This window comes from Magallana gigas, chromosome 1, assembly GCF_963853765.1.
Source record: "Magallana gigas chromosome 1, xbMagGiga1.1, whole genome shotgun sequence".
Classification (NCBI taxonomy): domain Eukaryota; kingdom Metazoa; phylum Mollusca; class Bivalvia; order Ostreida; family Ostreidae; genus Magallana; species Magallana gigas.
In genome coordinates, this window is record NC_088853.1 from 53,879,420 (window position 1) to 53,998,645 (window position 119,226).

At 36.1% G+C, this 119,226-nt stretch overlaps 3 protein-coding genes and 4 long non-coding RNA genes across 9 annotated transcripts; 4 read left to right on the plus strand and 3 right to left on the minus strand.

The window, feature by feature from the left end:
• Nucleotides 1-9,196: 9,196 nt before the first annotated feature.
• On the minus strand, nucleotides 9,197-11,895 carry LOC117685607 (uncharacterized). Of its 2 annotated transcripts, XR_010712157.1 has the most exons (4): nucleotides 11,027-11,895; nucleotides 10,893-10,937; nucleotides 9,510-9,973; nucleotides 9,197-9,320 (listed from the first exon to the last, which is right to left on the minus strand). It is a non-coding gene; the product is annotated as an uncharacterized lncRNA (long non-coding RNA). The 2 variants fall into 2 exon arrangements; XR_004599107.2 differs by lacking the exons at nucleotides 9,197-9,320; nucleotides 9,510-9,973 and adding an exon at nucleotides 10,472-10,711 and having other exon boundaries at nucleotides 11,027-11,884.
• Nucleotides 11,896-38,127: 26,232 nt separating this feature from the next.
• LOC117685644 (fibropellin-1) lies at nucleotides 38,128-68,133 on the plus strand. 2 transcript variants are annotated; one of them, XM_066070969.1, is made up of 8 exons: nucleotides 38,128-38,451; nucleotides 41,710-41,764; nucleotides 52,475-52,588; nucleotides 53,715-53,828; nucleotides 57,716-57,829; nucleotides 58,956-59,069; nucleotides 66,577-66,690; nucleotides 67,812-68,133. In XM_066070969.1, exons 1-8 carry the CDS (start codon nucleotides 38,140-38,142, stop codon nucleotides 68,051-68,053), a joined length of 1,179 nt encoding a protein of 392 aa, XP_065927041.1. In that variant the 5' UTR covers nucleotides 38,128-38,139; the 3' UTR covers nucleotides 68,054-68,133. The 2 variants fall into 2 exon arrangements, 1 of the variants encoding a protein (XP_065927041.1); XR_010709205.1 differs by lacking the exons at nucleotides 38,128-38,451; nucleotides 41,710-41,764; nucleotides 52,475-52,588 and adding an exon at nucleotides 53,230-53,485 and having other exon boundaries at nucleotides 67,812-67,926.
• LOC136271286 (uncharacterized) lies at nucleotides 59,952-63,060 on the plus strand. The gene is made up of 3 exons (XR_010709206.1): nucleotides 59,952-60,324; nucleotides 62,009-62,165; nucleotides 62,636-63,060. It is a non-coding gene; the product is annotated as an uncharacterized lncRNA (long non-coding RNA).
• Nucleotides 68,134-82,591: 14,458 nt separating the features above from the next.
• Nucleotides 82,592-83,777, plus strand: LOC117683060 (uncharacterized). The gene is made up of 2 exons (XR_010709209.1): nucleotides 82,592-83,256; nucleotides 83,689-83,777. It is a non-coding gene; the product is annotated as an uncharacterized lncRNA (long non-coding RNA).
• Nucleotides 83,778-85,056: 1,279 nt separating this feature from the next.
• On the minus strand, nucleotides 85,057-87,451 carry LOC109617223 (uncharacterized). The gene is made up of 3 exons (XM_066070990.1): nucleotides 87,072-87,451; nucleotides 86,613-86,773; nucleotides 85,057-86,354 (listed from the first exon to the last, which is right to left on the minus strand). The coding sequence occupies exons 1-3, from the start codon at nucleotides 87,344-87,346 to the stop codon at nucleotides 85,186-85,188; spliced, it is 1,605 nt and encodes a 534-aa protein (XP_065927062.1). The 5' UTR covers nucleotides 87,347-87,451; the 3' UTR covers nucleotides 85,057-85,185.
• Nucleotides 87,452-101,020: 13,569 nt separating this feature from the next.
• Nucleotides 101,021-102,206, plus strand: LOC136271290 (uncharacterized). Its single transcript, XR_010709211.1, has 2 exons — nucleotides 101,021-101,685; nucleotides 102,118-102,206. It is a non-coding gene; the product is annotated as an uncharacterized lncRNA (long non-coding RNA).
• A 1,279-nt stretch (nucleotides 102,207-103,485) lies between these two features.
• On the minus strand, nucleotides 103,486-105,880 carry LOC136271291 (uncharacterized). The gene is made up of 3 exons (XM_066071001.1): nucleotides 105,501-105,880; nucleotides 105,042-105,202; nucleotides 103,486-104,783 (listed from the first exon to the last, which is right to left on the minus strand). Exons 1-3 carry the CDS (start codon nucleotides 105,773-105,775, stop codon nucleotides 103,615-103,617), a joined length of 1,605 nt encoding a protein of 534 aa, XP_065927073.1. The 5' UTR covers nucleotides 105,776-105,880; the 3' UTR covers nucleotides 103,486-103,614.
• Between the last annotated feature and the right edge of the window lie 13,346 nt (nucleotides 105,881-119,226).

Sequence of the window (119,226 nt, forward strand, 5' to 3'; positions counted from 1 at the left end):
CGAAAATTGAACAGCTATACATTCCTTAGAAGAGAAATCTTTTTTCTGACAAAAATGTTTTTTTTCAAATCTTATTTATCATAAAAGTTTAAGTTACATGCAGACTAGCAGGTTTTTGCAGCAAAATAAAATTCTAAAAAATACAGCTCTTTTTGCTTTAAATAAAATAAGTCAGTGCTGTTTCTGGAATATACAACATGTAGATTAAAATAAATTATTGACTGATTGAAAAATATTATGGTAATATACAAATAAGCCACTTTTTTACATCTGTCTTTCAAGACCTTATAAAAGTCTGAACATTTTAAAGAATTGAAAAATAAAATTGTAACTAGATGCAGGTGAATGAATTAAGCAAAAATATATTTGCAGTATACATTAGTCTATAAAAGCATTCAAACAGATTTTTTTTAAAAAGAAAAAGAATTTCCAGGTGATATATATATATATATGTATATATTTTTTTTTTGGTGTGGAATAAGAGTTGGTGTATGGTGTTATTACTATTTAAAGTATATACATTTGAATGAATTTAAAAAACATTATATTGTATTATTGACCCCACTTTTTTTGGTTAAAAAAACTATTAGAAACAACTAGTAAAAAATGATTTAACATTAAATTAATTGATTGCTAAATTTTAATTGTAAATGAAATCATTTTTTTTATTTTAATTAATAACCAAATTTTTTGGTTGTAGATTCTAAAGAAATGGCGTCCAATATTTTTAAAGACCTTCCTTCTTACAAGAAATCATTTCGGAGATCGATGTTGAGTTGAAGGCTGCTTGTTATGACATAACAATCGGACAGATGAAGAACGCTCTGAGTATTATTGAAAAAGTGAGAAGAAAACGCATGGTGTTGCAGAAAAAATCTGATATTTACCACAAAGAAATAACAAAGGAAAAAGTGAAAATTACAAGACATGGTGGCCAGCCTAAGAAAAGAAAAATATCAACTTCAGGAAGAGCTTTCTACTGTGAGCAACGAACTGCAAGATTTGCAAGAGTTTGAGTCAATGGTATCAGTACTTGATACAAGCCAGCCAGCATCTAACGACGAGGATGAAGTTATGGTCAGCCAACCAAGTGAAAGTGTATAGAACATTGTAGGAGACGCCTGTTAATTTCTCGAGTAATTGAATCTTGGCCCCCTCGCAAATCCAACAAATTGTGGCTAGTCTTCCGGGGAAAGGATTTTCTACTGCTAATATCAACAGTATGTGGGCAAGAAAATTCAAACTGGTGATGTTCCGAGCCAAAGCTAACCCCCTCAATATTTTTCTCTGTTTTTCCTCGTTCATATCTGCATTCCATTTTGATACTTATTGATAACCCTCAAAGGTAAGACTCAATAGTTCGCTGATCATCATTTTTTTTGGCTTGATAGAATTATAAAAAAATATTTTAAAAAGCAGTTTACTATATACCAATATTTCTCGCCCCATCGATCCCTTCTGGGGCACGTGAGAAACTAAAAAAAACAGTTTTCAACAGAAACCAAGGTCAAACTTAGCGCGTGACATTGTTTTTTTCCCCTCGCGTGAAAATTAAACTGGAAAAAACCAGCTAAGGGGGGGGGGGGTTGTGTTTCTACACCTGGAAATCACCGCCCGAGGTCTATAAAACAGGGCCTTGTGCACATTGCAAATCATGACTTCTAAAAACTTCCTCGATAGCCAAGATCCTATGTCTAGTGGAATTGGCTATTACGATCCATCACTAGTGACAGAGACCCAGGACCCAGTCAACTTAGAGATGGCTGCTTACAATTCAGTGATCAGTAAGGACGACTTTGGGATCATTACCACGACCCAGGAAGGGATTCTCAACAGTCTCCATTTGATGAGTGACGAAATAGGAAAACATACTAGCTTGATCTTAAACAAACTGGACGAAATGAACAAAATTACGCAGCCAAAAACAACGCAGGGGAAAAAACCCGGCTCATGCTACACCTGTGGAGAACCAGGACACTATTCGCCTGATTGCCCTACAAAGGAAAACAACCGGGGCTCGACATCCCAGCAGAGTTCTAACTACAGTAAACCTTCAAACAACAATTGTTTTATCTGCAAAAAGGAAGGCCACATATCCGTAGCTTTAAATATGCACACAAATGCAAAAACCTGTCGTTCTTGTAGCCCAAGCGCCCGTAGCTGTCTTTCCAATCAGATGTATTCAAAAACAGTTTGACTAGTTTTATTGTCTTCGCAGGGTAAAATATTTTATTTATATAAATTTCATTTAGCGGAAATTTTAACACGATCGAACGGACGTCAATTAAAAAAAAAATTGAGCGCCCATGACGAAAATTCTGTACTCTTTGTTCTTAATTTACTAGGTTAGGATATCTTTACTCTTTGTTCATATTTTACTTAAAGAGTATCAATGATAAAAATATTTATCATTTGAGTAAATATATCTTTGAATAAATATTTTATTTTTTTTGAAATACGCTACAAGTACCTTTAGTGGCTCGACATCGGGACCGGTGTATGATGAAAATTACCCCCTCCTCAACAAGAAGAAGACAGAGATTAATGTAGAGGACTCCATACTTACTACACTTCGGTAAATTATATATAAAAGGATATACTCATGCTTTCACTTTCGTATATTCCCGTTTTGGGAATAAATGTACCCAACGTCAAATCGTTTGAGAGTACTGGGGAATGACTTACAATACGTTTGCTGGTTTAGTAATACAATAAATTTCGAAAAGGGCTTTGTGGAATTTTGTTAGTTTTGTTTCTCTGTCTGAGAGAATTTGGAATACTGATATGGAACCGCCTTATATCGATCTGTACAATATTGTTGACACATATTCGCGCGTAAATCTTGTTGGACAGCGGGTATTTGTCCACATGTAGACAGGTTATAGGGCGTCCCACTCTATAAATCACTGATACTGGCTTGTTGACTCACAAAAAGGGCAAATACAAAAGCTGAAAAATGTGACTGCTTGGGGTTTGTTGGTGTTTCTTTTCTTTAATCGTCTTAATTGAATTTGTTTCATCTTCCATATCCCTGAATCCTACTAGTAAGATATTGTCACGTGATCTCACAATGTCAATGCTTTGTTGAATTGACATTTCATCAAGAATTACGCCTTTTCAGCCCTCCTGTGGTATTTGTAGTGTGTCTGCCTCTACATACATCCAGTTAAAAACTGAAATCCTGGGTTTTGGTCGATTTAACTCTTGGACAAAATAAGCAGCTGTTGAAAAGGTAGAATGACCATACCTGAATTTGCCTTGAGGTGTTCTTGTGTACAGGTTAAGACAAGATAATGCATCCTTCCTATTGACGATTCGTTAGCTATTACGTGTAATATTTGTTTGGTCAGTGAGAAATTTCTGTTTTGTTTCTGTAATTTACATGTAGTTAATACTCTTTATTGTTTGTATCTGCATCAACATATTGAAATGCACTTATTTGACCAATTTAATATAAACATAAATATAAGACTGTATGCATAGAATTTTGTTAGTTTAAATTCAGTGTTTAGGTTCAGTTCTGTTTGCTGCAGGTGTACATGTAGTAATATAGTTGGCACACTTTTCTTTGGTTTCGTTTCTTTAGAGGAATTAAAGGGTAAGAAAAGTGAAACTACACAATCATTTTCTAGATTACAAATGAAGTGGGTCCACTGAATCAAGATTATTAGTTTGCAAGAATTATTGGCACGACTATTTACCTAACAACGCAAGACGATGTGTGCAGGGAACAAGATAGTGTGCACAACACTGAATTTGTTACCGAATCCATGTTCAAAACATTCATGGTTGATCAAAATTCGGCTATGATGGCCACGAAGAAATCCTTTGACGCAATAAATAACTTTATTTATGTGCAAGCAGAGTCGGCAGATGACAGTGATTCTAAATTGGTTGGAAAACAAAAAACAACACGAAAGGCCGACAACGTTTCTAATAACGCGTCAAAAAGGTCAAGATAAGACATGGGCGGACATGACGTAGAAGTAAACAAAATTGGCGGCTCGCATAAACATGAAGATTCCTTCGCTGTTTCCAACAACATTGTTAAGAAAAAAAACTTCCGATGCCGTGACAATTAAATTGGAAACTTAGTAAATAAGCTGTTTGTCAACAAAATAGAGGATTCGGAGTAAAATGACTTGTTTTATTACCTGATGTCATGACGTAAGGCATACCTAAAGTTTAAAAGTTACCATCTCCTAAACAGTGCCGGTAACAAGAGCAAGCAATATCAAAAATTTTCATAAAAAAGATCAATCGAGGGAAGTTTAATGTGTCATTATTTACAGTACCGATCAGACCCAACTTAAGAGAAAGTAAACCCCAACTAAACCCTGGGTTTACTTTCTGGGTTTACTACAGTGGACCCAGAATAAACCCAAAGTAAACTCAGGGTGGACACAGAGAGTAAACCTAGTTAGAATTATACCCCTTAAAACAGATGCTAACTGTGTATTCGGAATACACAAGGGGCAAACATTACAGGCAGTAGGATGGTAAAATAAAAGACGGGTCTGCTTCACAATTCAGTGCATACTGTTGACCTCAAAAGCAATATCCAAGTAAACCCGGAGTAGACCAACATTTTCAAAAAGTAAACTCACAGTAAGCCAAAAAAGTAAACCTGGGGTTTACTCTGGTGTTCGGTTGGGTCTGATCGGTACTGTACATTTACAATTGATTGAAATGTAACATGCGTTAAAATGAGCAATAGTGAGCAAGTGTTTTCGGTAAAAGGGAGATTCCCCATGCACGTGTGTAACCCTGATTTAAAAATAGATTTGCCATATTTCAACTGTGGAAAGAAAGTGTGTGAGTGGGGGGGGGGGGGGTCATCGCAACAAATTGTTACATATCTTTTTTGTAAGGTACAATGTAAGTAAAAATTGATGATGGATTATCATTATTAAAAACCAATCATCAGTATTGATCAGAACAGATATAGATTCACATAGCTGGAATATTTACTGGATGAACTAAATCGCCAAAGCGGGATGTGCCCCGTTTTTTTTTTTATTAATTCGGCGATTTTAACCATCTTGTAAAGGGTACATAAATCGCATGTCGTACAACCGATTGAAAGAAAATAATGATGACAAAATTAAAATTGCAGATACTTTTGTTTCCCTCTATGAGAATGACTGACTTGATATTATTTCATCTCAGGCCTTGTCATCGCTTCATGAGAAGAAATATAACAAACCAATGCTTATACCACTTGTTGAGGATGTAAAAAAAACTGAACATTTATTTGGACACAGAAGCAAAAAGGGTGTGCTTGGAAGTCAAAGGCAATCCCCATCTCTATGCAGAGTTAGCCCAAATTTGCCTTGCTCAAGTAATACTGTTTAACAGAAGAAGAAGTGGGGAAGCAGAGCGTATGACATTGTCAGCATTCTCAGAAGCTATTAAAATTGGCAGTGGGAAACCGGATAATGTTGTGTTAAGTACACTCAATGCATTTGAAAAGACTCTATGCCATTCACACCTCAAAGTGAAAAAAAGGGTAAACGAGGGAGGAAAGTGCCAATTAAACCGAAATGGCCTGGTCACAATGAAGTACATTACAGAGGCTATTTATTATTATTTTGACATACAGACGAATATGAGAGAGAGTGTTAAAACTTTTATTGCACTTCATAATAAAAACGATAATAAATGATGTTAACAAATGAACAAAAAACACAAAAAAATAATTCCACACGTTTAGGGTAACAGATAGCGACAAGGTCGAAAATAATAGAGTCATAGTTGAATCTCTAACAAAGGAAAGGTTGACTTAGAATGTGATACGTATTGTGTAATTTAAAGAAAAGTCAAATCATTTGTAATTCAAATAAAAAAATAAATACGACGGAGTAATGATATTCACCAAAAAACATCAGTAGCTCTGCAAACCACCTGCCCATTTAGTATATTTCGTAGCGTGCTTGATTCTGATAAAATCTTGCACATAAACTACAAAAGACATTATCAGTATTGCGTGTCAGGCAGGTGATATTCAGATCAAATAACCCAGAGCCGTGTATACGTAACCAAATAAAGTATATGATCTTTGTGTAATTTGTTGATTGTTAACGACCCCCCCCCCCAAAAAAAAAAAAAAGAACCGTACTAAATTAGAAAATGTTATAAATTGTAGTGTTTTGAGGTGTTTTTTTTTTTGTTGTCTTTGTTTTTTTCAATGTCAAAACAAACGATAATCTACTTTAAACATTATTTATTTGTAAAATAAACACCTGAGGAATTAAAAGTTTTCCCGTTTCTTTGCATTATTATTTCCTCAACTTGATCGGTGCAGAGTCTCTTGAAGTTTTCTAGGTCATTACATTCACCATGAATCATAAATTGTTTCACCGTAAAATCTAAAACAAGTCGATTGGTTTGACACTCTATCTGGACGACCTGTGCATTTACTGGACATGTACGTACGTAAGGAGAGGTCGCTATCCCCATTATGTTATTACATACACACGGGGAAGTGTGTTGAGACAGACTCATCCTAAGAAATTGTGAAAATCATCATTAATTGCATTTACACGTGGTAAGGTAGAGCGTAAATAGTCTGCCACCAAATTTAATACCGGTGTCATTCGATTTTGATATTTGACTTTCCACATTGTCTATATTATAAACTCAGTATATGACATTAACTCGCGTGCCCCTATCACTCAATTAGATAACAATACCCCATTGGTTTCTGTATCTTGATGACCTAAATATTGTAAGGGAAAAAGAAAGCGTATTAACCCCTACATCAATGACACTCTGACTTTTGCTTAAAAAACACAACCCGACAGTTTGACTAGCAGTTGAGAGAGAGAGAGAGAGAGAGAGAGAGAGAGAGAGAGGTTCCATACACCATTAGACAATCTACTATTGTTTCGTTAAATAAATACCACTTCAATATTTTATAAGTTACCCATAATGCTATTACAAACTTCTTTTATGATTTAGAGAAAAAAACGCGTGAGGGGGGGGGGACCTTTTGGTGTCGTCAACCAAAATGAAAAAAATAAAAAAAACGACTATATTCATTTTTTTGTGTAGGGTGGATCCTCCGAATCCCTCTCTATGTTGTTTACCGTATCCCCCCTCCCCCAGCATTCATGTTCGTTTCGTTCATTATACTTTTTAACCAATCAATTTTACAGCATAAGTCAGTCTTTTAAAAAAAAAACCCGGATATAAAAAATGAAAGATTTGGAAAACTTCACCTTATTTCCTGATCGGAATAGTTATCCCAAGGCAAGGTCAGTAATTTTTTATTCGTTTTACTTATGACTATAATATTATTCATGTTTACTGTAGATTAAAGATAATTTTAATTGAAATATTTTAATTCCTGCATTTGCAGCAAGAAAATTGAACTTGTAGAACTTTAACAACAAGCTCTACAATTGGTGGACATGTGTCCATGCCCGTAAGTAATGTTTTTTACATAATTAGAGAAAATATTTTTTGCTAATAAACAATCGTTGTTGTTCCTGCATTTGCAATAAAAAAATTGAGCTGGTAGAGCTCTACACCTGGTGGACGAGTGTCCTTGCCCGTAAGTAATTTTTTTTTAGATAACAATAAAAATTATTTTTCGCTAACAAACTATCGATTTTTTTTTTTACAAGTGTTCCCGTACTTCTAAAGAAAAAGCTTGTTCATTTATTTTAATTTCTGTTGACCTTTTTTAAGACACGGTAGACGAGGGGGGATTGGAGGAGGATCATCCACCCCAGCATTGTAGGTTTCAATATTTTTTCATATCGTTTTTTCACAGTTTCTTAAATTTTGCAGTTCGAACATGACTAGGTTTTAGTTTAATTTAATTGAAATCATCCTTTTTTGTTTCATTTAGAAAGACACCAATTAACGGCAGTAATAGTGGGTCGGTAATTCTAAAGTTCATACATTCTTTATATCAGTTATATGAAAAACATTGATAATTAAAATAAACTTTCTTCAAAATCACTATATAAAGATTTTTTTTTTTTAAAAAGACACAATACATGTACCACACCTAGGGCCCCAAAAAGGAATTGGTAAGTGTAATATTAATTAATATAATAATTTCAGAAGGGGAAAGGAGTAATCTGATCTCATAGTAAATATATCTAATATTTTCACTATTTATAAGTTATCTCTCTTTTCTCAGTAAACCAAAAAGACTTAACCGGGGAGAGGACGGTTCCCTTCAGTGGGAACTGTCGCCCATTGGGTTAGATTTTATTTTTATTTATTTTTTATCGCTCACAAGTCTTTTTAATTTAAATATTCAATAAAACAAAAAACAAATTCCAATTATTTCATAAAACTTATAAATATTAATATACTGTTTTACAGTGCAGACTCCGCCATCATCAATTCCTCGTAGGTTTTAATCTTCTTTGTTTCGTATAGACTATCAATTTTCATATTCTATAAGAATTCAACTAAGGGAAAAAATTGGGGTTGTTTTTCACTAAGATTTCATTTTTATTTTTTTCTCAGTTCGGAAGTTCTAGCAATTCCCTTTTAAGTTTTTTTTTTTATACACTACCTAAATTATCGAAAAAAAAATCCATATTATTTGTAATACTCGCTCTTGTTTCTAATATAAAACTTTTCCTTTGTTTTTTTATTTCATTGCAACGATAGAGACCTCTCAGAGTCCGTCGAGATCCCTGTGTAAGTTCATTCACTTAAATTTTATATATTGTCTCTCATTTCATAATTGTTTTGTAGTATTCGTAACGACTTTTTACAACAATTTATATTTCAGATCACAGGACTGCGTGGACGAAGAAAAGAAATAACTGTTGTACAATTTAATGTTAATAAATTGTCAATGTGATCTTTTAAAAATGTGTTTTTCCCTTTATCATATATCAATGATTCTATTACGAGAAGATTGGTAAACTTTACTAGGAGGGTTAAACCTCTATATAATTACGACTTGCGGACGGATCACTGCACAACATTCATGCACGGATCTAGAAAAGGAGGAGGAGGGGACGAGTCAGAGATACCCTTCAAAATTCCATTTTTTTAAATTAAATTATAAAATTTCAAAAAATACACCTCGAATCCCCTGGTAAATTCAAATAACTGTCAGACCCCCCCCCCCCCCCCTCTTTCGATTTTTTTTCTTGGATCCGCGCATGACATTCCTTCCTGTTCATTTTAAAAAAGAAGAAAATACTGAAATGATGTAAAACAAATTTAATTATTTAAAAAAAACAATCTTCTTCTTCTTGAAGACATTGCGGGTGTATTTTCTAAGAATTCTTCTTCTTGGTGACATTGCGGATGCACCGTTTAACACCATCTACTCTGTCCTAGGCCTGAAATTAAAGAGAAAAAGGATATATATATATATAATTGGTTTTGAAAAAAAAATGAAAATTAAAAATACAGTTCGTCATATTTTGAAAGAGAAATGTTAAGAGCTTGTTCATATTTTCATGTTAAAAAAAAAATACATTGGTATTGGAGAGAGAGAGAGAGAGAGAAAACTTTAAACATTGAATTACCTCTTTGCTGAGCGGAGATTATATCTCCCCCCCGCCGGCGCCCGCGATGGTGGCTGTGCCAGAGACCTGGCTGGAGGCGCCCGCGGGGGTGGCTCTGGTAGAGACCTAGCTTGGGGTGGCGGGGGTGGTGCAGTCGATCTTTGGGGCGGTGGGGGTGATCCCTTGACGGGGTTCCATTTCAAATTATGTATAAAACAAAAGACATAAGTATGTATCTATGCTACAAAAATTTTTACTGGGAAACTTTACATGCAAACTGAATTTAATATGACTCAGAATGAATGATTTAATATTTTCAAAAATATTAATATAAAAAAAATAAGTACATACACGTTCTTTTGGAATAGTTTCCAATCCTCTGCTCCTCATCCTCACTCGGGTGCAGTGTCTCATAAGCCTCTTTGCTATCCACCCGAGCAGGAGGAGGAGGGCCAGAACCAATGATGCTATACTGATCTCTAGAGCTGTAATAAAAAAAAACCCAATGAAAATTGATTTATTTTCTTGTTGAAATCAATACAGTAATGTATTTTAATATAATAAGAATATCAATACACTTTTTTAAAATCATTAATTGACTTATTTTTTACATACACAAAACTTTCAGTGTCATGTATTAATACAACATGTGAAAAAGGAAAAATTCTTGAACATATATAATTAAAACATGATGGAATAAATTGAAAGAATAAAACCATGCAAAACCGATTATTAATCAGATAAATATAAGTTTTAAAAAAGATAAACATAATTACTTTGATTACTGAATGATTGGTGTTCCTGAAGGTCTGGCTGTTAGTCTGAGTAGTGGGAGAGGGGGTGGTGAGGGGTAGTAGGTTCCTTACCTAAGAAGTGAAAGGAGGGGGGATGTCTAACACAAGTAGTAATACAGGTGGGGGCGAAGGCAGTATGTGTACTAGCCTGAGTAGTGAGGGGGCGGGGGGGGGGCGGGGGGGGGGGGGCGGGGGAGTGTGTATACTAGACTATGTAGTCTTAAGGGTGTAATAGTGTGTGTGCTGACCTAAGTAGAAATGACAATGGAACAATGTTCACGAAACTGGGAATAGATTGATGTTTGTGGTTATGCTAGGGGGTGAATACTCAAGTGCATAACAGGGTAGTAACCAGGGGTTGGGTTAACACGCGTGTCCGTTCACTGTCAATCGTTATGCTCGTCGAGGTTGAACGATGAGGGATTGTATCTGAAGTAAACGAACAACTAGAAACAATATACATGAGCAAAAATACCAAAGTACTATCCTTCGGCGTTTGTAATGAAAATAACAAGAAAAAAAACAAGAAAACAAACAAAGCGAATAAATAACAAGAACACGAATAAATAACAATGTCAATACAAAACCAACTCAACAAACAATGACTTACATTCATCGGACTCTTGGTCCCATATTCTGGGAGTGATAAACTGCACTGAAAATAAAACAGAATCATAAATATTTCATCAAAAAATATATAACCGTATTATCATTTCGAACACATGTAATGCAACCGCTATTTACCTGGCGGGCACACAGCACGTCCGTTAATCAACCTACAGTTCGTGTTCATGTTGAGCGGCGATCGATCTGGTCAGAAAATGAAATTGTCGAAGTTACATTCCTTGTAGTCAGCAGTATTTTACGATATTGCGATTGGTCGAAATTGCTTCAAACTGACAGGGGGCGGTGTTTTCTCACGCAGAAGAGTTCCTCAGGATTAACCACCTGTTAAAGAATGAAAGAAAAGATAGACAGAAAAAACATTCCTTGTAGCTAGCAGCATTTTCTACAATATTACAATTGGTCGAGATTGCTTTAAACTGACAGAAGGTGGAATTGTCTCACGCAACCGTGTCCCTTAGGTTAAAACATGATAGAGAATGAAAGAAAAAGATAGATAGAAAATATTCAGGTTCAGGCATCTTTACTCAGACATTTACGTTCGGGTATCTTTACTCAAGCGACAACGAGATTTAAATCTACCCAATCTCCGTATCATTACTCAAACAACACCGATATTCAAATCTAGCCGATCTCCATTCATAGTTTCCTCTCTGTATATTTAAAAGGACACCTTTCACTCCATATCGATTTTCTTTTACTACGCTCGGGTAATCAATCTCCTCCATTTTCATTCATAGGATCGTGTCCTTACTCTAACCCTGTTTTAAAAGTACACGTTCAGTTTTACTACACTCAGGTCTCCTTTCCCTTTCCTCCTTGTTAAGGTCAATGACAAATACTTGCTTTTGTCATCTCCATACAATACCCCGTTGTGTTTTGATGGTCTACATATATCGGGTCGGGTGACCACCCCCCACCCCCTACAATACCCATTGTGTTGTGGGGTTAAAAATCTTCATTGTCTTGGGGGGTTATAAATCTCCATTGTCTTTGGGGGTTAAAAATCTTAGGGGGAGAGGTGGGGCAGGTGGTCCCCACCTGCCTCCAATCGATACTCCCCCATTGTTCTCCTATTGTTCTTTTTTAAAACAATAGCCCATTGTTTTGGGGGGTTAACAGACGCCTATACTACTCATATCAATCCTTACAGAAAGCAGACCCAAACCAAACCCTGGTCTGCTTTCTCTATCCGCACAGGTTCTGCCTCTGGTCTGCTTTGGAGGACCCGGAGCTGACCTCAGGCTGACCCAGGGCGTACAAACAAAGCAGACCCCGGTGTGAGAAGCAGAACCTCATATTGCAATTGAAAAATGACCAATTGTCTATATTATTTGAAGCAGACCACGACCAAAGCAAAACCGAGATCAGCTTTTCGGTTCTGCGTTGGTGATACACGTAAGTCTTGTCTGTTTGGTGCTGTAAAAGTCCGTGTAAATCAATCAAAAATGAATTAAAATTAGTGCATGGGGTTGCATTGAGTGGAGTTTTCTGAATTTTAAGTAAACAAATATTATTTGTGTAAAATATTCATTCGATAATGCATCATTCTTAGAAAAAAAATAAAAATTGGTGCAGAGGATTGCAATGAAATATTATCAAAGGATTTTAAAGTTAATATTGTTGCGTAAATTATTTATTTCATGATGTATTATTCCAAGTATGAAATAAATGTACAGTAAACCAATCTAAATAAATTATAAATTCTCCTGGGGACTGCATTTAGAGAATTCTTTGAATGATACTTGAACAAATATCATTATGTGTAAAATATTCATTTTTATTGCACCATTTCCAGTATAAAATAAATATACAGTAAATCAATCTAATCAGATACTTCAGGGGAGTGCAATTAGAGAATTCGCTGGACTTAAAGTAAAATACTGTGTTCTCTGTATAAAAATCGTAAATCAATCGCCAAAAAAAACGCATATCGTGCCAACGACTGTAAATAAAGAAATATCGAAAGTTTAAAACCAATTGATATGCTCCCTTTTTGTAAAATATTACCACCAATAATTAAATGAATTCTTTAGGTTAATATTTTGGATTTCTTTTCTTTTTTTTAATTTGATGGTTCCTTATATAATGAATAAAGGTAGAAAAATTATTAATAGCTTCGCGGTTTATAATGCGGAAACTGCCCAACCCAGTTTACTGATTCATACTAGTATAAAAGAATTTTGCAAATGTACCTGTAGTTATACGTAATTGAAATTTTTCAATTATGGAAGGTATATCGTTATTAGAACCATTTCATGGTGTTGAATTGTACTTTTCTTTTAGTTTTTTTTAGCTCTAAACTTTATCATTATTTGTTAATGCAATTATTTACGAAAACGGTATATAATAATAGTAAAGGTTAACATCATTGAAACTTTACTTATTTGATTCTGGTTGTAATGCGATTTCCAACTAGCTAACAAAGTTATTTTATATCGTATAAATATAACCTGAAACAAAATGATGCCTTCTTCGTAATCACAGTTTTCTACTAAATTATTCAATGAATTTGTGATCCCCTTAAAGAAATTGTTATTGGGGGTAAAAAAGGGAAAAAAGGTCAATAATTACCTTTAGTATGTTTATTGTGTTGTATTTTCAAATTCGTACAAATAATTTAAGTTCAATTTAGAGAACAATGTTGTATATCTCATGAAATAATTCACCTATACTAGTATATTTTGTGTTTCACTAGGTTTTACATATTACTAGTACATGCATGCAATAATTTGAGATTTGAAGTTTTAGGGTTTGTTTTTTTTTTGCTTTAAATATCTATAATATAACATTTTCTCCAGAGAAAACGAAGTCAATGTAATTAATACAAGAGGCCCATGGGGCCACATCGCTCACCTGAGCAACAATGGGCGTTCAAAAGATAGTGTGCCGTATGGTCCCTCGGTAGAAAAACAAAAAATAAATAATGTAAAGTATTCGAATTTTACACTTATTTTTGCATACACGTAATCTTTGACATTGTACCTTCATGAAATATTATTTTTTACCAGAAAAAGAAAATCCTACGCAAGATATAGAACTAAACATTTGGTAGGAGTACACTGTTAAGTTGTTAACTTCCAATGCCCTATATTTTCGTTCTGCCCCCCCCCCCCCCCCCACTTTGTAAAGCGATCAAAATATATAAGCAAATATGAACATTTTCTTCCTCAACTACTTACTAGTTATTGCATTTTAAAAAAAATAATGTATTAGTTATTGTTTTTTATTTTAAAAATCCCACATGTATAGATGTGAAAAAGAAAATTGTACCTATATATGCTCAATTCCTCAAATTAAAAACATTCAAAAATTTTATTTGTCTTCTCCATTATAATTAAATGACTGTTATTTACTTCGCGTACAAGCCAGGATAATTTTCCGCTGTGATATTTTCTTAGTATTAGTGATAATTACTTAATCCCTGCAACAGAAATGTGTGAGAACTATAGAAACTGTTTTAAAGATGTCGTTTTTATTTACCCGTGTCTGAAAAACTATCAACATTGATGTAGATTTCACATTATTTATTGTATAAAGAGGCGGCCCCACTTGGTATTTCCTATTCAGCATTTAAAATGGGAAAAAAGAATGGCCTAAGATTTTCAATTCTTTTATTCACTCAAGACCAGTTCACTGGTATTTGAGGTTCAAAATCATTTAAACAAATGTACACAAACACAATCAAGGATCACGTGTACAGTAGGAGAAATAATGACGAAAAAAGGTTAAGTTTACAATATAATAAGTTGTTAAAGTTGGTTTCTCGAAAAACAGACTTTGAAACTTTTCTTAATAAATATTGACAATTTTTTTACTTTTTTAATCTTTAGTTTTTAAGATCTGTGTACAAACATAGAATTGTGAGCAAATCTCTGTATCTTGCTTATAACTCGAAGCTTAACACTCAAATATGGTTAGTAAATAGAAATTGCAAACAATTAAACACAAGAAACATGCACTATAACAAATAAAGAACACAACTTATTTTTTCGAAATGAATCATATATATACATGTATATACCTACATATTTCCGACAGCGATATCAAACTCTATTTAAACTGCATAAACTCGAGAAAATGCCGAGCATCTCAACAGAACCTATTGCATTAAGATAATGCCGATTTACCGATATAATGAATTGTATTTTAGTACTTTTTTGATACATCAGATTTTGCTTCATTTGCGCAGGTAAACAGTTAATTGTTTGATTTACCGAAGTCTCTGTTTGATTTGATACGTAAAAATCACGAAATACAGACGATAGTTTCCAGGTTATAAAGCATAAATAATGAAAACGACACGAAAATCAGAACAAGCTAACACCAACGTCATGTGTGAAAACTGTCAACGCATTGAAATATTTAGCCTCAATTTACTTTACAAAATCGGCACCAATATATTTTGCATGTTTCAAAAATTTTCCTTCATTTGCGAACTGTTGCACAACAAGCAAATTCATCATAGTCAGATCGACCCTTTTTCGTATAATGTCATGCCTGCTTTAAACAAAGAACCTCGTTTTTGAAGTATGTACTACGAGTCTTGGTAAAATGGGTATGCAAACCCGGGCCGTGGAAAAATAAAAGCCGGGGCAGATCGGCAATCGTCAATTCCAAATACGCATTATTTTGCAGCAATATTTACAGCAAATACAAATATACTGGTCCATCAAATATCCTGATATTTTAATGAGATTGGCAGATTGATAACTGCCAATCTTTTGTTTTGCCCAGGCCAAGTCTTGTCTACCCATTTAACCGGATGCCGAGCCCGAAGCTATTAAACTTTTCCTTTACTATTATTTTCGTAATAACTCAGATTTGAAACAGAATTAGACCTTAATTTTTGCAATTTATATTTTCCTTCCCATAAGGATAATCTATGCTAAACTACGTTGAATTGGAATCGGTAGTTCTTGAGAAGATTTTTAAAAATGCACCCCCTTTTTCTACAGTTTCAAGGTTTTCTCCGCTTTGAATACAGATCGGACTTTTATTTCTGCAATTTATATTCGCCCTCCAATAAGGATGCTTTGTGCCAAATTTGGTTGAAATTGGATAAGCGGTTTTAGAGAAGAAGTTCAAAATGTAAAAAGTTTACAGACGGACGACGGACAAAAGATCACTTGAGCTTTCAGCTCAGGTGAGCTAATAAAAAAATGACATAAGGTAATAACTATAGTGGATGCTTGATTAAATAAATACATATACAAAGATGTATTGATTGCCTGACGTCATTACGTCAGGCATATCTAAGGTTTTAAAGTTAAATTCTCCGAAACAGTGCAGACAATTGGATCAAGCAATATCATATTTAAGGTGTCAGCATTTTCATTCACAATTGATGAAAACGTTATATTGGATGTAATAAAACAACATCAAGCAAGAGTTTTCAAGGAAAAGGGATGCTCGCCATGCAGTGCACGTGTGTAATCTTGATTTAAAAATAGATCAGCATTCCACCATATTAGAACGGTGAAAAAGGGGGAGGGGGTCATCGCAACAAGTTGTGACATATTGCCTATTACGATTCAATGTAAGTAATAATTGGTGTTGGATTATCATTATTACAAGTGTGTCATAAGTCTGGATTAAAACAAATATATATTTATACAGCAGGAATGTTTACTGTAGGAACTAAATCACCAAAAGCGGGTTGTGACCCGATTTTCGTTCAGTTGGGCGATTTCATTAATCTTGAAAAGGGGTCATAACTCGCGGGTCTTACTAAATGTACATTACTACATTTAACAACTACTAATCAAGTGTGTTTAATTATTCGACAGATCTCTTCCAAAACATCCGATCCAAAGTATAATATACATGTATGTAGCTGTTCCAAAACAAATGTCAAAAATTCATCTGACCCCCTCCCCATGGATCTCTGCCAATGGATGAGTTCATCAAGATCTCAGCCGTTGCGTGAATGGTAAAGCAGGACTTCGCGCCATAATGTCTCATTCATAGTTTTTGCGCGCCAACTAGTGGACCAGTACGTTGGGATCATGCGAATACCACAGAGCACATCGTGCTCTGTAAATACTAGTATCACAGGCACGTAGCATCGGGGGTTGGGTTGGGAGTGGGGGACTGCTTTCCCCCTCCCCTCTTTTTTTGCAGCAGGCACTTTTCTTAACTTTTATATAATAAATTGAAATATCATGGATTTGCCCCCCCCCCCCCCCTTTCACTTTTATAGAAGCATGTATTAAATAAAACTGCAAATAAGGAATTGAAGTTACAGTTAGGTTTCTTTTTCATGAATTTGAGAATTCACCCTTTTTTTAATTGCTTGTCAAGATGATTTTGATGAAGCTGCCTTACACGCATTCAAAAAACAAAACGTGTTTGTGTACTCTTTCATATTTTATATGGTTGGAAATTTCTAAAAACGCCTTTCAGTTGATTTTGCATCTTATTATAACAAATACAATTTTTAAAAAAAATGACTATTTAATCTCCAGCTTTCAAGCTGGACTTATATGATATGTGTACATTCCTTAAAAAAAATAATTAATAAAACAATTGAATTTCAAGCGATACTAGTGTATATGTACATAATTGTACATGTTCTTGATCGAAAAAAGACTGACATTTCGTCTTTAATTTGCATGTTCCGTTTATAAATTTATGATCAGCAGCGAACATTAAAATTCATTACTGATAATGTAGCCTTATTTATACATGCATGCTTCCATTGAATAATTTTGTTTAATCAGGCAAGCTTTTTGGAAAGCTATTACTTGTATAATTCTATACAAATGTACGACTAAGTGATAAGGTTAACATTTTAACGTTATTGATTTTTCCTATAATTATTATATCCGCTTGCGTTCAACAGTATACGTTATACATTTGATTCGTAATGTTATCACAGAAAAAGGCACTTGGAAATTGTCAATATTTAAACATATCAATGTGAATAGGACAAACATTTACTGACTGATTGGTCCTGAAGGATAAAGGAAGGTACTCCGGGATATAATCAAAGTTTAAGTCAGAATATAGTTGAAACGTGGTTATGTATTAAGGACCTGTAGATGAAAAGAATCTAAAATGAATTTCTGGGCAGCGGTCTTTTATTTACATGGTTTTATGATAGTACATTCTTATGAACAATTTTTCATTAAACGAGGCCATGTGCTGTCCACACCCTAGAAATCAAGTCTACTGTAGAATGTGCATTGCATTGTGCCATGAATGTACTTTGTAACGCTACTGACCTTTGCTTTCTTGACGGTTTGCACACTTGTCGATTCCGCAGTGGACACACAAACCTTTCCAATACCACTACACAATGTGAACATTTTGAAATCATAGCTGTAAGTATTATTCTCTTATTTAGACCTTAATCTTGGAACAAATATAGATGCTATTGATATGGAGCTCAATTCACCTCATTATTTGAACTTGGCCTAATATTGTGTATCAATTTATGTAGACCGTACCTTAAAGACTTCAATTTAAAGACTTAACTTTGACAACACGGATAAATTATACCGAGTTAGGATGAATGCCGATGAACTGGAATTCTTTACCTCTAGAAAAAAGACAATCAAGTACTAATAGTTTGTTTAGAGCGAATTTACTTGTACTTGCCCGCATGGCGAACGTTGTTAAAATGTACTCCATACTGGACTTAATCAAATTGTGCACTGTAAAGAGACATTAAATTATGGTGTTTAAAATAGGGTATTTCTATATTCAGTTCCAGATCCGCTCCTGAGTTTCCATGGGATGACGTAAATATATCGATGAAGGTCAACTGCATTTTCTTGTGTCTTTCTGGCTTTCTGACCTACATTAGCTGCCATTGCATACTTTCTGAATTACAAAATGTATTAATGAAAATTATATAGAGAAATAATTTAAGTCATTCATGGATCTCATCAAGACACAAAAACACATCCACTATGGCTACCGGGGGTTCCCTATACTGGTCTATCAGACGCCGTGTTAGACGAAATCTAGAGGAACATTTTTCAGAAATAGAAAGTTTAAGTAGACACGATATTGAAGAAACATTAAGTAATTCATCTCAACAACAAACCTCAAATACACAGTTGTCTCACGTTGATGACAATGTAAATAGGGTGGATCAAGACCCTGAAAATTCAGATTTGGGAGAGCTGTCAGAAAACGAAGACAGAAATTCAAATGATCATGATGATTTTGAAAATAACATGAGTACTATTGCTAGTGATTCCTCTGATAAAGATTATGAGTCTGAATCAGAAAATAATCAGCATGACCAGGAATCTTTTAAAGAAGACTTACGGAATTGGGCTGTTACCCATCTAGTTCCAAATTCCACCATTTCTGATCTGCTTAGCATTTTGAGAAAACAACATCCTTATTTACCTAAGGACCCACGAATTTTATTAAAAACAAAAGTCAATGATGCAGTTGTAAACAAGTGTGGTGGACAATATTATCACTTTGGAATGTCCTCAGCTTTGAGTCAGCAGCTCGAAACTCATTCATCGAGTAAATCTTTGCGTGATCAATTTTATGTAAAAATTCAAATAAATATTGATGGCTTACCTTCGTTTAAAAGTGCCAGTGACCAATTCTGGTCAATATTAGGAATGATTGCAAATTTAGAACTGAAAAAACCCTTTGTTATTGGTCTGTATCATGGGATAGCAAAACCAGATAATGTGGACCAATACTTTGAGGACTTCGTTAATGAGTATTTAGACATACAAAGAAACGGAAATCAGTACTCTGGGTAAATGTTTTAGGTAGTGATTGATTCAGTGATTTGCGATACTCCTGCTAGGGCCTATGTTAAATGTGTTAAATCGTTTTCAGGCTATCATGGGTCCGACAAGTGTACACAAAATGGTACATGGATAGGTAAAATGACATACCCTGAGACTAATGCACCTCTCCGTACAGATGCTTCATTTGCAAATAGAGATGATGAAGATCACTACAAGGGTGTTTCTCCGTTAACACAGATCACAGGATGAATGACCATCTTTAAGTCCTCCTTAAAGATAGCTTAAAGGTGTTTAAAGGTAGCTTAAAGACGATCTTTAAGCCACCTTTAAGTTATATGTGTTGCTTAAAGGTGGCTTAAAGAAAGCGTAAAGATGGCTTAAAGGCAGCTTAAAGACTATCTTTAAGCCACCTTTAAGGACAACTTATAGGTCCTTAATGTCCAAACTTCTTTAAGCCACCTTTAAGCCACCTTTAAGCTACCTTTAAGCCACCTTTAAGCCATTAAAAAAAATTAATTCAATAGTGTGCTTAATTTCCAACAAAATGTACTAACTTTATGAAAGAAAAGGTATTAAAACGGTTTTTGTTCTAGAAAGAAAAATGAAAAAAAAAACACAAAAAAACCCGGCCACGGCGAGAATTGAACCTGGGACCCTGAGTTTCCTAGCATCACCACACTTCCTCTGCGCCACGGCAACTTACATATACACATGCGTTTTTATATCCTATATATCAGTGGATATTGAATCACTGTATTGAATGTGTTTACTTGAAAAGATTTTGACAAACCATTCAGTTTGTAACAATCAATTATATCTAATTTATAAATTACATGCATGCATGTATTTAGAATGAAATACGGAACTTGGTCTTCAGTGAACAAAAATATATTATATCTAAATGGAAACCGTTAGGTTCACTATAGAAGGCTTTCTTAGTTAATAAATTGAAACCGAGTAGATATACGTTCATCTAATTTATAGCTATAAAAATGTAAGAAAGAAAATGAAATCATTTCTTTTATTAAATGCATTGATACTATTAGGGTATTTGTTCAATTTCCCGCAATTTCCCGGTTTTCATTATCGCGGCGCCGTTCCAATATGTTTAAATATTTACATGTAACTGTATTTTTTAAACTATCAATTCTATAACAAACAAAATTACCAATTACCGGTGACGTATTTACTGCATGTGGCAATTGCAAATGACTTGTACATACAATTGTATGATGTGCCAGGGTATATTTGACATATTTACCCTTATACATATATTTAAATAATCAACCCCTATTTATGATCACCGGTACATTAATTAATTAGCCTCAAGATTTTACTCTTACATACATGTATCGTTAATTTGTAGACGTTACATTTTTGAAACCCAGAGCTAGGAAATAATACTTTGAAAATGAATTACAAATGTAAATTAACTTTTATTCACTAGACTTATCGTATACTCGTACATACTAAGATTCAACGCCTTTAGAAACCCTGACGTGCACCTGGGCACACGACACACCTGTTGTGTATATCTTGTATATTCTGTGTTAGTTCCAGGGGTTTTCTTAAGTTGGACAAACAATAGACTTTAATGAGATATACACAAACATGCACCTGGGCACACGACACAACTGTTGTGTATATCTTGTATATTCTGTGTTAGTTCCAGGGGTTTTCTTAAGTTGGACAAACAATAGACTCTAATTAGATATACACAAACGAACAAAACTATGTCTAGACAAACAAAGCAGTAATATCCTGCCCGATATAACAAAGGCAGTTGAGAGTCTTTTCATCTTTAACATGTATCTAGCAGATCTAGAGTTAGAAATAATGAAAATTGAAAAAAAAAATACAAACCTTAAACCGATTATCAAAATAAATCATGCATTTTTGGTTCATTATCTTTATTTTGTTTAATAACCGGATGAACTGAGAGAGAGAGAGAGAGAGAGAGAGAGAGAGAGAGAGAGAGAGAGATTTTTTTCACCGATTAATTTATAATAGGAAACAAACATACTTTAATTAGTTTTATGCACATATTAAGATACAGAGACTGCACTCATCCCTACAATAATTTTGAAACCCCCCAAAAATTATAAAGAATTTTATAACGGCAATCTGTGTCCATCGGAGCGGTGCTGATGATAGCGATCTGTGTTTAATGGAGCGACGATTAAAACCGCCTGGAACACCCCCCCCCCCCTTCCTTGGAAATTATATTATCACTCGGATGACCCCCTCCCATCCCTATAAAAGAACTTTTGCATTTAATATATATTTTTATTGTTCAGCTTGATCAATATTGACTTAAAGGCCACTTAAAGACAGTGTAAAGGCAGTGTAAAGAGAGCGTAAATGCCACTTTAAGATGCTTAAAGGTGGCTTAAAGGTAGCTTAAAGAAGTTTGGACATTAAGGACCTATAAGCACTTGCTTAAAGGTGACTTAAAGGCGGCTTAAAGGTTGTATAGCCTTTAAGCTCCTTTAAGTCACCTTTAAGCCACCTTTAAGGACTTGCTTAAAGATGGTTTTTCGCCCTGTGGATTCAAATAGGAATGGTATCTCAAATACCTTTAGAGTATATGCATTTAGTGTGCTTAGGAGTAATGAAACGTTTGCTTCTTTTGTTGATGAAAGGTCCTATTGTGTTGTAGACTTGGGACAAGGGTTATTGATCAAATTTCTTCTGCTCTACATAAGTTAAACAAGAGGCCCATGGGCCACATCACTCACCTGAACAGCAGTCCCTTGTAACATTACATTTTGTAGCATATGCTTTTTCTATTTTAAACATTGAACCCCTTTCTGGGGACCCAGTTATGGTCCGAGGTTTATGGTTGGCTTGAACAACATAAATAGTAACACAGGAATGAAAATGTGTAGCACTGCGGTGGGACCGCACTTACACAACCTAAAAAACTGAACGTAGCAGAGTTTCACTTCAAGAGGAATAACTCTCAGACTGTACAGAACATCAAGAAAGATAACTCTTGGTTCCACTACATTAGAGTTTACACAATTTGAGGATCCTTGCATAGTAATCTCACAAACTGTAGCATTATGTTTCTTGAGAAAAACTTTTTTAACACATTTTCAATATATCTTTCTATGTTAAACTTTGAACCCCTCTTGGGGCCACAGTATTAGTCCAGTGCTAAAGTTTTAATTATTTGGAATCTACATTATTTAAGGATGCTTGCATAGTTATATCACAAGCTGAAGCATTATAGTTCCCTAGAAAAAGATTTTTCAACATTTTCCCTCTATATTTCTATGCTAAACTTTGAACACCTCTTGGGACCCCAGTATTAGATTGAGGTCACGGCTTTTATAATTTCGAATCTACACTATTTGAGGGTGCTTACGTAGTTATTTGACAAATTAATGCATTGTAGTTCTCGAAAAGAAGATTTTTAAACATTTTCCATATATACCGGTACTTATACATTTAACTTTAAACCCATCTTGGGTCCCTAGTATTAGTCCAGGGTCACTATTTTAAAACTGTCGAACCTTCATTATCCAAGGTTGTATGCATGATAGTAATCTCACAAATTGAAGCATTGTAGTTCTCGAGAAGAAGATTTTTTAACATGTTACCTTTACATTTCCATAATAAACTTTGACCCCATCTTGGGGCCCCAGTATTGGTCGGGGGGTCACGATTTTACCAATTAGGAATCTACATAAGCGAAGGATGCATGCATAGAAATTCCACAAACTAAAACATTGTAGTTCTTGAGAAGAAATTTTTTAAACTTTTCCTTTATGTTTTTTAAAATGTTTAAATTTTGAACCCCTCTTGGTGCTCATCAATTGTCCGGGAGTTACAATTTTTTAAATCTACATCATTTAAGGATGTACATGTATGCATAGTAATATCCCAAACAGTTGCACTATAGTTCTTGAGAAGAAGATTTTAAAACATTTTCCTATATATGTTAAAATCTAAACCCCTACTGGGGCCCCAGTTTTGGTCCGAAGGTCACGATTTTTACAATATTCACTATATATACAAGCTTTTGTGTATGTATTGGCATTTTTGGTGAAGTGGTTCTTGAGAAGAAAATTTTTAACATTTTCCTAAGGTATTCTATGTTAAACTTTGAACCCCGCCTAGGGCTACAGTTTTGGTCTGGGGGTCACGATTTCTACAATTTAGAATCTTCATTATACATACAAGCTTTTGCGTAAATATTGGCATTTCTGGTGCAGTGGTTCTTGAGAAGAAGATTTTTTAAACATTTTCCTATGTATTTCTATGTTAAACTTTGAACCTTGCCTGGGGCCCCAGTTTTGGTCCGAAGGTCACGATTTCTACAATTTAGAATCTTCACTCTGTATACAAGCTTTTATGTAAATATTGGCATTTCTGGTGCAGTGGTTCATGAGAAGAAGATTTTTTAAAACATTTTCCTATGTATTTCTATGTTAAACTTTGAATCCCGCCTGGGGCCCCACTTTTGGTCCGAGGGTCACGATTTCTACAATTTAGAATCTTCATTATACATACAAGCTTTTGCGTAAATATTGGCATTTCTGGTGCAGTGGTTCTTGAGAAGAAGAATTTTTAAACATTCTTAAGGTATTTCTATGTTAAACTTTGAACCCCGCCTGGGGCCCCAGTTTTGGTCCGAGGGTCACGATTTTTACAATTTAGAATCTTCATTATACATACAAGCTTTTGCCTAAATATTGGCATTTCTGGTGCAGTGGTTCTTGCGAAGAAGAGTTTTTAAACATTTTCCTATGTATTTCTATGTTAAACTTTGAACCCCGCCTGGGGCCCCAGTTTTGGTCCGAGGGTTAAGATTTTTACAATCTAGAATCTTCACTATATATACAAGCTTTTATGTAAATATTGGCATTTCTGGTGCAGTGGTTTCTTGAGAAGAAGATTTTTTAAAACATTTTCCTATATATTTCTATGTTAAACTTTGAACCCCGCCTGGGGCCCCAGTTTTGGTCCGAGGGTCACGATTTTTACAATTTAGAATCTTTACTATATATACGAGCTTTTGTGTAAAAATTGGCATTTCTGGTGCAGTGGTTCTCGAGAAGATTTTTAAACATTTTCCTATGTATTTCTATATTAAACTTTGAACCCCGCCTGGGGCCCCAGTTTTGGTCCGAGGGTCATGATTTCTACAATTTAGAATCTTCATTATACATACAAGCTTTTGCGTAAATTTTGGCATTTCTGGTGCAGTGGTTCTTGAGAAGAAGAATTTTTAAACATTTTCCTATGTATTTCTATGTTAAACTTTGAACCCCGCCTGGGGCCCCAGTTTTGGTCCGAGGGTCATGATTTTTACAATTTAGAATCTTCATTATACATACAAGCTTTTGCCTAAATATTGGCATTTCTGGTGCAGTGGTTCTTACGAAGAAGAGTTTTTAAACATTTTCCTATGTATTTCTATGTTAAACTTTGAACCCCGCCTGGGGCCCCAGTTTTGGTCCGAGGGTCACGATTTTTACAATTTAGAATCTTCACTATATATACAAGCTTTTATGTAAATATTGGCATTTCTGGTGCAGTGGTTCTTGAGAAGAAGATTTTTTAAAACATTTTCCTATGTATTTCTATGTTAAACTTTGAACCCCGCCTGGGGCCCCAGTTTTGGTCCGAGGGTCACGATTTTTACAATTTAGAATCTTTACTATATATACAAGCTTTTGTGTAAATATTGGCATTTCTGGTGCAGTGGTTCTTGAGAAGAAGAGTTTTTAAACATTTTCCTATGTATTTCTATGTTAAACTTTGAACCCCGCCTGGGGCCCCAGTTTTGGTCCGAGGGTCACGATTTTTACAATTTAGAATCTTTACTATATATACGAGCTTTTGTGTAAAAATTGGCATTTCTGGTGCAGTGGTTCTCGAGAAGATTTTTAAACATTTTCCTATGTATTTCTATGTTAAACTTTGAACCCCGCCTGGGGCCCCAGTTTTGGTTCGAGGGTCACGATTTTTACAATTTAGTATCTTCACTATAAATACAAGCTTTTGTGTAAATATTGGCATTTCTGGTGTAGTGGTTCTTGAGGAGAAGATTTTTAAAGACATGCACCCTATACTTACTGTTTCGCAATTATCTCCCTTTTGAAAAAGGCTGTGCCCTGTATTTAAACAATTTATAACCCCCTTTCCATAAGGATGCTTTGTACCAAATTTGGTTAAATTTGGCCCAGTGGTTTTTGAGAAGAAGTTGAAAATGTGAAAAGTTTACAGACGGACGGACAGACAGACGGACGGACGACGGACAACAGGTGATCAGAAAAGCTCACTTGAACCTTCGGTTCAGGTGAGCTAAAAACAGCATTCCATCTGAATTTGCAAGAAAACTTATATCTTTGAAAGAAATTGAAAGGTAGAAGGCTACTGAATTCAGACAATTTTTTATACACAGGAATAATTGTTTTACGTGGTGTTATTCATCAGAATATGTATAAAAACTTCAGTTCCTGGATGAGGGGGGTGTAGAAGCTGTCCCAGTGTGATGGCTAACAAATGATGAAAAGGAATGTTTCTTGCCACAGTTTAGAACCAAAAAGTCGACAAATGACTCGAGTAAAGAGTCGTCAGAAACTGAAATGCCAGTTGTGCAGAAGAGACAGTCTCCTAGGAAATCCTAAAAATATTAAATTGTTGATTTGAACTGCATACGGTAGCGATTTACTTACCTGCCGGTTCTCTCAATGTTGTACTGTAAAGCTGCATGTAAACATGTTTGTATAAACCCTGCTGCTTTCAAGTAGTGCAATAAGTCTTGACTGATTTGTGCACTTGGTAGAAACAGATAATTTTCATAAATAACAAAATATTCATCTAAAAATAAAATGTAAATTACCGATCATATCAAACCTTACAGAAAGCAGACCCAAACCAAACCCTGGTCTGCTTTCTCTATCCGCTCAGGTTCTGCCTCTTGTCTGCTTTGGAGGACCCGGAGCTGACCTCAGGCTGACCCAGGGCGTACATACAAAGCAGACCCCGGTGTGAGAAGCAGACCCTCATATTGCGATTGAAAAATGACCAAATGTCTATATTATTTGAAGCAGACTACGACCAAAGCAAAACCGAGATCAGCTTTTCGGTTCTGCGTTGGTGATACACGCAAGTCTTGTCTATTCGGTGCTGTAAAAGTCCGTGTAAATCAATCAAAAATGAATAAATATTAGTGCATGGGGTTGCATTGAGTGAAGTTTTCTGAATTTTGCGTAAACAAATATTATTTGTGTAAAATATTCATTTCATAATGCATCATTCCCGGAAAAAAAAAAAAAAAAATTGGTGCAGAGGATTGCAATGAAATATTATCACTGGATTTTTAAGTTAATATTGTTGCATAAATTATTTATTTCATGACGTATTATTCCAAGTATGAAATAAACACAGTAAACCAATCTAAATAAATTATAAAGTCTTCTGGGGACTGCATTAAGAGAATTCTCTGAATGATACTTGAACAAATATCATTGTGTAAAATATTCATTTTTATTGCACCATTTCCAGTATAAAATAAATATACAGTAAATCAATCTAATCAGATATTCAGGGGAGTGCAATTAGAGAATTCGCTGGACTTAAAGTAAAATACTGTGTTCTCTGTATAAAAATCGTAAATCAATCGCCAAAAAAAACGCATATCGTGCCAACGACTGTAAATAAAGAAATATCGAAAGTTTAAAACCAATTGATATGCTCCCTTTTTGTAAAATATTACCACCTATATTTAAAAGAATTCTTTAGGTTAATATTTTGGATTTCTTTTCTTTTTTTTAATTTGATGGTTCCTTATATAATGAATAAAGGTAGAAAAATTATTAATAGCTTCGCGGTTTATAATGCGGAAACTGCCCAACCCAGTTTACTGATTCATACTAGTATAAAAGAATTTTGCAAATGTACCTGTAGTTATACGTAATTGAAATTTTTCAATTATGGAAGGTATATCGTTATTAGAACCATTTCATGGTGTTGAATTGTCCTTTTTTTTTTTTTAGTTTTTTTTAGCTCTAAACTTTATCATTATTTGTTAATGCAATTATTTACGAAAACAGTTATGAAAATGTTTACATATAATAGTAGTAAAGGTTAACATCATTGAAACTTTACTTACTTGATTCTGGTTGTAATGCGATTTCCAACTAGCTAACAAAGTTATTTTATATCTTATAAATATAACCTGAAACAAAATGATGCCTTCTTCGTAATCACAGTTTTCTACTAAGTTATTCAATGAATTTGTGATCCCCTTTAAGGAATTGTTATCGGGAGTAAAAATGAAAAAAAGGTCAATAATTACCTTTAGTCTGTTTATTGTTTTGTATTTTCAAATTCGTACAAATAATTTAAGTTCAATTTAGAGAACAATGTTGTATATCTCATGAAATAATTCACCTATACTAGTATATTTTGTGTTTCACTAGGTTTTACATATTACTAGTACATGCATGCAATAATTTGTGATTTGAAGTTTTAAGGTTTTTTTTTTTTTTTGCTTTAAATATCTATAATATAAAATCTTCTCCAGAGAAAAGGAAGTCAATGTAATTAATACAAGAGGCCCATGGGGCCACATCGCTCACCTGAGCAACAATGGGCGTTCAAAAGATAGTGTGCCGTATGGTCCCTCGGTAGAATAACAAAAAATAAATATCATAAAGTATTCGAATTTTACACTTATTTTTGCATACACGTAATCTTTGACATTGTACCTTCATGAAATATTATTTTTTACCAGAAAAAGAAAATCCTACGCAAGATATAGAACTAAACATTTGGTAGGAGTACAGTGTTAAGTTGTTAACTTCCAATGCCCTATATTTTCGTTCTGCCCCCCCCCCCCCCCCACTTTGTAAAGCGATCAAAATATATAAGCAAATATGAACATTTTCTTCCTCAACTACTTACTAGTTATTGCATTTTAAAAAAAATAATGTATTAGTTATTGTTTTTTATTTTAAAAATCCCACATGTATAGATGTGAAAAAGAAAATTGTACCTATATGTGCTCAATTCCTCAAATCAAAAACATTCAAAAATTTTATTTGTCTTCTCCATTATAATTAAATGACTGTTACATGTATTTACTTCGCGTACAAGCTAGGATAATTTTCCGCTGTGATATTTTCTTAGGAATAGTGATAATTACCTAATCCCTGCAACAGAAATGTGTGAGAACTATAGAAACTGTTTTAAAGATGTCGTTTTTATTTACCCGTGTCTGAAAAACTATCAAAATTGATGTAGATTTCACATTATTTATTGTATAAAGAGGGGGCCCCAGAGAGTAGGTATATACAGAGTATCATTCTTTATTTTGTCTGTACAAGTATTTAACATACTCTAATTCATATAGAATTTCTAATGTTCAACCAAATTTCAACATCAATCGTAGAATTATAAGCAAGATACAGAGCTCACAGTTCGCCTTGATTTGAGTCATATTCTGTTCACATGAGTTTATTACATTCAGCTTAAGATTTTTAACATGGTATTTCCTATTCAGCATTTAAAAAAATGGGAAAAAAGAATGGCCTAAGATTTTCAATTCTTTTATTCACTCAAGACCAGTTCAATGGTATTTGAGGTTCAAAATCAGTTTATACAAATGTACACAAACAAAGTCAAGGATCACATGTACAGTAGGAGAAATAATGACGAAAAAAGGTTAAGTTTACAATATAATAAGTTGTTAAAGTTGGTTTCTCGAAGAACAGACTTTAAAACTTTTCTTAAAAAATATTGACAATTTTTTTACTTTTTTAATCTTTAGTTTTTAAGATCTGTGTACAAACATAGAATTGTGAGCAAATCTCTGTATCTTGCTTATAATTCGAAGCTTAACACTCAAATATGGTTAGTAAATAGAAATTGCAAACAATTAAACACAAGAAACATGCACTATAACAAATAAAGAACACAACTTATTTTTTCGAAATGAATCATATATATATACATGTATATACCTACATATTTCCGACAGCGATATCAAACTCTATTTAAACTTCATAAACTCGAGAAAATGCCGAGCATCTCAACAGAACCTATTGCATTAAGATAATGCCGAATTACCGATATAATGAATTGTATTTTAGTACTTTTTTGATACATCAGATTTTGCTTAATTTGAGCAAGTAAACAGTTAATTGTTTGATTTACCGAAGTCTCTGTTTGATTTGATACGTAAAAATCACGAAATACAGACGATAGTTCCCAGGTTATAAAGCATAAATAATGAAAACGACACGAAAATCAGAACAAGCTAATACCAACGTCATGTGTGAAAACTGTCAACGCATTGAAATATTTAGCCTCAATTTACTTCACAAAATCGGCACTAATATATTTTGCATGTTTCAAAAAATTTCCTTCATTCGCGAACTGTTGCACAACAAGCAAATTCATCATAGTCAGATCGACCCTTTTTCGTATAATGTCATGCCTGCTTTAAACAAAGAACCTCGTTTTAGAAGTATGGACTTCGAGTCTTGGTAAAATGGGTATGCAAACCCGGGCCGTGACAAAATTCTCAACAGAACCTATTGCATTAAGATAATGCCGAATTACCGATATAATGAATTGTATTTTAGTACTTTTTTGATACATCAGATTTTGCTTAATTTGCGCAGGTAAACAGTTGATTGTTTGATTTACCGAAGTCTCTGTTTGATTTGATACGTAAAAATCACGAAATACAGACGATAGTTCCCAGGTTATAAAGCATAAATAATGAAAACGACACGAAAATCAGAACAAGCTAATACCAACGTCATGTGTGAAAACTGTCAACGCATTGAAATATTTAGCCTCAATTTACTTCACAAAATCGGCACTAATATATTTTGCATGTTTCAAAAAATTTCCTTCATTCGCGAACTGTTGCACAACAAGCAAATTCATCATAGTCAGATCGACCCTTTTTCGTATAATGTCATGCCTGCTTTAAACAAAGAACCTCGTTTTAGAAGTATGGACTACGAGTCTTGGTAAAATGGGTATGCAAACCCGAGCCGTGACAAAATTCTCAACAGAACCTATTGCATTAAGATAATGCCGAATTACCGATATAATGAATTGTATTTTAGTGCTTTTTTGATACATCAGATTTTGCTTAATTTGCGCAGGTAAACAGTTGATTGTTTGATTTACCGAAGTCTCTGTTTGATTTGATACGTAAAAATCACGAAATACAGACGATAGTTCCCAGGTTATAAAGCATAAATAATGAAAACGACACGAAAATCAGAACAAGCTAACACCAACGTCATGTGTGAAAACTGTCAACGCATTGAAATATTTAGCCTCAATTTACTTCACAAAATCGGCACCGATATATTTTGCATGTTTCAAAAAATTTCCTTCATTCGCGAACTGTTGCACAACAAGCAGATTCATCATAGTCAGATCGACCCTTTTTCGTATAATGTCATGCCTGCTTTAAACAAAGAACCTCGTTTTAGAAGTATGGACTACGAGTCTTGGTAAAATGGGTATGCAAACCCGGGCCGTGACAAAATAAAAGCCGGGGCAGATCGGCAATCGTCAATTCCAAATACGCATTATTTTGCAGCAGTATTTACAGCAAATACAAATATACTGGTCCATCAAATATCTTGATATTTTAATTGGATTGGCAGATTAATAACTGCCAATCTTTTGTTTTGCCCAGGCCAAGTCTTGTCTACCCATTTTACCGGATGCCGAGCCCGAAGCTATTAAACTTTTCCTTTATTATTATTTTCGTAATAACTCAGATTTGAAACAGAATTAGACCTTAATGTTTACAATTTATATTTTCCTTCCCATAAGGATAATCTATGCTAAACTACGTTGAATTGGAATCGGTAGTTCTTGAGAAGATTTTTAAAAGTGCACCCCCTTTTTCTACAGTTTCAAGGTTTTCTCCGCTTTGAATACAGATCGGACTTTTATTTCTGCAATTTATATTCGCCCTCCCATAAGGATGCTTTGTGCCAAATTTGGTTGAAATTGGATAAGCGGATTTAGAGAAGAAGTTCAAAATGTAAAAAGTTTACAGACGGACGACGGACAAAAGATCACTTGAGCTTTCAGCTCAGGTGAGCTAATAAAAAAATGACATAAGGTAATAACTATAGTGGATGCTTGATTAAATAAATACATATACAAAGATGTATTGATTGCCTGACGTCATTACGTCAGGCATATCTAAGGTTTTAAAGTTAAATTCTCCGAAACATTGCAGACAATGGGATCAAGCAATATCATATTTAAGGTGTCAGCATTTACATTCACAATTGATGAAAACGTTATATTGGATGTAATATAACAACATCAAGCAAGAGTTTTCAAGGAAAAGGGATGCTCACCATGCAGTGCACGTGTGTAATCCTGATTTAAAAATAGATCAGCATTCCACCATATTAGAACGGTGAAAAATGGGGAGGGGGTCATCGCAACAAGTTGTGACATATTGCCTATTACGATTCAATGTAAGTAATAATTGGTGTTGGATTATCATTATTACAAGTGTGTCATAAGTCTGGATTAAAACAAATATATATTTATACAGCAGGAATGTTTACTGTAGGAACTAAATCACCAAAAGCGGGTTGTGACCCGATTTTCGTTCAGTTGGGCAATTTCATTAATCTTGAAAAGGGGTTATAACTCGCGGGTCTTACTAAATGTACATTACTACATTTAACAACTACTAGTCAAGTGTGTTTAATTATTCGACAGATCTCTTCCAAAACATCCGATCCAAAGTATAATATACATGTATGTAGCTGTTCCAAAACAAATGTCAAAAATTCATCTGACCCCCTCCCCATGGATCTCTGCCAATGGATAAGTTCATCAAGATCTCAGCCGTTGCGTGAATGGTAAAGCAGGACTTCGCGCCATAATGTCTCATTCATAGTTTTTGCGCGCCGATTAGTGGACCAGTACGTTGGGATCATGCGAATACCACAGAGCACATCGTGCTCTGTAAATATCACAGGCACGTAGCATCGGGGTTGGGTTGGGAGTGGGGGACTGCTTTCCCCCTCCCCTCTTTTTTTGCAGCAGGCACTTTTCTTAACTTTTATATAATAAATTGAAATATCATGGATTTGCCCCCCCCCTCCCCTTCACTTGTATAGAAGCATGTATTAAATAAAACTGCAAATAAGGAATTGAAGTTACAGTTAGGTTTCTTTTCCATGAATTTGAGAATTCACCCTTTTTTAATTGCTTGTCAAGATGATTTTGATGAACCTGCCTTACACACATTCAAAAAACAAAACGTGTTTGTGTACTCTTTCATATTTTATATGGTTGGAAATTTCTAAAAACGCCTTTCAGTTGATTTTGCATCCTAATATAACAAATACAATTAAAAAAAAAATGACTATTTAATCTCCAGCTTTCAAGCTGCACTTATATGATATGTGTACATTCCTTAAAAAAAAAATTAATAAAACAATTGAATTTCAAGCGATACTAGTGTATATGAACATAATTGTACATGTTCTTGATCGAAAAAAGACTGACATTTCGTCTTTAATTTGCACGTTCCGTTTATAAATTTATGATCAGCAGCGAAAATTAAAATTCATTACTGATAAGGTAGCCTAATTGATACATGCATGCTTCCATTGAATAATTTTGTTTAATCAGGCAAGCTTTTTGGAAAGCTATTACTTGTATAATTCTATACAAATGTACGAATAAGTGATAAGGTTGACATTTTTACGTTATTGATTTTTCCTATAATTATTATATCCGCTTGCGTCCAGTATACGTTATAAATTTGATTCGTAATGTTATCACAGAAAAAGGCACTTGGAAATTGTCAATACTTAAACATATCAATGTGAATAGGGCAACCATTTACTGACTGATTGGTCCTGAAGGATAACGGAATGTACTCCGGGATATAATCAGAGTTTAAGTCAGAATATTGTTGAAACGTGGTTATATATTAAGGACCTGTAGATGGAAAGAATCTAAAATGAATTTCTGGGCAGCGGTCTTTTTTTTTACATGGTTTTATGATAGTACATTCTGATGAACAATTCTTCATTAAACGAGGCCATGTTTTGAAAACTAAGGATCTAAGTGTTTTTGCTGTCCACACCCTAGAAATCAAGTCTATTGTAGAATGTACATTGCATTGTGCCATGAATGTACTTTGTAACGCTTTTGACCTTTGCTTTCTTGACGGTTTGTACACTTGCCGCAGTGGACACACAAACCTTTCCAATACCACTACACAATGTGAACATTTTGAAATCAGAGCTGTAAGTATTATTCTCTTATTACGACCTTAATCTTTGAACAAATATACAGCCTACTCTTGATATATTTAAATTCAGGGGACCATGCAAATTATTTCAATATATCCGTATTTCAATATAAGCGAAATTGACTGACGTGAAGCCGCCATTTTTGCAAGTTCAATCCCGATGTAAGCATAGAAAACCAAACCCGAACAGATTATTTGGTCATCATGTATCTATTACAATAAACGGATTATATGGAATATTAGTCCTTGAAAGTTTGATTAAAATTATATCCGTAAGTTTTGTAAGTTTCATTTTGTTTACTATCTTAAACATCATCATAATCTCCGATCGCATTCTTTTACGTTTTAGAGAAAAATCACCAGACTCAAATGATTCAAATCAGTACTGCTAAACGCTGCTTGTATATCATCGTAAGTGTACTCGCGATAATCTCAACACCCTTAGCTATTTCTAATTTAGGCTTTGTCCTTTTATCAATAGCCATAACTAGTTCGTATTTAGTGTCCGAAGATAAGGTTTTTCTTTTCCGTGGGGTTTCCATATTGCGTCTAGCCTCAATACATCCGTATACGTAAAAACAAAAAAATTAACAGTGAATGAATTTTACTTTTTGAAAGAAGTATAAAAACACACATGATGAGAACTTATCAATTCACACCTTTGTATATCAACCGGTCAGTCTGGCATAATTACTGTTACCAACCGTGACGACAGCCGTCAGGGAGTACTTCAATATAACCGTTATAAAAACACCTAATTATCACCTATGGGGACCGATCAGTGGCTTAAATATAAGCAATATTTCAAAATATTCGATTTCATTATATCCGTTAAATCAATGCAAAGAAAATGAGAGGCAAAAACTGGGGATTTATTTCTATTTCAAAATAAGCGGAATTTCAAAATAAGCGATTTCAATATAAGTGGAGTAAGCTGTAGATGCTATTGAGATGGAGTTCACTTCACCTCATTATTTGAACTTGGCCTAATATTGTGTATCAAATTATATGAACTTTGACAGCACGAATAAATTATACCGAGTTAGGAAGAATGCCGATGAACTGGAATTCTTTACCTCTAGAAAAAAGACAATCAAGTACTGTTAGTTTGTTTAGAGCGAATTTACTTGTACATGTCCTAATGGCGAACGTTGTTAGAATGTACTCCATACTGGACTTAATGAAATTGTGCTCTGTAAAAAGACATTAAATTATGTTGTTTAAAATAGGGTATTACTATATTCAGTTTCAGATCCGCTCCTGAGTTTCCATAGGATGACGTAAATAAAATCGATGAAGGTCAACTGCATTTTCTAAGGCCTTTCTGGTTTTTTATGATCACCCCAATTCATAAATCAAGAAGGAATATTCATGATAGTCTTATAGTGATATAAAAAATAGGAGTATGTTCGCATTTCGAGTTTTGAATTAAAATTAAAATTTAGCCAAAATAAACCACAGAAGAGACAATGAAGACTAGGAAATGTTTGTATTTCATATATATGATAACCAGAGCTGCCAATATGAAATGATGAAGTAGTACATGAAAGGCGGTGGGGAATTTAAGTAAATGGGCGAGCGATCAGAATAATTTGAAGCAAATTTCTGGTTCTTATTAAACTCATAAATATTCCTACTGTACAATCAATTTAATCAGATATAATTTTTCATCAATTATTGCACATATTTATATGACTTAAATCTTTTTATCCATTATGACATTTATGTTAATCAAGTAAATTTTTGCTGATTTGAAAATATTTCAAGTGTAGTGAGCCACCTTAATATAAACCCACTTTTTGCATAATGCCTTCATTTCAACCTTAGTAACCGGTTGACAAAATTGTAGTAAAAGATTTCTCTGAATGTTTAGTAAAACAGTTTGTTTTCTGAATAGAATATTTATTTCATAAACCACCATTCCCTGTATATCAATTAATTTAAATAACCGATGAGGCATGGAAATGATTGGAAGTCAATATGTCCCTGAATGGTAAATGAAGCTATCACGTTTCTTTATTGACTATTAACCATTACGTGTACATAAATCAAAATACATCTCACATTTTGCAAACATGTATTTGTTTGTCTTTATAAAGCAATGATTTTATTATGCAACATTCCATGTATATCAAAATTATTAGAGTTTTGCTTTAAAGGGGCATGGTTAGGAAATTTTTTCTTTTTGTTTTTGTATAAAATACTTTAGAAATGTATTTCTAAAGATCAACCAAAGTTTGAGAGTCAGCCGTAAAGTCAAAAGCAAGATACAGAGCTCATAATAATGTGTTAAGTAAAAAAGGCTTGTGTCATGTTTGGTCCTCTAATTGCAAAACAAAACAAAAAAATGAGCCGAGCTTTGTTAACATAACAAAGAACTGTGAGCTGTGTAACTCGCTTATAACTCGACGACGGACAGTCAAAATCTTTAAACACCTTACTGAATCTTTGTAAACAGTAAAAACAAAAAACAAAAACAAAATAATAAATTTTAATCAAAAACGTGAAAATGACCCTTTCAAGTTTTGTGCAGAATTTTCTGAAATTGTTTGACTATCAAATATTCATTTTTAATTCAATATACAATTCCTTGAAGACCAATCGAAATAAATTCGGGAAAATGCAATGGAAAAAAAATTCAGAATTTTATTTTCAACAACACGTTTTTTAAGATAAAATATTCATTTCGTGATATAAAATATACTGTTAATCAATAAAATAACTCAATTAAGATGCAGATAACTGCAATGAAAGAATTATCTGGATGTTAAAAAATATATACTATACGATTTGAGTCTTAAATCTTACACTTGCCGTAGCATCCTGATAATCAAAATCACTCTTTTATTTGAAGATAGTTATAAGTCATTTAATGAGTTTAATCAACCAAACAAGTTTAAATATGGACCGTTATTCGATGCAGTTTTTTTTCACTTACAACTTTGAAAGCTTCTTTAAACGAAAGATTATAAAGGTAAAGGTCTGCACAAGTTTTAAAGGACAAACACATGATTAATGTATAAACTTTAATAAAATGGTTTACATGCACATTTTAAATGGATGACCAAAATTTAAAAGTTCGTAGTCAAGTTAGAAGAGGTATACAGAGGTAAGTATTCATTGTTATATAAACAAAGCTCGAGTCTTATATTTGTTAACAATTGCAAATAATGAAAGATGTTGAATTACCATTTCTTTGACAAAATGACTCATGGCAAACAAGGTAAACTGATTCAATTTGTTCATAAATAATATTATTAACAAAAGAAAGCACCATTTGATTGAAACTTATACCAATAAAACAAATATGTGAACAATAGCAAGACTAGAGTTTTGTTTACATAACACAGAATTCCAAACTCTATATCTTGCTTAAAACTCAATAATTGACTTTGAAATTTTGACAAAGCATTAAAAATACCCATTTAAACCATTCTAAACATTAAAATGGGAAAACAAAAATTGCAAATTTTGAGCTCAAATCGTGTCTAAGACCTTTTAATATTATATTTTACTTTATTAGATTTATTCAATTGTTAAAAAAATATTCTTATAGTCGAAAAGAATTTAAAGTATACGTGTATCAATTAATCATCATTACAAAATAACGATGTGTTGAAAAAATTCGAGGCTGTATGTGTTTATGAACCAGAAGAAATCAATATACATGTATCAGTGATGCTTTTTTCATAATCAGAGTTTTCAACAAAATACATGTAATTCAAAGAATCTGTGACCCCGCTTAAAGAAAAAAAAGTCTAGAACACTGGAAAAGCCTATCTGTAACCTTTCTTCTTCGATAACTTCACTACAGTTCATTTACATATAACATGCAATGTGTTTATTATTCGTCTATTTTTAATTGACTTGTACATAAACAATTTTAATGTAGATCTAGGATACTGATTTATGTTATCTTCGGAAATAATTTATCAATAAATTTATCTTATAACATGCATCAAAGACTTATGATTGTAACTGCTATGGTTTTTCTTGCTTTTAAAATCTAGAGAATAAAATTGATTTTTTAAACCACAAATCAATATTACGTCGATGTACCATCCCTTCCATATCATGAGTTATTTATCAACATATTATTATGAAAATGACAAATGTATACGGATTGGTTGATCTGGAATAATGACTGATCAAACTTTTGTATAAATTCTATGTTCATGTCAAATATCGTTCAAAACTATGATGAAATAAGAAGCTGCACAATGAACTTCGTTGCAGCGCGATCATATTTACTTTGTTTTATCTTGATGTATAGTTATGGACAACTGTTACCTTTAACTTCGGACTTTATCAAGCAAGGCTATGTGTCCGAGAGCATGGATGAAGGTGTTTTTGCTGTACACACCCTGGAAATAAAGTCTCTTATAGAGTGTGCATTGCGTTGTGGCATGAATTTACTTTGTAACGCTGTGGACTTTTGCTTTCTTGATGGTTTATACACCTGCCGATTCCGTTATGGACATGCTTACCTTTCAAACACCATTACACAGTGTGAGGCTTATAAAAACACAGCTGTAAGTACAATTATATTAAGGGTTTTAGAATATAGATAGATAATTTTTGAGATTAAGTACACCTTACTCACATTATTTGAATTTGGCGTAGTTTGTATCTATATGTTAATAATCTTCTGAAAACTTATTGTCTAAGCCATTAATTAAATTAAATAAAAACATTCAACATAAAAATCTTCAGAAATAATTTGAACGTTTTTTTTTTAATATATAATTAAGAAATAAAATAATTTCAGTCATAAGAGGAATTAAATCTGAGGAAAGAAATTCTGACTTAATAAAAATCGTCATTTTATTGCAGACCTCTCTCTCAAAAACTTTTAAAAAAGCAAACGTTGGATAGAAAAAAATGAAATTAGAATTTTCAGCGACAATGCACATCTAAATATGTTTTATTTTTTTATCTTTATATCTATTTGGTAGTGAAAGAAAAAATGTGCTGAAATTTTTTTTAGTATTTTATTTTTCCGTGTTAAACATTTTTGAAAGGGAATAGACAATGGGGAGTGGAAAATTAAAGAATCAGAATTTTCGGTTGGGCCTTGTGTCCATAATAATGAAAATAAGAATGTAACCTGATTTGAAATGTTACTTTTTAAAAATTTTAAAGTACTAAAGGGTATATCGAATTATCATAAATTCTGTTTGATCCTATTGGCGATAAATGTTTTTATTATTTTTTTTAAAATAAAGCAATCAAATGTTATTAGTTTGTTAAACTCAAATTTATATTTAAACTAAAATTTAGTATACAGCAAAACTCGTTTATAACGAATTTCAAGGGACCATAGAAAAAACTTCGTTATAGCCGTCATTCGCTATACGTTTATAACGAATTCGTAATATAGCATTGAATCATGATTTTTTGAAGTATACACTCTCATAACTGCAGCGGTGTGTGCATACAAATTGAGTAACGCGCGTTAGCGCGTTATGAAAATTTGTATGCACACACCGCTGCAGTTATGAGAGTGTATACTTCAAAAAATCATGATTTAAAGCTTATATTTTCATTTTTTTAACTTCTTGCCCTGTCTGCAAATGTGATTCATACCTTAAAATTCCTATCTTATCCTAAGGGTAAGTTAATACTAATGGAAGAGCCACAGTAACAGCCACAAGCGTGAACTTTGATTTTCGCTTGTGACGTTGCAGTTTACAGCGTTCAGCGTTTGTGACGTCATAATAAAATTCGTCAATTTGACCTTTGACTACTTGTTGCATTTAGAGGCATTTGAAGATCACAGAATTTCATGGAAAAACACAGTAGAATGTAAATATAAAATATTATAGCGAATTCGTTCTAAAACAATTAAGGGTTTTTCCGGCTAACAGTTTTCTAAACTATCGTAAGTTATAAAATTAGTATTACCGTCATTTACAAAAAATGTCAATATAACCATTTCATTTCAATTTTTAAAAAAATTCCGTATACTATTTGAATTTGAGTATTTTATATACGCATCTTAAAATTGCATGTTTCTTCAATGAAAATTGAAATGGAAAAAATTCGTAATAAAAATGATTAAATACATTAAAATTTTGCCAGCGGGGATCTTAAAATTACTTCGTTATAGCCGTAAATTCGTTATAGCCGTGTTCGTTATTTACATCAATTTTCTATAGGTTTATATAAGAAATTTGCCGGGGCATGAATAATAATTCGTTATAGCCGTAAATTCGCTATATCCGTGTTCGTTATATTCGAGTTTTGCTGTATCATTATTGTTCGTAGAGCGATCGCTAAGTGAATGTAGTCCATACTGGGCTTAACATACTTGAGCTTTGCTTGTGATTCTGGTATTTAAAAAAGGGGGTGGCTCTATATTACAAGCTCATGAACCGCTCCTGAATTTTCATTGTTTGTTTCAAGTTAAAATCGACCAGGGACAATTTCACTTCCTCGGGCCTTTCTGGTGGAGGCATTTATGACTACCGCTATTCGTAAATAATTTTATATATAATAGTATATTCTATTATATATATATATATATATATATATATATATATATATATATATATATATATATATATATATATATATATATATATATATATATATATATATATATGAAATAAGGACAATATATTATCTAGGTGTTTGAACTAAACTCAATGATACAAGCTAAAACGGGATCATTAACGTCTCATTTCCTTTTTTGTACTTTCACACAACCACATAAAGATCCTAAACCAATTATAAACATTCAAGACTGTCGAACCAGTTCTTAAAACGATAAGAAGCTACGCCATTTTGTATGATTTCTTGATATACCATGAGGTTAAAGTATTCGATGTGTTACATGTATCAGAGCTCTATCGGAAGTTCTGTAAAGGGTCGACCTGGATCAAGGTTTTTTAATCATGGCGTACAAATTCAATTTGTGATGTTGTCATACGCAAAAATGACATTAACATTAATTGTTCGTGATATTTTTTAATCAAGACAGATCTTACACATTTACAACCGCATTGTTTGATTTAATGTAATTAATGCTAAGCTATGAAATTTATTCATCATTTGCGCGATACAATTCAGTCATTCGCTTAAGCAGTGGGATCCTGTGGAGTTGAAGCCCCCTCAAAAAATTGAATGATTACAGCTGAAATGACATCTATTGTGGTGCTAGACTGAAAATATTTTCTTTAAATCGTTCATAGAATTAAATTTGGGGTGTTTGATAAATGTTTTGTACAATTAGAAAGCATTTAACAGAGTATTAAGTTGTAGTTTCATTCATTTATACTGTTTTAACGACTTTCTCAATCATTATACTTGATTATTAAATCCTACTTTTTGTGTCAGTTGCTGTAGTAGAGACGTTATATGTTTTCAGAACAAAATACACATGATAACAGCATCCTGACATAAAAAGGTATCTAAACTTGTAGCCACAGCAGGGTGTGTCGCGGATGTAGTACAATTGTAGTACAATACACTGTTTTCTTTCTCCTTTTACTCTCTAAAATGTTTTAATGTACTTTATTTTTTTTTAAAGACATCCAAACAATATGTAACCAAAACAATTGCTGTCTGCAAAGTTTGTTCACCTGACATGAATCAATTTTAATATTTAAACTCAATTTACATGTATATGACAAATAACTGTAATATATCTCAGTGATATATTTGATAACAATTTCTTCAAATAACAGTGATTAAACGTTAACCTGTCATTAAATTTTGATTAATTAATTAGTATTTCATTTGTTTATATATCTATGTTTAATGTGTTGGCATTGTTTCTATTTTTACAGAGCAAAGACTGTCCGGATGGATTATTCTTAAGAGCTCAAGGAATATGCAAAATCAGTAAGTGGATGCCACAAAGTAACAATGCCATAATAAAAGTGATGTGTTTATCTTACTATAGTTAAGTAACAAGACCATAAAAAAACTATGTGTCTGTATTTCATATGGTTAAGATATATCTTAGCTCAATAATAAACTATCGGGGTTGCCGTTTCTGGTAAGACGATGTTTAGCGGTTTATATTAGTGTCAGGTGTATGTATATATAATTTATATTTCACCTCTCTTTCATTTTGATATACCAGTATTATAGAAGCATATTATAGAAATGCCATAGGTGTTAATCTGGTTCTAGCATTTTTTAGTTTATAAGCAAAAAGTCTTAATTTATAAGATTTACCAGTCATACTTTTTTAGCTCACCTGAGCCGAAACTCAACTGAGTTATTCTGATCACATTTTGTCCATCGTTCGTTTGTTAACTTTTTACATTTTGAAGTTCATTCTAAAACCGTTTGACCAATTTCAACCAAATTCAAAACAAAGCATCCTTAGGGAAAGACAAATATCAATTGCAGAAATAAAAGACCGATCTTTATTCAAAACTCGAAACTATTCTGATCACATTTTGTCCATCGTTCGTCTGTAAACTTTTTACATTTTGAACTTCATTCTAAAACCGTTTGGCCAATTTCAACCAAATTTAAAACAAAGCATCCTTAGGGAAAGACAAATATAAATTGCAGAAATAAAAGACCGAGCTTTATTCAAAACTCGAAACTGTAGAAAAAGGGGGGTATACTTTTTAAAAACTTCTTCTCAAGAACTACTGAGTCAAATTTAATGTAATTTAGCGTAAATACTCCTTATGGAAAGGAAAATATAAATTGCAAAAATTATGGTCTAGTTCTGTTTCAAATCTGAGTTATGTGAAAAAAATAAAGAAAGGGCGTGTTGCAATCAGTTTATAGCTTCAGGTTCGGTATTCATAAGTCTAGCTAAAATGGGTAGGCAAAACCGGGCCGGGGCAAAACAAAAAATGGCAGTTGGCCCGGGGCAAAACAAATGATTGGCAGTTATTAAGCTGCCAATCTCATTTAAATTTTCCGGAAATTTTAAGAACCAGTATATTGGTTTTTGCTGTATATATTATTGCAAAACAAAGCGTATTTTGAAATTGACGATTGCCGATCTACCCCGGCTTTTTTTTGCCCCGGCCCGGTTTTGCTTATCAATTTTACCAAGACTCGTATTCCATACTTCTAAAACGAGGTTCTTTGTTCAAAGCAGCCTTGACAATAAAGCGAAAATGGTCGATCTGAAAATGATGAATTTGTTTGATATTGTTGAGCAACAGTTCGCGTACGAAAGGAATCTTTGAAACATGCAAAATACATTAGTGTCGATTTGGTAAAGTAAATTGAGGCTAAATATTTTAATGCGTTGACAGTTTTCACATATGACGGTGGTGTTAGCTTTTTTGATTTTCGTTCCGTTTTCATTATTTATGATATGTAACCTGGGAACTATCGCCTGTATTTTGTGATTTTTACGTATCAAATTCAACTTCGGTAAATCAGACAGCTAACTGTTTACCTGAGCAAATTTAAGCAAAATCTGAAGTATTAAAAAGTACTAAACTACAATTCATTCTATCGATAAATCGGTATGCTCTTTTGTGTAATGGAAGACTAATGCAATATGTTTTGTTGAGATGCTTAGCATTTTCTCCAGTTCTGAGGCCATTCTTTTTTTCCCATTTTAAATGCTGAATAGAAAATACCAAGTTAAAAATCTTAAACTGAATGTAAACAACTCATGTAAACAAAATGACTCAGAATTGTGAGCTCTGTATCTTGCTTAATATTCTACGATTGACGCTGATATTTTGGTTGATCATAAGACATTTTATATGAATTATAGTATATTAAATACTTGTACAAAAAAAATAAAGGTTGATATGCTGTGTATATAACTTCTCTTTGGGGCCCATCTTTATACAATGAATAATGTAAAATCTACAATATTTTTGATAGTTTTTCAGACACGAGTAAATAAAAACGACACCATTAAAACAGTTTCCATAGTTCTGACACATTTTTGTTGCGGGGATAATGGAATTATCGTTATTCTTAAGAAAATATTACTGCAAAAAATTATCCTGGTTTGTAACCATTTGTTTTTTATGAAATAAGACGAAAATGATAGATGGGCCTCAGTAAATTAGAGTGATGTGCCTGTCAATACTGTAGTTCTTTTTATGTCACGTGAAAACATTTTTCATTCCAATGTATTCATCAATCAAGTGTGAATGAAGTTATAAAAGTCACACGAGTTTACTCGAGGTAAACAACAGTCATTTAATTATAATAGAGAAGACAAATTAAATTTTTAAATGTTTTTAATTTGAGGAAATGAGTGAATTGATGTACAATTTTCGTCTTTACGTCTATAGGATTTTTTAAAAATGAAATACAATAACTATTATATTATATTTTTTTTTAAAAAATGCAATAACTAGTAAGTAGTTGAGGAAGAAATGGTCACATTTGCATCTCGTATATCTGATCACTTTATTAAGTGGTGGGGGGGGGGGGAGCAGAACAAAAAAATGGGGAATATGAAGTTAACGGTGAACCCTTACCAAATGTTAAGTTTTATTTCTTGCGTAGGATTTTCTTATTCTAAAGAAAGACAACAAAACGTTTTTACATAATTTTAACATTTTATGACCTCTGGGTTTAGGTTTAATAATCCAGGTCAGGGTAAAATGCTGATATAGTATGATTTTATACACACACGTATGAAATGTTTTTAGCTCACCGAGCTGAAAGCTCAAGTGAGCTATTCTGATCACATTTTGTCTGTCGTCCGTCTGCCTGTCTGTCTGTCTGTCTGTCTGTCCGTCTGTCCGTCTGTCTGTCTGTCCGTCTGTCTGTAAACTTTTCACATTTTCAACATCTTCTCAAGAACCACTGGGCCAATTTTAACCAAACTTGGCACAAAGCATCCTAAGCCTAAGGGGATTCAAAGTTGTGAAAATTAGGATCACGCACTTTTGCAAAGGGAGATAATTAGGAATTCATAAAAATGTTCGAGAAATTTTCAAAAATCTTCTTCTCATGAACCATAAGACCAGGAAAGCTGAAACTTGTGTGAAAGCATCCTCAGGTGTGTAGATTCAAAATTGTGAAATTCATGATCCCCGGGGGTAGGGTGGGGCCACAATGGGGGGTCGAAGTTTAACAAAGGAATATATAGAGTAAATCTTTAAAAATCTTCTACTTAGAAACTAATCAGCAAGGAAAGCTGAAACTTGTGTGAATGCATCCTCAGGTAGTGTAGATTCAAAGTTGTGAAATCATGACCCCCGGGGGTAGGGTGGGGCCACAATGGGGGTCGAAGTTTTACATAGGAATATATAAAGTAAATCTTTAAAAATCTTCTTCTCAGAAACTAATCAGCCAGGAAAGCTGAAACTTGTGTGGAAGCAACTTCAGGTAGTGTAAATTCAAAGTTGTGAAAATCGTGACCCCCGGGGGTAGGGTGGGGCCACAATGCGGGTCGAAGTTTTACATAGGACTATACAGAGTAAATCTTTAAAAATTTTCTTCTCAGAAACTAATCAGCCAGGAAAGCTGAAACTTGTGTGAAAGCATCCTCAGGTAGTGTAGATTTAAAATTGTGAAATTCATGATCCCCGGGGGTAGGGTGGAGCCACAATGGGGGGTCGAAGTTTAACAAAGGAATATAGAGAGTAAATCTTTAAAAATCTTCTACTCAGAAACTAATCAGCCAGGAAAGCTGAAACTTGTGTGAAAGCATCCTCAGGTAGTGTAGATTTAAAATTGTGAAATTCATGATACCCGGGGGTAGGGTGGAGCCACAATGGGGGGTCGAAGTTTAACAAAGGAATATAGAGAGTAAATCTTTAAAAATCTTCTTCTCAGAAACTAATCAGCCAGGTAAGCTAAAACTTGTGTGGATGCATCCTCAGGTAGTGTAGATTCAAAGTTGTGAAAATAATGACCCCCGGGGGTAGGGTGGGGCCACAATGAGGGGTCGAAGTTTAACATAGAAATATATAGAGTAAATCTTTAAAAATCTTCTTCTCAGACACTAATCAGCCAGGAAAGCTGAAACTTGTGTGGATGCATCCTCAGGTAGTGTAGATTCAAAGTTGTGAAATCATGACCCCCGGGGGTAGGGTGGGGCCACAATGGGGGTCGAAGTTTTACATAGGAATATATAAAGTAAATCTTTAAAAATCTTCTTCTCAGAAACTAATCAGCCAGGAAAGCTGAAACTTGTGTGGAAGCAACTTCAGGTAGTGTAAATTCAAAGTTGTGAAAATCGTGACCCCCGGGGGTAGGGTGGGGCCACAATGGGGGTCGAAGTTTTACATAGGACTATACAGAGTAAATCTTTAAAAATTTTCTTCTCATGAACCATAAGACCAGGAAAGCTGAAACTTGTGTGAAAGCATCCTCAGGTGTGTAGATTCAAAATTGTGAAATTCATGATCCCCGGGGGTAGGGTGGGGCCACAATGGGGGGTCGAAGTTTAACAAAGGAATATATAGAGTAAATCTTTAAAAATCTTCTTCTCAGACACTAATCAGCCAGGAAAGCTGAAACTTGTGTGAAAGCATCCTCAGGTAGTGTAGATTTAAAATTGTGAAATTCATGATACCCGGGGGTAGGGTGGAGCCACAATGGGGGGTCGAAGTTTAACAAAGGAATATAGAGAGTAAATCTTTAAAAATCTTCTTCTCAGAAACTAATCAGCCAGGAAAGCTGAAACTTGTGTGAAAGCATCCTCAGGTAGTGTAGATTTAAAATTGTGAAATTCATGATACCCGGGGGTAGGGTGGAGCCACAATGGGGGGTCGAAGTTTAACAAAGGAATATAGAGAGTAAATCTTTAAAAATCTTCTTCTCAGAAACTAATCAGCCAGGTAAGCTAAAACTTGTGTGGATGCATCCTCAGGTAGTGTAGATTCAAAGTTGTGAAAATAATGACCCCCGGGGGTAGGGTGGGGCCACAATGAGGGGTCGAAGTTTAACATAGAAATATATAGAGTAAATCTTTAAAAATCTTCTTCTCAGACACTAATCAGCCAGGAAAGCTGAAACTTGTGTGGATGCATCCTCAGGTAGTGTAGATTCAAAGTTGTGAAATCATGACCCCCGGGGGTAGGGTGGGGCCACAATGGGGGTCGAAGTTTTACATAGGAATATATAAAGTAAATCTTTAAAAATCTTCTTCTCAGAAACTAATCAGCCAGGAAAGCTGAAACTTGTGTGGAAGCAACTTCAGGTAGTGTAAATTCAAAGTTGTGAAAATCGTGACCCCCGGGGGTAGGGTGGGGCCACAATGGGGGTCGAAGTTTTACATAGGACTATACAGAGTAAATCTTTAAAAATTTTCTTCTCATGAACCATAAGACCAGGAAAGCTGAAACTTGTGTGAAAGCATCCTCAGGTGTGTAGATTCAAAATTGTGAAATTCATGATCCCCGGGGGTAGGGTGGGGCCACAATGGGGGGTCGAAGTTTAACAAAGGAATATATAGAGTAAATCTTTAAAAATCTTCTTCTCAGACACTAATCAGCCAGGAAAGCTGAAACTTGTGTGGAAGCAACTTCAGGTAGTGTAGATTTAAAATTGTGAAATTCATGATCCCCCGGGGGTAGGGTAGAGCCACAATGGGGGGTCGAAGTTTAACAAAGGAATATAGAGAGTAAATCTTTAAAAATCTTCTTCTCAGAAACTAATCAGCCAGGTAAGCTAAATCTTGTGTGAATGCATCCTCAGGTAGTGTAGATTCAAAGTTGTGAAAATAATGACCCCCGGGGGTAGGGTGGGGCCACAATGAGGGGTCGAAGTTTAACATAGGAATATAGAGAGTAAATCTTTAAAAATCTTCTTCTCAGACACTAATCAGCCAGGAAAGCTGAAACTTGTGTGGATGCATCCTCAGGTAGTGTAGATTCAAAGTTGTGAAATCATGACCCCCGGGGGTAGGGTGGGGCCATAATGGGGGTCGAAGTTTTACATAGGAATATATAAAGTAAATCTTTAAAAATCTTCTTCTCAGAAACTAATCAGCCAGGAAAGCTGAAACTTGTGTGGAAACAACTTCAGGTAGTGTAAATTCAAAGTTGTGAAATCGTGACCCCCGGGGGTAGGGTGGGGCCACAATGGGGGTCGAAGTTTTACATAGAACTATACAGAGTAAATATTTAAAAATCTTCTTCTCAGAAACTAATCAGCCAGGAAAGCTGAAACTTGTGTGAAAGCATCATCAGGTAGTGTAGATTAAAAATTGTGAAATTCATGATCCCCGGGGGTAGGGTGGAGCCACAATGGGGGGTCGAAGTTTAACAAAGGAATTTAGAGAGTAAATCTTTAAAAATCTTCTTCTCAGAAACTAATCAGCCAGGTAAGCTAAAACTTGTGTGGATGCATCCTCAGGTAGTGTAGATTCAAAGTTGTGAAAATAATGACCCCCAGGGGTAGGGTGGGGCCACAATGAGGGGTCGAAGTTTAACATAGGAATATATAGAGTAAATCTTTAAAAATCTTCTTCTCAGACACTAATCAGCCAGGAAAGCTGAAACTTGTGTGGAAGCAACTTCAGGTAGTGTAGATTCAAAGTTGTGAAAATCGTGACCCCCTGGGGGTAGGTGGGGGCCACAATGGGGGGTCGAAGTTTTACATAGGAATATTAAGAGTAATTCTTTAACCAATTTTAACCAAACTTGGCACAAAGCATACTTAGCCTAAGGGGATTCAAAGTTGTGAAAATTAAAGACCCCGCCTTTTTGCAAAGGGAGATAATTAGGAATTTATGAATATTTTCGAGAAATTTTCAAAAATCTTGTTCTCATGAACAATAAAACCAGGAAAGCTGAAACTTGTGTGGATGCATCCTCAGGTATTGTAGATTTAAAGTTGTGAAAATCATGACCCCCGAGGGTAGGGTGGGGCCACAATGGGGGTCGGAGTTTTACATAGGAATATATAGAGTAAATCTTTAAAAATCTTCTTCTCAGAAACTAATCAGCCAGGAAAGCTGAAACTTGTGTGGAAGCATATTCAAGTAGTGTAGATACAAAGTTGTGAAAATCGTGACCCCCAGGGGTAGGTTGGGGCCACAATGGGGGGGGGGGGTTGAAGTTTAACATAGGAATATATAGAGTAAATCTTTAAAAATCTTCTTCTCAGAAATTAATCAGCCAGGAAAGCTGAAACTTGTGTGGAAGCACCTTCAGGTAGTGTAGATTCAAAGTTGTGAAATCATGACCCCCGGGGGTAGGGTGGGGCCACAATGGAGGTCGAAGTTTTACATAGGACTATACAGAGTAAATCTTTAAAAATTTTCTTCTCAGAAACTAATCAGCCAGGAAAGCTGAAACTTGTGTGAAAGCATCCTCAGGTAGTGTAGATTTAAAATTGTGAAATTCATGATCCCCGGGGGTAGGGTGGAGCCACAATGGGGGGTCGAAGTTTAACAAAGGAATATAGAGAGTAAATCTTTAAAAATCTTCTACTCAGAAACTAATCAGCCAGGAAAGCTGAAACTTGTGTGAAAGCATCCTCAGGTAGTGTAGATTTAAAATTGTGAAATTCATGATACCCGGGGGTAGGGTGGAGCCACAATGGGGGGTCGAAGTTTAACAAAGGAATATAGAGAGTAAATCTTTAAAAATCTTCTTCTCAGAAACTAATCAGCCAGGTAAGCTAAAACTTGTGTGGATGCATCCTCAGGTAGTGTAGATTCAAAGTTGTGAAAATAATGACCCCCGGGGGTAGGGTGGGGCCACAATGAGGGGTCGAAGTTTAACATAGAAATATATAGAGTAAATCTTTAAAAATCTTCTTCTCAGACACTAATCAGCCAGGAAAGCTGAAACTTGTGTGGATGCATCCTCAGGTAGTGTAGATTCAAAGTTGTGAAATCATGACCCCCGGGGGTAGGGTGGGGCCACAATGGGGGTCGAAGTTTTACATAGGAATATATAAAGTAAATCTTTAAAAATCTTCTTCTCAGAAACTAATCAGCCAGGAAAGCTGAAACTTGTGTGGAAGCAACTTCAGGTAGTGTAAATTCAAAGTTGTGAAAATCGTGACCCCCGGGGGTAGGGTGGGGCCACAATGGGGGTCGAAGTTTTACATAGGACTATACAGAGTAAATCTTTAAAAATTTTCTTCTCATGAACCATAAGACCAGGAAAGCTGAAACTTGTGTGAAAGCATCCTCAGGTGTGTAGATTCAAAATTGTGAAATTCATGATCCCCGGGGGTAGGGTGGGGCCACAATGGGGGGTCGAAGTTTAACAAAGGAATATATAGAGTAAATCTTTAAAAATCTTCTTCTCAGACACTAATCAGCCAGGAAAGCTGAAACTTGTGTGGAAGCAACTTCAGGTAGTGTAGATTTAAAATTCTGAAATTCATGATCCCCGGGGGTAGGGTAGAGCCACAATGGGGGGTCGAAGTTTAACAAAGGAATATAGAGAGTAAATCTTTAAAAATCTTCTTCTCAGAAACTAATCAGCCAGGTAAGCTAAATCTTGTGTGAATGCATCCTCAGGTAGTGTAGGTTCAAAGTTGTGAAAATAATGACCCCCGGGGGTAGGGTGGGGCCACAATGAGGGGTCGAAGTTTAACATAGGAATATAGAGAGTAAATCTTTAAAAATCTTCTTCTCAGACACTAATCAGCCAGGAAAGCTGAAACTTGTGTGGATGCATCCTCAGGTAGTGTAGATTCAAAGTTGTGAAATCATGACCCCCGGGGGTAGGGTGGGGCCATAATGGGGGTCGAAGTTTTACATAGGAATATATAAAGTAAATCTTTAAAAATCTTCTTCTCAGAAACTAATCAGCCAGGAAAGCTGAAACTTGTGTGGAAACAACTTCAGGTAGTGTAAATTCAAAGTTGTGAAATCGTGACCCCCGGGGGTAGGGTGGGGCCACAATGGGGGTCGAAGTTTTACATAGAACTATACAGAGTAAATATTTAAAAATCTTCTTCTCAGAAACTAATCAGCCAGGAAAGCTGAAACTTGTGTGAAAGCATCATCAGGTAGTGTAGATTAAAAATTGTGAAATTCATGATCCCCGGGGGTAGGGTGGAGCCACAATGGGGGGTCGAAGTTTAACAAAGGAATTTAGAGAGTAAATCTTTAAAAATCTTCTTCTCAGAAACTAATCAGCCAGGTAAGCTAAAACTTGTGTGGATGCATCCTCAGGTAGTGTAGATTCAAAGTTGTGAAAATAATGACCCCCAGGGGTAGGGTGGGGCCACAATGAGGGGTCGAAGTTTAACATAGGAATATATAGAGTAAATCTTTAAAAATCTTCTTCTCAGACACTAATCAGCCAGGAAAGCTGAAACTTGTGTGGAAGCAACTTCAGGTAGTGTAGATTCAAAGTTGTGAAAATCGTGACCCCCTGGGGGGTAGGTGGGGGCCACAATGGGGGGTCGAAGTTTTACATAGGAATATTAAGAGTAATTCTTTAACCAATTTTAACCAAACTTGGCACAAAGCATACTTAGCCTAAGGGGATTCAAAGTTGTGAAAATTAAAGACCCCGCCTTTTTGCAAAGGGAGATAATCAGGAATTTATGAATATTTTCGAGAAATTTTCAAAAATCTTGTTCTCATGAACAATAAAATCAGGAAAGCTGAAACTTGTGTGGATGCATCCTCAGGTATTGTAGATTTAAAGTTGTGAAAATCATGACCCCCGAGGGTAGGGTGGGGCCACAATGGGGGTCGGAGTTTTACATAGGAATATATAGAGTAAATCTTTAAAAATCTTCTTCTCAGAAACTAATCAGCCAGGAAAGCTGAAACTTGTGTGGAAGCATATTCAAGTAGTGTAGATACAAAGTTGTGAAAATCGTGACCCCCAGGGGTAGGTTGGGGCCACAATGGGGGGGGGGTTGAAGTTTAACATAGGAATATATAGAGTAAATCTTTAAAAATCTTCTTCTCAGAAATTAATCAGCCAGGAAAGCTGAAACTTGTGTGAAAGTATCCTCTGGTAGTGTAGATTCAAAGTTGTGAAAATCATGACCCCCGGGGGTAGGGTGGGGCCACAATGGGGGGTCGAAGTTTTACATAGGAATATATAGAATAAATCTTTAAAAATCTTCTTTTCATGAACCATAAGATCGGGAAAGCTGAAAATTGTGTGAAAGCATCCTCAGGTAGTGTAGATTCAATGTTGTGAAAATCAGAACCCCCGGGAGTAGGATGGGGCCACAATGGGGTCGAAGTTTAACATAGGAATAAATGAAGTAAATCTTTAAAAATCTTCTTCTCAGAAACTAATCAGCCAGGAAAGCTGAAACTTGTGTGGAAGCAACTTCAGGTAGTGTAGATTCAACGTTGTGAAAATCGTGACCCCCCAGAACAAAATAAAGGGTAATATGAAGTTAACGGTGAAGCCTTACCAAATGTTAAGTTTTATTTCTTGCGTAGGATTTTCTTATTCTATGTAAAAATGATATTCATTGAAAGTACAATGTCAAAAATTACGTGTATGCAAAAATAAGTGTAAAATTCCAATACATTACAATATTTTTTTTTGTTATTTTTCCGATGGGCTATATGGCACAATATCTTTTAACGCCCATTGTTTCTCAGGTGAGCGATGTGGCCCCATGGGCCTCTTGATTTATTTTTTTTCTTTTAAAAGAGACAAAATGATTATAATGAATCACGTCCAGTTAATTTTAACATTCATACATTTCAAGATACTGATGAGTGCCAGAATGACCCATGTCTTAACGGAGCCACATGTACGAACACACCCAGCTCATTCAACTGTACATGTGACGCCGGATGGACCGGGATAGTTTGTGATGATGGTAAACGACAATAAAATGCGTAAATTTTCACGTTTGTTTTTTAGAAATCAAATGTAAAATAAGCATGTCTATAGTTGTGGAGGCAGCAATTGTTAAAATGTTCCTTCCGTTAAAATAAGGATAATTTCTGAAATCCAACTTAAAACCAAATTCTCCTTTGCAAAATTGTTATACGTTAAAACTGACATGAATGCATAAATCATTTGTTCGCCATATTAGTTTCGATCGCTCCTCTACTGCCACTGGGGTATCTACAGTAGTTGAGAAAGTTACGGTCGGTTGCTTTCCGATCGAGGCATGTAGGTTGCACGGACTTGTAAATGCATGAACTACACATTGTAGTAAAATGTTTGTGATAAAGAATAAAGGAAACAACAATCAATAAAATACAAGTTTTATTTATTCTTCAAACGAATTTTCCAGGTATCAAGGTATCATTTTGCACAGATTGCGCTCCCTTATGCATATCGAACATGTCTGCCGTTCATACGAATGCATAACGTATGCGTCTTTTTGAAAACCCTGGCGGAACTACATCCAACTCAGTAGCTAAATAATAGTAAATCCATGAAAGTAACACGTAACATCGTTCCATCGATTTCTACAAAAAGCTCAGTTTCTTAAATCCATCCTGTTATTGACATTGCTCGATCTGCCATAGTGTGTGGTTTGCGCATATGCGATGTTTAAACAGAAACAACACAGGAAGCGGTCTACAATTATCGAGGATTTTTTAAGTATCTGTACCTTGGTTTCAGTCTGTCTACTTCGTTGTTCGCTTAGATATACCTTGCAAGTTTAGTGGTTGTCATATTATTTTTGTTCAATACGTTTTTCTACACGTCTTTTCGTCCAAGGTTCGGGTGTATAGAATGCCTGAATGCAGTTATATAGGGGGTGTGTATCGATGAGACACAACTAATAAGGCGGTAGTCGGAGATAAAAGAGAAATAATGCGTATTTATAAATTCATGTCAGCTTTAAATACGAGGACTATTACATGCATTTTAATGTATTAATTGATGTTGCTGTGTTGTATTTTTTCATTGAAAGTTTTGATGTAACTTATATTGTTTTTCTAGTATTTATTATGGATGATATAACAGGTAAAAATCATAACTTTTAGATATCAATGAATGTCTTGACAATCCTTGTCAAAACGGAGGAACATGCAGCAACAGCGATGGATCTTTCACGTGTACATGCGCTGGTGGATTCACAGGGGCACTCTGTAATGAAGGTAAATGTATATTATTCTTCCTCCCTCTATCAATATTAATGTATATTTCTCTTTTCCCTCTATCAATATAAATATGTATGCCTTGCTCCTCTTTTTCTGTGTTTCTTTCCGACTCTCTTAATTTAAGTTGATGTTTATCAACTCTGATTGCTATTTCTGTGTATCTACCCTCCTCTCTCATGTTTGTCATTATCTCTCTAAATCGATACTTATCTTTACAGTGTTCGTACTTTTAAATACCAACATGTTATTACATCTTTATCTTTTCTATACGTATAAAGAAAGAAACTGTTATTTGTAGATTATTTTTGTTGGATATAGTTTTTATATCAATACAGGCATGCTTGACGTTTATATTCTCTGTAAAGAAGAAGTCAGATCTAATTTTTAAAAGGTTTACAAATTCATAAGCTTGATTTGATTTTGACGTATTTGTAATTATACCTTATTTTCAAACATTCAAATAGAAGGAAGTGTTGTAGAGTACATCAGGTATTTTCAAATTTAGGTCACTTGAGGCACTCTGATTACTTATTAGAATTAGTATTTCACCGTCGTCGTCCGTGTTAATGCGACGCTCGCCGTGCGTTAACATTTGCCCGTTTATAACTTCGTAAAAAAAATTACTTTGGCCGTTTCCATTAAAATGTGACATGATGCATCATAAATTGTAAATTTTATGACTCTTTTCTACGATTGCCTAAGGGCAGGTCCAAATTTGTTATAATTTTTTTACTTTTTCTCTGCGTATATAAGAAAATCTACTTAAAATAATGCATTCATATCTCTACAAAAATTGTAACTTTCATTTGTTCAAATTTATGGGTTTCACCTCTAGGTCCATGCAAAAATGCTAGATTAGTATCGTTGCATATAATGTTAAAAAATCTTCTTTTCACGTGCTGACACTGAGTAGAAACTGACTGTATATTAAGAAAGACAACAAAACGTTTTTACATAATTTTAACATTTTATGACCTCTGGGTTTAGGTTTAATAATCCAAGTCAGGGTAAAATGCTGATATAGTATGATTTTATACACACACGTATGAAATGTTTTAGCTCACCGAGCTGAAAGCTCAAGTGAGCTATTCTGATCACATTTTGTCTGTTGTCCGTCTGTCTGTCTGTCCGTCTGTCTGTAAACTTTTCACATTTTCAACATCTTCTCAAGAACCACTGGGCCAATTTTAACCAAACTTGGCACAAAGCATCCTAAGCCTAAGGGGATTCAAAGTTGTGAAAATTAAGGACCACGCACTTTTGCAAAGGGAGATAATTAGGAATTCATAAAAATTTTCGAGAAATTTTCAAAAATCTTCTTCTCATGAACCATAAGACCAGGAAAGCTGACTCTTGTGTGAAAGCATCCTCAGGTGTGTAGATTCAAAATTGTGAAATTCATGATCCCCGGGGGTAGGGTGGGGCCACAATGGGGGGTCGAAGTTTAACAAAGGAATATATAAAGTAAATCTTTAAAAATCTTCTTCTCAGAAACAAATCAGCCAGGAAAGCTGAAACTTGTGTGGAAGCACCTTCAGGTAGAGTAAATTCATAGTTGTGAAAATCGTGACCCCCGGGGGTAGTGTGGGGCCACAATGGGGGGTCAAAGTTTTACAAAGGACTATACAGAGTAAATCTTTAAAAATCTTCTTCTCAGAAACTAATCAGCCAGGAAAGCTGAAACTTGTGTGGAAGCATCCTCAGGTAGTGTAGATTCAAAATTGTGAAATTCATGATCCCCGGGGGTAGGGTGGAGCCACAATGGGGGGTCGAAGTTTAACAAAGGAATATATAGAGTAAATCTTTAAAAATCTTCTTACCAGAAACTAATCAGCCAGGAAAGCTAAAACTTGTGTGGATGCATCCTCAGGTAGTTTAGATTCAAAGTTGTGAAAATCATGCCCCCCGGGGGTAGGGTGGGGCCACAATGGGGGTCGAAGTTTTACATAGGAATATATAAAGTAAATCTTTAAAAATCTTCTTCTCAGAAACAAATCAGCCAGGAAAGCTGAAACTTGTGTGGAAGCAACTTCAGGTAGTGTAAATTCATAGTTGTGAAAATCGTGACCCCCGGGGGTAGGGTGGGGCCACAATGGGGGGTCGAAGTTTTACAAAGGACTATACAGAGTAAATCTTTAAAAATCTTCTTCTCAGAAACTAATCAGCCAGGAAAGCTGAAACTTGTGTGAAAGCATCCTCAGGTAGTGTAGATTCAAAATTGTGAAATTCATGATCCCCGGGGGTAGGGTGGAGCCACAATTGGGGGTCGAAGTTTAACAAAGGAATATATAGAGTAAATCTTTAAAAATCTTCTTCTCAGAAACTAATCAGCCAGGAAAGCTAAAACTTGTGTGGATGCATCCTCAGGTAGTTTAGATTCAAAGTTGTGAAAATCATGACCCCCGGGGGTAGGGTGGGGCCACAATGAGGGGTCGAAGTTTAACATAGGAATATATAGAGTAAATCTTTAAAAATCTTCTTCTCAGACACTAATCAGCCAGGAAAGCTTAAACTTGTGTGGAAGCAACTTCAGGTAGTGTAGATTCAAAGTTGTGAAAATCGTGACCCCCTGGGGGGTAGGTGGGGGCCACAATGGGGGTCAAAGTTTTACATAGGAATATTAAGAGTAATTCTTTAACCAATTTTAACCAAACTTGGCACAAAGTATACTTAGCCTAAGGGGATTCAAAGTTGTGAAAATTAAAAACCCCGCCTTTTTGCAAAGGAAGATAATTAGGAATTTATGAATACATGTATTTTCGAGAAATTTTCAAAAATCTTGTTCTCATGAACAATAAGATCAGGAAAGCTGAAACTTGTGTGGATGCATCCTCAGGTACTGTAAATTTAAAGTTGTGAAAATCATGACCCCCGAGGGTAGGGTGGGGCCACAATGGGGGTCGAAGTTTTACATAGGAATATATAGAGTAAGTCTTTAAAAATCTTCTTCTCAGAAACTAATCAGCCAGGAAAGCTGAAACTTGTGTGGAAGCATATTCAAGTAGTGTAGATACAAAGTTGTGAAAATCGTGTCCCCCAGGGGTAGGTTGGGGCCACAATGGGGGGGGGGGTTGAAGTTTAACAAAGGAATATATAGAGTAAATCTTTAAAAATCTTCTTCTCAGAAATTAATCAGCCAGGAAAGCTGACACTTGTGTGAAAGTATCCTCTGGTAGTGTAGATTCAAAGTTGTGAAAATCATGACCCCCGGGGGTAGGGTGGGGCCACAATGGGGGGTCGAAGTTTTACATAGGAATATATCGAATAAATCTTTAAAAATCTTCTTTTCATGAACCATAAGATCGGGAAAGCTGAAAATTGTGTGAAAGCATCCTCAGGTAGTGTAGATAAAATGTTGTGAAAATCATAACCCCCGGGAGTAGGATGGGGCTACAATGGGGTCGAAGTTTTACATAGGAATAAAAAGTAAATCTTTAAAAATCTTCTTCTCAGAAACTAATCAGCCAGGAAAGCTGAAACTTGTGTGGAAGCAACTTCAGGTAGTGTAGATTCAAAGTTGTGAAAATCGTGACCCCCCAGAACAAAATAAAGGGGAATATAAAGTTAACGGTGAAGCCTTACCAAATGTTAAGTTTTATTTCTTGCGTAGGATTTTCTTATTCTATGTAAAAATGATATTAATTGAAAGTACAATGTCAAAAATTACGTGTATGCAAAAATAAGTGTAAAATTCCAATACATTACAATATTTTTTTTGTTATTTTACCGATGGGCTTTATGGCACAACATCTTTTAACGCCCATTGTTTCTCAGGTGAGCGATGTGGCCCCATGGGCCTCTTGATTTATTTTTTTTCTTTTAAAAGAGACAAAATGATTATAATGAATCACGTCCAGTTAATTTTAACATTCATACATTTCAAGATACTGATGAGTGCCAGAATGACCCATGTCTTAACGGAGCCACATGTACGAACACACCCGGCTCATTCAACTGTACATGTGACGCCGGATGGACCGGGATAGTTTGTGATGAAGGTAAACGACAATAAAATGCGTAAATTTTCACGTTTGTTTTTTAAAAATCAAATGTAAAATAAGCATGTCTATAGTTGTGGAGGCAGCAATTGTTAAAATGTTCCTTCCGTTAAAATAAGGATAATTTTTGAAATCCAACTTAAAACCAAATTCTCCTTTGCAAAATTGTTATACGTTAAAGCTGACATGAATGCATAAATCATTTGTTCGCCATATTAGTTTCGATCGCTCCTCTACTGCCACTGGGGTATCTACAGTAGTTGAGAAAGTTACGGTCGGTTGCTTTCCGATCGAGGCATGTAGGTTGCACGGACTTGTAAATGCATGAACTACACATTGTAGTAAAATGTTTGTGATAAAGAATAAAGGAAACAACAATCAATAAAATACAAGTTTTATTTATTCTTCAAACGAATTTTCCAGGTTTCAAGGTATCATTTTGCACAGATTGCGCTCCCTTATGCATATCGAACATGTCTGCCGTTCATACGAATGCATAACGTATGCGTCTTTTTGAAAACCCTGGCGGAACTACATCCAACTCAGTAGCTAAATAATAGTAAATCCATGAAAGTAACACGTAACATCGTTCCATCGATTTCTACAAAAAGCTCAGTTTCTTAAATCCATCCTGTTATTGACATTGCTCGATCTGCCATAGTGTGTGGTTTGCGCATATGCGATGTTTAAACAGAAACAACACAGGAAGCGGTCTACAATTATCGAGGATTTTTTAAGTATCTGTACCTTGGTTTCAGTCTGTCTACTTCGTTGTTCGCTTAGATATACCTTGCAAGTTTAGTGGTTGTCATATTATTTTTGTTCAATACGTTTTTCTACACGTCTTTTCGTCCAAGGTTCGGGTGTATAGAATGCCTGAATGCAGTTATATAGGGGGTGTGTATCGATGAGACACAACTAATAAGGCGGTAGTCGGAGATAAAAGAGAAATAATGCGTATTTATAAATTCATGTCAGCTTTAAATACGAGGACTATTACATGCATTTTAATGTATTAATTGATGTTGCTGTGTTGTATTTTTTCATTGAAAGTTTTGATGTAACTTATATTGTTTTTCTAGTATTTATTATGGATGATATAACAGGTAAAAATCATAACTTTTAGATATCAATGAATGTCTTGACAATCCTTGTCAAAACGGAGGAACATGCAGCAACAGCGATGGATCTTTCACGTGTACATGCGCTGGTGGATTCACAGGGGCACTCTGTAATGAAGGTAAATGTATATTATTCTTCCTCCCTCTATCAATATTAATGTATATTTCTCTTTTCCCTCTATCAATATAAATATGTATGCCTTGCTCCTCTTTTTCTGTGTTTCTTTCCGACTCTCTTAATTTAAGTTGATGTTTATCAACTCTGATTGCTATTTCTGTGTATCTACCCTCCTCTCTCATGTTTGTCATTATCTCTCTAAATCGATACTTATCTTTACAGTGTTCGTACTTTTAAATACCAACATGTTATTACATCTTTATCTTTTCTATACGTATAAAGAAAGAAACTGTTATTTGTAGATTATTTTTGTTGGATATAGTTTTTATATCAATACAGGCATGCTTGACGTTTATATTCTCTGTAAAGAAGAAGTCAGATCTAATTTTTAAAAGGTTTACAAATTCATAAGCTTGATTTGATTTTGACGTATTTGTAATTATACCTTATTTTCAAACATTCAAATAGAAGGAAGTGTTGTAGAGTACATCAGGTATTTTCAAATTTAGGTCACTTGAGGCACTCTGATTACTTATTAGAATTAGTATTTCACCGTCGTCGTCCGTGTTAATGCGACGCTCGCCGTGCGTTAACATTTGCCCGTTTATAACTTCGTAAAAAAAATTACTTTGGCCGTTTCCATTAAAATGTGACATGATGCATCATAAATTGTAAATTGTATGACTCTTTTCTACGATTGCCTAAGGGCAGGTCCAAATTTGTTATAATTTTTTTACTTTTTCTCTGCGTATATAAGAAAATCTACTTAAAATAATGCATTCATATCTCTACAAAAATTGTAACTTTCATTTGTTCAAATTTATGGGTTTCACCTCTAGGTCCATGCAAAAATGCTAGATTAGTATCGTTCGCAGCACAGTTAAGGCTGGAATTTGGAGGCGGGGCTTATTTTGATCAACTTTGAACTCATGAATATTCATTAGATATGTAATTTAACGTAAATAGCATCTATTAATGGTAGTTGATTAGTTTTTGGATTTAATTTCTTGTTGAAGAGAGTTAAATCAAATATTAAACCCCTCATTGTGCAATAATGATCTTTATTTACTTATTTTCAATGAAAACATTAATTGTCGTTTGGTTCCGATCCGCTCCCTTCCGACGCTTGTATCGATCCGTGACGTGTCGACTATTTTTAGCTGGTAGAAAAATGGCAGGCATGGATGTAAACATGTGCGCCGAGATGTTGTGGATTGATACTATGCGTGTGGATGTCGAACTATGCAGGAGATATGGTAAGTATTGGTCAAATCATTTCATAAACTAATGCAAACAGTATGATAAAGAATGTAAACGCAGTACTTATTGTGTGCTGAAACAACAAAGTGATGTACGGATCGATAACGTTATGTGTTTTCATACGACCACATGTTGTAAATAATTATGAAGTTTTATTACTTTTCAAAGCACTAGCAAGTCATTTTGTTACACAAATGATTATGTATATCTATACTTTAATTGCATATAACTTATTATTTTAAAAAATATTTAAAGAGTATTTAAATCCAACTTGTTGAAAACGTCTTGGAAAAATAAATGTCGATGGCGATTTATCAGCTTTTCCCCATGACATCAGATTTTACCTGAATGCACAACCTTCCAGTTCCACATTGATTATTTATCAGCGACGCCTTACATGTATCAATGTAGATGATAAGTAGTGCCACTGTTTTAGACTGTGTTGGTATATTTACATGGACTGGTATATAATCAATATTTTAATTTTTGCATGTGTACCAATTAATTAAAAGAAATCATTTTTACTCTGACAAATTGCCTTAAAGTATCACTTCAGGCTTCAGGATCATGAAGGAATATTAGACTAAGTCAAAATTTCAGGCAACCATAATATTATTGTTCATCATAAAATATCGATTAAAATTTGTAATTGACAAATCTATATCAAGACAATGTTAGTAGCATTTCAATTTTGTCAGTGATTTCAATCTAGAGGCGTTAAGACAGTGTACAATTTTTGACTTAAGTCTAAGATTGCTTCATGATCCTGAAGCCTGACTGCTGATCCATGTGGCTTCAAATGAAAATGTCACTGCTTAGCTTGTTTACATTGAAATTAAATAGTCTTAATATTTATTTAGAATTCATTTCAATATAACAGTGTGTCATAATTTATATTACCAGTATATGTAAAATTATTGTCTAGAATAAAAAAAAAGATGATACAAGATAGGTTAATTGTTGTGAGAACTATTACCTCTGAGTCTCTAATATTGTATTGTTTTGCTGACCAGTCTTAACTATCAACATGATCATGCAGGTTGTTTAACATGTTTAATTTATCAGAACAATTTTAAATGAAAGGTGCGGGGTACCCGTGTCATCTTAAATATCAACATGATCAGGTTTTTTAACATGTTTAAATTATCAGAACAATTTTTAAATGAAATTATTTGTCAGGCACATTGACTGCATGTCCTTGCAGACAATTAAAGATTTTTTTCAAAGCAATACAGTTATCTTTGTTAGGTAACATTACATTGTTAATAGCTACAACTAGATTGTCATCCCCTTCATTCAACTCGCATCATGCAATTACTGTACACCCTGCTTTCAATGACAGGGGTCAGTCAAAACATTTCGTTGAGACTTATCTGAAGTTAAGGCGGCTATGTCGATTCAAAGCTTTTATGTAGTGCACTGTAAAATTTTGACTTTATTTGTTTTAATTGACCGGAATACATAATCTAGAAAGAAAAAGAGTGATAGCCTTGAGGTTTCAAAATAAGAGGTGCTATTTTTTGTTTTTCACACCTTTATTAGCTGATCGCCAGCCTCAAAGACTTCATACTAATCAACTATTACTTGTATCGCTGCATAAAATTTGAGTTCAAGTCTAAATAACTGGTAATTTTTATGATTTCATTAACGCTGTACCTTATACATGTATTTCATTTGTAGACTCCTATACTACTTGTGTTGTGTAGAAGAGGTGAAAGATGCGAGGTACCCGTGTCATGGTGTTTGATTCCATATGATGTATGCTCCAGTGACTCATTACAATCAACTGCTTCAGCCCCTCAGTTGAATTTATCCAATTGCATTTAACATGTTTTTGGTAAGATTTATAAATACAGTGCCTTACATATATATTTTCTGTGGGTGGAGACTACACTGCATGTATTTGTGTGTTTTCATTCTGCTGGAAATGTAATTAAACTTGCTTTGAGAGTATGCACTATATCGCAAACATTGATTGCTTAGCATTATCCCTTGACGATAAAGATTGTTTTAATGGGGGGGGGGTTCTTTCTGCTATTGTAAACATTTATATCTAAGTCATCTTGGAGTATTAAGTTCTCTTGATTTTATTTAGTATATTGGGAACATTTGTTAATTGCCACAAGAAAATCTGTAATGTCAATAATAATATATATTTATATTTAATATATAAAGAAATCAAAATTTAGGAAGAAAGAACATAAAATATATGTACATGTAAATGTCCAAGTGGCATTTCCAATTATTCTTCTATGTAACGGTGTGCTAAAATATATAATGTTAATACCGGTATGTTAAACTTTGTAGGCTTATGCGTGAGACCATCTGTATCAATTGGTGAATTGGCTGGTTCTACCTCCCTATGTTCCTGCCTGTTACCCAGCTTTTCCTATGTGGAGACCATCGGCATAATTTTGTATGAGGAAAACAATTATGTGCATTGATAACCTCCAAACAGAAATTTCAACATGATTATATATGTTAATTATACATATACAAACCTAATCTTAGTACATGTATTTATATGTTGAATCTGAGCTAAGGATTTTGCAACTCTTGGTGTTTTTTTAAAAATTATTAGCAATGATATTTAAAACTTAAACAGTCAAAATTAATGTTCATATGCAAATATTATTTATTTAAACCATTATTTATTTGTTAACAGTTTCCTGACTATGAGTTATTTTTTCAATATTCCCTTGAAAAATGAATAATAAATGTTTGAAAATCTATGTATTTGTTGTTGTGATCAACACTCAAAATCTAGGAATTTACATTTTTGTTCATGTATTGTTGTTTGAGTATTTGTTTATTAAGAAGGGGGTGAGGGTAAGAGTTTTGTGCTTGTCCTTTCTTAAAAACTAACAGCAATGTTGAGGAATACTTTCAAAAAAATAAACAGCAATTTTGAAAGAGAATGTGTTTTAAAATATATTTCATTTACCAATTATTGATTTAGGTAAAAAATAAAATGAAAAAATGCACGGCTTTGATTGTCGCCGATTACATGCACGGATCTTTTTTTTTTTTGGGGGGGGGTGGTCAGCTAGAGGGAACCAGATCCCCCCTGCAAAATTCAAATTTATTTAAATTACATTACAAAATTATACCTTGGACCACCCCCTTCCTGGCAAACTCAAATAACTGTCGGACCCCCCCCCCCCCCCCGGAAAAACCTTCTGGATCCGCGCATGGAATAAAAAGAGGTAATACATGTCGTAGTTATCTCTCATGTTTTTTTTCTTTTGATGAATTACTGACCCATGCTGTCACTTGAAATTTATAAATGTATAATATTTATTTCTACTTAAGTTACCATTTTGCCTCCAGCAATACAACCAAGGGAAAATATCGACAAAATGCTCGTAATGTAATTCACATTTCCCGCAACACTATATCCACAGAGTTATTTCCCTTAGCCGAAATCTAGATCGGCATTGCGTTTGAAAAGGGGGTTAAGTTAAGGAAAATACATGTACATCATCTTCAACGCATTTTCGCAAGGGCATAACCTGCATGGATACTTTTGATATTTTACACAGTGATCAAGAAGGTTTTGAGGTAGCTGAAAAATGCTGCTGCTTTGTTTCATTCTCCGGATTTGTCTTATTCGTTGATGAAAAATGACGTGATACCCCCGTAAATGATGGATTGTCGAGTGTATTTTTGGAAATGGCGTTGTAATTAACTCGATTCCATTAAAGCAGCAGTGATTTTTGGGTGAAGGAGATCACATTTTACTTATACATGCAAAACAAATAAATGTACAACGGGGGTATGCCCTTGCGATATTGAAAAATATGTGTGACATAGAAAAATGTCTATAAATATCGATGTCACGTGATAGGCACGTGATGACGGTAAATGCACATGTGTGTCGTAACACATGGGTCACTTGAGTTAAGCTAATATTATTATGGGAAAAGCTGTATGCGAGTTTTGATTAATACGATCATCATATTTGTAGCTCGTTTTTGATGACATATTTCTTGGTAATTTAAGCATATGCAACCTTAACAGTGCTGCGTTGCATATAATGTTAAAAAATCTTCTTTTCACGTGCTGACACTGAGTAGAAACTGACTGTATATTAAGAAAGACAACAAAACGTTTTTACATAATTTTAACATTTTATGACTTCTGGGTTTAGGTTTAATAATCCAAGTCAGGGTAAAATGCTGATATAGTATGATTTTATACACACACGTATGAAATGTTTTAGCTCACCGAGCTGAAAGCTCAAGTGAGCTATTCTGATAACATTTTGTCTGTTGTCCGTCTGTCTGTCTGTCCGTCTGTCTGTAAACTTTTCACATTTTCAACATCTTCTCAAGAACCACTGGGCCAATTTTAACCAAACTTGGCACAAAGCATCCTAAGCCTAAGAGGATTCAAAGTTGTGAAAATTAAGGACCACGCACTTTTGCAAAGGGAGATAATTAGGAATTCATAAAAATTTTCGAGAAATTTTCAAAAATCTTCTTCTCATGAACCATAAGACCAGGAAAGCTGAAACTTGTGTGAAAGCATCCTCAGGTGTGTAGATTCAAAATTGTGAAATTCATGATCCCCGGGGGTAGGGTGGGGCCACAATGGGGGGTCGAAGTTTAACAAAGGAATATATAAAGTAAATCTTTAAAAATCTTCTTCTCAGAAACAAATCAGCCAGGAAAGCTGAAACTTGTGTGGAAGCACCTTCAGGTAGAGTAAATTCATAGTTGTGAAAATCGTGACCCCCGGGGGTAGTGTGGGGCCACAATGGGGCTCGAAGTTTTACAAAGGACTATACAGAGTAAATCTTTAAAAATCTTCTTCTCAGAAACTAATCAGCCAGGAAAGCTGAAACTTGTGTGAAAGCATCCTCAGGTAGTGTAGATTCAAAATTGTGAAATTCATGATCCCCGGGGGTAGGGTGGAGCCACAATGGGGGGTCGAAGTTTAACAAAGGAATATATAGAGTAAATCTTTAAAAATCTTCTTACCAGAAACTAATCAGCCAGGAAAGCTAAAACTTGTGTGGATGCATCCTCAGGTAGTTTAGATTCAAAGTTGTGAAAATCATGCCCCCCCGGGGGTAGGGTGGGGCCACAATGGGGGTCGAAGTTTTACATAGGAATATATAAAGTAAATCTTTAAAAATCTTCTTCTCAGAAACAAATCAGCCAGGAAAGCTGAAACTTGTGTGGAAGCAACTTCAGGTAGTGTAAATTCATAGTTGTGAAAATCGTGACCCCCGGGGGTAGGGTGGGGCCACAATGGGGGTCGAAGTTTTACATAGGAATATATAGAGTAAGTCTTTAAAAATCTTCTTCTCAGAAACTAATCAGCCAGGAAAGCTGAAACTTGTGTGGAAGCATATTCAAGTAGTGTAGATACAAAGTTGTGAAAATCGTGTCCCCCAGGGGTAGGTTGGGGCCACAATGGGGGGGGGGGGGTTGAAGTTTAACAAAGGAATATATAGAGTAAATCTTTAAAAATCTTCTTCTCAGAAATTAATTAGCCAGGAAAGCTGACACTTGTGTGAAAGTATCCTCTGGTAGTGTAGATTCAAAGTTGTGAAAATCATGACCCCCGGGGGTAGGGTGGGGCCACAATGGGGGGTCGAAGTTTTACATAGGAATATATCGAATAAATCTTTAAAAATCTTCTTTTCATGAACCATAAGATCGGGAAAGCTGAAAATTGTGTGAAAGCATCCTCAGGTAGTGTAGATAAAATGTTGTGAAAATCATAACCCCCGGGAGTAGGATGGGGCTACAATGGGGTCGAAGTTTTACATAGGAATAAAAAGTAAATCTTTAAAAATCTTCTTCTCAGAAACTAATCAGCCAGGAAAGCTGAAACTTGTGTGGAAGCAACTTCAGGTAGTGTAGATTCAAAGTTGTGAAAATCGTGACCCCCCAGAACAAAATAAAGGGGAATATAAAGTTAACGGTGAAGCCTTACCAAATGTTAAGTTTTATTTCTTGCGTAGGATTTTCTTATTCTATGTAAAAATGATATTAATTGAAAGTACAATGTCAAAAATTACGTGTATGCAAAAATAAGTGTAAAATTCCAATACATTACAATATTTTTTTTGTTATTATACCGATGGGCTTTATGGCACAACATCTTTTAACGCCCATTGTTTCTCAGGTGAGCGATGTGGCCCCATGGGCCTCTTGATTTATTTTTTTTCTTTTAAAAGAGACAAAATGATTATAATGAATCACGTCCAGTTAATTTTAACATTCATACATTTCAAGATACTGATGAGTGCCAGAATGACCCATGTCTTAACGGAGCCACATGTACGAACACACCCGGCTCATTCAACTGTACATGTGACGCCGGATGGACCGGGATAGTTTGTGATGAAGGTAAACGACAATAAAATGCGTAAATATTCACGTTTGTTTTTTAAAAATCAAATGTAAAATAAGCATGTCTATAGTTGTGGAGGCAGCAATTGTTAAAATGTTCCTTCCGTTAAAATAAGGATAATTTTTGAAATCCAACTTAAAACCAAATTCTCCTTTGCAAAATTGTTATACGTTAAAGCTGACATGAATGCATAAATCATTTGTTCGCCATATTAGTTTCGATCGCTCCTCTACTGCCACTGGGGTATCTACAGTAGTTGAGAAAGTTACGGTCGGTTGCTTTCCGATCGAGGCATGTAGGTTGCACGGACTTGTAAATGCATGAACTACACATTGTAGTAAAATGTTTGTGATAAAGAATAAAGGAAACAACAATCAATAAAATACAAGTTTTATTTATTCTTCAAACGAATTTTCCAGGTATCAAGGTATCATTTTGCACAGATTGCGCTCCCTTATGCATATCGAACATGTCTGCCGTTCATACGAATGCATAACGTATGCGTCTTTTTGAAAACCCTGGCGGAACTACATCCAACTCAGTAGCTAAAAAATAGTAAATCCATGAAAGTAACACGTAACATCGTTCCATCGATTTCTACAAAAAGCTCAGTTTCTTAAATCCATCCTGTTATTGACATTGCTCGATCTGCCATAGTGTGTGGTTTGCGCATGTGCGATGTTTAAACAGAAACAACACAGGAAGCGGTCTACAATTATCGAGGATTTTTTAAGTATCTGTACATTGGTTTCAGTCTGTCTACTTCGTTGTTCGCTTAGATATACCTTGCAAGTTGAGTGGTTGTCATATTATTTTTGTTCAATACGTTTTTCTACACGTCTTTTCGTCCAAGGTTCGGGTGTATGAAATGCCTGAATGCAGTTATATAGGGGGTGTGTATCGATGAGACACAACTAATAAGGCGGTAGTCGGAGATAAAAGAGAAATAATGCGTATTAATAAATTCATGTCAGCTTTAAATACGAGGACTATTACATGCATTTTAATGTATTAATTGATGTTGCTGTGTTGTATTTTTTATTGTAAGTTTTGATGTTATACTGTTTTTCTAGTATTTATTATGGATGATATAACAGGTAAAAATCATAATTTTTAGATATCAATGAATGTCTTGACAATCCTTGTCAAAACGGAGGAACATGCAGCAACAGCGATGGATCTTTCACGTGTACATGCACTGGTAGATTCACAGGGGCACTCTGTAATGAAGGTAAATGTATATTATTCTTCCTCCCTCTATCAATATTATTGTATATTTCTCGTTTCCCTCTATCAATATCAATATGTATGCCTTTCTCGTCTTTTTCTGTGTTTCTTTCCGACTCAGTAGCTAAATAATAGTAAATCCATGAAAGTAACACGTAACATCGTTCCATCGATTTCTACAAAAAGCTCAGTTTCTTAAATCCATCCTGTTATTGACATTGCTCGATCTGCCATAGTGTGTGGTTTGCGCATATGCGATGTTTAAACAAAAACAACACAGGAAGCGGTCTACAATTATCGAGGATTTTTTAAGTATCTGTACCTTGGTTTCAGTCTGTCTACTTCGTTGTTCGCTTAGATATACCTTGCAAGTTGAGTGGTTGTCATATTATTTTTGTTCAATACGTTTTTCTACACGTCTTTTCGTCCAAGGTTCGGGTGTATGAAATGCCTGAATGCAGTTATATAGGGGGTGTGTATCGATGAGACACAACTAATAAGGCGGTAGTCGGAGATAAAAGAGAAATAATGCGTATTAATAAATTAATGTCAGCTTTAAATACGAGGACTATTACATGCATTTTAATGTATTAATTGATGTTGCTGTGTTGTATTTTTTATTGTAAGTTTTGATGTTATACTGTTTTTCTAGTATTTATTATGGATGATATAACAGGTAAAAATCATAACTTTTAGATATCAATGAATGTCTTGACAATCCTTGTCAAAACGGAGGAACATGCAGCAACAGCGATGGATCTTTCACGTGTACATGCACTGGTAGATTCACAGGGGCACTCTGTAATGAAGGTAAATGTATATTATTCTTCCTCCCTCTATCAATATTAATGTATATTTCTCTTTTCCGTCTATCAATATCAATATGTATGCCTTGCTCCTCTTTTTCTGTGTTTCTTTCCGACTCTCTTAATTTAAGTTGTTGTTTATCAACTCTGATTGCTATTTCTGTGTATCTGCCCTCCTCTCTCATGTTTGTCATTATCTCTCTAAATCGATACTTATCTTTACAGTGTTCGTACTTTTAAATACCAACATGTTATTACATCTTGATCTTTTCTATACGTATATTTGTAGATTATTTTTGTTGGATATAGTTTCATTTTTATATCAATACAGGCATGCTTGACGTTTATATTCTTTGTAAAGAAGAAGTCAGATCTAATTTTTAAAAGGTTTACAAATTCATAAGCTTTATTTGATTTTGACGTATTTGTAATTATACCTTATTTTCAAACATTCCAATAGAAGGAAGTGTTGTAGAGTACATCAGGTATTTTCAATTTCAGGTCACTTGAGGCACTCTGATTACTTATTAGAATTAGTATTTCACCGTCGTTGTCCTTGTTAATGCGACACTCGTCGTGCGTTAACATTTGCCCGTTTATAACTTCGTAAAAAATTACTTTGGCCGTTTCTATTAAAATGTGGCATGATGTATCATAAATTGTACATTTTTTGACTCTTTGCTTCGATTGCCTATGGGCAGGACCAAATTTGCTAAGTCTGACCATTTATAATATTTTACTTTTTCTCTGCGTATCTATGAAAATCTAATTAAAATAATGCATTCATATCTCTACAAAAATTGTAACTTTCATTTGTTCAAATTTATGGGTTTCACCTCTAGGTCCATGCAAATATGCTAGTTTAGTATCGTTGCATATAATGTTAAAAAATCTTCTTTTCACGTGCTGACACTGAGTAGAAACTGACTGTATATTAAGAAAGACAACACAACTTTTTTACATAATTCTTAACATTTTATGACCTCTGGGTTTAGGGTTAATAATCCAATTCAGGGTAAAATGCTGATATAGTATGATTTTATACAAACACGTATTAAATGTTTTTAGCTCACCGAGCTGAAAGCTCAAGTGAGCTATTCTGATCACATTTTGTCTGTCGTCCGTCTGTCTGTCTGTCTGTCCGTCTGTCTGTCCGTCCGTCTGTCCGTCTGTCTGTACACTTTTCACATTTTCAACATCTTCTCAAGAACCACTGGGCCAATTTTAACCAAACTTGGCACAAAGCATCCTCAACCTAAGGGAATTCAAAGTGGTGAAAATTAAGGACCATGCCCTTTTACAAAGGGAGATAATTAGGGATTTATGAAAATTTTCGAGAAATTTTCAAAAATCTTCTTCTCCTGAACCATAAGACCAGGAAATCTGAAACTTGTGTGAAAGCATCTTCAGGTAGTGTAGATTCAAAATTGTGAATTTCATGATCCCCGGGAGTAGGGTGGGGCCACAATGGGGGGTCGAATTTTAACAAAGGAATATATAGAGTAAATCTTTAAAAATCTTCTTCTCAGAAACTAATCAGCCAGGAAAGCTTAAACTTGTGTGGATGCATCCTCAGGTAGTGTAGATTCAAAGTTGTGAAAATCATGACCCCAGGGGTAGGGTGGGGCCACAAATGGGGGTCGAAGTTGTACATATGAATATATAAAGTAAATCTTTAAAAATCTTCTTCTTAAAAACTAATCAGCCAGGAAAGCTGAAACTTGTTTGGAAGCCACATCAGGTAATGTAGATTCAAAGGTGTTAAAATCGTGACCCCCGGGGGTAGGGTGGGGCCAAAATGGGGTCGAAGTTTTACATAGGAATATACAGAGTAAATCCTTAAAAATCTTCTTCTCAGAAACTAATCAGCCAGGAAAGCTGAAACTTGTGTGAAAGCATCCTCAGGTAGTGTAGATTCAAAATTGTGAAATTCATGACCCCCAGGGGTAGGGTGGGGCCACAATGGAGAGTCGAAGTTTAACAAAGGAATATATAGAGTAAATCTTTAAAAATCTTCTTCTTAGAAACTAATCAGCCAGGAAAGCTGAAACTTTTGTGAAAGTATCCTCTGGTAGTGTAGATTCAAAGTTGTGAAAATCGTGACCCCCGGGGGTAGGGTGGGGCCACAATGGGGGGTCGAAGTTTTACATAGGAATATATAGAGTAAATCTTTAAAAATCTTCTTTTCATGAACCATAAGATCGGGAAAGCTGAAAATTGTGTGAAAGCATCCTCAGGTACTGTAGATTCAATGTCGTGAAAATCATAACCCCCGGGAGTAGGATGGGGCCACAATGGGGTCGAAGTTTTACATAGGAATATTAAGAGTAATTTTTTAACCAATTTTAACCAAACTTGGCACAAAGCATCCTTAGCCTAAGTGGATTCAAAGTTGTGAAAATTAAAGACCACGCCCTTTTGCAAAGGGAGATAATTAGGAATTTATGAAAATTTTCGAGAAATTTTCAAAAATCTTGTTCTCATGAACCATAAGATCAGGACAGCTGAAACTTGTGTGGATGCATCCACAGGTAGTGTAGATTCAAAGTTGTGAAAATCATGTTCCCCGGGGGTAGGGTGGGGCCACAAATGGGGGTCGAAGTTTTACATAGGAATATATAAAGTAAATCTTTAAAAATCTTCTTCTCAGAAACTAATCAGCCAGGAAAGCTGAAACTTGTGTGGAAGCAACTTCAGGTAGTGTAGATTCAAAGTTGTGAAAATCGTGACCCCCCAGGGGGTAGGGTGGGGCCACAATAGGGGTCGAAGTTTTACATAGGAATATTAAGAGTAATTTTTTAACCAATTTTAACCAAACTTGGCACAAAGCATCCTTAGCCTAAGGGGATTCAAAGTTGTGAAAATTAAAGACCACGCCCTTTTGCAAAGGGAGATAATTAGGAATTTATGAAAATTTTCGAGAAATTTTCAAAAATCTTGTTCTCATGAACCATAAGATCAGGACAGCTGAAACTTGTGTGGATGCATCCACAGGTAGTGTAGATTCAAAGTTGTGAAAATCATGTTCCCCGGGGGTAGGGTGGGGCCACAAATGGGGGTCGAAGTTTTACATAGGAAAATATAAAGTAAATCTTTAAAAATCTTCTTCTCAAAAACTAATCAGCCAGGAAAGCTCAAACTTGTTTGGAAGCAACTTCACGTAGTGTAGATTCAAAGTTGTGAAAATTGTGATCCCCGGGGATAGGGTGAGGCCACAATGGGGTCGAAGTTTCACATAGGAATATACAGAGTAAATCTTTAAAAATCTTTTCAGAAACTAATCAGCCAGGAAAGCTTAAACTTGTGTGGATGCATCCTCAGGTAGTGTAGATTCAAAGTTGTAAAAATCATGACCCCCGGGGGTGAGTGGGGCCACAATTGGGATCGAAGTTTTACATAGGAATATACAGAGTAAATCTTTAAAAATCTTCTTCTCAAAAACTAAACAGCAAGGAATGGTGAAACTTGTTTGGAAGCAACTTCAGGTAGTGTAGATTCAAAGTTGGGAAAATCGTGACCCCCGGGGGTAGGGTGGGGCCACAATGGTGGGGTCAAAGTTTTACATGGGAATATACAGAGTAAATCCTTAAAAATCTTCTTCTCAGAAACTAATCAGCCAGGAAATCTGAAACTTGTGTGGATGCATCCTCAGGTAGTGTAGATTCAAAGTTGTGAAAATCATGACCCCCGGGGGTAGGGTGGGGCCACAAATGGGGGTAGAAGTTTCACATAGGAAAATATAAAGTAAATCTTTAAAAATCTTCTTCTCAAAACCTAATCAGCCAGGAAAGCTGAAACTTGTTTGGAAGCCACTTTAGGTAGTGTAGATTCAAAGTTGTGAAAATCGTGACCCCATGGGGGTAGGGTGGGGCCACAATGGGGTCGAATTTGTACATAGGAATATACAGAGTAAATCCTTAAAAATCTTCTTCTCAGAAACTAATCAGCCAGGAAAGCTGAAACTTGCGTAAAAACATCCTCAGGTAGTGTAGATTCAAAATTGTGAAATTCATGATCCCCGGGGGTAGGGTGGGGCCACAATGGAGGGTCGAAGTTTAACAAAGGAATATATAGAGTAAATCTTTAAAAATCTTCTTCTTAGAAACTAATCAGCCAGGAAAGCTGAAACTTTCGCGAAAGTATCCTCTGGTAGTGTAGATTCAAAGTTGTGAAAATCGTGACCCCCGGGGGTAGGGTGGGGCCACAATTGGGGGTCGAAGTTGTACATAGGAATATATAGAGTAAATCTTTAAAAATCTTCATTTCATGAACCATAAGATCGGGAAAGCTGAAAGTTGTGTGAAAGCATCCTCAGGTACTGTAGATTCAATGTCGTGAAAATCATAACCCCCGGGAGTAGGATGGGGCCACAATGGGGTCGAAGTTTTACATAGGAATAAAGAGTAAATCTTTAAAAATCTTCTTCTCAGAAACTAATCAGCCAGGAAAGCTGAAACTTGTGTGGAAGCAACTTCAGGTAGTGTAGATTCAAAGTTGTGAAAATCGTGACCCCCCAGGGGGTAGGGTGGGGCCACAATAGGGGTCGAAGTTTTACATAGGAATATTAAGAGTAATTTTTTAACCAATTTTAACCAAACTTGGCACAAAGCATCCTTAGCCTAAGGGGATTCAAAGTTGTGAAAATTAAAGACCACGCCCTTTTGCAAAGGGAGATAATTAGGAATTTATGAAAATTTTCGAGAAATTTTCAAAAATCTTGTTCTCATGAACCATAAGATCAGGACAGCTGAAACTTGTGTGGATGCATCCACAGGTAGTGTAGATTCAAAGTTGTGAAAATCATGTTCCCCGGGGGTAGGGTGGGGCCACAAATATGGGTCAAAGTTTTACATAGGAATATATAAAGTAAATCTTTAAAAATCTTCTTCTCAAAAATTAATCAGCCAGGAAAGCTGAAACTTGTTTGGAAGCAACTTCACGTAGTTTAGATTCAAAGTTGTGAAAATTGTGATCCCCGGGGGTAGGGTGAGGCCACAATGGGGTCGAAGTTTTACATAGGAATATACAGAGTAAATCCTTAAAAATCTTTTCAGAAACTAATCAGCCAGGAAAGCTTAAACTTGTGTGGATGCATCCTCAGGTAGTGTAGATTCAAAGTTGTGAAAATCATGACCCCCGGGGGTAGGGTGGGGCCATAATTGGGATCGAAGTTTTACACAGGAATATACAGAGTAAATCTTTAAAAATCTTCTTCTCAAAAACTAAACAGCAAGGAATGGTGAAACTTGTTTGGAAGCAACTTCAGGTAGTGTAGATTCAAAGTTGGGAAAATCGTGACCCCCTGGGGGTAGGGTGGGGCCACAATGGGGTCAAAGTTTTACATAGGAATATACAGAGTAAATCCTTAAAAATCTTCTTCTCAGAAACTAATCAGCCAGGAAATCTGAAACTTGTGTGGATGCATCCTCAGGTAGTGTAGATTCAAAGTTGTGAAAATCATGACGCCCGGGGGTAGGGTGGGGCCACAAATGGGGGTAGAAGTTTTACATAGGAAAATATCAAGTAAATCTTTAAAAATCTTCTTCTCAAAACCTAATCAGCCAGGAAAGCTGAAACTTGTTTGGAAGCCACTTTAGGTAGTGTAGATTCAAAGTTGTGAAAATCGTGACCCCATGGGGGTAGGGTGGGGCCACAATGGGGTCGAAATTTTACATAGGAATATACAGAGTAAATCCTTAAAAATCTTCTTCTCAGAAACTAATCAGCCAGGAAAGCTGAAACTTGCGTAAAAGCATCCTCAGGTAGTGTAGATTCAAAATTGTGAAATTCATGATCCCCGGGGGTAGGGTGGGTCCACAATGGAGGGTCGAAGTTTAACAAAGGAATATATAGAGTAAATCTTTAAAAATCTTCTTCTTAGAAACTAATCAGCCAGGAAAGCTGAAACTTTTGTGAAAGTATCCTCTGGTAGTGTAGATTCAAAGTTGTGAAAATCGTGACCCGCGGGGGTAGGGTGGGGCCACAATTGGGGGTCGAAGTTTTACATAGGAATATATAGAGTAAATCTTTAAAAATCTTATTTTCATGAACCATAAGATCGGGAAAGCTGAAAATTGTGTGAAAGCATCCTCAGGTACTGTAGATTCAATGTCGTGAAAATCATAACCCCCGGGAGTAGGATGGGGCCACAATGGGGTCGAAGTTTTACATAGGAATATTAAGAGTAATTTTTTAACCAATTTTAACCAAACTTGGCACAAAGCATCCTTAGCCTAAGTGGATTCAAAGTTGTGAAAATTAAAGACCACGCCCTTTTGCAAAGGGAGATAATTAGGAATTTATGAAAATTTTCGAGAAATTTTCAAAAATCTTGTTCTCATGAACCATAAGATCAGGACAGCTGAAACTTGTGTGGATGCATCCACAGGTAGTGTAGATTCAAAGTTGTGAAAATCATGTTCCCCGGGGGTAGGGTGGGGCCACAAATGGGGGTAGAAGTTTCACATAGGAAAATATAAAGTAAATCTTTAAAAATCTTCTTCTCAAAACCTAATCAGCCAGGAAAGCTGAAACTTGTTTGGAAGCCACTTTAGGTAGTGTAGATTCAAAGTTGTGAAAATCGTGACCCCATGGGGGTAGGGTGGGGCCACAATGGGGTCGAATTTGTACATAGGAATATACAGAGTAAATCCTTAAAAATCTTCTTCTCAGAAACTAATCAGCCAGGAAAGCTGAAACTTGCGTAAAAACATCCTCAGGTAGTGTAGATTCAAAATTGTGAAATTCATGATCCCCGGGGGTAGGGTGGGTCCACAATGGAGGGTCGAAGTTTAACAAAGGAATATATAGAGTAAATCTTTAAAAATCTTCTTCTTAGAAACTAATCAGCCAGGAAAGCTGAAACTTTTGTGAAAGTATCCTCTGGTAGTGTAGATTCAAAGTTGTGAAAATCGTGACCCGCGGGGGTAGGGTGGGGCCACAATTGGGGGTCGAAGTTTTACATAGGAATATATAGAGTAAATCTTTAAAAATCTTATTTTCATGAACCATAAGATCGGGAAAGCTGAAAATTGTGTGAAAGCATCCTCAGGTACTGTAGATTCAATGTCGTGAAAATCATAACCCCCGGGAGTAGGATGGGGCCACAATGGGGTCGAAGTTTTACATAGGAATAAAGAGTAAATCTTTAAAAATCTTCTTCTCAGAAACTAATCAGCCAGGAAAGCTGAAACTTGTGTGGAAGCAACTTCAGGTAGTGTAGATTCAAAGTTGTGAAAATCGTGACCCCCCAGGGGGTAGGGTGGGGCCACAATAGGGGTCGAAGTTTTACATAGGAATATTAAGAGTAATTTTTTAACCAATTTTAACCAAACTTGGCACAAAGCATCCTTAGCCTAAGGGGATTCAAAGTTGTGAAAATTAAAGACCACGCCCTTTTGCAAAGGGAGATAATTAGGAATTTATGAAAATTTTCGAGAAATTTTCAAAAATCTTGTTCTCATGAACCATAAGATCAGGACAGCTGAAACTTGTGTGGATGCATCCACAGGTAGTGTAGATTCAAAATTGTGAAAATCATGTTCCCCGGGGGTAGGGTGGGGCCACAAATATGGGTCAAAGTTTTACATAGGAATATATAAAGTAAATCTTTAAAAATCTTCTTCTCAAAAATTAATCAGCCAGGAAAGCTGAAACTTGTTTGGAAGCAACTTCACGTAGTTTAGATTCAAAGTTGTGAAAATTGTGATCCCCGGGGGTAGGGTGAGGCCACAATGGGGTCGAAGTTTTACATAGGAATATACAGAGTAAATCCTTAAAAATCTTTTCAGAAACTAATCAGCCAGGAAAGCTTAAACTTGTGTGGATGCATCCTCAGGTAGTGTAGATTCAAAGTTGTGAAAATCATGACCCCCGGGGGTAGGGTGGGGCCATAATTGGGATCGAAGTTTTACACAGGAATATACAGAGTAAATCTTTAAAAATCTTCTTCTCAAAAACTAAACAGCAAGGAATGGTGAAACTTGTTTGGAAGCAACTTCAGGTAGTGTAGATTCAAAGTTGGGAAAATCGTGACCCCCGGGGGGTAGGGTGGGGCCACAATGGGGTCAAAGTTTTACATAGGAATATACAGAGTAAATCCTTAAAAATCTTCTTCTCAGAAACTAATCAGCCAGGAAATCTGAAACTTGTGTGGATGCATCCTCAGGTAGTGTAGATTCAAAGTTGTGAAAATCATGACGCCCGGGGGTAGGGTGGGGCCACAAATGGGGGTAGAAGTTTTACATAGGAAAATATCAAGTAAATCTTTAAAAATCTTCTTCTCAAAACCTAATCAGCCAGGAAAGCTGAAACTTGTTTGGAAGCCACTTTAGGTAGTGTAGATTCAAAGTTGTGAAAATCGTGACCCCATGGGGGTAGGGTGGGGCCACAATGGGGTCGAAATTTTACATAGGAATATACAGAGTAAATCCTTAAAAATCTTCTTCTCAGAAACTAATCAGCCAGGAAAGCTGAAACTTGCGTAAAAGCATCCTCAGGTAGTGTAGATTCAAAATTGTGAAATTCATGATCCCCGGGGGTAGGGTGGGTCCACAATGGAGGGTCGAAGTTTAACAAAGGAATATATAGAGTAAATCTTTAAAAATCTTCTTCTTAGAAACTAATCAGCCAGGAAAGCTGAAACTTTTGTGAAAGTATCCTCTGGTAGTGTAGATTCAAAGTTGTGAAAATCGTGACCCGCGGGGGTAGGGTGGGGCCACAATTGGGGGTCGAAGTTTTACATAGGAATATATAGAGTAAATCTTTAAAAATCTTATTTTCATGAACCATAAGATCGGGAAAGCTGAAAATTGTGTGAAAGCATCCTCAGGTACTGTAGATTCAATGTCGTGAAAATCATAACCCCCGGGAGTAGGATGGGGCCACAATGGGGTCGAAGTTTTACATAGGAATAAAGAGTAAATCTTTAAAAATCTTCTTCTCAGAAACTAATCAGCCAGGAAAGCTGAAACTTGTGTGGAAGCAACTTCAGGTAGTGTAGATTCAAAGTTGTGAAAATCGTGACACCCCAGGGGGTAGGGTGGGGCCACAATAGGGGTCGAAGTTTCACATAGGAATATTAAGAGTAATTTTTTAACCAATTTTAACCAAACTTGGCACAAAGCATCCTTAGCCTAAGGGGATTCAAAGTTGTGAAAATTAAAGACCACGCCCTTTTTCAAAGGGAGATAATTAGGAATTTATGAAAATTTTCGAAAAATTTTCAAAAATCTTGTTCTCATGAACCATAAGATCAGGAAAGCTGAAAATTGTGTGGATGCATCCTCAGGTAGTGTAGATTCAAAGTTGTGAAAATCGTGACCCCCGGGGGTAGGGTGGGGCCACGATGGGGGGTCGAAGTTTTACATAGGAATATATAGAGTAAATCTTTAAAAATCTTCTTTTCATGAACCATAAGATCGGGAAAGCTGAAAATTGTGTGAAAGCATCGTCAGGTACTGTAGATTCAATGTCGTGAAAATCATAACCCCCGGGAGTAGGATGGGGCCACAATGGGGTCGAAGTTTTACATAGGAATAAAGAGTAAATCTTTAAAAATCTTCTCCTCAGAAACATATCAGCCAGGAAAGCTGAAACTTGTGTGGAAGCAACTTCAGGTAGTGTAGATTCAAAGTTGTGAAAATCGTGACCCCCCAGGGGGTAGGGTGGGGCCACAATAGGGGTCGAAGTTTTACATAGGAATATTAAGAGTAATTTTTTAACCAATTTTAACCAAACTTGGCACAATGCATCCTTAGCCTAAGGGGATTCAAAGTTGTGAAAAATAAAGACCACGCCCTTTTGAAAAGGGAGATAATTAGGAATTTATGAAAATTTTCGAAAAATTTTCAAAAATCTTGTTCTCATGAACCATAAGATCAGGAAAGCTGAAACTTTTGTGGATGCATCCTCAGGTAGTGTAGATTCAAAGTTGTGAAAATCATGACCCCCGGGGGTAGGGTGGGGCCACAAATGGGGGTCGAAGTTTTACATAGGAAAATATAAAGTAAATCTTTAAAAATCTTCTTCTCAAAAACTAATCAGCCAAGAAAGCTGAAACTTGTTTGGAAGCAACTTCAGGTAGTGTAGATTCAAAGTTGTGAAAATCGTGACCCCTGGGGGTAGGGTGGGGCCACAATGGGGTCGAAGTTTTACATAGGAATATACAGAGTAAATCCTTAAACATCTTCTTCTCAGAAACTAATCAGCCAGGAAATCTGAAACTTGTGTGGATGCATCCTCAGGTAGTGTAGATTCAAAGTTGTGAAAATCATGACCCCCGGGGGTAGGGTGGGGCCACAAATGGGGGTCGAAGTTTTACATAGGAATATATAAAGTAAATCTTTAAAAATCTTCTTCTCAAAAACCAATCAGCCAGGAAAGCTGAAACTTGTTTCGAAGCAACTTCAGGTAGTGTAGATTCAAAGTTGTGAAAATCGTGACCCCCAAGGGTAGGGTGAGGCCACAATGGGGTCGAAATTCTACATAGGAATATACAGAGTAAATCCTTTAAAATCTTCTTCTCAGAAACTAATCAACCAGGAAATCTGAAACTTGTGTGGATGAATCCTCAGGTAGTGTAGATTCAAAATTGTGAAATTCATGATCCCCGGGGGTAGGGTGGGGCCACAATGGTGGGGTCGAAGTTTAACAAAGGAATATATAGAGGAAATCTTTAAAAATCTTCTTCTCAAAAACTACACAGCCAGGAAAGCTGAAACTTGTGTGAAAGTATCCTCTGGTAGTGTAGACAAAGTTGTGAAAATCATGACCCCCGGGGGTAGGGTGGGGCCACAATTGGGGTCGAAGTTTTACATAGTAATAAATAGAGTAAATCTTTAACCAATTTTAACCAAACTTGGCACAAAGCATTCTTAGCCTAAGGGGATTCAAAGTTGTGAAAATTTAAGACCACGCCCTTTTGCAAAGGGAGATAATTAGGAATTTATGAAAATTTTCGAGAAATTTTTAAAAATCTTGTTCTCATGAACCATAAGATCAGGAAGATGAAACGTGTGTGGATGCATCCTCAGGTAGTGTAGATTCAAAATTGTGAAATTCATGATCCCCGGGGGGTAGGGTGGGGCCACAATGGTGGGGTCGAAGTTAAACAAAGGAATATATAGAGTAAATCTTTAAAAAAACTTCTTCTCAGAAACTACTCAGCCAGGAAAGCTGAAACTTGTGTGAAAGTATCCTCTTGGAGTGTAAATTCAAAGTTGTGAAAATCATGACCCCCGGAGGTAGGGTGGGGCCACAATTTGGAAGTTTTACATAGGAATACATATCGAGTAAATCTTCAAAAATCTTCTTCTGAAAAACTAATCAGCCAGGAAAGCTGAAACTTGTGTGGAAGCAACTTCAGGAAGTGTAGATTTAACGTTGTGAAAATCGTGACCCCCGGGGGTAGGGTGGGGCCACAATGGGGTCGAAGTTTTACATAGGAATATACAGAGTAAATCCTTAAAAATCTTCTTCTCAAAAACTAATCAGCCAGGAAATCTGATCTTGTGTGGATGCAGCCTCAGGTAGTGTAGATTCAAAGTTGTGAAAATCATGACTTATGGGGGTAGGGTGGGGCCACATATGGGGGTCGAAGTTTTACATAGGAAAATATAAAGTAAATCTTTAAAAATCTTCTTCTGAAAAACTAATCAGCCAGGAAAGCTGAATCTTGTTTGGAAGCAACTTCAGGTAGTGTAGATTCAAAGTTGTGAAAATCGTGACCCCCGGGGGTAGGGTGGGGCCACAATGGGGTCGAAGTTTTACATAGGAATATACAGAGTAAATCCTTAAAAATCTTCTTCTCAGAAACTAATCAGCCAGGAAATCTGAAACTTGTGTGGATGCATCCTCAGGTAGTGTAGATTCAAATTTGTGAAATTCATGACCCCCGGGGGTAGGGTGGGGCCACAAATGGGGGTAGAAGTTTTACATAGGAAAATATAAAGTAAATCTTTAAAATTCTTCTTCTCAAAAGCTAATCAGCCAGGAAAGCTGAGACTTGTTTGGAAGCAACTTCAGGTAGTGTAGATTCAAAGTTGTTAAAATCGTGACCCCCGGGGGTAGGGTTGGGCCACAATGGGGTCGAAGTTTTACATAGGAATATACAGAGTAAATCCTGAAACATCTTCTTCTCAGAAACTAATCAGCCAGGAAATCTGAAACTTGTGTGGATGCATCCTCAGGTAGTGTAGATTCAAAGTTGTGAAAATCATGACCCCCGGGGGTAGGGTGGGGCCACAAATGGGGGTGGAAGTTTTACATAGGAAAATATAAAGTAAATCTTTAAAAATCTTCTTCTGAAAAACTAATCAGCCAGGAAAGCTGAAACTTGTTTGGAAGCAACTTCGGGTAGTGAAGATTCAAAGTTGTGAAAATCGTGACCCCCGGGGGTAGGGTGGAGCCACAATGGGGTCGAATTTTTACATAGGAATATACAGAGTAAATCCTTAAAAATCTTCTTCTCAGAAACTCATCAGCCAGGAAATCTGAAACTTGTGTGGATGCATCCTCAGGTAGTGTAGATTCAAAAGTGTGAAATTCATGATCCCCGGGGATAAGGTGGGGCCACAATGGTGGGGTCGAAGTTTAACAAAGGAATATATAGAGTAAATCTTTAAAAATCTTCTTCTCAGAAACTACACAGCCAGGAAAGCTGAAACTTGTGTGAAAGTATCCTCTGGTAGTGTAGATTCAAAGTTATGAAGATCATGACCCCCGGGGGTAGGGTGGGGCCACAATTGGGGTCGAAGTTTTACATAGGAATATATAGAGTAAATCTTTAACCAATTTTAACCAAACTTGGCACAAAGCATCCTTAGCCTAAGGGGATTCAAAGTTGTGAAAATTAAAGACCACGCCCTTTTGCAAAGGGAGATAATAAGGAATTTATGAAAATTTTCGAGAAATTTTTAAAAATCTTGTTCTCATGAACCATAAGATCAGGAAGCTGAAACTTGTGCGGATGCATCCTCAGGTAGTGTAGATTCAAAGTTGTGAAAATCATGACCCCCGGGGGTAGGGTGGGGCCACAATTTGGGTCGAAGTTTTACATAGGAATACATATCAAGTAAATCTTTAAAAATCTTCTTCTCAAAAACTAATCAGCCAGGAAATCTGAAACCTGTGTGGAAGCAACTTCAGGTAGTGTAGATTTAACGTTGTGAAAATCGTGACCCCCGGGGGTAGGGTGGGGCCACAATGGGGTGGAAGTTTTACATAGGAATATACAGAGTAAATCCTTAAAAATCTTCTTCTCAGAAACTAATCAGCCAGGAAATCTGAAACTTGTGTGGATGCAGCCTCAGGTAGTGTAGATTCAAAGATGTGAAAATCATGACTTCTGGGGGTAGGGTGGGGCCACAAATGGGGGTCGAAGTTTTACATAGGAAAATATAAAGTAAATCTTTAAAAATCTTCTTCTCAAAAACTAATCCGCCAGGAAAGCTGAAACTTGTTTGGAAGCAACTTCAGGTAGTGTAGATTCAAAGTTGTTAAAATTGTGACCCCCAAGTGTAGGGTGGGGCCACAATGGGGTCGAAATTCTACATAGGAATATACAGAGTAAATCCTTTAAAATCTTCTTCTCAGAAACTAATCAACCAGGAAATCTGAAACTTGTGTGGATGCATCCTCAGGTAGTGTAGATTCAAAATTGTGAAATTCATGATCCCCGGGGGTAGGGTGGGGCCACAATGGTGGGGTCGAAGTTTAACAAAGGAATATATAGAGTAAATCTTTAAAAATCTTCTTCTCAGAAACTACACAGCCAGGAAAGCTGAAACTTGTGTGAAAGTATCCTCTGGTAGTGTAGACAAAGTTGTGTAAATCATGACCCCCGGGGGTAGGGTGGGGCCACAATACGCCGGTTTCGAGATAGGAACTCTCTTGTTTAGGAGGCGCAAATAACACGCGAGTTGAAGCGGAGGTGGGACACATCGTCAACGTAAACAATAGAAACGCGGCGAAAAAAGCAATGTCTTTAAACGTAGATTTAATGTTAAAACCGCAGCTTAAATTGTTTTTAATTGAACGAGGAATGACTGTCAGTGACTATAGCGTCCATCAACTTCGGGAATTGGCTAAGAAAGCGATAGATTTGAAATTACCGGTGTTAAAAGCTCCGGATGACACCAAAGAATTTCTGCGCCAGAGAAGTCGTATAATTATTGATGGAGAAATTGTTGAATTTCCGTTTATAACATCCCCAGAACTCAATAAATGGACTGATGATTTGATACACGTTCCCGTTTTCTGTCAAGCCGATTTATTTGTTTATTTATTATCAAAACCGAACGCCGGGTGGTCTCCTGCACGTCTACAAAATTACAAGTCTGAACGCGGTTATAGATTGTATCAGTCTAATCACATTCACTCTGTGAAGTGTCATGAGTTATCCCACAACTACATCTATGTAAAATCACTCTGTATTAGAGAAACCTCACAATCTGCTGATCCATACAGGACCTGGTGCCTGCTAAATCGTGTTGATGGTAGTTGTACATCTGCTGGCTGTGAATGCACTGGGTAACTTGTGTTCAATTTTATAATTATGAATAATTCTCCACATAATTATAATAACCACTGATACTACAGAAGAAAGTAAACTTTATGTTCAGAATCATGATAACAATTTATTATTGCCACAATTTTATGACTGCTTAATACACACACTACATACATGGTAGCGAGTAATTATTTAAATGCAAAATAATTAAAAATACCACTGAAGGCTACATACATACATTAGAGGTAATATTAAAATTTTTACAAAGTTATATGGCACCAGTTTTGAGCAGTCGGTAGATACACATGTAAAATTTACTGAGACATTTTTAAAACATGAATTCAAATGACAATTGAAAAGTCAGGAAAATGTACTGTAAGATAAAATATTTGCATCATTGAGATACATGTATATCAATTTTATAATAATTTAATTGTAATCTTTTTATTAAGAGATGATGGTGGATGTAAACATGTTGTGGCCCTATTGTTCAGTTTGTCACTGTGGTCAGAGAGGCATATTGATAGGAACACTGAAACATGTACTGACAGAAAATGCATTTGGGATGTACCTCGTAAAGAATCAAAACCCAAACTGCTGGATGAAATTGAACAGTCAACTGAGCAAACCCGTATTCTTCCATTTGAACATTGTTTTGACCCTACCATCGTTAATCAAAATAATCCTGATATTGATGAAATGCTTTTAGATTTAGTGAAAGGGTTTGACACTCAAATTATTGAAGTTCTTGACATGAACATTGATAATAATAATGATCAAAATGTACCGAAAACTCTTCCACAATGTATTGCAAATTTTGATCCAAATGGAAACATATCAATTTTTGACTACCTATTAACATGCTTTGATGAATCAGATTGTACTGAAATCAACAGGCTTACTGACCAACAATCTGAGTCCGTTTATTGGTATGAATACAGATGTGGCAGAATTACATCTTCTGTCATGCACAATGTTTGTAACTATAAAGGAAATGACCCAAACAACTATATTGTAAAGCAAATATTAAGTAATGACTGTACATCATTTTCAACACCTGCCACTATCTATGGTAAGGAAAGAGAAGTTTTGGCAAGAAATTTATATGAGAAAAAGTATGTCTCTGAACACAAAAGTGGTAAAGTAAAAACCACAGGTCTTATTGTTAATTCTAATGTACCATTCCTAGGTGCTTCACCTGATGGAATTTTGCAGTGTAAGTGTTGTGGAACAGGAGTACTCGAGATAAAATGTCCATACAAATTTAGAAATTACACTTTAGATCAGATTTTCAATGAAAATTATCATATTCAATGTGATGAGAATGGGTGTATGAAATTGAAAGAGAACTCTAATTGGTACACACAAATACAAACACAGATGGCTGTGGCAAATGTACAGTGGTGTGATTTTGTAGTGTATTTGGAAGGTGGTGTCAAAATTGGAAAACATTAAATTTACAGTGAAAGAATATTTTTTGATCCATTACTTTGGAATTCATTGTTAAAAAAATCAAAGATATTTTTTGAGAATTTTGTACAACCAAAATTGCAAAAAAAGTAATTAGTGTGTATTGTTATGTTAGGATTAATGTGTAAAGTCTCTTTCAGAGAGAAATTAGACCCATGTTGCAAATATTTTATGAACAATTATTAACTGGCAAAACACAATTATATCTGTATCATGATTGATAAAGTACTTTGATTAAGTACTTAAAAATGCTTATACTATGTTTTGATTATTTATCTAGTCGAAAAATATTTACTGCATGACTATATATATAGATATATATATATATATATATATATATATATATATATATGAATGTTCAACATTGCAGGAAAAATTGAAATCAAAGTGCACAAATATTGGTGCATGCTTTTCCAATTAACAAGTCATTATATAACTCTAAATAAACTGATTCTTGAAAAAGAACAACATTAGGACTTCTACTTTCTCACTAGAGTTGGCATTAAGTTACAAAGAAATGCTGAAACTTTAATCATTTGATTAATAACTGGTTTAAGTGACCATGGAATTAAATTTCCTATAAGCCTAAATAACTTAAGTCTCTGTATAGCCCTCTCTACGTGAATTCTAAGTTTGGCTATCTTGCGCGTCTGCTTTATTTCATTAACATTAAGGCGTTTCTTTTTCCCCCATGGACACTTTCTGGTAAAAGGAGGAATATTCAGGGTGGCTTTCTTATCAGTGAGCAGATCTCTTATTGTAAAACCTCGGTCAGCCATTATGTCATCACCCTCTTCCACAAAATTTAAAAACCCTGAATCTTCTGTAATAAATCTATCAGACACATTGCCACCATAAAGTTTTGAAACAAAAGTAAAATTCCCTGCTGGTGAAATAGCTAGCAAACATTTAGCTGTGTTTTTAGACTTATATGTACTATATGTAGCTGCTTGAGCAGTTGGAGACCTAGGTCGTTGTAAAAAAAATTCAGTACAATCTATAATTGCACGTGTATTAGGGTACTGCTTTCTAAAGGACAATGGCATATACTTTTTTACTTGTCTCCGAGATGGCCATCTCAAAAAGTTTCCAAATGTATTTGACATAAAAGTTATCCAAGTAATAAAAATCTGGGAAACCCTACTTTTAGATACACCAAACAGATCAGCAATACAAAACTCAAATAATCCTAAACGTAAGCGAACAAGTGAAAGAATAAATTCCTGATAAAAAGATAATTTTCTTGATGGACCAGGTTTTCCATGTCTGTTCCTCTGGTAATTTTTCTCCTGAGCACTGGGTGGACCTGACCAGTATTTTAATGCAGAACACTTGGCAGCTAAAATATTGAAAATACCCAATAGCATAGCAAGTGACGGTAACCCTGTGTACAACTTAACATTCTCATCATTTTTGGTAACAGTCTCAATAAAACATTCTCTTAAAAGAGTGGTCTTGTCATCAAGTTTTGCTTGAAGTTGGTGGATTTGATCAGACATTATGTTGATATCATTCATGGTCATGTCCGTTTGCACTGCTGTATCCTGGACGTTCACATCAGTAGAACCTGGTGATGTACCAGCAGCATAAACATGATCGAGGAAGGGAGGATTTGTTATACATTCCACTTTCTTCACATGCTTCACACCTGAAAATTTTTTATAATGAGATTAAATTAAAATAAAGTGATACAGCGGGTTATAATCAATGAATGGTCACACTATTTCTAATTCTTTAAAACTTGAAGCTTAAATTTAGAGTTGAATAAATAATTATATCAAAAATCAGATATAAAAATACGAAGTTTTTTCCTACTCATTTTTATTGCAATTTAAAAAATTAAACGACAGTTAAAATATGTATGATAACAGGCTAGAAAGCATGTTTTTGATTAATAAGTAATTACCCTCAGATCTATCATGACTGGTGTTGATTTCATATTCCTCAGCAACGTAGGGGATGTTGTCTTCTTCATAATGATGAAGAGGTATGTCACTATTGCTTTCTGTTGAAGTTTCTGCCTCATCACTGATATCATCTGGCATCTGGATAGAGTTGCTTGTTTTCCTGTTAAATCAATTTCATTTTAGAAAAGGGCTAGGTTTTTTAACAATCAAGAGTTAAATACATGTAATAGTGTTAAACATTTTTTCACATTAACAAGCAAAAAAATCCTTAACATTTGACGTGAAAATAGCTGAATTTATATTCATGACACTCATCACATTCTATAGATAATCAATGAGCTTGAAAGAAATCATAAACTTTTATAGATGAAAAGAAAGAACTGTCGTCTGCTCATTAAGTTTGCCAATATTCAACAGTCAATATTATATTATTATGAGGCATTCATTAACAAATATACCTAGTATAAGACGATTTTTTGAAATTGTTGTATGGAAATAATGTCGGAGTATTTGAGCCGGGCTCAAAATGGCAAGAACAAATTCTTGTATATTTGTTTGGCACCCAAGACTTCTCCCGTCTGATGAGCCTTATCCACTGGTTTCTTCTCCTTTGGTCCGACTTTTTAGGCAATGAATAAAAAGTTACATCTTTCATGTGTGGATGTTTATCCAAATCTTGAAGTTTTCTTGTCGAAGATGTGCATTCTGGCACGCAGCAATGATAGACCGGCATAGTTGTCAATATAAACAAATCTGTCCCACCTTCCGGTTTACTCCGAGACAAAATTTACCTCCGCGCGCGAAGAGCTACGTCAAGGGAGGCTATCTCGAAACAGACGTATTGGGGTCGAAGTTTTACATAGGAATACATATCGAGTAAATCTTTAAAAATCTTCTTCTCAAAAACTAATCGGCCAGGAAAGCTGAAACTTGTTTGGAAGCAACTTCAGGTAGTGTAGATTCAAAGTTGTGAAAATCGTGACCCCCGGGGGTAGGGTGGGGCCACAATGGGGTGAAAGTTTTACATAGGAATATACAGAGTAAATCCTTAAAAATCTTCTTCTCAGAAACTAATCAGCCAGGAAATCTGAAACTTGTGTGGATGCATCCTCAGGTAGTGTAGATACAAAGTTGTGAAAATCATGACCCCTGGGGGTAGGGTGGGGCCACAAATGGGGGTCGAAGTTTTACATAGGAAAATATAGAGTAAATCTTTAACAATCTTCTTCTCAAAAACTAATCAGCCAGGAAATCTGAAACTTGTGTGGAAGCAACTTCAGGTAGTGTAGATTTAACGTTGTGAAAATCGTGACCCCCGGGGGTAGGGTGGGGCCACAATGGGGTCGAAGTTTTACATAGGAATATACAGAGTAAATCCTTAAAAATCTTCTTCTCAGAAACTAATCAGCCAGGAAATCTGAAACTTGTGTGGATGCAGCCTCAGGTAGTGTAGATTCAAAGTTGTGAAAATCATGACTTCTGGGGGTAGGGTAGGGCCACATATGGGGGTCGAAGTTTTACATAGGAAAATATAAAGTAAATCTTTAAAAATCTTCTTCTGAAAAACTAATCAGCCAGGAAAGCTGAATCTTGTTTGGAAGCAACTTCAGGTAGTGTAGATTCAAAGTTGTGAAAATCATGACCCCCGGGGGTAGGGTGGGGCCACAATGGGGTCGAAATTCTACATAGGAATACATATCAAGTAAATCTTTAAAAATCTTCTTCTCAAAAACTAATCAGCCAGGAAAGCTGAAACTTGTGTGGATGCATCCTCAGGTAGTGTAGATTCAAAATTGTGAAATTCATGATCCCCGGGGGTAGGGTGGGGCCACAATGGTGGGAACGAAGTTTAACAAAGGAATATATAGAGTAAATCTTTAAAAATCTTCTTCTCAACAACTACTCAGCCAGGAAAGCTGAAACTTGTTTGGAAGCAACTTCAGGTAGTGTAGATTCAAAGTTGTTAAAATCGTGACCCCCGGGGGTAGGGTGGGGCCACAATGGGGTCGAAGTTTTACATAGGAATATACAGAGTAAATCCTTAAAAATCTTCTTCTCAGAAACTAATCAGCCAGGAAATCTGAAACTTGTGTGGATGCATCCTCAGGTAGTGTAGATTCAAAGTTGTGAAATTCATGACCCCCGGGGGTAGGGTGGGGCCACAAATGGGGGGAGAAGTTTTACATAGGAAAATATAAAGTAAATCTTTAAAATTCTTCTTCTCAAAAGCTAATCAGCCAGGAAAGCTGAAACTTGTTTGGAAGCAACTTCAGGTAGTGTAGATTCAAAGTTGTTAAAATCGTGACCCCCGGGGGTAGGGTTGGGCCACAATGGGGTCGAAGTTTTACATAGGAATATACAGAGTAAATCCTTAAACATCTTCTTCTCAGAAACTAATCAGCCAGGAAATCTGAAACTTGTGTGGATGCATCCTCAGGAAGTGTAGATTCAAAGTTGTGAAAATCATGACCCCCGGGGGTAGGGTGGGGCCACAAATGGGGGTGGAAGTTTTACATAGGAAAATATAAAGTAAATCTTTAAAAATCTTCTTCTGAAAAACTAATCAGCCAGGAAAGCTGAAACTTGTTTGGAAGCAACTTCAGGTAGTGAAGATTCAAAGTTGTGAAAATCGTGACCCCCGGGGGTAGGGTGGGGCCACAATGGGGTCGAATTTTTACATAGGAATATACAGAGTAAATCCTTAAAAATCTTCTTCTCAGAAACTAATCAGCCAGGAAATCTGAAACTTGTGTGGATGCATCCTCAGGTAGTGTAGATTCAAAATTGTGAAATTCATGATCCCCGGGGGTAGGGTGGGGCCACAATGGTGGGGTCGAAGTTTAACAAAGGAATATATAGAGTAAATCTTTAAAAATCTTCTTCTCAGAAACTACACAGCCAGGAAAGCTGAAACTTGTGTGAAAGTATCCTCTGGTAGTGTAGATTCAAAGTTGCGAAGATCATGACCCCCGGGGGTAGGGTGGGGCCACAATTGGGGTCGAAGTTTTACATAGGAATATATAGAGTAAATCTTTAACCAATTTTAACCAAACTTGGCACAAAGCATCCTTAGCCTAAGGGGATTCAAAGTTGTGAAAATTAAAGACCACGCCCTTTTGCAAAGGGAGATAATTAGGAATTTATGAAAATTTTCGAGAAATTTTTAAAAATCTTGTTCTCATGAACCATAAGATCAGGAAGCTGAAACTTGTGTGGATGCATCCTCAGGTAGTGTAGATTCAAAGTTGTGAAAATCATGACCCCCGGGGGTAGGGTGGGGCCACAATGGTGGGGTCGAAGTTTTACATAGGAATACATATCAAGTAAATCTTTAAAAATCTTCTTCTCAAAAACTAATCAGCCAGGAAAGCTGAAACCTGTGTGGAAGCAACTTCAGGTAGTGTAGATTTAACGTTGTGAAAATCGTGACCCCCGGGGGTAGGGTGGGGCCACAATGGGGTGGAAGTTTTACATAGGAATATACAGAGTAAATCCTTAAAAATCTTCTTCTCAGAAACTAATCAGCCAGGAAATCTGAAACTTGTGTGGATGCAGCCTCAGGTAGTGTAGATTCAAAGTTGTGAAAATCATGACTTCTGGGGGTAGGGTGGGGCCACAAATGGGGGTCGAAGTTTTACATAGGAAAATATAAATTAAATCTTTAAAAATCTTCTTCTCAAAAACTAATCAGCCAGGAAAGCTGAAACTTGTTTGGAAGCAACTTCAGGTAGTGTAGATTCAAAGTTGTTAAAATTGTGACCCCCAAGGGTAGGTTGGGGCCACAATGGGGTCGAAATTCTACATAGGATTATACAGAGTAAATCCTTTAAAATCTTCTTCTCAGAAACTAATCAACCAGGAAATCTGAAACTTGTGTGGATGCATCCTCAGGTAGTGTAGATTCAAAATTGTGAAATTCATGATCCCCGGGGGTAGGGTGGGGCCACAATGGTGGGGTCGAAGTTTAACAAAGGAATATATAGAGTAAATCTTTAAAAATCTTCTTCTCAGAAACTACACAGCCAGGAAAGCTGAAACTTGTGTGAAAGTATCCTCTGGTAGTGTAGACAAAGTTGTGAAAATCATGACCCTCGGGGGTAGGGTGGGGCCACAATTGGGGTCGAAGTTTTACATAGGAATATATAGAGTAAATCTTTAACCAATTTTAACCAAACTTGGCACAAAGCATTCTTAGCCTAAGGGGATTCAAAGTTGTGAAAATTAAAAACCACGCCCTTTTGCAAAGGGAGATAATTAGGAATTTATGAAAATTTTCGAGAAATTTTTAAAAATTTTGTTCTTATGAACCATAAGATCAGGAAGCTGAAACTTGTGTGGATGCATCCTCAGGTAGTGTAGATTCAAAATTGTGAAATTCATGATCCCCGGGGGGTAGGGTGGGGCCACAATGGTGGGGTCGAAGTTTAACAAAGGAATATATAGAGTAAATCTTTAAAAAACTTCTTCTCAGAAACTACACAGCCAGAAAAGCTGAAACTTGTGTGAAAGTATCCTCTTGTAGTGTAGATTCAAAGTTGTGAAATTCATGACCCCCGGGGGTAGGGTGGGGCCACAAATGGGGGGAGAAGTTTTACATAGGAAAATATAAAGTAAATCTTTAAAATTCTTCTTCTCAAAAGCTAATCAGCCAGGAAAGCTGAAACTTGTTTGGAAGCAACTTCAGGTAGTGTAGATTCAAAGTTGTTAAAATCGTGACCCCCGGGGGTAGGGTTGGGCCACAATGGGGTCGAAGTTTTACATAGGAATATACAGAGTAAATCCTTAAACATCTTCTTCTCAGAAACTAATCAGCCAGGAAATCTGAAACTTGTGTGGATGCATCCTCAGGAAGTGTAGATTCAAAGTTGTGAAAATCATGACCCCCGGGGGTAGGGTGGGGCCACAAATGGGGGTGGAAGTTTTACATAGGAAAATATAAAGTAAATCTTTAAAAATCTTCTTCTGAAAAACTAATCAGCCAGGAAAGCTGAAACTTGTTTGGAAGCAACTTCAGGTAGTGAAGATTCAAAGTTGTGAAAATCGTGACCCCCGGGGGTAGGGTGGGGCCACAATGGGGTCGAATTTTTACATAGGAATATACAGAGTAAATCCTTAAAAATCTTCTTCTCAGAAACTAATCAGCCAGGAAATCTGAAACTTGTGTGGATGCATCCTCAGGTAGTGTAGATTCAAAATTGTGAAATTCATGATCCCCGGGGGTAGGGTGGGGCCACAATGGTGGGGTCGAAGTTTAACAAAGGAATATATAGAGTAAATCTTTAAAAATCTTCTTCTCAGAAACTACACAGCCAGGAAAGCTGAAACTTGTGTGAAAGTATCCTCTGGTAGTGTAGATTCAAAGTTGCGAAGATCATGACCCCCGGGGGTAGGGTGGGGCCCCAATTGGGGTCGAAGTTTTACATAGGAATATATAGAGTAAATCTTTAACCAATTTTAACCAAACTTGGCACAAAGCATCCTTAGCCTAAGGGGATTCAAAGTTGTGAAAATTAAAGACCACGCCCTTTTGCAAAGGGAGATAATTAGGAATTTATGAAAATTTTCGAGAAATTTTTAAAAATCTTGTTCTCATGAACCATAAGATCAGGAAGCTGAAACTTGTGTGGATGCATCCTCAGGTAGTGTAGATTCAAAGTTGTGAAAATCATGACCCCCGGGGGTAGGGTGGGGCCACAATGGTGGGGTCGAAGTTTTACATAGGAATACATATCAAGTAAATCTTTAAAAATCTTCTTCTCAAAAACTAATCAGCCAGGAAAGCTGAAACCTGTGTGGAAGCAACTTCAGGTAGTGTAGATTTAACGTTGTGAAAATCGTGACCCCCGGGGGTAGGGTGGGGCCACAATGGGGTCGAATTTTTACATAGGAATATACAGAGTAAATCCTTAAAAATCTTCTTCTCAGAAACTAATCAGCCAGGAAATCTGAAACTTGTGTGGATGCAGCCTCAGGTAGTGTAGATTCAAAGTTGTGAAAATCATGACTTCTGGGGGTAGGGTGGGGCCACAAATGGGGGTCGAAGTTTTACATAGGAAAATATAAATTAAATCTTTAAAAATCTTCTTCTCAAAAACTAATCAGCCAGGAAAGCTGAAACTTGTTTGGAAGCAACTTCAGGTAGTGTAGATTCAAAGTTGTTAAAATTGTGACCCCCAAGGGTAGGTTGGGGCCACAATGGGGTCGAAATTCTACATAGGATTATACAGAGTAAATCCTTTAAAATCTTCTTCTCAGAAACTAATCAACCAGGAAATCTGAAACTTGTGTGGATGCATCCTCAGGTAGTGTAGATTCAAAATTGTGAAATTCATGATCCCCGGGGGTAGGGTGGGGCCACAATGGTGGGGTCGAAGTTTAACAAAGGAATATATAGAGTAAATCTTTAAAAATCTTCTTCTCAGAAACTACACAGCCAGGAAAGCTGAAACTTGTGTGAAAGTATCCTCTGGTAGTGTAGACAAAGTTGTGAAAATCATGACCCTCGGGGGTAGGGTGGGGCCACAATTGGGGTCGAAGTTTTACATAAGAATATATAGAGTAAATCTTTAACCAATTTTAACCAAACTTGGCACAAAGCATTCTTAGCCTAAGGGGATTCAAAGTTGTGAAAATTAAAAACCACGCCCTTTTGCAAAGGGAGATAATTAGGAATTTATGAAAATTTTCGAGAAATTTTTAAAAATTTTGTTCTTATGAACCATAAGATCAGGAAGCTGAAACTTGTGTGGATGCATCCTCAGGTAGTGTAGATTCAAAATTGTGAAATTCATGATCCCCGGGGGGTAGGGTGGGGCCACAATGGTGGGGTCGAAGTTTAACAAAGGAATATATAGAGTAAATCTTTAAAAAACTTCTTCTCAGAAACTACACAGCCAGAAAAGCTGAAACTTGTGTGAAAGTATCCTCTTGTAGTGTAGATTCAACGTTGTGAAATTCATGACCCCCGGGGGTAGGGTGGGGCCACAAATGGGGGGAGAAGTTTTACATAGGAAAATATAAAGTAAATCTTTAAAATTCTTCTTCTCAAAAGCTAATCAGCCAGGAAAGCTGAAACTTGTTTGGAAGCAACTTCAGGTAGTGTAGATTCAAAGTTGTTAAAATCGTGACCCCCGGGGGTAGGGTTGGGCCACAATGGGGTCGAAGTTTTACATAGGAATATACAGAGTAAATCCTTAAACATCTTCTTCTCAGAAACTAATCAGCCAGGAAATCTGAAACTTGTGTGGATGCATCCTCAGGAAGTGTAGATTCAAAGTTGTAAAAATCATGACCCCCGGGGGTAGGGTGGGGCCACAAATGGGGGTGGAAGTTTTACATAGGAAAATATAAAGTAAATCTTTAAAAATCTTCTTCTCAAAAACTAATCAGCCAGGAAAGCTGAAACTTGTTTGGAAGCAACTTCAGGTAGTGAAGATTCAAAGTTGTGAAAATCGTGACCCCCGGGGGTAGGGTGGGGCCACAATGGGGTCGAATTTTTACATAGGAATATACAGAGTAAATCCTTAAAAATCTTCTTCTCAGAAACTAATCAGCCAGGAAATCTGAAACTTGTGTGGATGCATCCTCAGGTAGTGTAGATTCAAAATTGTGAAATTCATGATCCCCGGGGGTAGGGTGGGGCCACAATGGTGGGGTCGAAGTTTAACAAAGGAATATATAGAGTAAATCTTTAAAAATCTTCTCAGAAACTACACAGCCAGGAAAGCTGAAACTTGTGTGAAAGTATCCTCTGGTAGTGTAGATTCAAAGTTGCGAAGATCATGACCCCCGGGGGTAGGGTGGGGCCACAATTGGGGTCGAAGTTTTACATAGGAATATATAGAGTAAATCTTTAACCAATTTTAACCAAACTTGGCACAAAGCATCCTTAGCCTAAGGGGATTCAAAGTTGTGAAAATTAAAGACCACGCCCTTTTGCAAAGGGAGATAATTAGGAATTTATGAAAATTTTCGAGAAATTTTTAAAAATCTTGTTCTCATGAACCATAAGATCAGGAAGCTGAAACTTGTGTGGATGCATCCTCAGGTAGTGTAGATTCAAAGTTGTGAAAATCATGACCCCCGGGGGTAGGGTGGGGCCACAATGGTGGGGTCGAAGTTTTACATAGGAATACATATCAAGTAAATCTTTAAAAATCTTCTTCTCAAAAATTAATCAGCCAGGAAAGCTGAAACCTGTGTGGAAGCAACTTCAGGTAGTGTAGATTTAACGTTGTGAAAATCGTGACCCCCGGGGGTAGGGTGGGGCCACAATGGGGTGGAAGTTTTACATAGGAATATACAGAGTAAATCCTTAAAAATCTTCTTCTCAGAAACTAATCAGCCAGGAAATCTGAAACTTGTGTGGATGCAGCCTCAGGTAGTGTAGATTCAAAGTTGTGAAAATCATGACTTCTGGGGGTAGGGTGGGGCCACAAATGGGGGTCGAAGTTTTACATAGGAAAATATAAATTAAATCTTTAAAAATCTTCTTCTCAAAAACTAATCAGCCAGGAAAGCTGAAACTTGTTTGGAAGCAACTTCAGGTAGTGTAGATTCAAAGTTGTTAAAATTGTGACCCCCAAGGGTAGGTTGGGGCCACAATGGGGTCGAAATTCTACATAGGATTATACAGAGTAAATCCTTTAAAATCTTCTTCTCAGAAACTAATCAACCAGGAAATCTGAAACTTGTGTGGATGCATCCTCAGGTAGTGTAGATTCAAAGTTGTGAAAATCATGACGCCCGGGGGTAGGGTGGGGCCACAAATGGGGGTAGAAGTTTTACATAGGAAAATATCAAGTAAATCTTTAAAAATCTTCTTCTCAAAACCTAATCAGCCAGGAAAGCTGAAACTTGTTTGGAAGCCACTTTAGGTAGTGTAGATTCAAAGTTGTGAAAATCGTGACCCCATGGGGGTAGGGTGGGGCCACAATGGGGTCGAAATTTTACATAGGAATATACAGAGTAAATCCTTAAAAATCTTCTTCTCAGAAACTAATCAGCCAGGAAAGCTGAAACTTGCGTAAAAGCATCCTCAGGTAGTGTAGATTCAAAATTGTAAAATTCATGATCCCCGGGGGTAGGGTGGGTCCACAATGGAGGGTCGAAGTTTAACAAAGGAATATATAGAGTAAATCTTTAAAAATCTTCTTCTTAGAAACTAATCAGCCAGGAAAGCTGAAACTTTTGTGAAAGTATCCTCTGGTAGTGTAGATTCAAAGTTGTGAAAATCGTGACCCGCGGGGGTAGGGTGGGGCCACAATTGGGGGTCGAAGTTTTACATAGGAATATATAGAGTAAATCTTTAAAAATCTTATTTTCATGAACCATAAGATCGGGAAAGCTGAAAATTGTGTGAAAGCATCCTCAGGTACTGTAGATTCAATGTCGTGAAAATCATAACCCCCGGGAGTAGGATGGGGCCACAATGGGGTCGAAGTTTTACATAGGAATAAAGAGTAAATCTTTAAAAATCTTCTTCTCAGAAACTAATCAGCCAGGAAAGCTGAAACTTGTGTGGAAGCAACTTCAGGTAGTGTAGATTCAAAGTTGTGAAAATCGTGACACCCCAGGGGGTAGGGTGGGGCCACAATAGGGGTCGAAGTTTCACATAGGAATATTAAGAGTAATTTTTTAACCAATTTTAACCAAACTTGGCACAAAGCATCCTTAGCCTAAGGGGATTCAAAGTTGTGAAAATTAAAGACCACGCCCTTTTTCAAAGGGAGATAATTAGGAATTTATGAAAATTTTCGAAAAATTTTCAAAAATCTTGTTCTCATGAACCATAAGATCAGGAAAGCTGAAAATTGTGTGGATGCATCCTCAGGTAGTGTAGATTCAAAGTTGTGAAAATCGTGACCCCCGGGGGTAGGGTGGGGCCACGATGGGGGGTCGAAGTTTTACATAGGAATATATAGAGTAAATCTTTAAAAATCTTCTTTTCATGAACCATAAGATCGGGAAAGCTGAAAATTGTGTGAAAGCATCGTCAGGTACTGTAGATTCAATGTCGTGAAAATCATAACCCCCGGGAGTAGGATGGGGCCACAATGGGGTCGAAGTTTTACATAGGAATAAAGAGTAAATCTTTAAAAATCTTCTCCTCAGAAACATATCAGCCAGGAAAGCTGAAACTTGTGTGGAAGCAACTTCAGGTAGTGTAGATTCAAAGTTGTGAAAATCGTGACCCCCCAGGGGGTAGGGTGGGGCCACAATAGGGGTCGAAGTTTTACATAGGAATATTAAGAGTAATTTTTTAACCAATTTTAACCAAACTTGGCACAATGCATCCTTAGCCTAAGGGGATTCAAAGTTGTGAAAAATAAAGACCACGCCCTTTTGAAAAGGGAGATAATTAGGAATTTATGAAAATTTTCGAAAATTTTTCAAAAATCTTGTTCTCATGAACCATAAGATCAGGAAAGCTGAAACTTTTGTGGATGCATCCTCAGGTAGTGTAGATTCAAAGTTGTGAAAATCATGACCCCCGGGGGTAGGGTGGGGCCACAAATGGGGGTCGAAGTTTTACATAGGAAAATATAAAGTAAATCTTTAAAAATCTTCTTCTCAAAAACTAATCAGCCAAGAAAGCTGAAACTTGTTTGGAAGCAACTTCAGGTAGTGTAGATTCAAAGTTGTGAAAATCGTGACCCCTGGGGGTAGGGTGGGGCCACAATGGGGTCGAAGTTTTACATAGGAATATACAGAGTAAATCCTTAAACATCTTCTTCTCAGAAACTAATCAGCCAGGAAATCTGAAACTTGTGTGGATGCATCCTCAGGTAGTGTAGATTCAAAGTTGTGAAAATCATGACCCCCGGGGGTAGGGTGGGGCCACAAATGGGGGTCGAAGTTTTACATAGGAATATATAAAGTAAATCTTTAAAAATCTTCTTCTCAAAAACCAATCAGCCAGGAAAGCTGAAACTTGTTTCGAAGCAACTTCAGGTAGTGTAGATTCAAAGTTGTGAAAATCGTGACCCCCAAGGGTAGGGTGAGGCCACAATGGGGTCGAAATTCTACATAGGAATATACAGAGTAAATCCTTTAAAATCTTCTTCTCAGAAACTAATCAACCAGGAAATCTGAAACTTGTGTGGATGAATCCTCAGGTAGTGTAGATTCAAAATTGTGAAATTCATGATCCCCGGGGGTAGGGTGGGGCCACAATGGTGGGGTCGAAGTTTAACAAAGGAATATATAGAGGAAATCTTTAAAAATCTTCTTCTCAAAAACTACACAGCCAGGAAAGCTGAAACTTGTGTGAAAGTATCCTCTGGTAGTGTAGACAAAGTTGTGAAAATCATGACCCCCGGGGGTAGGGTGGGGCCACAATTGGGGTCGAAGTTTTACATAGTAATAAATAGAGTAAATCTTTAACCAATTTTAACCAAACTTGGCACAAAGCATTCTTAGCCTAAGGGGATTCAAAGTTGTGAAAATTTAAGACCACGCCCTTTTGCAAAGGGAGATAATTAGGAATTTATGAAAATTTTCGAGAAATTTTTAAAAATCTTGTTCTCATGAACCATAAGATCAGGAAGATGAAACGTGTGTGGATGCATCCTCAGGTAGTGTAGATTCAAAATTGTGAAATTCATGATCCCCGGGGGGTAGGGTGGGGCCACAATGGTGGGGTCGAAGTTAAACAAAGGAATATATAGAGTAAATCTTTAAAAAAACTTCTTCTCAGAAACTACTCAGCCAGGAAAGCTGAAACTTGTGTGAAAGTATCCTCTTGGAGTGTAAATTCAAAGTTGTGAAAATCATGACCCCCGGAGGTAGGGTGGGGCCACAATTTGGAAGTTTTACATAGGAATACATATCGAGTAAATCTTCAAAAATCTTCTTCTGAAAAACTAATCAGCCAGGAAAGCTGAAACTTGTGTGGAAGCAACTTCAGGAAGTGTAGATTTAACGTTGTGAAAATCGTGACCCCCGGGGGTAGGGTGGGGCCACAATGGGGTCGAAGTTTTACATAGGAATATACAGAGTAAATCCTTAAAAATCTTCTTCTCAAAAACTAATCAGCCAGGAAATCTGATCTTGTGTGGATGCAGCCTCAGGTAGTGTAGATTCAAAGTTGTGAAAATCATGACTTATGGGGGTAGGGTGGGGCCACATATGGGGGTCGAAGTTTTACATAGGAAAATATAAAGTAAATCTTTAAAAATCTTCTTCTGAAAAACTAATCAGCCAGGAAAGCTGAATCTTGTTTGGAAGCAACTTCAGGTAGTGTAGATTCAAAGTTGTGAAAATCGTGACCCCCGGGGGTAGGGTGGGGCCACAATGGGGTCGAAGTTTTACATAGGAATATACAGAGTAAATCCTTAAAAATCTTCTTCTCAGAAACTAATCAGCCAGGAAATCTGAAACTTGTGTGGATGCATCCTCAGGTAGTGTAGATTCAAATTTGTGAAATTCATGACCCCCGGGGGTAGGGTGGGGCCACAAATGGGGGTAGAAGTTTTACATAGGAAAATATAAAGTAAATCTTTAAAATTCTTCTTCTCAAAAGCTAATCAGCCAGGAAAGCTGAGACTTGTTTGGAAGCAACTTCAGGTAGTGTAGATTCAAAGTTGTTAAAATCGTGACCCCCGGGGGTAGGGTTGGGCCACAATGGGGTCGAAGTTTTACATAGGAATATACAGAGTAAATCCTGAAACATCTTCTTCTCAGAAACTAATCAGCCAGGAAATCTGAAACTTGTGTGGATGCATCCTCAGGTAGTGTAGATTCAAAGTTGTGAAAATCATGACCCCCGGGGGTAGGGTGGGGCCACAAATGGGGGTGGAAGTTTTACATAGGAAAATATAAAGTAAATCTTTAAAAATCTTCTTCTGAAAAACTAATCAGCCAGGAAAGCTGAAACTTGTTTGGAAGCAACTTCGGGTAGTGAAGATTCAAAGTTGTGAAAATCGTGACCCCCGGGGGTAGGGTGGAGCCACAATGGGGTCGAATTTTTACATAGGAATATACAGAGTAAATCCTTAAAAATCTTCTTCTCAGAAACTCATCAGCCAGGAAATCTGAAACTTGTGTGGATGCATCCTCAGGTAGTGTAGATTCAAAAGTGTGAAATTCATGATCCCCGGGGATAAGTTGGGGCCACAATGGTGGGGTCGAAGTTTAACAAAGGAATATATAGAGTAAATCTTTAAAAATCTTCTTCTCAGAAACTACACAGCCAGGAAAGCTGAAACTTGTGTGAAAGTATCCTCTGGTAGTGTAGATTCAAAGTTATGAAGATCATGACCCCCGGGGGTAGGGTGGGGCCACAATTGGGGTCGAAGTTTTACATAGGAATATATAGAGTAAATCTTTAACCAATTTTAACCAAACTTGGCACAAAGCATCCTTAGCCTAAGGGGATTCAAAGTTGTGAAAATTAAAGACCACGCCCTTTTGCAAAGGGAGATAATAAGGAATTTATGAAAATTTTCGAGAAATTTTTAAAAATCTTGTTCTCATGAACCATAAGATCAGGAAGCTGAAACTTGTGCGGATGCATCCTCAGGTAGTGTAGATTCAAAGTTGTGAAAATCATGACCCCCGGGGGTAGGGTGGGGCCACAATTTGGGTCGAAGTTTTACATAGGAATACATATCAAGTAAATCTTTAAAAATCTTCTTCTCAAAAACTAATCAGCCAGGAAATCTGAAACCTGTGTGGAAGCAACTTCAGGTAGTGTAGATTTAACGTTGTGAAAATCGTGACCCCCGGGGGTAGGGTGGGGCCACAATGGGGTGGAAGTTTTACATAGGAATATACAGAGTAAATCCTTAAAAATCTTCTTCTCAGAAACTAATCAGCCAGGAAATCTGAAACTTGTGTGGATGCAGCCTCAGGTAGTGTAGATTCAAAGATGTGAAAATCATGACTTCTGGGGGTAGGGTGGGGCCACAAATGGGGGTCGAAGTTTTACATAGGAAAATATAAAGTAAATCTTTAAAAATCTTCTTCTCAAAAACTAATCAGCCAGGAAAGCTGAAACTTGTTTGGAAGCAACTTCAGGTAGTGTAGATTCAAAGTTGTTAAAATTGTGACCCCCAAGTGTAGGGTGGGGCCACAATGGGGTCGAAATTCTACATAGGAATATACAGAGTAAATCCTTTAAAATCTTCTTCTCAGAAACTAATCAACCAGGAAATCTGAAACTTGTGTGGATGCATCCTCAGGTAGTGTAGATTCAAAATTGTGAAATTCATGATCCCCGGGGGTAGGGTGGGGCCACAATGGTGGGGTCGAAGTTTAACAAAGGAATATATAGAGTAAATCTTTAAAAATCTTCTTCTCAGAAACTACACAGCCAGGAAAGCTGAAACTTGTGTGAAAGTATCCTCTGGTAGTGTAGACAAAGTTGTGTAAATCATGACCCCCGGGGGTAGGGTGGGGCCACAATACGCCGGTTTCGAGATAGGAACTCTCTTGTTTAGGAGGCGCAAATAACACGCGAGTTGAAGCGGAGGTGGGACACATCGTCAACGTAAACAATAGAAACGCGGCGAAAAAAGCAATGTCTTTAAACGTAGATTTAATGTTAAAACCGCAGCTTAAATTGTTTTTAATTGAACGAGGAATGACTGTCAGTGACTATAGCGTCCATCAACTTCGGGAATTGGCTAAGAAAGCGATAGATTTGAAATTACCGGTGTTAAAAGCTCCGGATGACACCAAAGAATTTCTGCGCCAGAGAAGTCGTATAATTATTGATGGAGAAATTGTTGAATTTCCGTTTATAACATCCCCAGAACTCAATAAATGGACTGATGATTTGATACACGTTCCCGTTTTCTGTCAAGCCGATTTATTTGTTTATTTATTATCAAAACCGAACGCCGGGTGGTCTCCTGCACGTCTACAAAATTACAAGTCTGAACGCGGTTATAGATTGTATCAGTCTAATCACATTCACTCTGTGAAGTGTCATGAGTTATCCCACAACTACATCTATGTAAAATCACTCTGTATTAGAGAAACCTCACAATCTGCTGATCCATACAGGACCTGGTGCCTGCTAAATCGTGTTGATGGTAGTTGTACATCTGCTGGCTGTGAATGCACTGGGTAACTTGTGTTCAATTTTATAATTATGAATAATTCTCCACATAATTATAATAACCACTGATACTACAGAAGAAAGTAAACTTTATGTTCAGAATCATGATAACAATTTATTATTGCCACAATTTTATGACTGCTTAATACACACACTACATACATGGTAGCGAGTAATTATTTAAATGCAAAATAATTAAAAATACCACTGAAGGCTACATACATACATTAGAGGTAATATTAAAATTTTTACAAAGTTATATGGCACCAGTTTTGAGCAGTCGGTAGATACACATGTAAAATTTACTGAGACATTTTTAAAACATGAATTCAAATGACAATTGAAAAGTCAGGAAAATGTACTGTAAGATAAAATATTTGCATCATTGAGATACATGTATATCAATTTTATAATAATTTAATTGTAATCTTTTTATTAAGAGATGATGGTGGATGTAAACATGTTGTGGCCCTATTGTTCAGTTTGTCACTGTGGTCAGAGAGGCATATTGATAGGAACACTGAAACATGTACTGACAGAAAATGCATTTGGGATGTACCTCGTAAAGAATCAAAACCCAAACTGCTGGATGAAATTGAACAGTCAACTGAGCAAACCCGTATTCTTCCATTTGAACATTGTTTTGACCCTACCATCGTTAATCAAAATAATCCTGATATTGATGAAATGCTTTTAGATTTAGTGAAAGGGTTTGACACTCAAATTATTGAAGTTCTTGACATGAACATTGATAATAATAATGATCAAAATGTACCGAAAACTCTTCCACAATGTATTGCAAATTTTGATCCAAATGGAAACATATCAATTTTTGACTACCTATTAACATGCTTTGATGAATCAGATTGTACTGAAATCAACAGGCTTACTGACCAACAATCTGAGTCCGTTTATTGGTATGAATACAGATGTGGCAGAATTACATCTTCTGTCATGCACAATGTTTGTAACTATAAAGGAAATGACCCAAACAACTATATTGTAAAGCAAATATTAAGTAATGACTGTACATCATTTTCAACACCTGCCACTATCTATGGTAAGGAAAGAGAAGTTTTGGCAAGAAATTTATATGAGAAAAAGTATGTCTCTGAACACAAAAGTGGTAAAGTAAAAACCACAGGTCTTATTGTTAATTCTAATGTACCATTCCTAGGTGCTTCACCTGATGGAATTTTGCAGTGTAAGTGTTGTGGAACAGGAGTACTCGAGATAAAATGTCCATACAAATTTAGAAATTACACTTTAGATCAGATTTTCAATGAAAATTATCATATTCAATGTGATGAGAATGGGTGTATGAAATTGAAAGAGAACTCTAATTGGTACACACAAATACAAACACAGATGGCTGTGGCAAATGTACAGTGGTGTGATTTTGTAGTGTATTTGGAAGGTGGTGTCAAAATTGGAAAACATTAAATTTACAGTGAAAGAATATTTTTTGATCCATTACTTTGGAATTCATTGTTAAAAAAATCAAAGATATTTTTTGAGAATTTTGTACAACCAAAATTGCAAAAAAAGTAATTAGTGTGTATTGTTATGTTAGGATTAATGTGTAAAGTCTCTTTCAGAGAGAAATTAGACCCATGTTGCAAATATTTTATGAACAATTATTAACTGGCAAAACACAATTATATCTGTATCATGATTGATAAAGTACTTTGATTAAGTACTTAAAAATGCTTATACTATGTTTTGATTATTTATCTAGTCGAAAAATATTTACTGCATGACTATATATATAGATATATATATATATATATATATATATATATATATATATGAATGTTCAACATTGCAGGAAAAATTGAAATCAAAGTGCACAAATATTGGTGCATGCTTTTCCAATTAACAAGTCATTATATAACTCTAAATAAACTGATTCTTGAAAAAGAACAACATTAGGACTTCTACTTTCTCACTAGAGTTGGCATTAAGTTACAAAGAAATGCTGAAACTTTAATCATTTGATTAATAACTGGTTTAAGTGACCATGGAATTAAATTTCCTATAAGCCTAAATAACTTAAGTCTCTGTATAGCCCTCTCTACGTGAATTCTAAGTTTGGCTATCTTGCGCGTCTGCTTTATTTCATTAACATTAAGGCGTTTCTTTTTCCCCCATGGACACTTTCTGGTAAAAGGAGGAATATTCAGGGTGGCTTTCTTATCAGTGAGCAGATCTCTTATTGTAAAACCTCGGTCAGCCATTATGTCATCACCCTCTTCCACAAAATTTAAAAACCCTGAATCTTCTGTAATAAATCTATCAGACACATTGCCACCATAAAGTTTTGAAACAAAAGTAAAATTCCCTGCTGGTGAAATAGCTAGCAAACATTTAGCTGTGTTTTTAGACTTATATGTACTATATGTAGCTGCTTGAGCAGTTGGAGACCTAGGTCGTTGTAAAAAAAATTCAGTACAATCTATAATTGCACGTGTATTAGGGTACTGCTTTCTAAAGGACAATGGCATATACTTTTTTACTTGTCTCCGAGATGGCCATCTCAAAAAGTTTCCAAATGTATTTGACATAAAAGTTATCCAAGTAATAAAAATCTGGGAAACCCTACTTTTAGATACACCAAACAGATCAGCAATACAAAACTCAAATAATCCTAAACGTAAGCGAACAAGTGAAAGAATAAATTCCTGATAAAAAGATAATTTTCTTGATGGACCAGGTTTTCCATGTCTGTTCCTCTGGTAATTTTTCTCCTGAGCACTGGGTGGACCTGACCAGTATTTTAATGCAGAACACTTGGCAGCTAAAATATTGAAAATACCCAATAGCATAGCAAGTGACGGTAACCCTGTGTACAACTTAACATTCTCATCATTTTTGGTAACAGTCTCAATAAAACATTCTCTTAAAAGAGTGGTCTTGTCATCAAGTTTTGCTTGAAGTTGGTGGATTTGATCAGACATTATGTTGATATCATTCATGGTCATGTCCGTTTGCACTGCTGTATCCTGGACGTTCACATCAGTAGAACCTGGTGATGTACCAGCAGCATAAACATGATCGAGGAAGGGAGGATTTGTTATACATTCCACTTTCTTCACATGCTTCACACCTGAAAATTTTTTATAATGAGATTAAATTAAAATAAAGTGATACAGCGGGTTATAATCAATGAATGGTCACACTATTTCTAATTCTTTAAAACTTGAAGCTTAAATTTAGAGTTGAATAAATAATTATATCAAAAATCAGATATAAAAATACGAAGTTTTTTCCTACTCATTTTTATTGCAATTTAAAAAATTAAACGACAGTTAAAATATGTATGATAACAGGCTAGAAAGCATGTTTTTGATTAATAAGTAATTACCCTCAGATCTATCATGACTGGTGTTGATTTCATATTCCTCAGCAACGTAGGGGATGTTGTCTTCTTCATAATGATGAAGAGGTATGTCACTATTGCTTTCTGTTGAAGTTTCTGCCTCATCACTGATATCATCTGGCATCTGGATAGAGTTGCTTGTTTTCCTGTTAAATCAATTTCATTTTAGAAAAGGGCTAGGTTTTTTAACAATCAAGAGTTAAATACATGTAATAGTGTTAAACATTTTTTCACATTAACAAGCAAAAAAATCCTTAACATTTGACGTGAAAATAGCTGAATTTATATTCATGACACTCATCACATTCTATAGATAATCAATGAGCTTGAAAGAAATCATAAACTTTTATAGATGAAAAGAAAGAACTGTCGTCTGCTCATTAAGTTTGCCAATATTCAACAGTCAATATTATATTATTATGAGGCATTCATTAACAAATATACCTAGTATAAGACGATTTTTTGAAATTGTTGTATGGAAATAATGTCGGAGTATTTGAGCCGGGCTCAAAATGGCAAGAACAAATTCTTGTATATTTGTTTGGCACCCAAGACTTCTCCCGTCTGATGAGCCTTATCCACTGGTTTCTTCTCCTTTGGTCCGACTTTTTAGGCAATGAATAAAAAGTTACATCTTTCATGTGTGGATGTTTATCCAAATCTTGAAGTTTTCTTGTCGAAGATGTGCATTCTGGCACGCAGCAATGATAGACCGGCATAGTTGTCAATATAAACAAATCTGTCCCACCTTCCGGTTTACTCCGAGACAAAATTTACCTCCGCGCGCGAAGAGCTACGTCAAGGGAGGCTATCTCGAAACAGACGTATTGGGGTCGAAGTTTTACATAGGAATACATATCGAGTAAATCTTTAAAAATCTTCTTCTCAAAAACTAATCGGCCAGGAAAGCTGAAACTTGTTTGGAAGCAACTTCAGGTAGTGTAGATTCAAAGTTGTGAAAATCGTGACCCCCGGGGGTAGGGTGGGGCCACAATGGGGTGAAAGTTTTACATAGGAATATACAGAGTAAATCCTTAAAAATCTTCTTCTCAGAAACTAATCAGCCAGGAAATCTGAAACTTGTGTGGATGCATCCTCAGGTAGTGTAGATACAAAGTTGTGAAAATCATGACCCCTGGGGGTAGGGTGGGGCCACAAATGGGGGTCGAAGTTTTACATAGGAAAATATAGAGTAAATCTTTAACAATCTTCTTCTCAAAAACTAATCAGCCAGGAAATCTGAAACTTGTGTGGAAGCAACTTCAGGTAGTGTAGATTTAACGTTGTGAAAATCGTGACCCCCGGGGGTAGGGTGGGGCCACAATGGGGTCGAAGTTTTACATAGGAATATACAGAGTAAATCCTTAAAAATCTTCTTCTCAGAAACTAATCAGCCAGGAAATCTGAAACTTGTGTGGATGCAGCCTCAGGTAGTGTAGATTCAAAGTTGTGAAAATCATGACTTCTGGGGGTAGGGTAGGGCCACATATGGGGGTCGAAGTTTTACATAGGAAAATATAAAGTAAATCTTTAAAAATCTTCTTCTGAAAAACTAATCAGCCAGGAAAGCTGAATCTTGTTTGGAAGCAACTTCAGGTAGTGTAGATTCAAAGTTGTGAAAATCATGACCCCCGGGGGTAGGGTGGGGCCACAATGGGGTCGAAATTCTACATAGGAATACATATCAAGTAAATCTTTAAAAATCTTCTTCTCAAAAACTAATCAGCCAGGAAAGCTGAAACTTGTGTGGATGCATCCTCAGGTAGTGTAGATTCAAAATTGTGAAATTCATGATCCCCGGGGGTAGGGTGGGGCCACAATGGTGGGAACGAAGTTTAACAAAGGAATATATAGAGTAAATCTTTAAAAATCTTCTTCTCAACAACTACTCAGCCAGGAAAGCTGAAACTTGTTTGGAAGCAACTTCAGGTAGTGTAGATTCAAAGTTGTTAAAATCGTGACCCCCGGGGGTAGGGTGGGGCCACAATGGGGTCGAAGTTTTACATAGGAATATACAGAGTAAATCCTTAAAAATCTTCTTCTCAGAAACTAATCAGCCAGGAAATCTGAAACTTGTGTGGATGCATCCTCAGGTAGTGTAGATTCAAAGTTGTGAAATTCATGACCCCCGGGGGTAGGGTGGGGCCACAAATGGGGGGAGAAGTTTTACATAGGAAAATATAAAGTAAATCTTTAAAATTCTTCTTCTCAAAAGCTAATCAGCCAGGAAAGCTGAAACTTGTTTGGAAGCAACTTCAGGTAGTGTAGATTCAAAGTTGTTAAAATCGTGACCCCCGGGGGTAGGGTTGGGCCACAATGGGGTCGAAGTTTTACATAGGAATATACAGAGTAAATCCTTAAACATCTTCTTCTCAGAAACTAATCAGCCAGGAAATCTGAAACTTGTGTGGATGCATCCTCAGGAAGTGTAGATTCAAAGTTGTGAAAATCATGACCCCCGGGGGTAGGGTGGGGCCACAAATGGGGGTGGAAGTTTTACATAGGAAAATATAAAGTAAATCTTTAAAAATCTTCTTCTGAAAAACTAATCAGCCAGGAAAGCTGAAACTTGTTTGGAAGCAACTTCAGGTAGTGAAGATTCAAAGTTGTGAAAATCGTGACCCCCGGGGGTAGGGTGGGGCCACAATGGGGTCGAATTTTTACATAGGAATATACAGAGTAAATCCTTAAAAATCTTCTTCTCAGAAACTAATCAGCCAGGAAATCTGAAACTTGTGTGGATGCATCCTCAGGTAGTGTAGATTCAAAATTGTGAAATTCATGATCCCCGGGGGTAGGGTGGGGCCACAATGGTGGGGTCGAAGTTTAACAAAGGAATATATAGAGTAAATCTTTAAAAATCTTCTTCTCAGAAACTACACAGCCAGGAAAGCTGAAACTTGTGTGAAAGTATCCTCTGGTAGTGTAGATTCAAAGTTGCGAAGATCATGACCCCCGGGGGTAGGGTGGGGCCACAATTGGGGTCGAAGTTTTACATAGGAATATATAGAGTAAATCTTTAACCAATTTTAACCAAACTTGGCACAAAGCATCCTTAGCCTAAGGGGATTCAAAGTTGTGAAAATGAAAGACCACGCCCTTTTGCAAAGGGAGATAATTAGGAATTTATGAAAATTTTCGAGAAATTTTTAAAAATCTTGTTCTCATGAACCATAAGATCAGGAAGCTGAAACTTGTGTGGATGCATCCTCAGGTAGTGTAGATTCAAAGTTGTGAAAATCATGACCCCCGGGGGTAGGGTGGGGCCACAATGGTGGGGTCGAAGTTTTACATAGGAATACATATCAAGTAAATCTTTAAAAATCTTCTTCTCAAAAACTAATCAGCCAGGAAAGCTGAAACCTGTGTGGAAGCAACTTCAGGTAGTGTAGATTTAACGTTGTGAAAATCGTGACCCCCGGGGGTAGGGTGGGGCCACAATGGGGTGGAAGTTTTACATAGGAATATACAGAGTAAATCCTTAAAAATCTTCTTCTCAGAAACTAATCAGCCAGGAAATCTGAAACTTGTGTGGATGCAGCCTCAGGTAGTGTAGATTCAAAGTTGTGAAAATCATGACTTCTGGGGGTAGGGTGGGGCCACAAATGGGGGTCGAAGTTTTACATAGGAAAATATAAATTAAATCTTTAAAAATCTTCTTCTCAAAAACTAATCAGCCAGGAAAGCTGAAACTTGTTTGGAAGCAACTTCAGGTAGTGTAGATTCAAAGTTGTTAAAATTGTGACCCCCAAGGGTAGGTTGGGGCCACAATGGGGTCGAAATTCTACATAGGATTATACAGAGTAAATCCTTTAAAATCTTCTTCTCAGAAACTAATCAACCAGGAAATCTGAAACTTGTGTGGATGCATCCTCAGGTAGTGTAGATTCAAAATTGTGAAATTCATGATCCCCGGGGGTAGGGTGGGGCCACAATGGTGGGGTCGAAGTTTAACAAAGGAATATATAGAGTAAATCTTTAAAAATCTTCTTCTCAGAAACTACACAGCCAGGAAAGCTGAAACTTGTGTGAAAGTATCCTCTGGTAGTGTAGACAAAGTTGTGAAAATCATGACCCTCGGGGGTAGGGTGGGGCCACAATTGGGGTCGAAGTTTTACATAGGAATATATAGAGTAAATCTTTAACCAATTTTAACCAAACTTGGCACAAAGCATTCTTAGCCTAAGGGGATTCAAAGTTGTGAAAATTAAAAACCACGCCCTTTTGCAAAGGGAGATAATTAGGAATTTATGAAAATTTTCGAGAAATTTTTAAAAATTTTGTTCTTATGAACCATAAGATCAGGAAGCTGAAACTTGTGTGGATGCATCCTCAGGTAGTGTAGATTCAAAATTGTGAAATTCATGATCCCCGGGGGGTAGGGTGGGGCCACAATGGTGGGGTCGAAGTTTAACAAAGGAATATATAGAGTAAATCTTTAAAAAACTTCTTCTCAGAAACTACACAGCCAGAAAAGCTGAAACTTGTGTGAAAGTATCCTCTTGTAGTGTAGATTCAAAGTTGTGAAATTCATGACCCCCGGGGGTAGGGTGGGGCCACAAATGGGGGGAGAAGTTTTACATAGGAAAATATAAAGTAAATCTTTAAAATTCTTCTTCTCAAAAGCTAATCAGCCAGGAAAGCTGAAACTTGTTTGGAAGCAACTTCAGGTAGTGTAGATTCAAAGTTGTTAAAATCGTGACCCCCGGGGGTAGGGTTGGGCCACAATGGGGTCGAAGTTTTACATAGGAATATACAGAGTAAATCCTTAAACATCTTCTTCTCAGAAACTAATCAGCCAGGAAATCTGAAACTTGTGTGGATGCATCCTCAGGAAGTGTAGATTCAAAGTTGTGAAAATCATGACCCCCGGGGGTAGGGTGGGGCCACAAATGGGGGTGGAAGTTTTACATAGGAAAATATAAAGTAAATCTTTAAAAATCTTCTTCTGAAAAACTAATCAGCCAGGAAAGCTGAAACTTGTTTGGAAGCAACTTCAGGTAGTGAAGATTCAAAGTTGTGAAAATCGTGACCCCCGGGGGTAGGGTGGGGCCACAATGGGGTCGAATTTTTACATAGGAATATACAGAGTAAATCCTTAAAAATCTTCTTCTCAGAAACTAATCAGCCAGGAAATCTGAAACTTGTGTGGATGCATCCTCAGGTAGTGTAGATTCAAAATTGTGAAATTCATGATCCCCGGGGGTAGGGTGGGGCCACAATGGTGGGGTCGAAGTTTAACAAAGGAATATATAGAGTAAATCTTTAAAAATCTTCTTCTCAGAAACTACACAGCCAGGAAAGCTGAAACTTGTGTGAAAGTATCCTCTGGTAGTGTAGATTCAAAGTTGCGAAGATCATGACCCCCGGGGGTAGGGTGGGGCCACAATTGGGGTCGAAGTTTTACATAGGAATATATAGAGTAAATCTTTAACCAATTTTAACCAAACTTGGCACAAAGCATCCTTAGCCTAAGGGGATTCAAAGTTGTGAAAATTAAAGACCACGCCCTTTTGCAAAGGGAGATAATTAGGAATTTATGAAAATTTTCGAGAAATTTTTAAAAATCTTGTTCTCATGAACCATAAGATCAGGAAGCTGAAACTTGTGTGGATGCATCCTCAGGTAGTGTAGATTCAAAGTTGTGAAAATCATGACCCCCGGGGGTAGGGTGGGGCCACAATGGTGGGGTCGAAGTTTTACATAGGAATACATATCAAGTAAATCTTTAAAAATCTTCTTCTCAAAAACTAATCAGCCAGGAAAGCTGAAACCTGTGTGGAAGCAACTTCAGGTAGTGTAGATTTAACGTTGTGAAAATCGTGACCCCCGGGGATAGGGTGGGGCCACAATGGGGTCGAATTTTTACATAGGAATATACAGAGTAAATCCTTAAAAATCTTCTTCTCAGAAACTAATCAGCCAGGAAATCTGAAACTTGTGTGGATGCAGCCTCAGGTAGTGTAGATTCAAAGTTGTGAAAATCATGACTTCTGGGGGTAGGGTGGGGCCACAAATGGGGGTCGAAGTTTTACATAGGAAAATATAAATTAAATCTTTAAAAATCTTCTTCTCAAAAACTAATCAGCCAGGAAAGCTGAAACTTGTTTGGAAGCAACTTCAGGTAGTGTAGATTCAAAGTTGTTAAAATTGTGACCCCCAAGGGTAGGTTGGGGCCACAATGGGGTCGAAATTCTACATAGGATTATACAGAGTAAATCCTTTAAAATCTTCTTCTCAGAAACTAATCAACCAGGAAATCTGAAACTTGTGTGGATGCATCCTCAGGTAGTGTAGATTCAAAATTGTGAAATTCATGATCCCCGGGGGTAGGGTGGGGCCACAATGGTGGGGTCGAAGTTTAACAAAGGAATATATAGAGTAAATCTTTAAAAATCTTCTTCTCAGAAACTACACAGCCAGGAAAGCTGAAACTTGTGTGAAAGTATCCTCTGGTAGTGTAGACAAAGTTGTGAAAATCATGACCCTCGGGGGTAGGGTGGGGCCACAATTGGGGTCGAAGTTTTACATAGGAATATATAGAGTAAATCTTTAACCAATTTTAACCAAACTTGGCACAAAGCATTCTTAGCCTAAGGGGATTCAAAGTTGTGAAAATTAAAAACCACGCCCTTTTGCAAAGGGAGATAATTAGGAATTTATGAAAATTTTCGAGAAATTTTTAAAAATTTTGTTCTTATGAACCATAAGATCAGGAAGCTGAAACTTGTGTGGATGCATCCTCAGGTAGTGTAGATTCAAAATTGTGAAATTCATGATCCCCGGGGGGTAGGGTGGGGCCACAATGGTGGGGTCGAAGTTTAACAAAGGAATATATAGAGTAAATCTTTAAAAAACTTCTTCTCAGAAACTACACAGCCAGAAAAGCTGAAACTTGTGTGAAAGTATCCTCTTGTAGTGTAGATTCAACGTTGTGAAATTCATGACCCCCGGGGGTAGGGTGGGGCCACAAATGGGGGGAGAAGTTTTACATAGGAAAATATAAAGTAAATCTTTAAAATTCTTCTTCTCAAAAGCTAATCAGCCAGGAAAGCTGAAACTTGTTTGGAAGCAACTTCAGGTAGTGTAGATTCAAAGTTGTTAAAATCGTGACCCCCGGGGGTAGGGTTGGGCCACAATGGGGTCGAAGTTTTACATAGGAATATACAGAGTAAATCCTTAAACATCTTCTTCTCAGAAACTAATCAGCCAGGAAATCTGAAACTTGTGTGGATGCATCCTCAGGAAGTGTAGATTCAAAGTTGTAAAAATCATGACCCCCGGGGGTAGGGTGGGGCCACAAATGGGGGTGGAAGTTTTACATAGGAAAATATAAAGTAAATCTTTAAAAATCTTCTTCTGAAAAACTAATCAGCCAGGAAAGCTGAAACTTGTTTGGAAGCAACTTCAGGTAGTGAAGATTCAAAGTTGTGAAAATCGTGACCCCCGGGGGTAGGGTGGGGCCACAATGGGGTCGAATTTTTACATAGGAATATACAGAGTAAATCCTTAAAAATCTTCTTCTCAGAAACTAATCAGCCAGGAAATCTGAAACTTGTGTGGATGCATCCTCAGGTAGTGTAGATTCAAAATTGTGAAATTCATGATCCCCGGGGGTAGGGTGGGGCCACAATGGTGGGGTCGAAGTTTAACAAAGGAATATATAGAGTAAATCTTTAAAAATCTTCTCAGAAACTACACAGCCAGGAAAGCTGAAACTTGTGTGAAAGTATCCTCTGGTAGTGTAGATTCAAAGTTGCGAAGATCATGACCCCCGGGGGTAGGGTGGGGCCACAATTGGGGTCGAAGTTTTACATAGGAATATATAGAGTAAATCTTTAACCAATTTTAACCAAACTTGGCACAAAGCATCCTTAGCCTAAGGGGATTCAAAGTTGTGAAAATTAAAGACCACGCCCTTTTGCAAAGGGAGATAATTAGGAATTTATGAAAATTTTCGAGAAATTTTTAAAAATCTTGTTCTCATGAACCATAAGATCAGGAAGCTGAAACTTGTGTGGATGCATCCTCAGGTAGTGTAGATTCAAAGTTGTGAAAATCATGACCCCCGGGGGTAGGGTGGGGCCACAATGGTGGGGTCGAAGTTTTACATAGGAATACATATCAAGTAAATCTTTAAAAATCTTCTTCTCAAAAATTAATCAGCCAGGAAAGCTGAAACCTGTGTGGAAGCAACTTCAGGTAGTGTAGATTTAACGTTGTGAAAATCGTGACCCCCGGGGGTAGGGTGGGGCCACAATGGGGTGGAAGTTTTACATAGGAATATACAGAGTAAATCCTTAAAAATCTTCTTCTCAGAAACTAATCAGCCAGGAAATCTGAAACTTGTGTGGATGCAGCCTCAGGTAGTGTAGATTCAAAGTTGTGAAAATCATGACTTCTGGGGGTAGGGTGGGGCCACAAATGGGGGTCGAAGTTTTACATAGGAAAATATAAATTAAATCTTTAAAAATCTTCTTCTCAAAAACTAATCAGCCAGGAAAGCTGAAACTTGTTTGGAAGCAACTTCAGGTAGTGTAGATTCAAAGTTGTTAAAATTGTGACCCCCAAGGGTAGGTTGGGGCCACAATGGGGTCGAAATTCTACATAGGATTATACAGAGTAAATCCTTTAAAATCTTCTTCTCAGAAACTAATCAACCAGGAAATCTGAAACTTGTGTGGATGCATCCTCAGGTAGTGTAGATTCAAAATTGTGAAATTCATGATCCCCGGGGGTAGGGTGGGGCCACAATGGTGGGGTCGAAGTTTAACAAAGGAATATATAGAGTAAATCTTTAAAAATCTTCTTCTCAGAAACTACACAGCCAGGAAAGCTGAAACTTGTGTGAAAGTATCCTCTGGTAGTGTAGACAAAGTTGTGAAAATCATGACCCTCGGGGGTAGGGTGGGGCCACAATTGGGGTCGAAGTTTTACATAGGAATATATAGAGTAAATCTTTAACCAATTTTAACCAAACTTGGCACAAAGCATTCTTAGCCTAAGGGGATTCAAAGTTGTGAAAATTAAAAACCACGCCCTTTTGCAAAGGGAGATAATTAGGAATTTATGAAAATTTTCGAGAAATTTTTAAAAATTTTGTTCTTATGAACCATAAGATCAGGAAGCTGAAACTTGTGTGGATGCATCCTCAGGTAGTGTAGATTCAAAATTGTGAAATTCATGATCCCCGGGGGGTAGGGTGGGGCCACAATGGTGGGGTCGAAGTTTAACAAAGGAATATATAGAGTAAATCTTTAAAAAACTTCTTCTCAGAAACTACACAGCCAGAAAAGCTGAAACTTGTGTGAAAGTATCCTCTTGTAGTGTAGATTCAAAGTTGTGAAAATCATGACCCCGGGGGTAGGGTGGGGCCACAATTTGGGTCGAAGTTTTACATAGGAATACATATCGAGTAAATCTTTAAAAATCTTCTTCTCAAAAACTAATCAGCCAGGAAAGCTGAAACTTGTTTGGAAGCAACTTCAGGTAGTGTAAATTCAAAGTTGTGAAAATCGTGACCCCCGGGGGTAGGGTGGGGCCACAATGGGGTGGAAGTTTTACATAGGAATATACAGAGTAAATCCTTAAAAATCTTCTTCTCAGAAACTAATCAGCCAGGAAATCTGAAACTTGTGTGGATGCATCCTCAGGTAGTGTAGATACAAAGTTGTGAAAATCATGACCCCCGGGGGTAGGGTGGGGCCACAAATGGGGGTCGAAGTTTTACATAGGAAAATATAGAGTAAATCTTTAACAATCTTCTTCTCAAAAACTAATCAGCCAGGAAAGCTGAAACTTGTTTGGAAGCAACTTCAGGTAGTGTATATTCAAAGTTGTGAAAATCGGAACCCCCCCACCCCCCCCGGGGGGGTAGGGTTGGGCCACAATAGGGGTCGAAGTTTTACATAGGAATATTAAGAGTAATTCTTTAACCAATTTTAACCAAACTTGGCACAAAGCATCCTTAGCCTAAGGGGATTCAAAGTTGTGAAAATTAAAGACCACGCCCTTTTGAAAAGGGAAATAATTAGGAATTTATGAAAATTTTCGAGAAATTTTCAAAAATCTTGTTCTCATGAACCATAAGATCAGGAAAGCTGAAACTTGTGTGGATGCATCCTCAGGTAGTGTAGATCCAAAGTTGTGAAAATCATGACCCCCGGGGGTAGGGTGGGGCCACAATTGGGGTCGAAGTTTTACATAGGAATATATAGAGTAAATCTTTAAAAATCTTCTTCTCAGAAACTAATCAGCCAGGAAAGCTGAAACGTGTGTGGAAGCATATTCAGGTAGTGTTGATACAAAGTTGTGAAAATCGTGACCCCCGGGGGTAGGGTGGGGCCACAATGGGGGGGGGGGGTTGAAGTTTAACAAAGGAATATATAGAGTATATATTTAAAAATCTTCTTCTCAGAAACTAATCAGCCAGGAAAGCTGAAACTTGTGTGGAAGCATATTCAGGTAGTGTAGATACAAATTTGTGAAAATCCTGACCCCCAGGGGTAGGTTGGGGCCACAATGGGGGGGAGGGTTGAAGTTTAACAAAGGAATATATAGAGTGAATATTTAAAAATCTTCTTAGAAACTAATCAGCCAGGAAAGCTGAAACTTGTGTGAAAGTATCCTCTGGTAGTGTTGATTCAAAGTTGTGAAAATCATGACCCCCGGGCGTAGGGTGGGGCCACAATGGGGGGGGGGGGTTGAAGTTTAACACATGAATATATAGAGTAAATCTTTAAAATTCTTCTACTCATGAACCATAATATCAGGAAAGCTGAAAGTTGTGTGAAAGCACCCTAAGGTAGGGTAGATTCAATGTTGTGAAAATCATAACCCCCAGGGGTAGGATGGGGCCACAATGGGGGGTCGAAGTTTTACATAGGAATATATAGAGTAAATCTTTTAACATCTTCTACTCAGAAACTAATCAGCCAGGAAAGCTGACACTTGTGTGGAAGCATCCACAGGTAGTGTAGATTCAAAGTTGTGAAAATTGTGACCCCCAGGGGTAGGGTTGGGCCACACTAGGGGGTTGAAATTTAACATATGAATATATAGAGTAAATCTTTAAAAATCTTCTTTTCAGAAACTAATCAGCCAGATGATTCTTTATAATTGTTAAGACTTTGGCCCCAGGACAATTCTTTGGCTTCACAAGAAGTTTCAGGGTTTGATGTAGGTTTATATCCCATATATTAACTATTTTTAAGGATATTTTTGAGAACTGCAATACTCAACATATGATATGACTATAAAATCATCCTGTTAGAAAAGGGACTAATGATTATAAACATAAGAATATCCAGGGGGAAAATTGATTTTATTTATACAGGATCTACATGTATTATTGTACATTGTCCAGATAGTTTGTATTATGACTCCATTAAGCTGATTTTTTCATACCTTTTGTTCCTCAGGTGAGCGATGTTGCCCATGGGCCTCTTGTTTCTTCTTCTGCTGACACCTAGTAGAAACTGACTGCATATTAAAGGGGCATGGTCACGATTTTGATCAACAATTATTTTCCTGATTTTAAAGTTTACAGTTTAAAGCTTTGTGTAAATTAATATCATATTTTGATGCATTTTTCTTGAGATTTAAACTTTATACAGTGACATAATAATTCAATCATCTATTATTTGCAGTCCCATAATCATTCAATCATACTTAAATGCTTAATAAAATTTTAATCGGGAAATACTCTAGCCTCGCCTATTATAAAAGTAAAATTAAGCTGCAAGTGTATTCGGAAAACAACAAAACATTGCAAATTATGCTTTATGATGCATGTTGTAGATTCGGCATAACATTACCTTATTTCATAATACTGACAGTTTATATCAAATGCTGATCATTTCTTTGAAAGGAATACTTTTTATGTGTACTGTTTACCGACAACTTTACAATTATAGCGCCTTTGAACTTTTATGTGCATATGGCATGGAATCCCGATCCAGATTCAGATAAAGGTGTGCTAGCCTGGTTCCCTTAGCTAAACATTACGCACAGGAACCAGGATAGCCCATGCGCAGGTTGAATTTTCCCCATAGCATCCGGCTTGACCTCGCTTATATATTTTCTGCGTGGACTTCAGGGTCCATGCAATTACATGCTTATCAAAACATGATCGTGCAAGTTAAAGTTGATTTAGGTTTTTTCCAATAGAAAACCAGAGATATTCGTTTTCATTCATAATATTAATGATTGGATTTCACATCTAACACAGTTAAAATCGGACCTCTTTCTTCTTTCGAAAATAAATTTAAAAAAAAACCGCCACAAATACACTCATTTTCCAGTCTCATTCTATCATGTTTTGCTAAATGTATTTAATATTTTATATAAATGGCGAATTCTAATATTGTACCAGTACTGAAACATCGTATAAAAACGTAATATATACATGTATTTTGTAACTTGTCGTCTTTTTTATGTAATACATATACCTTTCTTCTGATTGTTAAAAATTAATTCAATCGTAAAAAGTACATTGTATATCATTTCTTCTACATTTTTTTTTCATGAAAATACCTACAAAAGAGTTTTACCAATCACAAACAGTTTTAAGTAATGTAAAACACCTCAGTAGTAGAACGTTTCAGGGTCTGTGAATTTTGTCAGCACGCAACAATTCTAAATTGCACATAGTCTTCAAAAATTTAGAAATATTTAGATAAAGAAGATATTTAAGAGAAAAGGTTACGTGTTTTGTAGGCGGGTTCGGTTTTTAAAAATCACAATTCCTGAAATGAATCATAAGTACATACTGTTTTTAACAACGCTTGCTACCCTCTGAAAATTTAACTCGCCAATAAACATCTAATTTTTTAAAGAGTGTTTGTTACGATTACATAAACTGTGTTCGACAAATAGTTTTCCTAAAAAAAATGTTCTTCTTTTCTTTTTCAAAACACGCTTTATATACAGGCATTCAATCACAACACGTTTTTAGAACGAAAAAGAACTGAAAGTTTAGTCATTATAATCGTTTGACACCATATCACATATATTTTCAACTCGCAGCAACAACGGAAGACCTACTCGTGGCTTTGCCACGAGCGCTGCTCTAGTTTTTTTGTTTTTTTGTTTTTTTGTTTTTGTTTTTTTTTACAACTATATTATTAAATCATACTTTGCATCAAATGTTCAGAAGAAATGTTTTGAATTAATATATACATTTATACACACTTCAGTTGTAATTGCTTAATGGTCATTTAGTACACCTTTTAAAGATGAATGAACTCGCGAGATTGATCGAAAATCGAGTCACACCACACTTCGGCAAATTCGTTCCTCCAGTAAATACTCCAGCTACATGAATACATATTTGTTGAATTCAAACTGATGATTCGTTGTTAGTGATGTTAATCCAACATCAATTATACTTGCTTTGTACATGTACGGTAATGTGTAACAACTTGTTCCGTTGACACCCCTGCCATATGGCAATCTATTTTTGAATCAGGATAACACCATATACACAAGTTCATGGTGTACAGCCCTTTTACTTGAAAATTCTTGCTCACTGTTGCCAATTACATCCTATATAACATTTTCACCGATTGCTAATGTAAATGTTGACACATTAAACATGCATTGGTTACTTCTTTTCATGAACAATATTGATATATTTGCTTGCTCCCATTGCCTGCACTGTTTCGGAGAATGCAACTCTTAAACCTTAGATATGCCTGACGTCAGACAATAATGTTTATACTACTATATCTTATACCATGATACCATTTATGTTTAGAAATAAAATAGTTAAATGAAACCAAATTTAAGACAATAATAATTTTATCAAAAAATAATCGAGTAATGTATTAATAAAAATGTTTAATACTCTTTTGAACGAGGTAACTAAAATATATGTTCATCGAAAATATTAAATCGTACGCGGAGTGTAAACCATTACGTGAATGAACAGATAACCGATTACATTAGATATATGTATTATAACAAATAAAGCAGTAAAAGAACTTTTCTGTATTTTTCAACCCACATTTACATAATTTTATTCCCTAATTTATAGTAATTAAATGAGTTTAACGGTAATCGGCTGAGTTGTTCGGCGAAATATGTAAACACGATTTGAGAAAATTATAACTACTTTATAAATCACTTTAAACAAATTGCATTTACAGAAAAATCGTTTGGATTTATTGCT

Bases quoted from the DNA above. Each gene is read 5' to 3' on its own strand.
- LOC117685644 (XM_066070969.1), top strand. From the start codon at position 38,140: ATGAACTTCGTTGCAGCGCGATCATATTTACTTTGTTTTATCTTGATG. The intron at 38,452-41,709 runs GTAAGTACAATT...CTATTTTTACAG, and splicing joins AGGCTTATAAAAACACAGCT to AGCAAAGACTGTCCGGATGG. The intron at 57,830-58,955 runs GTAAACGACAAT...CATAACTTTTAG, and splicing joins CGGGATAGTTTGTGATGAAG to ATATCAATGAATGTCTTGAC.
- LOC109617223 (XM_066070990.1), bottom strand. From the start codon at position 87,346: ATGCCGGTCTATCATTGCTGCGTGCCAGAATGCACATCTTCGACAAGA. The intron at 86,774-87,071 runs GTATATTTGTTA...TTGATTTAACAG, and splicing joins AAAAAATCGTCTTATACTAG to GAAAACAAGCAACTCTATCC. The intron at 86,355-86,612 runs GTAATTACTTAT...AAAAATTTTCAG, and splicing joins CAGTCATGATAGATCTGAGG to GTGTGAAGCATGTGAAGAAA.
- LOC136271291 (XM_066071001.1), bottom strand. From the start codon at position 105,775: ATGCCGGTCTATCATTGCTGCGTGCCAGAATGCACATCTTCGACAAGA. The intron at 105,203-105,500 runs GTATATTTGTTA...TTGATTTAACAG, and splicing joins AAAAAATCGTCTTATACTAG to GAAAACAAGCAACTCTATCC. The intron at 104,784-105,041 runs GTAATTACTTAT...AAAAATTTTCAG, and splicing joins CAGTCATGATAGATCTGAGG to GTGTGAAGCATGTGAAGAAA.